The following is a 144,179-nucleotide window of genomic DNA, read 5'->3' as shown; positions in this document are numbered from 1 at the left end:
CTTCAATAAAGCTGTACCCCCCTAGAATAATTTGAGACACAATTAATAATTTTTGAACAATGCAGTAGTATTTATTAAAAGCGCAATGTAAGCGGTGCTCATTATAATCGCGCAATAATGTGCTATTTAAATCTTAAAAGATTTAGTCCCCCCCTCCCATTCCTAGTAGTGATATATCCCACACTCTTTCCAACGGGCAGGGCTAGCAGCCGTTAGTACTTGGCAGCAGTTGCAGCGTGTGGCTGGAACCGCTGCCCACATCGCGCAGGGCAAGATGTACACTCGCAGATACAGTTTAACTTACACAAGTTACAACACATCCCATTTACTGTTACAACAAGCCCTAGGCCCAGGCTGATAATATAAACTGTCTGCAACATTTCCCCTGCATTGTTCAAAAGCCAGAGTTTAGTGATAGTCAGAGAGGACGGGAGAGAAAGAAGAGGGAGAGGACAGGACAAGAGCAGTCAGTGACGGAGCGGCTCGTAGTTAATATCTGTAGGCTCTCCACCTGTCAGTGAGACAAACATGACAGACGTGCAGTTTAACTGACGAGGAGCGGCCATTACGAGCAATTATTACGCACGGTTTTGAGGTGCGCAGCAGCAGATCTCACAGCACACTGTTTATAAACCAGTTTACCAGTTTAATTGCAGGAAATGTTTATCTCACTGCCGGTAAAAAACAAGAAAAACAAACAAAACGGTTTGCTCCTGCAGCCAGCCAGAGACGACAGATCCATTCCACACACCTGAGCCAGATGAAAAAGAGGGAGAGAAGCCATCCCTTGGCTTTTAAACTTTTTGTGCAAAAGGGCAAGCCAAAATCTCTCAAGGCATACCTTTATCTGTGGGCAATAGCTTCTATAACGTGTTTTATCACGACATAAGAGTATAAAAATAGTTAAAAATAGGACAGGTAGCTTTTGTGCTACTGTCTACTGACAGGTTTTTTTCCTCTTCTCTTTCGGTGGTTGGTTGTCATGGCTGGTGCTTTGTTGTAATTTGCTCCTTAATAAAGCGATCCATTGTCCCAGTCGAAGGTTTCTCCCTTTAGATGTTATCATCCCTCGCACCGGCTGCCAATCAGGGCTTTTGATGTGTCACACACTTAGAATTCCCAAGCATGAACGGTGACAAATGGGTTCCCTGTGAAGGTTTTCTTTTAAATTAGATTAAATAATTTTTTTTGCTAGAGGTTGCCTCTTTATTAGAAAATGGGTGCACACAAAATACTGATACAATCTATTAAAACTTCATTCATAACTTTTTGTATAGGCTCAGTTGAATACTGCATTAATAATGTGGGTTATCACAAAATCCTACAGCACATCTGAATTGGCATCACGACACACCATTTGAGAACCACTGCCTTACAACAACCTACTTGTTGTTTGCTGTAGACCGTGTCTAATTTGACAACATAAACATTTAAATGGGTCACTTTGTATTTCCTGTTGGACTATTTGTTGATGCAGTAGCTCACAGGAAGTAAATAGGGACCGAAGCTGTTGCCCCAGCAACAGAGTAGCAATCGAAAGGTCTACTGTATTTCATTTTCAGTAAATATCACAAAATAAAACATGTTTTCTGTTATGTACAAACGTAGCATGATAGTAAGTCCTCACCCATCTTTTCGGTGGTTCTTTCTCTAGTCTGATCTGCAGCAGACAGCTGATAGCTCCATGGTTTGTTTTCATGACACAACAGTACTATTAGTTGTTTTTAGGCTGACTAAACACAGATAATATTTTACTGGAATTTCTTTCTTTGATATTTTCCAGGCCACGTAGACCAACACCACTGGAAACCCTGGTTGCAAATAGATTGACATTGTCAGTGTCATCCTTTAGCTTGGCGAGCTAATGGTCAATAATGGATGAAATAAAAAATGTAGCGTGGAATCAGGTTCAGGTCTTGATTTTAGAGTCTATTGGCTCCTCAAAGCTTTGACGCTCCGCTTGATGTGGTGTATAGTGATGGTTTGGCAACACCTAAAGTTGCTCAGTGTCCTCCTGGATTCATTCTTCATATATTTTCACAATTTATATTTTTCTTCACAATCTATCTATAATTATGTCATCCCAATTGACCCTTTGCTAAGTGCCGCAACATCATGCTCATAATGGAGTATCAAGCCGGCTCAGACCAGGGTCTGACAACAGCTGTGCTCCATTGACTCTAATGCAGTTGTTTCAGATTTCTTTCATTGTCAGGCTGGTTTTGTGGATTTGGAGCTAAATGTTGTGCCTGGGGCACGTCGTGTATTAATGATACTCGTTACCTGGAGAAGTTGGAAAAAGATACGTTTCTTCCCTGTTCCAAAACCAAAATCAAACCCTGAAAAGTGTAGGGTTAGCTAGCTAGCTGCTGAAGATATAGCCTACTGAATGTATACACATGCTGCTTTTTAATGATTATAACAGTGAAACAAAGACCGACCCTGCAGGAAACTTTGCTGATATTCAACCAGCTGTGTGTCATCACAATGTGTGCAGACGAACGTTATTTGACTTCCCCCAGGGATCCCTACCCGTCCGGTGGCAGAGGTCCGGGTGCTGACAGTGGCACGGGGGCAAAGGCAAACATCGTTCATCTGCACACTTTGTGATAGTAATAGTAGGTAGGTTGTTAATGGTGAGAGACAAATAATTTTTTGATCCCACTGAATTGTGCCATCAATTACACACATGATCAGTTCATTGAACTATATCTCTTGTCTTGCACTATACACCACCAACTCCTGAAGCTATCTAGGTAACTTTGTGATGTTCCATGCACAAATGTAACGTTATTTGACCTGATGTGTTTTATCAAGAGACTCCTGGTCTTTTCATCAAGCAAAGCAAAAGTACGAGCAGGACCTGTTACTTATGTGAGTTCAAAACACACAGGCATCGCAGCTTCAGTGAGAGAGAAAGCTATGACATCACGTATGTGACCTGTGTAGTCTTTTTTATTCGTTATTTCCACAGTCATATACATCAACAGTTTTATAACAAACTGCAACTTGCTTAACAGAAAAGTCCTCTATATTTAGTTTCTTAGGTTTTTCCCCCCATTAAAGTTTTTCGTAGGAGTTTTTCCTTGCCAGAGTGAGCACAGTCATATTTGCATCACTTGTAGGTGCGGGGCTACTGGAGATCCGCACGGAATAAAAGAGTAAGGCATGCAGACTAACTTATTTAAATGGACAGTGTTTCAATCCTAGTCTGAACTTTGACTTGAGTAGGTAAAGTTGTGGTTGTTGAGTTTGCATGCAGGCATTTTCATACCACATCATGGTTCAGTGTTAACTTTTTTTTTGCACTTGCCCAGTTAGGCAAGTCAGTCAAAATCTGAATAAAATGTTTTATTTATGAACAGTAACCAAATAATAACCAAAAAAAAGGTTTTCATGAACTGGCGATGCCCCAGAGGAGGTCTTTGTAAGCAGCCTCTTAGCTGCAATGCACATGAAATGGCCTAGGTCCAGACCTTTGAATCTGCCCACTCCACTGTTTTTAAGTTCACTGATTTTTCTGGCATTGAGACAAGAAACAGTGTTTTTTTTTTTTTTTATTACAATAAAAAGCAACAAATCAGCGCCACGGGCAGAACTAACGCTGTTGAGTAATAATACCATTGGCATGTGCCATTGCCAAGAAAGACTGCTATCAATGCTGTTTTAAATTGGCATATCTTATCAATATCACTCGACATTGTAGTTTGTTTTTACTTCTCTCCACTCTCACACTCCTGGGATGTTTTTTAGAAACTTGACATCCCTTTTAAGAACAACCCAGCTTTATCCACCTTACTCTCAAACTTGGGGCACACTGCACAATACATAGTTGGAGCTTCACCCACATCCTAATGCCACCCAGCTAAACCTCTGTTTCCAGGATGACTGAAATGTTCATTTGCGTTTCAGCTCATAAACTTTGTCTTTAACTGTCTCCGTTTTCGCACAAATGCCTGGTTGGTATTGCGTATGTGCAGCTCTCACCGGAGATGAGAGGGAATCCAGATGGCTCACTCCTTCGCTTTTTCTATCATCAGCTCCAGAAAAATTTTTTTACCTTTTTTATGTACCTCTTGTCTGATTGGGTAAATAAGTTGCGGTGGGGCATCGGTAGCGTAGTGGATAGTGCCGGCGCCCCATGTACAGAGGCATTGCCTCGCTGCAGCGGCCGTGGGTTCGAATCCGGCTCGCGGCCCTTTGCTGCATGTCAGTCCCCACTCTCTCTCTGTCTCCCCATTTCACCTTCTGTCAATAAAGGCAAAAAGCCAATAAAATAATCTTAAAAAATAAAAAAAAAATAATTTGCTAGATCTACTAACCTGATGTTGCCTTTTATTTGCCCTGGACATTCAGGCAATCCTTACGGTTGAGCCTGAACACTCTTGGTCCATCAAGTCCACCAGCATTAAAGTCTAGATATTTGGTTTCAGCCCCTAACGTTGGTGTTAAATTGAGACTGAAATGCCAGAAATTTAAGCCAAACCGTAAACATCCAGCTCTGCTTACTGCCTGACACAAACCAGCAGTAATAATTTACCTGTGGTGAGACAAAGAGTGACAGGAATGTGTTTATTGACCTGTTTGACATGTGTCGCTCATAACAAGTCAATCTGGTGTTTTCTGTGTCATCAGCCTTTGGGAATATTAGCTGGATGACCTCAGTTAAGATTTTCTGACAACAGAGCTGAGTGCAGGCAGTAAAACTATGGTCTTCCGTTTGTTTCTCAGAACCTTCTGGAAAATTGCAGGAGAGGCCACAAGGTCCAAAATTTTTAAACTCTACAGATCTGACAAATAATAATGTGTGACCTTCAAGTGAAGGTTTGATTCAAAAAAATAAAGCTGCAGGCAGTGATGAACAGGCCTTCACACCTTTGTGCACATCAGGTGTGTGGGTGTGTGCGCTTGAAATGACCCATAGCAAATTTTGTACCACTTCCTGTGGCCAATATGTGGCGCCAGAAAACGCACACTAACGGTCACATTGCTGTTTATCAGTTTTAGGCCACATGATCCAAAGTTCATGTAAATTAAAAGATGATCGTCTATGACGCTACTGATCGACGTTCACAAATTTAAACACACACAATCACATACTGGTGGGCAAGGCTACCATACAAGGTGCCCACTGCTACTTAGTAACGATACACATGCTCTCACACACCGATGGAGCAACCATCGGGGGCAATTTGCAGTTCAGTATCTTGCCCAAGGTTACTTTGACATGCAGACTAGAGGAGCCGGGGATTGAACCACCGATCTTCCTACTGGTGGACAACCTGCTCTGTCGCCCCCTTGCCCCCAAAAGGCTTGCTTCCTGTTGCCAGTAGGTGGCGCAAAGACTTAGACATCTGATTGGCACTTGAATGTATTATGGCCCAGAGGATTATCAAACATGTGAAGTTTGGGGCAGATTACACTCAAGTTACATCAACTTCCTGTTTCCTGGCAAATAATGCATTGCTATGGCAACATTGTTTAATGTGGAATTATAATCTTCACATGTAAGCATCATCAAGGTCTAACAGCTACGCTGTGGTCTGTAGGTGGTGCTATGACTGGAACTTAGTTTTGGCATTTAGATGTCAGTAGAACAGGACTGTTACCATGCATGAGAAGTTTCAGGCAGATTAGATGATGTGTGCTCAAGTTACAAAATGGCTGAATGGCTCCAGACTAACAAACAGAAAACACAGTCTTCAGGCATGACCTTGACCTGCTTGGCACAAGCGTTGGTTTAGGAACATTTTGCGTCTCTTGATGTTTTGTTTAAAGAGGCGGTAACTGTGTGATTGATGTGGACCTGGAGTCAGTTAGTGAACCTCATCACAAATTCAGACCAACAAATGTGCAGTAGGAGGCTTCATCAGGTCCAGCCAATGAGTGAGCAGGGACATGGCAGCTCTGGCTGATCAAGGATGCCATCTTTGCTGACATAAGCTGACACTGGTTCAGGATCCTGAACTATCTGGATGGTTGTTTTGTCTGTGCCTGTTCAGAGGAACAGTGTCATGGTAAGTTACCTTCCTTCATGTGTCTGAAGTAACAGACAAGCAAGGCAAGCAGGCTCTTGGTTGGTATTGGTCTGTATTCTAGGGCCGTGAAGCTCATTCTGACCCCAGAAGGGCAGCAGAGTTTTGGTGCTTGCCTCCTGGTAGTCTCCTGTGCAGATTTGATGAACAGGGTCTTTGGGCAGCTCGACTTATGGAACAGAAAGCAGTCTACCTTGCTGTCCAGCCGTTTCCATAAGGTTATTGACCTTTTCCTACTACAGGAACAATTCCAGGAACCTATGAACCTATTAAGGAACTTAAGAACTTTTATGTGTTTTGACAGGAGGAACTGAGGTTTAAATTTAATGTCTGGGTCATAGCTCATGCTCTGGGGGTTGTACTTTCTGAAGGCCAGAATTATCAGGACAGTTGGCTATTCTGCCAAACACAACCTCACGACTGCTGCGACAAACGCTCAGCATTCATTTAGACATCAAAGAACTCTGGTTTTGCTGGTATTGATAATGACGTTCTCGTATTATATTTCAACACAATCACCAGAATAAATGTTGTCATAGTAAGGGTGCTTTCAGACCTCGAGTTGTCTTGCTTTGGTCCGAAGCAGGGGCTAATTTTGTTACAAGTTGCATAATTGCCTAGAGTTGGTTCGTGTTCTCATGGCAGCATTTACAAGCGTACCAGATAAAATTGCTTGCATGAGAAAGCTGCTCTTGGTTGGTCAGAATATCAATGTGGGAAAAATCCAGGAAGTAAACAAAACGTTCAAGAAGAGTACACTTGCAAGATAAATGTGACACTTTCTAATGTCACAGTGGAGGGACAACTACGCAGGTTGATTTTAGCGCTGCTCATCGTGGACTATATTGCTGTCATTGTTCATTTTAGGCAAACCATACAGTTTGAAAACGAGGCACGGCTCCAACTAGAAAACAATGTTTTGATTCATTGGATGTGCTGAATGTGCATATTAAGGCAGTACAGGAGGAGGTGCACATTAATAATCCTCCAGGACTGTAACATGCTCATGTTTAACCCAAACAATGTGTATTATGACTGCAGTTGGTTCAGATCAAGGTCAGAACACGCATTTGTTTCTGGACACCAGCATCTTTTCTTAATTGTTCCCAATAAGGAGAAAACATAGCACCACGCCCAGCATACTTTTCAGGGCAGTCCGGCTTCTTTGTGTGGCCGCTCCCAGCGCTTTCTGTTGAAAATCTTCTAACTTTACAGAAAGGCGTTTGTGATGTTACTGCAATTTTTTTTAGCTGACATGGAGTGTTGTTGATGAGTATAGTGCTTTTATGACCGTGTGCTTTGTAAGCTTGTTGTGTATTTAACTCTCTGTTGACGTAGTGTCATGTTAGCTACCTAGCTAAGCTTATTGTCAAGATATTGCCATCATAAAATCAAATCCACATGTAGCAAGTTTTTTAAAAATGTGCACGGAGTGCTTTTTTATAAACCTTGCCAGAACTTCTTTGCTGAAGAAAAACACCATGTGGAAACACATCCTGTTTTGTTGTTTGTTGGTCTCATACAGTGGTCTGCAGTATGGCAGGTGTTGCACCTATCTTAAAGGGAGAGTGCACCCAAAAATGAAAATTCAGCCATTATCTACTCACCCATATGCCGAGGGAGGCTCAGGTGAAGTTTTAGAGTCCTCACATCCCTTGCAGAGATCCCAGGGGAGAGTGGGTAGCAGCACAACTCCACCTAATGCAGGCTGGGCACCCCAGATTAAAACGTCCAAAAAACATATAATTGAAACCACAAAATATCTCCATACTGCTCGTCCGTAGTGATCCAAGTGTCCTGAAGCCCCGACATAAAAAGTTGTTTGGAAAACCGTCATTTAAACTCTGTTTTTAGCCTCATTGTAGCCTGTAGCTCTAACTGCCTCTGTGTGCAACGAGCTCACGTGTGTGCGCTTGCGCGAGACCGTGTGACATGGGCACTGCCTTCATGTGTGTTCATGTGCTTTCGCTGGTCTTGCGCAAGCGTGCACACGTGAGCTCGGTAACGCTCAGTTTCTTTGACCAACAGGGCTCTCATTTTAGTGTAGAGTTTCAGACTGAATTTACGAACGCACCATGTCAGGTCACTCACTCTCTGGGACCGTGAGTGTTACCTGAATAAGTAAACACTGACCAATGGGACCAGACTGGCCGACCCGTATGCTCTCACTCACTTGGTTTATTTGACAGGAAGCTTTGTGGTTGATAATGTTGGGATTCACAGGACCACAGATGATTTATCATTTGGTAAAATCATCACTGGACATTTAAAGGCTTTTTTCTCTGCATGCTCTTTGTCTTCAAACAAAGAGAGCTAGGTGACACCCATCTCCACAGGAGATCTCACCTCACACCTCAGTGAGACACAAGTCTCACAACTTGAATGGACAGGACTTTTACAGTCACATGTGACTCTGTGATGTCACAGGCATGTAGAAGTTCTGCTCCCTCCAAGCCTTTTCTCTCTTTTGCTCCAACTGCGGAGCAGTGCACACCTCTTTCCGGCTGGGCCTGGAACAGACCCTTGCTCCGTAGCCCCAAACCACTAAAGGGAGGGCAATTGATCATAGACTCTTTTGCAAACACAAGGTTTGCAACTAGCTTTCCAACAACAAAGAGAACCAAGTGAGTTAGCACCCAGTGTCTAACTCTGCTAAACCCTGAGCGACCAGCTTCCTTGGAGTTTCACCTTTGGAACAAAGAACACAACAAAGACTGCAGCTGAAACCACATCTTCCCAGCCTTCTTCTGCCGGCTAACAAAGCAGCACACCACCAAGTGACTCTTTCTCCCATCCATTCAAGGATCGGTAATGTAACAACTGGGCATAGCTTATCACAGCTTTACAGGCTAAGCAAGACTGTTTAACTTGTTGTACGTGATTTGATGCTGTTCATTGAGTTATTGTTGTGATAGTTGCAGTTAGGTCATTGATTAGTTGGCTTCGCCAAAGCCAAGTGTTTAGTTTGCTAATACTGTTCACAAACAGATTCTTGCACACAACTAAACAATCTCTGCACTAATCCAGACCGTTTGCAACACATATCACATTGACATAGACTCATTAACAAATAGGCTTTCAACAGAGCTACACCCAAACAGGCATCTCAAAGTTCCCGCTTCTTTTCCTTTGTCTTTGTCCTGACCACACGGTCAGACAGACACCTCCCCCGACCTGAAGCCAGCCTTGATTCGGCCATTTTGGTAGTTCTCTGTTGTCAGCTATTTTGTTTTGTAGGCCAAACGGCTCTTTGATCACCACACCCGCCTTTGTCTTTCTCTTTTCTCTCTCGCACACACACACACACACACACACACACACACATACACACCAAGCTTGTATATAGTTAATTAGAATTTGTGTGCTTTGGTTTGCTAGTTTGTGAATAAATATAATTCTCTGGAATCATGCTTGCTGTCTGTTTAATGTTGAACAAGAGTGAATGAATAGTCAACCTCTGCTGCATCAAGAACTCCGAAATCCTTCAGGCCTTACTGTTAATTTTGGTTGTTGTCATTAATTTAATTATTAATCAAAACTCCACATTAATAGTTTAGCCTATTTTATGAGACTGATATCTTTACCTGGCTATCATTTTTCCCTTTACGGGAATGGTGCCCTACGAGGTGATTTAATGTTAACTAAGTCACATTATTTAACATAATTATTAATTATTATTATTATTATTATTATTATTATTATTATTATTATTATTAATTAATTATTTCCAATAGCCAATTAAATCCCTACATATTTGGTGTCCCTTGGTGAGACCTAATGTGTTGACCCCAACATATTTGGTGCCTCCGTGTGAAGCCCGAATTTATGTTCCCAACAATAACTACGTCAATTTTACAAAGGAGGATGACACACACAGTTTCCTGCAGTTTGTTTTGCTATTGAAACTATCGTTAGCTAATGTGCTAAAAAGTTAGCGTAATGGAGAAATCTAATATTCCTTTTAATACCTCCCCAGTTTCTGATGGGGTGGAGATGATAACCCTAAATACACATAATGTTATTTATCCCTACAACAGGAAATACTTTTTCCCTAACCTGATATGAAGTGTGCGCTGCAAATGTGAGGATTTTTGATGATGGCCTCCGTCCAGTCCTTTCACCTTATCACATTTAACCATAGTTGTTTTTGTTTTTGGTGAAAGGCAGAAGCGGCTGGTTTTGAGCCACGACTCCTTCTATTCTGGCTCCCAATAACACAAGACGACATTTTAAGACTCCTATGTAGCCTACAGCCCTGTGGTGGAGAGGCGTGTTTTGCCTCCAGCTAACAAACTGAGGTCGTTGTGACATTGCCCCCAAAAGGGTCTATTAATACTATAACTGTTATCTAGTGTTAAACTATTGTATTTGGGCTAGGTTTTATTTATGGTGTGAATTTGTTAAGTGTGTTGTATTTATTCATCTTTAATTATATCTTAAACTGTTATGGGTTTATATATTGTTCAACATCATGTTCAAATTTGTCTTTGCAATTTAAAAAAGTTTTTTTTTTTTTTTTTAATGTTGTTGGCCATCACTTTGTGCTTTTTTCAAAAAAATATTGTTTCTGCATTGCAAAACCCAAATGATACCAAACCCTAGCGAACTCTGCACCAATAGTTCCTGAACCTTTGGAGAATACTGATCCCCAGGGCAGGGACTTTTCAGGAACTAAATGTTGTCCCTGGTTCCTCAGGTCCAAATGTCGATAAGTTCTTGGTCCCCTCCCAAATAGGGTATTTGTTCTGAAGTCAAGTTCTTGGAGCTGTTTAGTCTAAAAGGACCTTACAGTATGTCTTCACTGTGTTCTTACTGTCACTGGTTGCACTCTGACTGAACTGTAGGTTCATCGGTACATTTGTTCTCTTGGGGCAACTTCACACCAGTGAAATATGTGATAGAGTTGATTTTCAGTGGAGTCAGCGGAGTGGAAAAAACATCCCCAGGGAGTTCTAGGAAATCTGATGCTGCTCCACCAAGGCAGAGGCTTACCTGTGTGCCTCCAGGGATGTATGGCTTTGTGCTTTCTGTTCAAACCATTTGCATAGGGTTGAACCTTCTCTGAGTCACACTGCTGGGCACCTTATAAGTCCCGGTCTGCTGCGCCAAGATGCTGTTTTGAGGTTGATTTCACAATAAATGGTATGTTGTCACGTCTGTTTGAATCCTTATGTGTAAAAGGGGTGTTGAGGCTTATTTATACTCCCTTTACATACAAAAATAGATGTGTCTGTTTCAGATGTTTAAAACGTCACTGCCCTCATATTTCCAAGCGTCTTGTATGATGTGTAGATACAGCCAATAGATGGCACTAGAGGGCAGGGTCAAAAGTTTCGAACAACAATAATTTAAGTGACAGAAGAGGAAGTCGTTATAATGTACATTTAAATGGAGGCAGTGTTGTAGAGGGCATTTGTCTGTGCCGCAAACACCTTCTACAATGCTACATCCTGACATACATTACGTACATCCCGACATGGGGACAGAGAAGTCTTTTCACTATATTACCTGTAAGTTCTGTTACGCCATTATTTAAATTTCTTCATCTCCTACAGTCATATCTCACTTGAGCACTGCCTCCACAATCTATTTTGTCCATATCCGTTAGCTTTCAGAAAACTTGCACAAATCCAGACAAAATGAACACAGAGTACAGACAGAAGGCTCCATCCATCTATGTCTTCGCATCTAACATTGAGCATAAATGAGCTCCTAGATGTTCAGAGATTCCTTCGGCTTTTTACGCTCTGTTCACACTTTCACCCTTTTACAAAGAGATCGTGCTATTCACCTTATTTTTCACGGAAACACGGAGGCAAAACAGAACGAACTGTCAGCTGCTCAGGTAGAGAGGCTGTGTAGCCCGGTGTGTTTTTTCGCTGATTCGGTTCTGCAGGTTCTCTGCTGGTACACTGGAGACGGGGATCAAGCAGTTAGTCTCACTTGGGATAGATTGTGCTTTTTTGGTTCATAGTTTTTGATTGACGTGCGATTTATTCGCGTTTAGAGGAAATTATTTTTACTGGCAATTACCGGATAATGGAAACGTGGGCACAGTTATCTATATAAAATACACGGACTAACTAACTAATTAACTAACTGATTGACTAACATAACCATTGCAAGAACACAACAGCTACATTATTACCCAAAATATATTAGCTTAACGTTACCTTCCAGAGGATCGCCGCTGCGTGACTGCAGGACTTCCCCTGTCCCACAACACAGGAACAACCGGCCGTTTCGATCATGCTGGCCGATGTAGTAAGGACCCAGGCAGAGTGGAGGTCGGCTTGGCTTTGACTGGGCAGTACATCAGCTTTCATGAATACCAGGTCATCAAAGTTGTACAGCAGTACCTGGCCGACTTTACCACTATGGACGTACTGGTACGCTTCTGTGCTCTTGTAGTTTCGCATAGTAGACCCATCCACACCAAGAGACAACACAAAATAATTAAAAATGTCCTCGTATCTTATTTCAGGCCAATTCTTCATGTTGTCTTCCCAGTCCGTTAGAGTCTGAGGATGTGGTATCAACCTCCCATATTGGTTTCTTAAAGTTTCTTTACAGTGTACCCACAACATTTTTGAACAAAATTAGCTTGCACCGTTAGCTCCGGTAAGGCAAAGCGGCTGACCGGAAGTTGCGCACAAAAACACGGAAGTTGATCACTATTTACCTCCGTGTTTGAAAATAAGGTGAATAGGGCTACTACAAAATGCCTTCTTTACTCTGCCTTAGCATTTCTATACAGAACCAAACGATAACAGCATCATGCTGCTCCCCTGTGTGATTTGAAATAGCATGCCGTCATTGCAGAATCAAAAGAAGTGTGATGGGCATGACATGAACACAACAGCATTGGCCTGTAGTGTGACATATAACATATGCGTCGGCAGCGCTTTATAGTTACTGGTGATCCATGAAGGCTGCGCAGCCATCAGCCACTATCAGAGACAAGTTTTGTTGATCATGATAGTTTGTAAAATATCTCATCTGTGATGATTCCCAAAAGGACATTTTTGTCATTGTGGCGGCACTCGTTCTGACATTTTAACACATAATATTCAATAATGTTTAAATACATTTAAAGCTTGTATCATACAGACACAGCTGTTCCTCAAACAAATTGATGAGGTGATTCTCTCTGTCCAAAACTGCCATTTCAGCTGCAGGTGGCTAGTAGCTAGCTAGCTTGCTAATTCCACCATGCTTTTGACAGGTGTTTCTGCTGATGATTGAAGTAAATCCAGGAGCCACTTACATATTTCACCAGCTTTTGATGGTGGCAGTGGTTAGCATTGTCGCCTCACAGCAAGAGGGCTCCTGGTTCAAACCCAGGGGTGGGGGAGGCCCAAGTGCAGAGCCTGCATGCTCTGTGGTGTCAACATGGGTTTTCCCTGGGTACTCTAGCTTCCTCCCACAGTCCAAAGACATGCAGGTTAACTGGTGACTCTAAATTATTTGTAGGTGTGAATGTGAGTGTGAATGGTTGTCTGTCTCTATGTGTCAGCCCTGTGATTGTCTGGGGACATGTCCAGGGTGAGCCCCGCCTCTCGCCCAACGTCAGCTGGGATAGGCCCCAGCTCCCCTGTGAACCCTAACAGGATAAGCGGTTATGGAAATGTCCAACCGTGCTTTTATGCTAATGTTAGTGGTTACAAAAAGAAGCCGAACACAGTTGTCACTCATCTGTTGAGAGCAGAGTGCTTTCCTGCGCTGTGACAAGACTGTGTGGATGAATCATGAAGTTGTCAAATTTTACTTATGTGGCAGCTGGCTAGCTAGCTTGCTAATCTACCATGTGGTTGTGCTACACTGGTCACAGAAAATGAAGCATACAGTAATATCAGACTGTCAGCATCCATGGCTCTGTCGCCGCTTTTTCATTTTGAAAGAGCAATGCCTGTCAGGGAAACACCGCCACTTGCATCATCAGTCACTCTGAACAATGGTGTAACTTCATCACTTACTCACTCAGCACCGGACAGACTTCCACGCTGACCTCGTAAGATGTGGTTCAGCCATAAATGCATGAAAATAATTTGCTCAAAAAATAAACAACAACTTCAAGACAATAACTGACCAATCAGAGCTGTGTATGTAAATCACGTGCTCAATGCAAACATGCCCTCCATATTCAAACTCCAGACAAATTGACTCTTTACATTTGTGAACACGTCGTTAGAAATGATCTCCTCGGATTCCGCTCCACAGAAGCCAGCTGTCACTTTCAGCTCTTTAACATGGATGGAACGTTGGCTCGGCCAACCATCCGACCTGATGAGGATGTTTCAGCAGACAGGATGTCAAATGTGAACCAACAGCGCTGGTTTTAATTGAGCTCTGCGGTGGCGGCAAACAGTCAGCCAGCCTGCAGCAGTGGAGGTCAGGGTCTCTGGTCTTCACCCCCCCCCCCCCCACCCCCACCCACAGCGTTGCTTCTCAGGCAAAACCGTTTCCAAGCTGCTCTGCTCTGCAGCCAGTGCTGCTGCCCAGCTCTTTGTGTGTTGGGGGGAAGGGAGCTCAGCAGGCAGAGAAACAGCCGGGAACAGTAACCTCCACAACTGCTCGCTCTCCATTTTGGAAAACGTCACAGATACTCTGATCTGAATATGGTTTGAATGTGTAATCACACTGCTTCATGTACCTCATGTGTATTGCATTCTGCTGAACTGTCTAGCCAATAAACTGTCTGACAACCACATGGTCGGCAGAGGGAGGAGGTCAGGCTTGTTTTTGTGTGTCCTGATTGTCGGCAGCAGAGAGGGAAAGCTATTTAAAGTGAAGGTCTACAGAGAGAGGAAGCATTTGGGGTTTTTCAGTGCGAGCCAGTGGTAGACGCAGCAGAATAACAACAATCTCTCTTTCTGCCTGGAGATTCGAACAGAGGAGCAAGGAGAAGAAACAAACTTGGCTTCCTCCATCATAAACAACATGGCTGCTTTCACATTGAAAACCTGTGTGTAACAAAACACATTTGTTCTGTTTAGACAGCCATGCGGGGAAACAACAGATGTGAAGGCCAATGACACATCAAATACAATCAGAGTGAAGGCTGGAGCAGATCTCTGTGGTTTTGATGTTAACACAACAGGCTAAAAAAAATCAGTTCTGACAGCACAGAAATGAAGAAGATGCCAACAAAGGGTCACTGATCATGTAACTTCATGTTTTTGTTTTATTGACACAGCAGTAGGATCAGATGACGATCGGTGTTTGGCTTTTACAAAGATGTTTCACTTTCATTAAGAAAAACACTGAACCCTGAAAACCCTGTCAGCTCATCCTGTGGTGCTGAACTTTAACAAACACCACCGCAGGTCCTGACATCAGGAATGAAACTAATGATTACTACAATCAATTAACCTCTTTGTCTCCGTGCTGCCAGCCTGGCTGTAGGGACTGCAGTGTTGGTTTGTCCATCATTTTGGTCCAGACTGAAATATATAAATGACTATGAGATGGAGAACCGTGAAATTTAGTTCAGACGTCTGTGGTGTGGAGAGGATGAAGCCTGGTGAATTTGGGGATCCTCAGACTTTTCCTCTAGCGCCACCATGAGGTTGACTTTTAGGTGTAGTGTTTTGTACATTGTTAATTTTAATGTAGAGCCACCACCAGTTCAGATTTTTGTCCAACACTTTGGTTTTTGACTAACTACCAAAACTGACATCCCCATCACCCTCAGCTGTACTTTGTGTTTAATGCCAATTAGCAAATATTAGAATGCTGACCCACCAAACTAAAGCCAGATTGATACCGCTGTGTCGAATCGACACCTTACCTACAGCATAGGCTCTGCATACCTTATGTACCCTACACTGTGGCCTGAAGAGCACCTCCTCAGACATGTAACTACACGGTGTGGCGACAAAGACCTCCTGTTTATTTAGGTAAACTAAAAATCATTTCCCTTAGTGGAAACTTGTATTTTATTAGCTTTTATTTACTTTTATCTCACAAATTATAACAATAATTTGTGAAGATGACAAAGCCCTCACAAAACAGCATTATAAGTCCTGCATGTGATTTATCCATAGATTTATAATAATAACTAGAAACTGGATGCCATAGATGGCGCCATTGTTTGAACACACCTTCAGTCTTGTCAATTAAGAATGCAGAAAATAGTGAAAAAAGTCCACCACAAAGAATTCAAACATCTTGTTTTGTCCATCCAACAGCTTAAAACCCAAAGATATTCCGTTAACAATTATCAAACAGACAAAAAGCAGCAAATCCTCACGTTGGAGAAATACCTTTTTGTATCATCTGTGTCCCGTCTCTAAAGTCTAAAGACATTTTTGTGGGTCCATGAAGGCAGCGCAGGTGGAGCTCTCCATGAGGTCTTTTTTCCCTCAGCAGCAGTATTTGAGTCGCGGGGTGGATAATTGATGTGTCAGTCTGTTCAGAGCTGATCAGATCAGAGTGATGGATGAGAGGAGCAGCTGCTGTGAGTGAATGCAAACTTTTAGACCTGGCAGAATGAACGGTTAAGTTTCACTTTTAATGCACCTGATGTTCTACTGCTGCGTCTCTGCCCTGAGTGCACTCTGTGTTCCAACAGTGTGGTGCTATAAATAACCATACTCTTTACATATACCAGTAGCACTCCTAAGGAACAGTCCAGCCCTTAAAATAGAAAATCTATTTGTGGCAGATGATTTAGTCGTGGTGGGGCAGCCACAAGTAAATAAATGTGTGGTAAACACTGATGACACAGTTTAGAATAACAGTTGGTGTCCTGGTAACTGCTTAGAGCCGAGAAATAAGTCTGAACCAGTTGTTGTTCTAACACTTCAGTTTTTATATGGATGAAAAACAACATCTTATATTTAAGTATTAAGTAGGGATGTCAGCTGCTATTAACTGGTTAACTGCAGAGAATATTTCTGACCTGTTATGCAAGTCTATAGTTTTTGTTTGTTTCAGATGATGCGTCATGTTTGTAGTCGACGAATGCAAATATTTGCCTGCAGAGTTTACATATCACCTTGGGTTCGTCCTTCACCTTCTCAAAATGATCCCACACCTTGGGTTTCCTGCCCCACATGTTATTAACTAGCCTGTGGAATAACCGCAGATACCAGCCCTGTAAATTAGGGGCCGTATACATGCTGCATCATTAACCGTATGGAAAGTGCGTGGTCGGGCACGCCTTTTCTGTGCCAACTTTCAAGAACGCGGTGACAGGTTGTGTCTTGAAGTTGCTAAGCAACTTTAACAAACATCGTATAGCCTATTTACCTGAAATCCTGAGTGCTTTTTCTTCCAGGGGCTGTATATAAGTGTGTAGACCTATCATCCGTGGGACAGATGTAAAGCTCTGGGTAGCCCTGCACTAACATGATCAGCTTTTCCGTATTTATCAGACTGAATATTTACAGAAGAAGGGAAAGATATCTGTCGGCTGTGATTGGTTTGTAACGTGACTCTGACTGCTGAGCGTGGCCACTTCCTGTCTCTGTCCTTTCAAATTAAATTCCCACATGGTCCAGACATATAGGTTTTGATTTATTTTGAAAAGGCGCAGCTCCTAATCCTAATTGATGTTTTTTTCTTCTAGAAACTAAACGACCAATGAAATCTTGCCGACTAATGACTTTGCTGGTGGGACCAACGTTTGAGCAGCCCTAGTTAGATAGGTGCTTATTTCCCATCTATTTATTAATCTGTGGGCCATAAATATTTTAACCTAGCAACAATTGCATATTAGAAACACAGCATATTAGAGAAGACATTGGCGTACATGCTACAATGACTTCTATCACCAGCAGCTCAGCTTTTATGTTGTTGTTTTTTTCTTTTACACAAACACCGTCATACACTGTATAGCCTGCTAAAATGTCAGGAAGGTATGAAAAAAACCCTCCTAAGCCAAGTGACCACAATGTTTCGGCAGCAGCACTGTCCCAGCACCATGGGTCTGGACAGCGTTACCAGTGATCAGCTGGATGAGCGGCGCTGATGGCTAACTCCCAACTGGCTGGTGTAGAGTGGAAATATTTACAATATTTACCATTTTAAGTATTATTCAGTATAATCATTTTATATTGGCCATAGTAAAGAGTAAGAGAGGGAGAGTTGGTGTGTGTGTGTGTGTCTGTGTGTGTGTGTGTGTGTGTGATAGCTTGCAGGTCAACTTGACATACTCAGCACAGCAAAGCACCACTGTGGATTAGAGATGAATAACCGTTCACTCTCTGAGTCTAATGGTGTCTGAAGCTGAGTTTTACAGGAATGTGTTTTGATATGTTGTGGGATAAATCTCATCACGCAGGCCAGTTGTTGTTCGACTCTCACTCACACTGTTTGTAACACCCAGTAAAAACAACAAGTCTTCAGAGGTCGATATGAAACAGGTTTACGTAAATTATCAAAGAGTACACATAAACCGAGCAACACTAAACTGATCTCAGTAGTACATTCACTTTATAGATTTCTCATAGTGTGATGGTGTGTGGAACAACGAGCACAGGCATGTGTGTGTGTAAGACAATTGTTAACAGAGAAATGAAAAACATCCATTAATCTACAAGCACAGTGAGGAGTACTCAAGGACAGGAGATAAGGGTGTTCTGAGAAATGGTCTCACCCTCCAACAGTGCAGGTGGAGATGGACTCAGGGTGCAGCACATTGATTCTGCAGGAAACATGCCGGTAGGGGTGGGTGATATGGCCCTGAAATAATATCATGATACTATAGGGTATTTTTGCAATAACGGTATTCTTGACGATAGAACAAATTAGTAAATAAATAAATATATATATATATATATATATATATATATATATAATTTAAAAAAATAGCATTGCAACAAAATAAGTGATACAGTTCGCCTTCAAATATTCAGTAAAAATGCAACACTTTCTAATGTCACAATAGAGGGACAACTATGCAGGTTGATTTTAGCGCTGCTCATCGTGGACTATATTGCTGTCATTGTTCATTTTAGTCAAACCATACAGTTTGAAAACGAGGCGCGGCTCCAACTAGAAAACAATGTTTTGATGCATTGGATGTGCTGAATGTGCATATTAAGGCAGTACAGGAGGAGGTGCACATTAATAATCCTCCAGGACTGTAACATGCTCATGTTTAACCCAAACAATGTGTCATGTGACTGCAGCTGGTTCACATCCAGGTCCAAACACATTCTCACCACAAACAAACCGCACCAGAGTTCATATGTAGACCTTCTTGAAGAGGTGGTCTCGGTCCGGTTGTTTTGGTGCGCATCTGAGTGCAATTGCTGTGTTCACACCTGCCCAAACGAACCGCACTCAGGGGGCAAACGAACAGGGCAGGTGTGAAAGCACCCTCGAGTGAGATTCAGCGTCACGTAGATTTAAAGGCGCTGTATGTAAGAACGTGGCCAAAATGGTTACTGCACTCAAATTCAAAATACTGCCGCGAGTTGTGTCTGCCCCCCCTTCCCTACAGATTCAAGGTTGCTGGACAGTGGCACGCTGGAGACTGATTTGTTTGCCCATGGGCGGCTGCTGTGGCAGGGCCGCATTGCGGACCGTTCGAGCAAGTCTGGCTTCTCTGCTGCTAACGCTGCTGTCGGGATACAGCTGAGGAGGAGCCGGCTGCTAATGCTGTGTACTGGGACACTGCTAATGCTGCTTGCTGTGCTGCTGTAGCTCAGTCGTAACTGTAACTGATGCTGAGACTCTACTGACTGCGTGACTGGTAGACGGTGGTGGGTGGCGCAACAGGCCAAAACACAAATTCAAAACATAAACATGATTTGCGGACTGTAAAAATGTTTTTTAAATGCGAATATTCTGGCTGTACTATTGTTGTCGGTGAGATCAGTATGTTATATGAACATTATTCCTTAGTCTCTGTGACATATTAGGATGATTTTATGACTATTTGCTTTAGATTTCTTACATATAGCTCCTTTAAATTACCAAAGGTTTATGAAAAAATCAAGACACTAACTGTGGCAAGACATTAGAGGAGAGAGAGAGAGAGAGACGCTGTGCTGCTGCCACAGTTTATTTCACACTTCTGAAGCTTCTTCTTAATTTTAAGCTCCACATCAGGAGGGGTCAGAAGTCAGTATAAATTAATTAGGGATGAGAACAACGGGAGGACCCATGAAATGATATTATCATGATACTTAGGTCACAATGCGATATTACTGCAATATGCGACGCAATAAAATACATCCATGATGAGGTGCCAGTAATACGTGTAAAACTCTGGTTTCACCACCAAAGATGAGGAAGATGAATTAATTGGAAAATAAATAAAACAATAAATAGAAATAAAATAAAATTAGGATAATAAGGATCTCGAAGCGCAGCCAGGGGGAGGGAGGGGTTCGGTTTGGTGACCTCAGAGTTGTGTCTCTGCTTTTTGCAGATGATGTGGTTCTGTTTCTGCTTCATCACACCGTGACCTCCAGCGTGCACTGGGGCAGTTTGCAGCTGAGTGTGAAGTGGTCAGGATGAGAGTCAGCACTTTGAAATCTGAGGCCATGGTTCTCTGCTGAAAACTGGTGGATTGCCCCCTCTAGGTTGTTGGAGAGTTACTGCCTCAAGCGAGGGAGTTCAAGTATCTCGGGGTCTTGTTCAGGAGTGAGGGAAGAATGGAGCGTGAGATGGATTGGTGGTTTGGCACAGCATCTGCAGTGATGCGGGTGCTGTGCCAAACCGCTGTGGTGAAGAGGGAGCTGAGTCAGAAGGCAAAGCTTTTGATTTACTGTATGTCCAAACCCTCCTATGGTCATGAGCTCTGGGTAGTGACCGAAAGAATAAGATCGCAGATTCGGCTGAAATGAGTTTCCTCTGTGGGGTGGCTGGGCTCAGCCTTAGAGAGAAGGTAAGGTGCTCGGACATCCGGAGGGAGCTCGGAGTAGAGCCACTGCTCCTTCACGTCGAAAGGGGTCATTTGAGGTGGTTCTGGCATCAGATCAGGATGCTTCCTGGGCGCCTCCCACTGGAGGTGTTTTCCAGGCATGTCCCACTGGTAGGAGGCCCCGGGGCAGACCTAGAACATGCTGGAGGGATTAGATATCTCATCTGGCCTAGGAACACCTTGGGGTCCCCCAGGAGGAGCTGGAGAGTGGGAGAGGGACGTCTGGTGTGCTTTGCTTGGCCTGCTGCCCTCATGACCCGGCCCTGGATAAGCGGATGAAAATGAATGGATGGATAGAATTAATTTACTATTCAACGTGCTTTTCAGTTTCATCTATCAGCAGATAGTTTCTCAAGAAGATCTGATACCTTGATATCAAACTGAAAAAAATAATTGCAATTAGAAAGATTGGAGAGTGGCATCAATCTTCTCATCTTACTCTGTAAGACAGTGAATGTTTATTTTCCAAAATGTGAAACTATCTTATAACACATAAACACAAGATTAGAGTTTTTATTTGACTGTCTCTAATCGCATAACCTCAGAATTAAATGTTCTGCTCTTTGTAACTGGATGTTATTGTCCTCTGTTGTCTGACTAATTAATAACATGATATGTGGGGATTTGTAGGTCACAGCACGTTGAGATGTCTCACACATGTGTGTGTGTTAGTGTGATTGTGGATCTTGAGGTGAGGAGGGCCTGTCATCAGGAGGTGACGTTGGTTTGTTGTGGATCCTTTGTTGTCACAGGATGTCAGTGCAGCCAATAGAGACCAATCACAAAAACCTGTGATGACGTCAGATCGCCATCTGTCTGAGAGGTCAGTGGAGGTCGATTGTATCACCAGCGTCAGACAAGCCTGCAGTGATTTCCTCCACGGCGTCTCTACTGTTATTAAACTGTTTCACAGAGCCTCTCTCTGCTGACAACACATTAACAATAAATGACAGAACGATAGCAGACAGGATTGAGTTTATTGTCTTCTCAGAGGTTGTGATTTAGAATAACGGTGGACTCAGGTTGTCATGATTTTATATTGGTGTTGACGACAACCCTGATATTTAAAAATGAAATATTGATATAATTTTAATAATACTCATGAAATAATACTCAGATGATAATATCCTGTAGATCATCCAGTGCCTTTCCCTTTACAGTTTGTCTCCCTTCTCCAACACCATCTGGTTGCTTTTAAATATCAGTTAAGTGCAACTGCTCTTTTTGTAGGATCTAGTACAGTTTTAGATACAGACTCTGTCTCCGCCCCCTACACTTGTATTTTGAGTTTAATTCATTGGAAAAAAAAGAGACAAAACACACAATAAACAGAGATCAGTTTAAGTTATCATGATAATATCATTATTGTGAAGTCTTTTGGCCACAATAATGGCGTAGTGAAAATGTGACAGTGTGCCAGCTCTGTAGTCAACGTATTGGTTGTTTACTAAGCCTCTGTGCTGGTGTTAGCCGTGGCTGGAGGCATTATGTTTTCCGTTTATCTGTCCGTTCTGTGGTCATTGGTCAAAGGTCAAGGTCACTGTGACCTCGTCTGTCTAATTCTTGTAAATATGACATTTTAAGAAACCCTTTCGGCATTTATGTCCACTCTGACCACCAAAATCTTATCAGTTCATCCTTGACTTGAAGGTGAAAGGTCAAGATCATCATCTACTTGCATCCATCTTAATCTCGTGAACATGATATCTCAAAAAAGCCAAGACCATCTGTGCTGGACGGTTTCGCAGAGGCAGACAACAACAAGGTTGGCTTGCGAGGGAAACTACACACATACTATACTGTGATGATTTTATTACATACTACATTATGCCATTTTTGACGACATACTATAGGATAACGTTTTGTCATGATTTTGGACGACATACTATACTATGACTTTTTTTCATGGTTCTTGAGGACATACTATACTATGACTTTTTTCATGATTTTGGTCAACATACTATACTTTGACTTTTTTTCCATAGTTTTCAACGACATACTACCGTGACGTTTTTTCGTGATTTTGGATGACAAACTACACTATGCGATTTTTTTTTTTTTTTTTAATGATGTTGGACGACTTTCTATACTATGACTTTTTTTTATGATTTTGGAAGCCATACTACACTATGACTTTTTTTTTAATGGTTTGGATGACCTACTATACTATGACTTTTTTCCATAGTTTTGGACGTCATACTATGACGTTTTTTCATGATTTTTGATGATATACTGTACTATGACTTTTTAAAAATGATTTTGGACGACATACTATACTATGACATTTTGTCATGATTTTGGACGACATACTATACTGTGACTTCTTTTTGATGATTTTGGACGACATGCTGTACTATGGCTGTTTTTTATGATTTTTGACGACATACTATACTATGACTTTTTTCATGATTTTGGACGACATACTATACTATGACTTTTTTCCATAGTTTTTGACGACATACTATACTATGACTTTTTTCCATAGTTTTTGACGACATACTATACTATGACTTTTTTCCATAGTTTTTCACGACATACTATACTATGGCTTTTTTCATGATTTTGGACGACATACTATACTATAGCTGTTTTTTATGATTTTGGACGACATACTATACTATGGCTTTTTTTTCATGATTTTTGACAACATATTATACCATGATTTTTTTTTTCATGATTTCTGACGACATAATATACTATGATGTTTTGTCATGATTTTGGACGACATGCTATACTATGGCTTTTTTTTCATGATTTTTGACAACATACTATACTATGACTTTTTTTCCAGTTTTTGACGACATACTATACTATGACTTTTTTTCATGATTTTGGACAACATACTATATACTATGGCTTTTTTTCATGATTTTGAACGACATATTATACTATGGCTTTTTTTTTTCATGATTTTTGACAACATACCATGATTTTTTTTCATGATTTCTGACGACATACTATACTATGATTTTTTTTCATGATTTCTGATGACATACTATACTATGACTTTTTTCCATAGTTTTTGACGACATACTATACTATGACTTTTTTCCATAGTTTTTCATGACATACTATACTATGACGTTTTTTTGTGATTTTTGACGACATACTATACTATGACGTGTTTTGTTTATTTTTGAGGACATACTTTACTATGTTTTTTGTTGATTTTTGATGATACACTATACTATAACTTCTATTCGTGATTTTGACAACATGCTATGACCTTTATGAAATTTATATTTTGTTCTGACATTTTTATGAGACACTATACTATGACTTTTTTGTCATGGCATACTGTACCATGATGTTTTTATTACTATACTATGATGAACTGATTATAATTTGATGGTTGTAGGTCAGAAGGGGAGACATTTAATCAGACACTAAATTTGTGATACTTACCTTGGATGTACACTTTGACACCGTGGTCATTGTGTAGATCTTCTTTGCTGCTGGGGGCAACATCCACGGTTACACAGATATGGATGTTAGCTGTTAGTGCAACTTGATTGGATGGAGGAGGCATAAGGTTGTATATAACAAAACTACAATGTGGTGTGTTTATGATAAAGAAAAACATCACACTGCTGGGTCATTGATGTGTTTTAATAGTTAGGACAACATTGGCACTCTATGGCATAGCGGAATCAGATATATTGCACTTTGGATTTGAATTAAAACCAACTCTGCACCTCTATGAAACTTTATTGGCTCTCTGAACTGCCAAACCTGGCCTCTATTAAAAAACAACAGCGACATCCTGTTCAGCATTAAAGAGCAGACCGTCAAAGTTAGAGACTAGCTGCAGATTATAGCAGAGCATTTAGCAGCTGAAGACACAGATATTTTTCTTTGGAGTTAGTGGAGTTGCTGTGGCTACCATGTTTGAAAACTGCTACCTGCTTCCACATCGTCTCCTTACAGCCCTGATTTGTCTCCACTAACTCAAGAGAAAAATATCTGGATCTCTAGCTACTGAATGTTTCACTTTCTTCACCAGCTCGTCTCTGTTTCTGTTTGGTGCTGAGCAGGTCGAGTGCGGTGGGTTCATCAGAGCTTGTTTTATAAAAACCAAGCAATAAATGTAAAAGTAGTATTCAAAAGAGGACAATAGAGCTGCAGAGTTGTTGACAACCTCCAGAAACACTTTGACAACACACACAATCATTTGATCCATGGCTGATTGAAAAAAGAGAGCATGTGGATAAAGTAAATACACATATTTTATTTCTTTTTGCATACAGATGATCTGAGTAACAGCTGAACCGTGTTCAAGCCAACAGGTTGTTGTGGTATGTAAACAGACAGCTCCAGTTTTAGTGGTTCTGCTGGTCCAGGTCCAGAATCTTTGGAGGTTCTTCAGGTTCTGCTGGCTCTGACCCCTGACCAGGGTCCTGTGGGAGGGAGAGAAAACAATCACATCAGGGAACTAGTTGCACAAAAAGTATGTGGAGGGCTGTCCACATACTACTGGTCATAACATAAATATTTATGGCCATTGGTCCCCTCAGGGTGTTGTAGACAGCAGCTCAGAGAGTGGTCTGGACTTTGTGATTCTCTTCACCTTTGAGCTTTTATAGTTTTCCAGAGAGGTTAAGACCTGTAGGGACGCCATTTTAGTTGAAGAAAATGCAGTTTATTTAAAAAGTGGTGCCTGAAAACAAGAAGCCAGATTGGGACTGTTTGTGTGTGTGAAAAGGACCTCGTTACGAACGTCAACCAAAATATTCACGACAGACAGAATCAGTCAAAGTGTACTTTAAGTGTAGGTTCACACATTTTAAAGTTAGTGTTAAAATAACAAATCGAATCAAAATGTTGTTTTGTTTTTTTTTTTTACAGTAACTTCCAGGTAGAAAACCAACACATCACGTACATAACATAAAAAATGGGCATTGAGCAAACGCTGCCTCAACTGGTTGGTTTTTTAGCCAGTTTGAAAAAGACCCACCAAAAAAAAATCAATTAGTTTAATTGTACGTTATTTTTAGAATATTTTCACCACAGCCTCCATCAGTAAGGCAGAGAAAATATTCCAACCATAGCATACACTAAGGGGCTGTACACATGCCGCATCTTTTGCAGACAGGTAAACAGAGTTCAACTTTTGGAACGTAGCAGTGCGCACAGCACGTCATGTGATGAGGACCAATCACAGCCAACATATATCTTTCCCTTCATCCGTAAATATTCAGTCATGGAAACATGGAAAAGCTCTGTACTCAGGATTTCAGGTAAACTTAGTTTATCAAAGACACTAATAAAGCAACACAGTTCAGTATAGGATGACCAGATATATCGTCAAACTTTACAGTTATGGCTGAAAATGACGACAGAAATAAACAAGTTTGCAGATTTCACGTCTCCGCAATTCAAAACACTGCCAGTTGTCTATCTGGAAGCGTTGGCGCGACATCATGGTGAGTTGGTCTGTAGTCACGTGCCCATACTGGCCATTAGGAGATCCCTTCCTAATACACTGAAAATTTAAGTGATATCCTCAGTCCCCCTTTTGTGTAAAAATGTATTCTGACATTTATCTGTGGCTAGTGTGAAGCATCAGTTGTCTGAGTTGGTAAAATTAAGAGGATCTGTCACACAGTTACAGTCTTATTTAGCTGAAGTCCATCACTCAGGGTAATCTGATCCAGAGATGGTGTTATATTCAACATGTGGCAGTACTGGGGGTTAAAAACAAAATTTAACGTTGGATCAACTTTTGCTACAACATAGTGTCAACTGTGAGGCACTGTGGTGGCCACTAAAAAATGTTTTTTTAAATGTCAGCACACATATCCGTTGCTGTATTTCTACTGTTCACCTTGATTGTCGTGACAAACGATAAAGAAGCTGCCTCTGTGATAACTTTTAGAGTTGTGAAATCCTGTGTCATACTATTTTACACTGTTGTGTTTCAGAGTCTGAGAAACCTTTAAATTGACAGATCTGTGACTTTATTCTGACTTGTATTAAGGCCTAATTTCTCACTAACAGCTCCCTGTGTTATTCTGTCGCAGGGCTGCTCAGACTGGATCCTCAGTGGTTCAGTCTTTAACAGGAACAGTGAGCAGCTCAGACTCTCCTGCTGATGTAAATGTTCAGTCAGTCTCTGATTGGTTGACTCACCCCAAACGGCTCGCTGAAGGCTCTGGAGCCGCTGTACAGGGGGTTAGGGATGGAGACCAGCGTGGGCTTATTCCTGCTGCCCGCCGCACCGTCCTCATCCTCATTCTGTCACAGAGGAAACAACAGGAATCACTGTTAGCAGGGTATATCTGATGGATTGATAGATGTAATGTGTGTCCTCCAGAACCTGGATTATAAGTGAACAGACAAATCAGAGGCCACTCAGAGGGTCAAATGTTTACAACCCTGCTCCCCCGTCTCACTCCAGTCTTGATCAACGCTCCTTTCAGCCATTCTGGTTGAAGAGGGGTAAAAAGGTCACTTGAGACCCCTCCATGTCCCGGATGTCGATTAACATGTTAAAAGAATTCAGCTTGGGGCAACACAAATTTACATAGATTAACGACCAGACCAGGATTTGACCGTGCTTTTAAGTTCACCACATCATCTGATATGTGGAAGACTTGTTTGGCACTTACTTGGTTGTAAGCATGTTTTCAGACGGACATTTTAATGCACGACGTTTCAATGTATTTAGGACTCTCTAATTGTATTTATTTATTTAACCTGAAGTCCCTTTGAGGTAGAGGTCGAAGTTGTTACACAAACTGTCGTCATTGGTGGAACTTGCCTCCAGTAGTAGCAGGGTTACAGTCAGCTTTCTTCAATAGGATGATCATGTAAACAAGAAACCAGCTTTCAGTGATCAGTGTGGGGAATTAGACAAAATCTGACTGTCACTGCTAGATTTCTACTGGACAACAGTAACTGGTCACATGTGGTGGTGTTGGTGGTGGTGTATAACCAGGTCCTCAATTGTCATTTTGCACATATGCAGGGAAACTAAGGAGAGGTTATTACACAGAGCAATGCGTCCAAAGTCAGACTAAAACTAACTTAAAAGAGTCTAATTAAGTCGGTGTCTACAGCAAGTATTTATTAAATTCAGACACTGTGAGGAAAATCTCAGCTCTGTCTGTCTGAGATCATGTTCTACCTAAAAAAGTCACACGCAGCATCTTCAATCACTAATTAAGTTAAAATAATGGAGCATTACAGCCTCACAAAGGTCAGGGCTAAGAAAGGAAACTGATTATTGAACTGCTGCATGTGTTCGTATTTGCACAGCAACCACGACACTCCAGTCCCTCCAGGATTTCAATCTTTTTGAGGTCGTTGCGGCCTGAGATGTCTGATTTAACTGCAGCCTTTCTAAAAAATTATGATGCAAGTTGCAATGTTTTGCACTTGTCATATTTTGGCGCTTGGGCAGACGCCCAACATACAACACTGAGCTGTAAATCTTACACCAACAGTTCGACTCTGTGGTTAAACCTTTTAATTACCGTTGGGTATCATTAGCCATGTAATGCTAACAGTTAGCCCTGACATAGGCACAGAGCTCCATCCCACAGCAGCAGTCTCAGGATAAATGAAGGGGGAGGCTGAGTGAATCAATACGCTGCACGCAGCTCTACAATGAAATGAGATTTACCCATTTTAAATTGTCAAATTTATGGTGAAGTTGCGATGATTAGACAAAAGCGCAGGGTTGTGTAGGATGCAAGGGGACAACATCGCCACATCCTGGAGGAACTGTATGACTGACTTTTCATTTGTTGAGTTGAACTTGGTGAAGCTAATCTTTCAGGTCTGGTCATTAGAGGAGCTCATCTCAGTCAGACTTGGGAGTTTACGGCTGTGAGATTCGTGACACAATGAGTCATCTTTGTGTGACGATTGACATTTTTCTGTAACTTCAAAAGGTCACATGTACTTCATCTTATAGATTTGGAAGAAATTCTCAAATTTAAGGAATTCAACTAACTAATTAAAAACGATGTTGAAATAATGTGTCGTGTAACCAAGACAACTAAAAACAGTTTCACTTTTAACCAAATTCAGTCCAGTTTTAACCTGCAGGTCACAAAGTCAGTGCTTACTTGGAACAACCTGCTAACAGCAGTTTGTGTGTGCGTGTGTGTTTGTGTGTCTCACTCTGAAGTAGTGGAAGCGGAAGGCGTCCGTCTTGTGTTTGAAGATGTAGTAGCCGAGTGCAGCCAACACACACGCCAGCAATAACGACACCAAGATGGCCGACACTGTGCCGCTTGAGTGGGTGTAGCTTCTGGAAGCATGATGGGAGATCTGGAGATGACAGGTTTGACAAACACACACACATGAGAATTACTGCATATATGAGGACATCACATCAAATTCTCACCACTGGAAGTCTTCATACACACACACACACACTCTTCATCTGTCTTGCTCTAACTACCATAGTAACAGCTACACTTTGCTGCACCGTCGCCATGGAGACGTGACTCTGTGCCAGGTATTTATGACTGTTTTTATGAAGTACTATACCATGACATTTTTATGGCATACTGTATGACTTTTCTCTGTCCCCATGGAGACGTGACTGTCTGTGCCGGGCCAGTTTCATTGCCCAAGAGGACGATGAAAATTCAACCAATTAAAATGAATAATTAATGTTATCGATCCAATGAGAAGACAACACAGGACTGGTCCTCCTAATGACTGACTCTGGCAGCCATTTTGTTTCTTACCACAGGAAGAAGAATCTGTTTACAGTATGTGGAGGAAAGACAGACGGCCACCAACATGTCCCATGTCCAAGTAAGTCATCAAAGCCATGTACAAGATAGGGCTGCAACGATTAGTCGACTAATCGGTGACTAATCGACTATTAAAATAATCGGTGACTATTTTAGTAGTCGACTAATCGGTTTGAGTCATTTTTCATAGAAAAGTACTATAAAAGTGCCCCAAAATACTCTTATTGCAGCTTCTTATGTTCAAATATTGGCAGCTTTACACACTCTCTCCCATGATGGTGAACTAAAACCCTTTGGCGTGAGTAGAAAACAAGACATTAGATGACATAATTTTGGGGTTTGGGAGAGACAGACCGACATTTTTCAATATTTTAACACATTTTTCGAAAAAATGATTAGTCGACTAATCTAAGAAATAATTGACAGATTAGTCGACAATGAAAATAATCGTTAGTTGCAGCCCTAGTACAAGAGCTCTATTTAAAAGAGATGTATATATTTCCATATGTGGTTTCATACTGAGACTCTATCTGTGGATGATGTAGAGGTGAAGAAGACCTGTAGCCTGTTGCAGCAGCTTCTGTCTGAAGTTAGTGTGCAGAGTTTCCACAGTAAGAGTTGAAACTAGTCAGTTTGTTCATAAAGCTGTGTCCATGTGTGGTTGCACCCCTCAGGCGGAAGGTTCACTATAGCTACTGTGGTGTGAAGTCAACACTAACAAAGCTATTGTCACTGACAGTGAGGTTTTCACTTCCTGTGGCCACTCAGTGAAAAGCACTATTCTGTTGCCTAAAAATATCTATCGTTAATCACCAAACAACTACAGAAAGGTGCATGAACCAGGGGGCTGTACCACAAAGTGAGATTAGTGCATTGGCGATGTACGTTGACTCTAAAACCAACATGTCCGTTCTACAAAGGTGGTAGATGAGAATGCTGAGGTTTAAGGTTTAAGTACTTCACATCCCTATCTAGTTGGTGGTGTGTGCATATTAATTATCTAGTCTTGTCTTTTATCTCACGTGCATGACCTTGTTGTCGGCTGTATTCACTACAAATCATTGGAAAACGTCACAAAGACTGACTGTCTAAAGCTAAATTGTGATGCGTTAATAAACTAGACGAAGAAAGAAGAGGGATAGATGTAGTCAACTGTTTATTGCATACTCTACTTTGACTTTTTATTGCATACCAGGAGCTTTTTTTTTTTTTTAGCATACTATGACTGAATTTTTTAAAGAATATTTTTCATTCAAGCCTCTTGTGCCTGCGCCCCTTGAAACACACATCAAGACTGTTGCACTTTGCACTTTCTGTGGCATAGTCTATTATGACCTACTATGAACATGCAGCCAGAACAAAAATGGATTGCTCCTGTAACCAATGGTACAGCAGTTCTAAAAATGTGTAAACTGTGATAAGGCAGACGAGCAGAGCATAAGCTGGAAAACATGACGTTTATTTACTTTACATGACGCTAAAATGAATACTGAATTACGTTAAATGTTTGGTGAATGTGTCAGCCATAAGAAATCATAAATATCTTTTAGAACGAGTGGTTGTTTATTGTTAACTAGCAAGACAGGCTAATCTCTAACACGCTCAGTTAAGAAGGAAAAAAACAAAACAACCAACGCTTTGAGATGGCTGTCAGATATGATAGAGGTAAAATCACGTCATCCTGGCTTGGGACTACGGTGGATACCCGATCCAGCATTTTAAGCAGTATTGGTATCAGAACAACTCTATTCAACATCACGCTAATCACGTGGTCATATAGGAACTAAACTGTAAATTAAATGTGTATCATTACATTATTGTAACAGCTGCAGTTTACGGAAATGTACGCCCAAGTTTTCACCAGCTACTCTGTCGAAATTCCAGAGATCCTGATACCAAACTATTAAGGAATGAGTGGATGTAATTAAACGCAAACTAGCAAACTATGTTCCACATACAGATTAGAGCTTTATTGTGAAAGTTCAAAACCTGAAGGAGAGTCACAACAAAATGTGTTCAACTGTCACATCCAGTAATGTGGAGGGAACGAGCACGTAATAAGGTAACACAGAACATAAAGTTGTTTGGGGGAATAAAGTAATTATCTTGCCAGAGGCTTCAGATTAATCAGTTCTGATCTAGTCCTCATCATCCTCTGTGTCCCATGTCATGAATATTGATCAGAGTTGTGATTCTATCTCAAACTCAGCTGATTGAATCTTCATTTCCTGAAAACTATGCCAAGACACTAAACACAACCATCTGCTCTCTGCCCACAGCTGTAGCTGTTGCCTAGCAACAACAGACAGAACATCCTATTTAGGAAGCGCTGCAGGATAAAGAGGAACGGTTGGTTGCCATGGTGCCTCCTGGTGGCTGAGCTCAGAACTGCAGTGGTTCACAACACTGCAAACATTTCATCTAACTGTGAGTAAGATTTTGATGTTAAAACAAAACCCATCTGTTACTGTGTTTGTTTCAGTGCAACAAACATTAAGTTTTCCTCTGGAGATCAGAGGGCTGTACCGTGAAGCAAGTTTGACAGAGGCAGGCTTCCTTTGTGTTAGCTGACTCGACAAACTCTAAATCCCCAAAGAGCGATAACCCAGCGATAACAGGTACCACGAACACAGTTATCAACTTGCTTTGTTAACCCAGGCTTCCTTCCTCTGTTCTGTGCACGTTCCTGTAAAGGAACTACTTCACTAAATGGATTGAGCGCATGCTGCCCGCTTCCGCCTATGAAGAATACTAAAAAAAATGATTACACCTAAAAAACTCACTGTAGCTGATGAGACATGCTAGCAGAAAACTACGAGCTGTGTAAATTCAAAAGTTGATATTTATTTTACCATGCACTCTCAATTCCAACGGTTTATTATTAACTGTGCATTCTGCAGCTCTTAAACTTGACGCAGCAGATTTAAACGTAACACTTAAGAAATACATTTAGATATGACACTGTCCTTTAATTAAGGAAACATGGATAAAAGTTGAATGAATTTTACTGATTGAATATTATCTGTTTTAACTACCAACAGAGACCGATCAATATTCTAATCCCTGGTCTATTAGCAGTAACATACCAGCAGTTTGAAACAGACTTTAGCACATGAGGACCAAACATAGAAAAACAATTCAAAGTGGTAACGTGATGGTTTAAGGGAATCATACTGTATTTTATATGCACGTAGACGTCATCCTGATTATTAATATTGTGAACTATCAGAAGAATGCCACCTGTGATTTTATACCAAAGAAACTTTTGGCCGAATTACCGTGAACAGTCACTTCTGGGTAGAAAACTGGCAATTGATTACAGTTGTTGCGATGTGTAAAATCGGCAAACTCGTTGATTTCTGAAGTCACCTTAAGTTCTAACTAACATTTAAAGATATATATAGGTACGTCTTTGCACACTGAGTCTGTTTTTGTCTAAAAATAGATAGGTCTTCACGTTGTGTCAATCACATTTGCACACTTAGTCCAAAACTTTCAGTCATTATTAAAATGTCTGTGTTTTTTGCATCCGTCAGGGCCTTTAGAGACGTTTGACCAAGAATCAGTGAAGAAAATGTGGTAATGGGACACAGCCAGGACACGACAAAGGAACGGGGTGCACAGAATCATTTCATAATTCAGACAGCTCACATATTCAGGTGAATGATGACGATGAGGAGGAGTATGTCGCCTGCACACAGTACATGGAGAAAGAGACAGAGGACAGCTCCGCCGCCAAACGAAAGACAGGGAGGGAGTGGTGACAGTCAGATAGGTAACTCCAGTGGAGAGAGTATAACAATAAAAGGCATCAGAATCAGTGTGCAAGGTTTCTGTGCCTAACGATTTCTTTTTGGATGATGGATTAAAAAAAATGACTCAGCGTGCAAAGGCCTTAAGTGTACGCTATATTTGAACAGTTTCACAACTTTACCCAACACACTAAACAATTGAGGCAGTGGTGGACCAGCAACTCTGTGTTCTGCTACGTTACGTAAAATGACTGTTATCGTCAGCTTCAGTTAGCTGTTGGAAAAGAATGTCTGACTGTAAGGTAAAGTGGTGAAAATATTCTAAATACAGCAAACACTTAAACTAATATTTATTTTTTAAAAATGTGGTGGGCTTTTTTTTTTTAGCGGCTAAAAACAAATCAAGGCAACGTCTGCTTTTAATGTATGTGACACAAAGGTTTTTCTGCCTGGAAGTTATTGTAAATAAACATACATTACATAATGTTGACTGATATTTTGCATCTAACTTGTTTTCTGCCTTTGTTCCTGTGTGATTTTAGGTTTTCACTCTACAGTTCCCATCGTGCTTCGGATGATATGATGAAGAGAAAGTACAATTTCAGCCCTGTTAAATTTGTCCCATGTATCTTTACATTTTCGGGAATCTGCACCATTAAAACGCCATGCAGCAGGATGATGACAGATGACATGATGGTTCAGAATTGGAGGAAGAAGTTGCCCTAATTGTAACAGCAGCTCTAGGTAAAACCATCACTCACCGGCTCGGGGGGCGCAGTCAGCGGGGCCTCGATGACATGGATGATCCCGTTCACAGCAGGAATGTCCCACTCCAGCAGCAGCCGCTGGTTCACAAGCTTACGGCTCTGACAGGAAGAAGAAGAAGAAATTAATGTTAATAAACATCTATGATCATGTGTTTTGATTGATAGTCACTCAGTGGTGTGTGTGTTTCTGACCTCGTTGTTGCCGTGGGTAACAGTCAGGTTGAACCCAAGCCTGGATGTGATGACTTCCTGGTGTCTCAGATCCTTGAATGGTCGTCTGCTGTGATTGGCTGAGATGTGATACTCCAGATCTCTACCAGACAGAGTCTAAAGACAGACAGTATAGAAACAGATTAGATTTCATTCACAGCTCTGTCAGAACCTGCTGGTACACTAACTGAACTAATTGATTTCTAAAGGTTAAAAACTTTATAAGGAATCATTTGTTTAAAGTTGATGTGTTTGTCCATGTCCATTGTGTTATTCTTCAAAATATAAAATGAACCACAAACTTTAAAATATAAAATGAACCATGGTAACAAAACCTTTTAAACTCCTAAAATACGACTGTATTCTTCAGGCTCCACAGCTTCATCTAAAGAGCTCTAAATATTAGCTATTCAGAAGAACAAACTGTCCGAGGTTGTAATTGGTTCCTGGAATACAGACTGACTGTAATTATCATTAGCAAATTAAATAATACAAAACACTAATTTAAGTGTCTACAAATATCCTCTCATATGAATGGCTCCAATAGTATGTATGGCTAAATGTTAATTTGTGTATTTTTCAAATATGTTTATTTTTGGTTCAGTCAGTAATTTTAGTTATCATAGTTTCAGTAAAGATTATATGTATTAATTAAATTTAAAAATAATATATTCACTTTCTTCGGTTGAGTGATACAAAGTAGTTTCTGTTGTTGTTAATGAGGTCTCTGAGCACAATGTGTGGAGTTCCTCAGGGCTCATACCTAAGGCCTCTTTTTTTAATCTTTAGATGTTTCAATCTGTCAATGTTCTCAATTTCTTTTTCTGAGTTTCAGTGTTTTAAATTTATCTTTAATATGTTTTTTATCTTGGGCGGCACGGTGATGTGGTGGTTAGCACTCTCGCCTCACAACCCAGAGGGTTGCCGGTTCGATCCCGGGCGTGGGAGCCCTTCTGTGCGGAGTTTGCATGTTCTCCCTGTGTCAACGTGGGTTCTCTCCGGGCACTCCGGCTTCCTCCCACAGTCCAAAGACATGCAGATTGGGGACTAGGTTAATTGATAACTCTAAATTGTCCGTAGGTGTGAATGTGAGCATGAATGGTTGTTTGTCCTGTGATAATCTGGCGACCTGTCCAGGGTGTACCCTGCTTCTCGCCCGATGTCAGCTGGGATAGGCTCCAGCCCCCCCGCCACGCTCAAGAGGATGAAGCGGTTAGAAGATGAATGAATGAATGAATGTTTTTTTATCTTGCTGATTCTTTATTGATAAATGTTGCTCATTAAGTTAATACACAGACTGGCAAGTAAAATAGCAACGTAAAATAGTTTAGGCTATTAATTTTACATATATTAAAAATCATTTAAATAAGTCATCTTAAGATCATATGAAAAGGGATAAATCATGTGGGTAATGTGTAATGCATTTAGTATTAAAAAGTAGTAATTAAAGGGTACGTCACCTGATTTGCAGAAAAGCCAGCGTTATGAGGAACAAACAGCGTCACCTCAGACTTCCTGTGAGACATAAACTCAACAAGCTGTTTGCCGTCTGAGGACCGGCCGCTGTAGTCCAACAACAACTAGAGAGAGAGAAACAGAAGTTATTCAGATTTACAATCAACATCTTGTTAAGACATAAAATTCACTCAATCATTCTGTGATGCATTCTTTATATTTTATAAAACCCTTAAAACTTAATGCCATAAAAACACATCAAACTGACTTATGCATTTAGATGATTTCAGGATTCAGGTCTACAGAACACTACAGGACCAAACGTAGACCTCAGTGGTGGATTAGAGAGTGTGGACCTGGTCTGATCGGGTCATCTTGTTTTTGGTTTTTGCTCCATTTACAATTTTGTCTCTTAAATTCAATTGCTTTAGTCAGCTATACAAAAAATACATCACAAGCAAACATGGAGGTGGCTGAGACAAAATGGCAGCAGCTAGCAGTGCTAGCCATGCTAATGGTGTTAACAGCGCTAACAATGGCAACAGTGCTGACAGAGCTAACAGTGTTAACCTGGGAGGGGAAACAGAGCATTGGCACTGAGCTTCTGCAACTGTGTCGTCCAGCCACTGTGGGTTGGGATGGTGTTATCGGGAGTAACTGCCATATGAGTGCAGTACAGTGCGGCAGCAATTAGCTAGCCACTGGAACACACACACACACACACACACACACACACACACACACACACACAGGGACTTGCATGTACTAACACACACGTGTGGCTGCATAGGCTACCACAACAAAGAACGGAGAAACTCTGATAACACACGCAGAGGGAGCATGACTTCATTCTCTGCTCAGGCTTACTGCACTGTTTCTTTATATAGCACGAAGTTGTTTGCTGCTATATAACTGTTCAAAATCTCACATTCAGACACTAACAGTGAGCCATGGGAGGAAAAAAGGAGCTGGGCTCGTTTGATAACTACATAATTACAGGACCTGAACACATCTGTAGTTCACAAGTTCTGTCTCATATTTTAGGAGCTTCACTTTCACCAGTGAGACCTTGAAGTGAATCCTCCTACACATTCTTTTTTGTGGGGGCAGAGAGCCTCTCCACCTACAATATCAGCTGAAAGCAGCTGCCTTTTCTTTTCATTAACTTGTTAACTGGAAGTCTTCCAAAGCTCAGTGATCTTCAGGAGGTGACGTCTGTGTTATCTCTCACAAAGGTCTGATTAACAATGTAAGAGTCTGTAAGTGTTTTGCTAGTTAATGTATAGTTGTAATTCTTGTTATAATATGTCGTCTTTGTACAGTACATTAATTTAGCTGACGTCTGCTCTCACCTCATCTTTGCTAAAAACAGCTGTTGATACTGTGTGTGTTTGCATTGTCACAGTTTTGTTGTGCAAGACTAAACTGGCTTCTGATCAAGTTGGAGGACTGTATGTCTCTGTTTTGTTCTGAGACGTCTCTTTGTCTGACGACGGAGAGGAAATGACTCCATGATGAAACAAACCTGGATCAGACCCAGGAAACTCTTAATCCCAAAAATATTGAGACATTAAAGTCCTGATCACAGATCATGATGACTGACGGCTCCAGATAAGGTCTTACTTTTTATCCCAAGATAATTAACATAATGTAGTAGTGATACACCTTTGTACAATAAAATAATTTAATAAAAATAAGGTTGTTTAAGTTGCTCAGGTGAATTCACAAAGAACACATTTTTGTGGCTGTTGATAATAACATGATCCCGTCTCAAGGTCCAATTCACTATAGATATTGTACTGATGATATTACAGCACAAAACACGCTAAAGATATTTCGCAGAAGAGTGCAATTTGCCCTTTTTAGCATGTGATTTCAATCATCCATGTGGTATAGTCAAATATGGCCTTTGTGCTACAGGTCCTATCATAAAACAATTTGATGAAGCAGCCGTCCTGTGTCAGCCACAGGACTAAAGTAAAACACCACATAACCAGTGATTCATCCGCCAGCCGTAGCCCAACTGTGTTTACAATTTGGAAATCTCACTCTTTGGCACCACACAGTGGTGGTGTTTAAAAAATAAAGACAAATGCATGAATGTTATTAGTCAGCTGGTAGCCAAACAGCTGATGAATGAGCCACTTATGAAGAGATGTGAATGAAAAGCACAAAAGCACAATACTGTACTCTAGTCATAAATACACTGTAATTATTAATAATGCCAAAACTGAAAATACTGATCCAAGCTGTGATAAACCAGATTTATCTTTTTACCAATAAATGGTCCAACTGTCACACTCACCTTGTAAAAGATGGAGAAGTTGCTGTATGTTGCGAGGACGCTGGTTAGGACGCCGTTACAGAAGTCACCGTTTCCTATGTAACTGGCAGGACACACACACGAAACATCTGCACACACACAGACACACACACAAAGGTCAGAAGTCAGGTTCCACCAGAAGTCAGCTCTTGACTCTGATCAGCTATCAGTCCATCAGACTGTTATATTTTGGAGAATTCCTCTCACAGTGAAATAAACTGTAACTGATGTTAGACTCACTGTTAATATAATATATTAATCTGTCGTTGAGGTGCACTGCAGCACAGGGGCCCACATATTTTAAATTATTAGATCAGTGCTGACACAATTTGTCAACTAATTTATTAGCTGATGGACAGAAACTTGGTCAACTACATTTCTGTGGCTTAGAAAGTAATTTATAGAGTCAACACCAAACATTCTGTAGTTCCAACTTCTCAAATGTTTCTTTGCTTAATGATTTAATTCAGATTACATTTGAGTTATTTTCTAATATGTCTTGATGTCAGACACTGAATGTCGGTCTCTGTTGACACATGATGATGAAAATAAGTCTCCTCTGTCCCTGACAACATCTGTAGATATGTTGGATTTTATAAATATATTACAATATTGTTAATAAATAGCCAATTATTATTATAATATACTGAACATTTTGAATTTTGAGACATCATCTAGAGCTCTCAGAACTTTTTTGACACTTTTAAAAACAAAATAATGAAACATTGGTTGAAAAAATAAGTGACAGAATTATAATAAAAATAATTCTTAGTTTCAGCCTTGAATTGTAAACACTGTTTTTGTGTTCTGAGTGTTACAGTGAATACACAGGGAGCTCTGTGATGCTTCAGCAGATTAAACAACAATACATTTAGACAACATCTGCTGCTCAGGAACAAAACTCTCCAGTGATACAAACTGTCTGAACACAGAGGCTGTGCTGCTGCAGTACCTGTGAGCCTGTAGCAGTAGGCATCGTACTTGCTGCTCTGGTCCACAGGTTCTTTGTAGATAACCAGGCCCACGTGGTTGTCTCCACACCTAACCGAGGGAAAGCGGGTTGGGTATCCCACCTTCCCCCCCTCCATCCAGCCGGCCACGCACAGATGCATCCCCAGCTGTGAGGGCCAGACAGAAAAAAAAGGACGACAGCAAGATAACTGTTTCATCATGAGTATCAGTGTGTACTGCTGAAAGTTATACTCCTCAATTAACTGACAGAGGTTGTTGTAACGTGTTGGATACATCCGTCTGGTGTGGTTCTATCAACAAATCAGACGCTGTTAGTATCTTAACCTTAGTAACTTAACCCCGTGCCTCGAGCGTAAATCTGGCCTTATATTTAATGTTTCAGGAAAAAGGATTTCTTTTTGCTTTCTCCTGTAGAGTGTAGAAGATTAATAGGGATGTACCATTTTCTTTTTAATTTAAAATGCACTCAAAGGACCAGTGTGAAGGATTTAAGGGAATCTGTTCAATTCAATTCAATCATTAATTTGTCACATGGTTTATACAAGGTAAAACTCCAGTAAAATGTGAGCCCATCAGCTGCTTTAACTTGTGCACTGTAATTTTATCCTTTTTGCCTCTTCTTACATTGTTGGCTGCTGCTTTGTAATCATCCATGTTTCCAGATGGTTCTGGTTATCAATGATTTCTGGTTTTTGAATGATTTAACTGTCCAAACATCCAAACCTCAACAAGACCGCCCCATGGTCGCTCCTCCCACAGCAGCGCCACAATGCAGCCACTGTTAGCAGTGATACACAGCAGGACCAGCATCACACCAGTTCTTATTCACCATAAGGCACAGATCTTCTCTCCGTCTATTGCCAGAGTCCACTGCTCTGTCAGATCGGCATGTAGAAAAAGAGCCTCCTGGTTGAACAGCTCTGTCCAGGATTTCTCAAAGTTTCAGTGAATCACAGGATATTATAGTTCCTGATATCCCGTTGGAAACTGATTCAGCACAGAGGTCGTCCAGTTTATTTTCCAACACCTGCACAATAGCTAGCAGAATGCTAGTTCAGCTGGTGTCCATTTCTTCTCCATCTTCCTTGATGATTACTGATGTTGGTGGCGAGTTGATTTCTTTGTCCCAACGAGTGACTTGCAGCTACACACGCCACCACCGCCCAAGCTGACCTCAAAAAGCACCACACTTGCAACACAAATTTAGCAGAACTGACAAGCGATGCAGCGGCAAGTGCCTGCACCTGCATCACTGGCAAACATGGAATATAATATTCATAACTATGTTTTCATCAGTAGAGCCATTTCTATCTTCATACAGAGCAGGTCTACTTCCACAGAGTCTGCCATGTTGATCTGCAGTAGCCCACAACGCACAAACCAAACACTGCCTCTAGAGAGGGCCATTTGCATTTTCGCATCAGCCACCGTAATTCTGCTACACACTTGGCACACAGGAGAATTTTCAGTTCTTCACCCACCGCTAGATGCCATTAAATCCTACAACCTATACATTTAACCAGGAAAAGCCTCACTGAGATTAAAAATCTCCTTTACAGCACTGTCCTGGCCTCGAGGGGCAGCGACACATTAAACAGAGTTTCACACATACAACATTAAACAGTTGCAGACAATACAATTTTGGAATCACAGCATGAGTATACCAAAAATAAGACTCTGGTCATCATGCCCTGGATCACAGCGGGGGCAAACAGCTCAGTCAAAGCATCTACGACCTGATGCACCTTCTTCCAGCTCCTTCAATCAATTTTTTTTAAAACACTTAAAGAGACCAGCTCCCCTGGACCCAAATCAGTCTGCAGCAAACTCCAAGCTGCAGGACCAGCATACCTAAAGGCCCTTTTTTCCCATTTAAAGACCGACATTGGGGACAGATAGAAAGAGGAAGTCTTGCCAATATGTCACAGAGTGGAGACGGTAGCTTCCAGCATATTACAGATGGATAAATTTACATAGATCAGAATGTAGCGAGTGAAGAACAGCCTTATAAATAAGGACATGCCAGTGATTAAGTCTACAGATGGACATGCAGGCCAGCCAACCCCAGCATACAAGGAATGAGTGAGGGCCATAAGATTTATAATGAACGTCAACGCTCCATGATATAGATGCATACAAATATAAAACATCACCATAGTCAATCACTGACATAAAAGTAGCAGCAAGAAGTCTTATTTTGAAGTAAAGAAAGGCAAGACTTTTTTTCAAGTTCGACCCTGGGGTGGGGGTTCTTTTTCGTATAAATACACAGTGTGTGTATAGATGAGTGAGGTGTATTGATCCGTCTGGTGTCTCTTAGGAAACCACTTCAGTAGGTGAGTTTACCTGCTGTGCGTCTCCCAGCTGTTTAAAGTTGGCCAGCACGGCGCCCTCGGCCTGGCAGGCGGCGTCGGCCTGACTGAAGTTCATCTTGTATTTCCCATCTGGAGAGCGCAGGTGGAACACTCCAGCTGTGTTGGCTGAACCACAGTGACCATGTTACTTTTACCTTCACCTCACATTACTGTCCTGTCCTGTACAGCTCAGTGTGGGGCTGGGCAATATATCAATATCATGCCAATACTGTGATATCAGACTTAATACCATCTTAGGTTTTGGATATTGTATTATCATAAGTGTTGTCTTTTCCTGGTTTTGAAGGCAACATTACAGTAAAGTGGTTTTTCGAATTTACCAGACTGTTGAAACTGTCCTATCATCTGCCTTTATCCACTTAGTCATTATATCCACATGACTCATTATTATATATCAAAAATCTCATTTTGTAAATATTTTGTTAAAGCACCAACAGTCAACACTACAGTACCATCACAATATCAATATGTAGGTTTTGGTCAAAGATATTGTGACATTTGATTTTCTCCATATTACCCAGCTCAGTGCAACAATTTAATCTCTGTACAGGTGAAAACAAAATGCACTGATTAGAGGAGAAAAGTCATCATCTCTGGTTATTAACAACCTCATGGACTTAACGAGCTCCATGTTTAACGAGCCCCGACGAGCTCCTGGGCTTAACGAGCTCTGGGCGTTGCCCGCTGTATACCAGCTGAGTGCTCGTTATTTATAAGCCCCAGAAAAATCACTATTCAAACCTAGACCAAATAAACAATGATCTCAATAACATCGCCATTGGCAACATGAACGCTAGAAAAGGTCGGCTGCTGTAGAATCAACTGTTACCATAGCAACTGCAATATGGTAGGACTGTGGAGCCAACATGGGGTGCCTCAGCAGAGGCAATACAACCCATGATTTCACTACAGCCACTGGTTCATGTCATGTCACCATGGCAACACGTCATGTTGTTACACAGTCAGACTGATGTGTTGCCATGGTACAACAAGACATTGTAGATGTTACTTTGGCAAAAAAAGGCAGCACATATAACCTTTGCTGCCACGTTAATAAAAGGCATTTGGATGTGTTACCATGGTAATAGTTGTTAAAAGAAAACTTAATAAAGATGTGTTACCGTGGTAACACATTGTTATAGAAGTTGGTGAAGATGTTTTACTATGGTATTAATCATTGTAATAAATGTAAAAATGTGTTACCGTGGTAATGCAGGTCTTTGCAGGTGGCCACAGGGTCACAGCCTCCGTTGTCTTCCAGGCAGCGGTCAACAGGGGGCACCACCTTCTCCAGACACTGGACTCCATTACCCACGTACCCCGGCAGGCACTCGCACTGACGCTCATTCTGGAGGAAGCAGATTACTGAGTGATCAGGTGAAAACCTGGTAAGTGCTTAGATGAGACTGGTCAATGATCCTGTTTCTCCTGTCTGTCCAAGAACTCCTCGGAACCAGTGAAGGTCAATTTAATGGGTTTGTAATATATTATGTCATAGTGACACATTTACACTTGGTTTTAAATGCATTCAGTGACCCAAACATAAGTGGACAGCTGAGACACATTTGCAGTCACACCTGCGACTATCATGTGTCTCTGAGGTGTCTATCTGACCACGTGTGTTCAGATTTTGTTACTGCCTATGTCACTTCCAATGGAAAGTCAAAGTCCCTATGCAGGTATTACGCCCACACTCTCGCCATTTATATTAGCAGTTGTGTTGGTACCACAGACTGTTTATAAAGATGGACAACCTGTTTCTACTTCCTCCCACTATAAAAAAAATAAAGCCCCCCCCCCCAAAAAAAACAAAAAAAACCAGCTATGGCCGCTGCCATCTTGCGTTGTCATCTGGAGCCATAGCCTACGTAGTAATGATGTGGTATCTAGTATCCAGGTCCCACTCATACACCCATCCAACCCAGTTGTGATCAGCGCCATTGATTACAAGCACACCAACTGACACACAGCTGTCAATCATGACATCAAACCTCCCTTAATAACATCAATTAACTAATTAAAATCAAAATTATTAACACTTGAACACATACGTATACAAGCGAGATAAAACTACCTAAACTGACAGAACCCATCTTTGGGAAAATTATCACATACTTTGATTTTTCAGTTTGGTCCATGTCCCAGCGGCTAACATGAAAGAGGCTTGGTTCATGACCTGCAGCCAGCCACCACATGGTGATTTAGATGTTTTGGGTTCACTTTTGGGGAGCTGTCATGCTGTCCATCTTTACATACATTTGCATTTACACTACAAAGGATATGTGGTTGAATGCGCCCATAACCACCTCAGGAAATGGTTTGAGTGATCGGCCCACGGTGCATTTTGGTGGTAGTTTTCTAATCCTAATGACATAGTGGAACACAAGGATGAAAAGAAGGATTTCAAAGAGAAAAGTAAGCAAAGGTTATAACTCACTGGACCAGTGAACTTGCAGGAGGCAAAATCACTGCAGCCACCATTCACCTCTTCAGTGCACCTGGAATACAAACACACAGCTGCCTGATGTCACATCTTAGATTCATATAAAATCTCCTGTGATAAAAAAACAGAAGAAGAGAGAAAATGATGTGCCACACCCACCTGTTGATGGGCTCGCAGGAGTATCCGTCTCCTTGGTAACCACTGTGACAGCTGCAGTTGACAAGCAGTCCCGTCTGGTTACAGTCTGCGTTCTGGTGGCAGCCACCGTTGTACTCGGAGCACAGGTCTGGAGCTGCAGAGTGTTTAATAAATCTGTCATCTGCTCTGCTCACATGGTGGATTCATGTCAGAACACATGACATCTGGTCTGCTCTTCTTATTTACACATAACTGTCATTATCATGGAGAATATTGAGCGTATAGAAAATTTACACCTTTTTATCATATTTTTCTTGTCAATCATTTCTTTAAATTTCATAAATTGTAAAGACATAATATTCAATAAATAAAAAGTAAAACAACCTAAGGAAAATATATAAGTTTCTGAGATATTTTCATTGTCTTGTCTCTGCATTTTATTACATTAATCTAAAACTGCCTTGCCGTCATATTCCCCCGTGAACCAGTCAAGTTGCAGTTACAGTTTACATCCATGTCTGTCCAGAGTCATATGCAGACTGATGACAATGCTTCAGATAGGCTGGATGTTGCTGCAAATCAGACATGGATGCTTCACGCACTTCTTCAACCCAACAGCACAATCAGCATCCCTTTAGGGTGGACACCCAAAATTAGTGTCACAGATTCAGTATCTGACCAAATGTCTCCCCTTCTGTTCCTGAGATATGACTTCGAAAAATGGCCAGAAAAGTGTTTTATGCAGAACATAATGATGTCACACTGAAGTTGACCTTTGACCTTTTAGATATAAAATGTCATTACTTCATCATTTTATACTACTAGTCATTTATGTTAAATGTTGTCATAATTAGCGTATAAATTCTTGAGTTATGGCCAACCAGAATTACAGCGTCATGGTTGTATGCCTCTCACACCAGACAAGTTGCAGTTACAGTTTATATAGATGTCTGTGAAAACATGGATGCTTCACACACACATCTTCCCCCGACAGCACAGAGTATCTATACAATCAGCACAGTCTCAAGGCGGACACCCAAGATTAGTGTCACCGATTAATTATCTGACCAAATGTCTCCCCTTCTGTTCCTGAGTTATGAGGCTGAGTAACAGCCAGAAAAGTGTTTCTGCAGAATATTATGGTGTCACAGTGAAGTTGACCTTTGACCTTTTGGATATAAATGCCTTCACTTCTTTATTTTATCCTGTTAGACATTTGTGTGGAATTTTGTTATAATAACAATTTAAGTCTTAAACAATGGCCGCAAACATGTTTTGTGAGGTCACAATGACCTTGACCTTCATTCTTGAGTCCAAGTGGACATTTGTGCCAAATTTGAGGAAACTCCCTTGAGGATTTCTTGAGATATTGCATTCACAAGAACGAGACGGATGCGAGATCACAGTGACCTTGACCTTGGACCACCAAAATCTTCAGTGTTGAGTCCAAATGTTGGTGCCAAATCTGAAGCAATTCCCTAAAGTGCTCTTGTGATACAGACAGATGGACGGACAACCCGAAAACATAATGCCTCCAACCATGGCTATTGCCAGCATGGAGGCATAATAAAACAGTGGCTGTGAGGTTACAGTGTTGACTCTCAACATTAAGTGGTTTTATATCCAGATTGGGTGAACAGTCTTTGACGTAGGACAACAACAAATCACATAGACACCAGAAGTAGGTACCTCCACCACTGAGTCATTCACATTAACTACATGATTACATGTGTCACTGCTCATCCAGACTGAAGGCAAAAATCACCCCCAAATGAAGCAGCAAGTGAAGCTGGCTGTACTCCACACCTTACAGAGCACCACAGAGAAGATACCAACAGTCTGATGACTTTAGTTAAAGGTCCCGTGTGTCGGATTTAGGAAGATGTACTGGTAAAAATGGAAAAGTATTTAGGTTCGTAAGTGTTTTCTTTATTGTATAATCACCTTAAAATAAAAACTGCTGTTTTCCTTACCTTAGAATAAGAGGTTTATATCTAGATAGGGAGCAGGTCCTAGTTTATGAAGATCACTATGTTGCACCACCATGTTTTTATAGTAGGCCAGAAAGGACAAACCAAATACTGGCTCCAGGTAGGGTCAGTCTTGTTTTCATGTTGACCACTGCAGTAAGAAGCCCATCTGCAAGGAGCAGTGTCTGAGTTTCACTGTTTTGTAATGTGAAGCTGCTTTATTTAATGTTTTTACTGGTGGAAATCACCAGTTTTGGACAAGATCTCTGCAGATAATTTGGCTCCAGCAAAAAACCTCCTGAACGTCCTGCTGGATCCAAAGTTATCAGAGAAAAAAGGTGAGCACAGGTTAGCAGGTGGCGGATGAGCTGCCCGCACCAATGTGCCAAACTGCTACAGAGATGCACTGCTTTCTAACATGAAACTGCTTTGATCAATGTTTCCACCATTTCAAATGACCAGTTCTGTATGTTATGGAAAGGAGGAGACCTTAGCAGATAATTTGGTTCACAGTAAAAACCTTCTGAACGTCTGGATAAAAAAACAAAGTAAGCACACATTAGGTTTTAAGAGAAAAAGGGTGAGCAGGCAAGCAGCTCGTCTCCGAGATGCTAAACAGCATCAAGGATACACTGATTCGTAACATGTAACTGCTTAATTCAGTGTTATCACCGGTTTAAATTATTTGGTCTGTTTGTTTTGGAGAGGAAGAGACCTCTGCAGATAATTCAGCTAACAGTAAAAACCTCCTGAACAATGAACTAAAAAGTAATTCTGGCCTGGAGAAGTTTCAGCTGGTTGCAATCTGCAATTCACCGCTAGACGCCACACTTCAGGATGTGTAGTATTTAGTGGCATCTAGTGGTGAGGTTGTAGAATGCAACCAACTGAATATCCATCCCCTCACCCGTCTCTGTCTTTTTTATTTTCAAAGATTATTTTTGGAGTATTTTTGTGTTTATTTACAGGAAAAGTGGGAGAGAGGTGGAGGTGACATGCAGCAAAGGGCTTATATGAAGCGCCCACTCTACCACATGAGCTAGAGGTCACCCCATCACTACTTCCTTTCAAAGCGTGTAAAGAACCTACAGTGGCCTTCAGATAACATAAAAACATGGAAGGTTCTCTCTAGAGCCAGTGTTTGGTTAATCAGTTCTGGGCTACTGTACAACATGGAGGACTCTGTTGAAGAGGATTCGCTCTCTCTGTAGATATCAAGTGCTCATTCTAAGCTCACAGAGTTATGATTCTTACTTTCGGGTGATTATACACAAATGAAAACATAACTGAATATTATATTTCATTTCTCACAATGGATCCCCCTAAAACCTACAAACTGCTCCTTTAAGTTTATGTCAGCCTGGCCAGTCACCTATTGACCCCTAAAATCTACTGTGTATAATAAAAGCTACAGTTCCTACACTGTTGATCCAACATGGATGTAAGCTCACTCAAATTAAAAATAAAGGTCAACTCTGTAGCTCCCTAATCACAGTCTACTTTGTATGACTAAGAAAACTAGTCTGAAGCTGTTTATCTGGGTCACAGCAGGGTCAGGGTCATACCTAATCCATCAGCCAACAATGTAAAAGTTTTCATTGTTATCAGGTCAGAGTTTTACACTCTATTTTATCTTTCTATTGTGGCTGCAAAACACTTTTAATCTTCTAATAACAAGTAAAGATATTCTTATTATTTGACATCATGCTCTGGTTAGTCTAATATGTCTTACTATTTTGCTACTTCAACTTATACAAGAATGACTGTCCTCATGCTGGCAAAAAACTGCAGAAATTCATGTACAGCTGGTAAATCGTTGTCCTGAGCTGCAGTACACTCACGTGGCTCTGGACTGCAGAAGGTGCCGTTCCCCTGAAACCCAGATTTACACTGACAACCAACACCTGGCACACAGTCGGCCTGATCGTGGCACTCCCGGCACTCCTCTGGGATCGAGCCTGGACAGCACAGAGATGGATGATTCATCAAAGATGGAAATTAAAAAGATACACACGGCTGTAAAACTGTAAAAAGGGTTGATACAGGCAACATGTCTGTTTGACAAGTCACAACTAGAAAGCACTCCAAGGCTCTGCAACCCATTAAATTAATCTTAAGAGAAAATGTTGAGAAGATTTTAATCTGCATCGACGCCTCGTTAAAAATACACACACATACAATTAAGCTGATGATACCTGACAATTGTCTGGGAGTATTATTGGTTTGTATAAAGATGAATGTGGGGGGAGTCATGACCTTTGAATTACAGCTTTTATATGATAATATGTGCACAACATGGATTTCATGTTAGAAACAGTAAAGAATCAAAAAACAAAACTTTCAAACTTGCACTAATAGTTAAAACCACTGAAAATAGTCCCCTGCAAATCAACTACTGTATTTCCTCCTACTTGAGTAACTTCTGTTAAAACTAGTGATCGAGTGTTTTTGGAAATCACTGAGTCTTTTAAGAAAAAAAATGAAACTATATATTTTTTAAAGATTTTTAAATATTTATATCCTCATTAGGAAAATTTGGGCTTGGAGCTGAGAGCCACTGATTAGGGAGGTCAGAGTACTGAGAGACAATTATCGTTGGTTATGGTCTTTTTATGGGATTTGATATCAATTAAAAAAATACAGAATAACACCTGACTTATCTTTTAAACATTCTGGACTGACATTACTCAATTGCATTCAGGTCCGAGCATGCAGGAGGGAAACTCACCAATATCGATCTGGCAGTTATCACCCTTCCATCCCGCTTCACAGACACACTGTCCAGAACCTTCAATGCCGTCATCACACCTTCCATGCCTTCCACAGCTGCAGACTGAGAGAGAGGAAAAACACAACTCAACCCTACTGATCATTTAAAATACTCTGAGAGTAGAGTTGATCTCATTGATTGTGACCACAGACAAGGGTAGAGGATGAACAGTTGAAGCTCTCTGACGCTTACATAGACATGAAACTTTCTTGGTTGAATCATCTAACTACAGTGGAAGGAGTCTCCGTCTGAGTTTTCTCGACCATCGTTCATCAAATCAACTTCAAACTTGGTAGGTGTATTGCTGAGGTTTCAAAGAAGTGCAGTATCGAGCGCCAGCTCTAAAGATCTACGGTGACTATGCAGTGTAATAAAAGGGGACTCCTATTAACTGTTACACCGACCAACGGCATGCTGGGTACAGCTCGCTTTCCATCGTTTGCTATAGTACATTCAACAACAGATGCAGACAGCTTTGACTTCATGGAGGCCATATTTGCACCCAAATAACACCTACAGTACAGGCCAAAAGTTTGGACACACCTTCTCATTCAATGCGTTTTCTTTATTTTCATGACTATTTACATTGTAGATTCTCACTGAAGGCATCAAAACTATGAATGAACACATGTGGAGTTATGTACTTAACAAAAAAAGGTGAAATAACTGAAAACATGTTTTATATTCTAGTTTCTTCAAAATAGCCACCCTTTGCTCTGATTACTGCTTTGCACACTCTTGGCATTCTCTCCATGAGCTTCAAGAGGTAGTCACCTGAAATGGTTTCCACTTCACAGGTGTGCCTTATCAGGGTTAATTAGTGGAATTTCTTGCTTTATCAATGGGGTTGGGACCATCAGTTGTGTTGTGCAGAAGTCAGGTTAATACACAGCTGACAGCCCTATTGGACAACTGTTAAAATTCATATTATAGCAAGAACCAATCAGCTAACTAAAGAAAAACGAGTGGCCATCATTACTTTAAGAAATGAAGGTCAGTCAGTCCGGAAAATTGCAAAAACTTTAAATGTGTCCCCAAGTGGAGTCGCAAAAACCATCAAGCGCTACAACGAAACTGGCACACATGAGGACCGACCCAGGAAAGGAAGACCAAGAGTCACCTCTGCTTCTGAGGATAAGTTCATCCGAGTCACCAGCCTCAGAAATGGCAAGTTAACAGCAGCTCAGATCAGAGACCAGATGAATGCCACACAGAGTTCTAGCAGCAGACCCATCTCTAGAACAACTGTTAAGAGGAGACTGCGCCAATCAGGCCTTCATGGTCAAATAGCTGCTAGGAAACCACTGCTAAGGAGAGGCAACAAGCAGAAGAGATTTGTTTGGGCCAAGAAACACAAGGAATGGACATTAGACCAGTGGAAATCTGTGCTTTGGTCTGATGAGTCCAAATTTGAGATCTTTGGTTCCAACCGCCGTGTCTTTGTGAGACGCAGAAAAGGTGAACGGATGGATTCCACATGCCTGGTTCCCACTGTGAAGCATGGAGGAGGAGGTGTGATGGTGTGGGGGTGTTTTGCTGGTGACACTGTTGGGGATTTATTCAAAATTGAAGGCACACTGAACCAGCATGGCTACCACAGCATCCTGCAGCGACATGCCATCCCATCCGGTTTGCCTTTAGTTGGACGATCATTTATTTTTCAACAGGACAATGACCCCAAACACACCTCCAGGCTGTGTAAGGGCTATTTGACCAAGAAGGAGAGTGATGGAGTGCTGCGGCAGATGACCTGGCCTCCACAGTCACCGGACCTGAACCCAATCCAGATGGTTTGGGGTGAGCTGGACCGCAGAGTGAAGGCAAAGGGGCCAACAAGTGCTAAACACCTCTGGGAACTCCTTCAAGACTGTTGGAAAACCATTTCAGGTGACTACCTCTTGAAGCTCATGGAGAGAATGCCAAGAGTGTGCAAAGCAGTAATCAGAGCAAAGGGTGGCTATTTTGAAGAAACTAGAATATAAAACATGTTTTCAGTTATTTTACCTTTTTTTGTTAAGTACATAACTCCACATGTGTTCATTCATAGTTTTGATGCCTTCAGTGAGAATCTACAATGTAAATAGTCATGAAAATAAAGAAAACGCATTGAATGAGAAGGTGTGTCCAAACTTTTGGCCTGTACTGTATATTCTAGCATTATCAGGGGATGCAACCACGTCATGGCAGATGTACTGTTCAGAACCCAAGGAGGCGTAGCGTTGAGTGTGAAGTTGTTTGGATGAGCAGTTCTCAAGACAGTTGCAAGCAGCATTACCAGATGAACAGCTACGCTTTGAATGGACACTGCACTGGTTAGAACAAAAGATAAACAACTATGTCGGAAAATTTTTGTAAAAGTCAAATACATAAAACATGAAGGAGGAAGTTAACTACAACTCCCAGAGTGCACTTTTGTAACAAACATTACAGAGCTTCAAATTCAAATTCAAATGATAAGCTGAACCCTAATGAAACATTCAGCAGTTTAAATCAGTTCAGTTTTTCATCCTGGATCAGATTGGGTCTAATTCAGTAACCATGGCAACCATTTTTTGTTCCTAACTGCAACAACGAAGTGTTCTGGATTCACCACAGCTCTGACTGTCTTCTTCTCCTGCGTTGATCAACACTGATTGATCGATCATTTAAAGAAAAACTCTGAAACATAAACAGAAGACGATCACAGCTGTTTGGTATTTTTTAACCCGGTCTGCTGGGTGACGCTGAGTGAAGACAGCTGGCACATTTGTCCTGAGATGGAAGCACATCCAGCTGTGTGATGGTTAGTGTGGAGCGTTGCTATGGTGACAGACTGCAGGAGAGCTGACGGGGGTGAGACTGTCTGCTGACCAGATTTTTTTTGAGGATAAAGAAAAGTTCTCATATCCATTGTTGTCCTATAGCTGTATTCATAATTACGTGTTAGGGTGTTACATCGTAGATATTGCGGCTACCTACGTAGGTTTAGTTGCAACATCGTAGCTAACCTTCCCCTCCTCAGAAATGTAAGTACACATCGGGCTACTGACTGAAGAAACAGAGGTATCACATGGCGACAACAAGAACTGTCTGCTCAGCTTTGTGTGCCTGACATTGTTGACAGTAAGTACAACATGAAACAAATTAAAGAAAAGTGATCCATACCTGTCCAAGCAAAAATCTAGTGAAGCAATCTCTGCTGCACATCTTCTACTCACCACTTATCAAACTGCACAGCAGTAGTCCCATATTAAGTAAGGGGCTGTTCTTTATTTATCAAAGGAGGGGGTGGCTTGGGTGGGACTTTGTTTTTGACCCTCTTCAAAGCAACAAATATTTTTCCTTGAGCCTCCCTGAGTGACTGGCAGAAATGTATGACTCTCCCTCCCTCCACCATACATTAGTTATTAGATTCTTAAAACTTACCCTTTGATGTTTTCAAATTAAAAGTTAAAAGTTGAGGATGAAATCCCCAAGTTACTGGGCTGGAGCCTATCCCAGCTGACAATGGGTGAGAGGCAGGGTACACCTTGGACAGGTCACCAGACAATCACGGGACTGACACATAGAGACAGACAACCATTCACACTCACATTCACACCTACGGCCAATTTAGAGTCACCAAGTAACCTGCATGTCTTTGGACTGTGGGAGGAAGCTGGAGTACCCGGAGAAAACCCACACTGACACGGGGAGAGCATGCAAACTCCACACAGGAAGGCTCCCCCACCCTCTTGCTGTGAGGCGACAATGCTAACCACTGCCTCACCGTGCCGCCACTTTACTTTATGTTTTGGTATTTACTTCTGAAAGCAGGATTTCACAACCACAAAGTCTGACTTTTAATTTTGGGTTGAAATCAAAATAGTATTTTTTTTTCAGATTATTTTTGGGGCTTTTTGCCTTTAATGAACAGGACAGAGTGAAATGGGGTGAGAGAGAGAGAGAGTGGAGGTTGACATGCTGCAGAGGGCTGCAAGCCAGAATCGAACCTGTGACCGCTGCAGTGAGGCACTGCCTTTGTGCATGGGGCGCTGGCACTATCCACTAAGCTACCGACGCCCCGAAATCAAAACAGTTGTCTGTTTTTGGTCTACCTGTGCAGTTGGAGCCGAAGCGGCCGGAGAAACAGAATTCGCAGGCTACTCCTCTGAAACCTTTGTGGCAAGTGCATTTTCCCGAACCACGCATACCATCGTCGCAGTCTCCATGGTTACCACAAGGAGCCTCCAGGCCACCTGGACAAACTGAAACAAACAGGGAAGGGATGGAGTCAAAAAATCAGTAAGGACAAACAGAAGAGACACCGTCACTGTGTTACAAACCAACTGCTTTTTCTCATGGCTGACATTTTGATTTATTGAACGCAGGTGTAACCAGTGAATGCAACTAAGAATAATTAATCAAGTACTGTGCTTAAGTACAAATTTCAGGTACTTATACTTTACTTGAGTCTTTTCTTTTCCCGCCACTTTCTACTTCTACTCCACAACATTTTAAAGGAAAATATTTATTAACATATTATGGTCCCAGCTTCTTAAATGTGAAGATTTGCTGCTTTTCTTTTAATACATTTTAATAATTTAATTTATTGTTAATAATGTTTAGGTTTTGATTGTTAGTTAAACAAAACAACCATTGTGAAGGTGTCTCTTTGGGCTCTGGGTAACTGTGATGGCATTTTTCTTTATTCTCTGAGTTTTTACAAACCAAAAAATTAATCAAGTCTGAGTTCACTAAGAGGGCTGAAAAGGAGCAAGTGTGAAAACACCCTAAATGAGAACGAGCTTTTGAAATTAGGGCTCCAAGGCCCAGGAACAATCTGCCTGAGGACATAAGGATTTCTGAGTCAGTGTCTTCTAAGTCTATCCTAACAACATACTATCTGAAAGCATATCCTGATTTTATCTGAGCTGTGTTTTATTGCTATCTTAATTATTATTATATTATTATATATAACTATTTTAATTCTTGTTCATTATCTTGATTTTTAGTTTTGGCCTTCTTGTATTTTATGTTACTTTGGTGACATTTTTTTTAAGATTTTAGTTTGTTTCATTCTTCTTGTGTTTTAAATGTGTCTAGTTTTATTGTAAAGCCCTTTATAAGTGTGTTTTGAAAGATGCTATATGAATAAAGTTAATTATTAATTAAGTCTGTAAAAGCCAACCACAGAATCATTCTCGTTCAGCGTTCAGAGGGAATTCTTCTGTATGGGTTTATAGATTGTTTTTTAGGAGAATCTTGCATAATATAATCTCTAAGTAAATGTCAAAAGTTAAATCAAACTGCAACACAAAACCAACCAGGAGAGTTGTTTCTGGAAGTAAACACTTAAACTCATTGTCAGTCTTACAACTGCCTCCAGTCAGCATTTGTAAAAGTCAGGTAATAACCAAGCAGCAAAAAAAAAAACAGCACTTTGGTCCAAAGAAGAAAATCTGCTCAAGGCCAGATATCCATAAAATCAGCACAGTGGATGATTTTGATTGTACGTCTCGGTCTTTCTTACAGCAGCACCATGAAGACAAAATTCCCTCATGCACATATTTAAATCCAACATGCAGATTGCCATGAAAAATCATGATCGCATTCCTTTCCTCCAGAGGATGAAACTGAGATTTGCATAACATGTCTTCAGTACCTCCCTCAGCACATTCTTTACATCTGTAGCTCAACAAACAATAAGGCTCTAAGGATGAACACTGGAGCCTCTTAGAGGACACAAGTTTCTCTCCAGACCTCTGTGGGCTGGATGAGATGAATGTCTCACCACAGCAGCATCTTCCCAATGTGCCTTCCTTACCTTGACAGTCTCGGCCGTAGTGGTTTTTGCAGCACTTTTGGACCCAGGAAGGAAACTGACAAACTCTCTTACAGCCCATCCGGCTAAACTGCTCTTCCAAGTCAGTATACCATGGTGAGTAGCGACGTCCATACCTGGAGGACCTGAAGTTCAAACAACGCTCTGTCTTTCCCTGGAAGAAGGCAGGACTGACATTTATCTCTACAGAGTTTATGTGTTGTACAAGCTGATAATGTTCAGATTTTTTAGCAGATCTTACCGTATCAATGTGTCTGTAGGGGCAGGGTGGAAGGGCGAGGCAGCTTCCACAGCGCCCCTGAGACATTTTAGACAGAGAGTAGTGGTGTTATACTTGAAACAGTGACACCAGCATGGGTGCTAGGAAATGGATGCTGAGGGTGCTGCACCCTATTGACAATGGGTGGAACAACAGAGTCTGTAAATTGTTGGCTATATAACCCTTACTAATAGGCATCTGTTTTAAATTTTGAACAGTATATAAGGGGACAGAAAAAATAGAAAAATATGTTTAAATATGCACATTTAATTAAGTCCTCCTTTCTGATGTGACGTCATTATGTCAATTTAAAGTGCGAGGGTCACGATGAGCTGAACTTGGGAGGAGATTTGTTGTAGTGGAATCTAAACAATATGGTGGACAGGCTGTAAATGACCAGGAAACTGCCAGGACAGTTGTTTTGGAGCTGCTCTTTAGATCCATAAAGTCAGTGGTAACAATTAGGGTCCCAACATAACGTGTTTTTTTTGTTAGTTTTTTAATAGCGTGCTGCTATTTCTGCTGCCACCTGTCTTAAAGAGGCTATAGAGGGCTGAGTTTTAAAGTTAGAGTTATGATACTGGTATCACGTTTATTGTGACTGATTGAACTGTGGTTTTATTGTTTGTACTATTAAGCACTCTGTGTACGCATACTATGAAGGGTGCTATATAAATAAAAGTTTACTTACTGACTTACTAAAGAATCCAGTGATGCCAACCATGTTATGGTTTTCAGGAAGGGGGCTAAATAATGCTCCTAATTTAGACTAAATTTTGGCGAGGGAAAAACAGCATGGCTATTTTCACAGAGGTCCCTTGATCTCCCACCTCAAGATATCCGAATGAAAATGGGTTCTGTGGGTACCAATGCATCTCCCTTCACAGACATGTCCCATTTATATTAGTCCCATACAGTTGTGGCACAATCTATGCACTTTTTTTGCATGCTTTGTTTATTAGAGATTCACAAGTACAAAAAAATGACACACACTACTGAGCTGCATCTCAAATTAATCTTAAGGTTTCCAGCTATTAGGTGATATACTCCACTTCTATGTGGCACACACTGTTGACCTGCCATCTCAATGAAATTTTAAACCTGCGATAAAAAGTGAGATTAAATAGCGATCAACTACCTAAATTCAGGGATTGATCGCCATTAAAAACTGAATTGTTTGTCAGCCCTAATAAAATGTATTGGACACAGGAGACTTCCATTGCTCGGGCAAAGTTTTATGGTTAATGATGGTGCCGACAAAAAGTGCATGTACAATTTTCCCAGGGGAAGTGAGTGGCTTCAGCGAAGAGACAACTGGATGTCCATCCGACACTATTCAGAATGAATAATTAGAATAATTAGTTTTCCTGTACCGTTAGCTCCTGTGTAAGCATGTACACATAAATATTATGTAGCACACCTGAGCGAAAATATGTTCCTGTGCACATGGGTTGTGGTAATAATAGTTAGTAATAGGTAGTGGCTATCTTAAGGCCCAGTCACACCAAGAGTATTTTGTTGTCTGGTAACATAAGAGCTACTAGCAGGATTAGTTGGGGAATTACGGTAGCTGGCAAGCTAACCGCTAACATGCTAATGCTGGTCAGTCACAATAGTTCTCAAATTTTTTTTTTAAGATATTTTTTTGGCCATTTTTGCCTTTAATGCACAGGACAGGTAAGTATGAAAGGGGGAGAGAGAGGGGATGACATGCAGCAAAGGGCCACGAGCTGGATTCGAACCCGGGCCGCTGCAGCAACAGCCTTGCACATGGGGCACCTGCTCTACCACTAAGCCACCGATAGTTCTCAAAATTTAACATAATTTTATTCAAAGAAGAGTTACTAAGGTGAGAAAAAATGTAATTGAACAAACTTGTTACCTCAGCTAACTTTGTACTGCGACAGACAAGTGACAATAGCTTCCTCTATTTTGGACTCACTGGGTTTTTGAGTGGCAGATCTGACACTACAAATAGCATCACTAGTTTGTCGCCAATCTAGCGGCACAATATGTATCAGCTTGTTTGTCTTCTGTAGTTTTTTTTTTTTCCAGCTCATATTGTCACCACTTGGCTACCCAAGTAAAACAGAGTAAAATGCAAACTAGTTGCATAAGATGTAAGAAAATAATAACAATTACTAGTATTAACATTTGTATTGTGAGTATTAAAGCTGTAGTAATATTAAAAGTAATGGCATTAGCACTACTTACAGAAGTGGTTTTGTTCTCCAGATTGTCGCAGAGCGCTCCCAGGCCAGGTGGCTCCAGTAACTGGTCGATGCCATAGGCTAGGCCCTCCTTGAAGTTCAGGTAACGCTCCACTATCCTGGCTGCGTTATCATTAATCAATACAGCCCCCTGAACACTCACGAGCACACACAGACAAACACACACACACACAAAATCAATACCTTTTTAAAACAGTCTACCACAGAGCACAGGACAGAATAAAATAAAACAGAAAACATAAGTTTATAACAACAGCATGTGTGTGTGTGTGTGTGTGTGTGTGTTTGTGTTTGTGTGTTTTCTTACCACCATGGTCTTGTCACAGCTGTACTTGATGGTGGATCCATGCATGGTGCGGAAGGTTGTGTATGTATCTGGCTGACTGATACCCATCACCTACTCACACACAAACAAACAAGAAACAAACAAGAAAATAACATTAATCTGTTTCTAGAGCTACAACAGACCCTTCCTCCTCCAGCTCGTCATCCTAAACCTCCTCCTTTTAAAGAACTTTGCAGTTTGGGATTTTGGATGTTCATGTTAGATGACCTTTCTTCTGCAACCACCCTCAGGACAAACATTATATTCCAGCTCTATTACTGGTAAGCATGGAAGCAGTGGGAATCATTTTCAGCCCAGGAGTTAAACAGACTGATCCACCACAGATAGCAGTGGTCAGGAGGAGGAGGTGGGGTGTTATTATGGGCAGGGGTCGCCTTGTTGTATAGGCAAACGCAACGGTTTTAAACACTATTTTTATTCTGTGTGTTTAATACAACGACACACAGCTCTATCAGTGTCTTGTAAAAGTTTAAAAACAATTGTGAGGTTAAACAACAAAACCTTGTACACAAAGATTTATTTCTCAACTGAAAATGAACTAAAACAGCATTTTAGTTCCTTAAAAAAATGTATTTGACTCTGAATCACACATCTGTGACTTCAAGACAGTCTTGACAAACACTTAAAGGGAAATTTCGGTTTATTTCAACCTGTCTCCTATCGTCCTAAATTTGTTTCAAGAGACTAGTGACATAGAAATAATAGTTAGCATGTTAACCATTAGCCTAGATACAGCCGGGTCACATAGTAGCGTCAGACCTGTTAAAACCTAAGTGAACGGGCATACTTCAAGTGCAAAGTTAGTCCACTAAACAAGCATTTTTTCCACAAAGACCGCCTCATATCGTTAGGATAAATGTCAGAGAACATATAGAAAACGACATGTAAACGTGTTGTCTTACCTTACCGGTGTGCTGCCATGTTTGTTTACCATTTAGCTCTGCTTTCCAAAGTACGGCCGAAATATCGCGAGAACAAGCAGCGATCTCATACCGTGCCTGAACAAGCAGCAACAGCTGGAAGGCAGAACCAGACAGTAGCCTGAAAAGTTCATTCATTTATTTTATGAAAGATTTATAGAATAATGGCTGACTTTTTGTCAGACTTCGACTTTGTTGAGGAGGAATTGATTTTGCAGAGTTTGGTGGCCGTCCTTATTTATTTGAGCCAGAATACACTGACGAAGAGCTTCATGAAATTGAAGAACGGAGGAGGAGAGAGAGAGAGGCACAACAGGTAGAGGATAAGAGAGGAGGAATGGCTGCTGCAAAGCTGCGTAGCTCTAGAGATTGGTGGTGTACCTGTGAATGCTGTGCCCCAGTGCCCACAGAAGAGGAATGCCTCTGTTACAAGGAATGGGACCGGTTGCAGCCTTATTTTCAAGGTCTGGATGTGACCGAGGACGAGACACCTCCACCTGGAGTAGTATCCAGCTGGGCTTTATCTAGAGCTGGGGAGATATATTTCGGCTGCGCTTTGGAAAGCAGAGCTAGATGGTAAACAAACATGGCAGCACACCGGTAAGGTAAGACAACACATTTACATGTCGTTTTCTATATGTTCTCTGACATTTATCCTAACGATATGAGGTGGTCTTTGTGGAAAAAAAGCTTGTTTAGTGGACTAACTTTGCACTTGAAGTATGCCCGTTCACTTACGTTTTAACAGGTCTGACGCTACTATGCACCCCGGCTGTATCTAGGCTAACGGCTAACGGCTAACATGCTAACTATTATTTCTATGTCACTAGTCACTTGAAACAAATTTAGGACGATAGGAGACAGGTTGAAATAAACCAAAATTTCCCTTTAAGCCCCGTTTCCACCGAGCAGTACAGTTCAGTTCAGCTCAGCTGAGTTCAGTACGCTTTTTTTCCATTTCCACTGTGAAAAGTTGTGGATGGTACCAATGGAACCGTTCTGTACCATCCTCATTTTTGGTCCCCCCTCTGTTGGGGTTCCTAGCACACAGATCTGGTACTAAAAGGTGGAGCTGTGAACACTGCAGTCTGATTGGTCAGTAGAGGACGGTCACTCTGCTCAGGGCTGAGTTGTGGCTGGTTTTGAGGCTCATGTAACCACTGTTCATACTGTGGAGAGTTTTATTTGTTAACTCTAACTATAAAATTAAAGGATGTTTTGCTGCCTCTCACAGCAGCTGGAGTCTGAGAAAAAGTAACTTAATTCACTGGGCCGACTGCTGGCAACTTTTAAGGTGGAACTTTAACTTGTAATGTTACTCAATGCATGAGCTGCCAACGTGAATCCATCAACACACCTTAAATTTCACTTTAACAACTTTGACCATGACTTTAGTTTTTATATGACATACACTTTCAGTAGTGAGTGGATCTTCAAGCGTTTATTATATTAATTACAGCCGGATTATGTGAACTGCATCATATTCCAATCCTCACTTGCAGAAAAAAATATCGTCATGGAGCGCCATTTTTGTGGGCAACACTAAACCCCTGAGCTTGCCTGAGAAGGACTAAATGCACAAACCCTCTATTTTTAAATATCCCATGGAGAGAGACTCTCACTGCAGCCTGTTTTATTTTGTTCTGAAAATGTCGGAGTGCAGTCTCGTTCTGTGGATGATAAACGAGGTGCAGACTTTCATCGTTGTCTCCGGTAGTGAGGAAGTACAGTGAGTGGTGGACGGAGCAGTGAGTGACAACAACCCCGCCCACATTTAAGAGGACTGTTTGTGGTGGAAACGCTGAGCAGACCTAGGGTCTAGGTACCATGTCTGAAGGGTTACTTTTGGTTAGTATTTGGTGGAAACGGGGCTTTAATGATCAGAGACATAGACCCAAAATGATTAATGTAATTAGTTGTTTGATGGATTAGTCAGTTGAAAGTCCCTTAATCAGCAACTGTTTTAATATCTGGTTCATCATTTGAGTCATTTTAAGGAACAAAATTGCTGCATTTCAATATTTTATATTAGAAAGACAATAAATAAATGAATGGATGACATGGGATGTGGGAAACTGTGACTGACACTTTGACTACTTTGTAAACAAAATGATTCATTCAGAAAATAAATGACAGATAATCAATCATAAAAATAATCACAGTAGTTTCAACAACCATTGTTTTCCATCTTGGCTGTAATAAACCTTTTATCCTTTTAATGGGCCCAATCAAAAGAGATATAGTTGGCAGGCCATCCTCCTACTGCGTTCTTCCTCCTCCTCTTTCTCCTCTTACCCTGGAGCTGCGTATGATGTGAGCCTTCAGCAAGGAGGCCACTTCCTCTCTGTGATCGGGGCTGGAGAGCCAGTGCTTTCTTTCAGCTGAAAGGGAGTTGAGGGCCTCGTCTGTGGGCCAAAACATGGTGAACGGCTGATGGATGGACATCTCGAGTTCAGGGAGTAACCCTGCATCCTGCACAAAGAATGGACAGTAAAGATTTCTGTCAGTCCTCACACTAGCAGTGTAAGTTTTAATATATTTTTTTATGTGTTCTCAGATTAAAAAAGAAGAGTGTGAGTGTAGTAGAAGGAGGAGTTGGCGTCAGTGAAGTAGGTGCAGGAGGCCAAGTAGTGATAGAGGGAGGTGAAGGAGTTAGAGGAGTAGGTGTAAGAAGAGGGTGTGTAGATATGTAAATAGTAGAGGTGTAAATGAAGGAGCAGGGCGTGGATTCCAGAGTGAGGAGGAGGCAGTGTGGGAAATGCAGCTGTAGGGGGAGAAGAGGTGGCAGAAGGAGGTGCAGGAGGAGAAATCAAACCAGGAGGTGCAGCATGTGTTTTTCATTTTACCTCAATGAGTTTGTAGAAGTGGCTGTAGCCATAAAACGCAGCTGCTGACGTCAGGTTCATCTAAAAAGAGAGCAAATGCGAGCCCATCTGTCAATTCTGACTCATCATCAATCATCTGCTCATTTCAAGTAACCTCAGAGCACCTTGTTAGACTGGATGTTTGATTTGCTGTGCAGCCTGTAAGGCGTCAACATCGTGTCAATGTGGTGAATGACTCCGTTAGATGTGGTGTAATCACTCTTCACGATTCTTGATCTGTTGTTGATCCAGACTGAACCCTGCAGAGAAGAGACAGAGGCAGTTGTGTAGTGAGAGGGAGAGGTGAGGCAGACAAGTAGAAACAAAGACAAGATGAGTGGAGAGGTGAATTGTGAGACAGGTGATGACATTACAGCAGCTTGAGACAGAGAGGGATTTTTAGCGCATCACTTTCGACACTTGTCTGTCGACATGAGTCATTTTGTGTTATAAAACAGCACTGGTGTCATCAGAGGTCACATGGTCTGCTAACAGCTCCAGTAAAAACTGGATGCACCAAACAAGTAAGCAACAATGTTCAATTTAAAAGTCCACAGAGCAGGTAGAGGTCATTCCTTATCACTCTAAATTCTTGTTCATTCACTCAATTGTCAGTGAAGATTCTCAGTCATCCAGGTCATGGTAATCAAAAGTGCTAAAAAAGTAGGCTGCAAAACTGGACTTACTTGAGATTCTTGAAGATGTGGCACAACACAAGAATGCAAGCTCATCAGGTTAAGACTCAGCTGTCCATTTATATCTAAAGGAAAAGGGACACTCCTTCGAGGACAGCGATGTTCACATCTTGGCCAGAGAAGACAGATGGTTTGAAAGAGGCGTGAAGGAAGCTATCTACCTCAAACTGGAACGACCATCGTGAAACAGAGGAGGTGGCGTACAACACCATTTATCACCCACCTACAATGCAGTCTTGGGATCCCTTCCCAGACGACCTAACGCCAATTCTCATCTGGAACCATCTAATCCTTACAATACACAAGATGGCCAGGTGGGTCATCAGCTCACATGTGACCTCAACGAATCTGTAAGGGCTCATACCCACACAGAGTTTAAGGTCTGCGACTCGGCACCAGTCAGTTAGAACCGAAGAAGCCGTTTTGGAGGAGAGGCAAAACATCTTCAAGAAACTCAAGCAAGTCCAGCTGCCTATCATACAGCACTTAGGATTCACTCAATTAATTCTTGTATAATTATTATCATCATTCTTATGATTATTATTCAGGCTGTCAGCATTAACGCATTGATTGCAATGGGATTAAGGTACGATCATATCGTGTTAATTTTTCTTATATTACATTTATTACATGCTGCATTTTTGTCCTTTTGACGCACCATAGTCAAGCTACCACAGTGGCTCTCTGCTTCCTGCTGTCGCAGTGACGGAAAATAAGACACCACTGCTTTTTTAATGGCTCATTTCACTCTGAAAAACTCCAAGACAGCTTAGTTGAAAAGTCAAAAGTAATATGCACCTGCAGATCCATCCATTCATCCATACATTTTCAACCGCTTATCCAAAGCCGGGTCGCGGGGGCAGCAGGCCAAGCAAAGCATTCCAGACGTCCCTCTCCCCAGTGATGCTTTCCAGCTCCTGGTGGATCCCAAGGCGTTTCTAGGCCAGACGAGATATGTAATCCCTCCAGCGTGTTCTGGGTCTGCCCCAGGGCCTCCTACCGGTGGGCCATGCCCAAAACACCTCCAGTGGGAGGCACCTAGGCGGCATCCTGATCAGATGCTCGAACCACCTCAACTGACCCCTTTTGTTTAGGAATTATCAGCCTCACGTGTGACTGAATGAGAGTTTCTTGCTGAGCGACAGACTCTTTTTGCATTTATTTGTATGAATAATAACGGTTGATGAGAGATGTAACAGATCGTGAAGAGAAAAATCTTTCTAGTAAATGAAGAAAGTCATCTGTGGTCCTTTTCTTTCTCAGATTTTTAACTAGATTGTGAATCAGAAAACAACATATGAAACTTGGGAATGATGCACTTGAGTTTAATCTCTTAACTGTCTAGCCTCTGGTCTGAAACTCAAGTTTTGTTGTGATGTATCAAATCAGTCCGATCAGCTGCAGCGCAGTACTGTCCAATCAATAACTGATATCCAGTCGAGGAGCACTTCCACAAAAGCCGCACCCATTGTATCCTTGCTTGCCTCTTCACTGAAAGCCTCCTCTCTCCTCGACTCCTCTGAGTGCATTTAATGAATTGAAACGTCCTACAAGATGGCGAGTCTGGATCAATGTCCGGGTCAAGTGATCGAGGACAGAAGAGTCAGAGGGATATTGGGATGAACCCTGGGTCTTTACTGAAGCTGGGTACAGCTGCTGCCCTACACAAATAAGTGGGTGTGTGTGTGTGTGTGTGTGTGTGTGTGTGTGTGTTACCTGCAGCAGGCTAAAGTGCAATGTGTGTCCTGACGTTGAGACGACAAGCTTGGTGGTTTTGAGGTCACTCAGCGTCAAAGTCTCACAGGAAACAATGTGGTAACGAACCAGGTCGGGGAGACGCCCGAATTGATCCCATTCCTGCCACTACACACAGGCACACACGCACACACACACAGACACACACACACACACACAGACACACGTCAGTCAATGATGTACATGTCATGCACTAGCACCCATATTTCAGACTTACAACTCACATACAGAACTGTATTTGACATGTGATTAATATTGTGATTCAGCTCATAAATGGCCGTACAGTTTTTCAAGGTAAGACACCAAACTCAAGACTGGTAATATTGTTGTTACATCAGGTAATATAGAAACAGCAGATGTTGTACGTACAGTGGAATCATTGTTGGATTCCTCCAGAGGGACGAAGACAGTGAACGGTCCTTCACCAGATAAACCACGTATGCTTGATGTCTGAGAAACACAAAGAATATAAAGTGAACTCATGATGATGGATCGGGGATGCTGTCATGGTCGCTGGCTCAGCCACCACCTTGTTAAAATCTGTGTGCGGACAAGTCCCATCTCATGATCTCTTTAATTTAATCATGTGTTAGCAGTCCAACCCACAGAGCAGCAGGAGCTCTGACATAACAGCTGTTGTGTTTTGCAGTTGTGTGTATTACAAGCCATCTATGTTTTTAGTAAGCAGCATCAAATTACTATCAGGAGGTGAAGTTTTATTTTGTGTGTGGATTTCAACATGACTCACAGAAAACATACGACGGAAGAAGAAGTTCTCTGATTGTCGGAACACTTCCTGTAAAACAGACAGACAATGCAACTTCCTGTTAGGGAGGAGGAGTGAGGCAATGGAAGGTCAGAGGTCATTGGGAGGTCAGAGGTCATGTGACTCACATTGTTGGTGGTACCCCGGCACTCGATGCCATCGCCCACATGGCCTCTGAGGCAGGTGCAGTTCCTCTGACCCTGACCCATATACTCACAGCGAGCATGCCGACTGCAGCCGCCATTGTTCTGCACACAAACAAACACACCGCAAAATATATCTTTAGTTGCTGATATGGACAGAGATTAACTGTCCTGCAGCCATGTTTATTTTTGATGAAATCATAGATGATGATTCTGATTAGTTGAGTCATCAGTCAGTCTGTCTGCAATAAACGTCTAAACACAGTGCTGGCTCCAGCCTAGCTGCTGCCCCGAGAAAACAGCAAAAAATATTTATATTTTTTAAGTTTATAAATAAAACCCTCAGAACAAAATGGGGGGTTAAAGTGAGCTTCAGCAATAGCCAATCACATCAGCTCCTTGTTAACCATTTAAAGCACAGGGTGGTTTAATGAGCTGAGAGGAGAATGTGAGAAAACTGTTCTTCTGCAGGAATAGTATCCACACGTTTCACTGTCTAGAGCACAAACCTATCTTAGGAGCTGTACACACGCCGCGTCTTTAACTGCCTGGAAAACCTGAGGTCGGGCACTGGGTGCTACTTTTGTGCTGTTTTTGTGCCAGCTTTCAAGAGCACGATGGCAGGTTGCATCTAGAGTTGCTAAGCATAACATGATCAACTTCTCTTCCATATTTATCACAGACTGATATTTACAGAAGAAGGGAAAGATATGTGTCAGCTGTGATTGGTTGTTCCTCGTCACATGACATGCGGTGTTCCAAAAGTTGAACTCTGTTTATCTCAAAGCCGTCAAACCCTGAAAAATGTATGCTCGGGAACGCATGCGCACTGTTACAGCGTGGCTCTGGCGTTTGAGCACACCTGCTGCACGTCTACATTGAAAACAATGAATTTAAAGGCGCAAAAAACGCGACATGTGTACGGCCCCTTAGACCATTCTATCTGTAAGATATTGTAGCACATTTTTTCCCTCTATTACTGTTTACTGACCACACATAAATATATGTTTTTGTAATGAATTAAATGGGTTGCGGTTACTGTACAAATCCTATTGTCACAACAGAATATTCAGTACAGGCCAAAAGTTTGGACACACCTTCTCATTCAATGCGTTTTCTTTATTTTCATGACTATTTACATTGTAGATTCTCACTGAAGGCATCAAAACTATGAATGAACACATGTGGAGTTATGTACTTAACAAAAAAAGGTGAAATAACTGAAAACATGTTTTATATTCTAATTTCTTCAAAATAGCCACCCTTTGCTCTGATTACTGCTTTGCACACTCTTGGCATTCTCTTGATGAGCTTCAAGAGGTAGTCACCTGAAATGGTTTCCACTTCACAGGTGTGCGTTATCAGGGTTAATTAGTGGAATTTCTTGCTATATCAATGGGGTTGGGACCATCAGTTGTGTTGTGCAGAAGTCAGGTTAATACACAGCCGACAGCCCTATTGGACAACTGTTAAAATTCATATTATGGCAAGAACCAATCAGCTAACTAAAGAAAAACGAGTGGCCATCATTACTTTAAGAAATGAAGGTCAGTCAGTCCGGAAAATTGCAAAAACTTTAAATGTGTCCCCAAGTGGAGTCGCAAAAACCATCAAGCGCTACAACGAAACTGGCACACATGAGGACCGACCCAGGAAAGGAAGACCAAGAGTCACCTCTGCTTCTGAGGATAAGTTCATCCGAGTCACCAGCCTCAGAAATCGCAAGTTAACAGCAGCTCAGATCAGAGACCAGATGAATGCCACACAGAGTTCTAGCAGCAGACCCATCTCTAGAACAACTGTTAAGAGGAGACTGCGCCAATCAGGCCTTCATGGTCAAATAGCTGCTAGGAAACCACTGCTAAGGAGAGGCAACAAGCAGAAGAGATTTGTATGGGCCAAGAAACACAAGGAATGGACATTAGACCAGTGGAAATCTGTGCTTTGGTCTGATGAGTCCAAATTTGAGATCTTTGGTTCCAACCGCCGTGTCTTTGTGAGACGCAGAAAAGGTGAACGGATGGATTCCACATGCCTGGTTCCCACTGTGAAGCATGGAGGAGGAGGTGTGATGGTGTGGGGGTGTTTTGCTGGTGACACTGTTGGGGATTTATTCAAAATTGAAGGCACACTGAACCAGCATGGCTACCACAGCATCCTGCAGCGACATGCCATCCCATCCGGTTTGCGTTTAGTTGGATGATCATTTATTTTTCAACAGGACAATGACCCCAAACACACCTCCAGGCTGTGTAAGGGCTATTTGACCAAGAAGGAGAGTGATGGAGTGCTGCGGCAGATGACCTGGCCTCCACAGTCACCGGACCTGAACCCAATCCAGATGGTTTGGGGTGAGCTGGACCGCAGAGTGAAGGCAAAGGGGCCAACAAGTGCTAAACACCTCTGGGAACTCCTTCAAGACTGTTGGAAAACCATTTCAGGTGACTACCTCTTGAAGCTCATGGAGAGAATGCCAAGAGTGTGCAAAGCAGTAATCAGAGCAAAGGGTGGCTATTTTGAAGAAACTAGAATATAAAACATGTTTTCAGTTATTTCACCTTTTTTTGTTAAGTACATAACTCCACATGTGTTCATTCATAGTTTTGATGCCTTCAGTGAGAATCTACAATGTAAATAGTCATGAAAATAAAGAAAACGCATTGAATGAGAAGGTGTGTCCAAACTTTTGGCCTGTACTGTATATTTTATTATCCAGAGGAAATGGGTTTGGAGATTTGTTCAAAGTTCAACATCGTTGTGATGATCACCATGGTCCAAATGATCTCGCTGTATAAACTGAGTGGAACAGCTCACTGTCAGGAGATTTAAATAATTAATGAAGACCCAGCTGTGTGATCTGTGCTTACGATTTGGTCTGTGGTGGCAGAGTTGCAAGTAAACATAATTGTCACAGGACAGAATAAAGCAGATGACTGCATGGGAATCAACACAATAAAACACAGACATACATTTCTGCAGGGGTTGACAGGGTAGCAGTACCTCCCTGATCCTTGAAAGCCCATCAGACACCTGCAGGCCGTCTGTAGACAACAACAGAACAGACAGAGAGTCACTTAGTAAAAGAGTCTATCACTTCATCCATCTGTTTCCTCCCTCCCCCGTACTCTGCCAATCAGCAAATCAAATAATCACTTCTCCTTAACTCCAAATCAGTTTCTTGAGTCGTAAACAAAGTACTGTTGTTTCTGGAGGGGGGTTAATGACAACAGCTGTGCTGAATAATCAGCTATTGACATTTCATTTAAAATGCATGATCCCAGAGAAAGTTGGAGATGACAGAAAGTCATCCTCAAAGCTTTCCTGCCACACAGTGGACTGTGACTGCGACGGCTGCACACACAAGTTACTCTGCTGAGTGACATGTTGAACCTTCAGTTAGTGTCCTCCTGCTATCTGTGGTCACCTGTACAGTGTTTCTATGCAGCCGAATTTAACATTATAATTGTTTTCATTTACATGTTTCTCTGTTGCAGGACAATAGCCTGGTGAGACAATCCTGTTGACGTCAGCTCAACATTCTGTTTGCTCTCTGTATCAGTCTGAACTCAGTGCCGCCCCCAGCAGTGCTGTGGTGATAAAATCCTTATTTTGTGTTATAAACATTGTCTGACAACATCATAAGTATAATATTACATAGTATTGTTTATGACAACAGCTCTGCTTCGTGTTGGACAACCACTGAGAGAGTCTGCAGCAAGACAAAGTCCTCCTTAACTTTAGTGCCACATAGCCCCCACCCCACAAAGGACAGCTTACGTCACTGTTTTAGAGAAGTTCGATTTTACCTGTTTTACTAAAAGGCCATGTCAGTGTTTTAAGATTTACTAACTCCGGAGGCTGTTTTGGTAAAGCTCAGTTATTGGAGGAGAAAAATCAGTTTTAGTCTGGACGGACAGCTGAAATGGAGAGAAAAAAGTAACAGGCTTAAGGCTGAAATATGCTTCGTGACACTTTTGAAGAGTGTCGCTCGACAGAAAAAAGAGCACTGTGACGTTTTCAATTTATGCTTCGTCGAAAGGTTTCAGTCATCTCCATGGTAACCACAAACCCTGCATTTCTTTCAAAGCCCAAGTCTTTTCTCTGTCGCGTTAAGTGTATAAACTGCACAGACAGGTAATTAAAATCACACAAACATCCGGCTGTTTATGTGTTTTAAACTTATTATCCATATATTCATTAATTGATCAGCCTCCACTCTGTGTGAGCAGAATATTCTCCTTACTCGCTGCGATGGGCTTGGAAATATAAATCAATGACTACAAAGACTGCTTTTTTCTTCCTGTGGCACTGACATGAAATAATTTTGGTTCAGTAAATGTCTGCCTCAGTCAGCCTGGTGGGGGCAGTTCAACTGGCCCATAGATGTATAATAGGCCCCTCTCTGTTCTCGCAGCTTTTCAGGAGGTGCTGATGACAAACAGCTGCGTCTGTGGACAGAGATGCTGAATGCAGGTCAAAGTCAGTATGGATTTAAAACTACTATCTCAATGGCGACAAGACGAACACTATAAGTCACACTGTGCAACAAAGTATGATAGTATTCACGACATAACAATTTCTCCAAGTGCGCAACATGAAAGGAAACTGTCGCACGACACTTGTGTCTTTTCCGTGGAACAACACTCATGAATGTCTTACGCAGCAAAGCATAAATTAGACATTACTGTAAATGGACTCTGACTTAGTAAATTAAACCTCATCACCAACATAAATGGTGGTCATAAGAAAAAAAAAAACCAAGATTGTGAAAAAAAGAAACCCTGAACATTACTTAAAAAAAAAAAAAACAGGTGCTATTTGGTCCTTATTAAAAAGAGACCCTCCTGGAACCTCGTGACCTGAGCTGAGTCTCAGGTACAGTGATGGCTCAGTGTTGGGTCAGGTCTAACATTATGCACCATGGATATTTGACAATTAAATGCAGCATAGTTGTGTTGCCTTACAATGTTGGGGCCTGTTCTGATGCACTCAGCTGACTTGTGGCAGCCTCCATTGTTGACCAGACAGCCGTCCATCTCTGTGAACACACAACATGGTGGAAATTTGTTATTCAGAAATATTTAAGGCCTTGAATTTATAAAACTGGCAATAATAATAGATTTTTTCCAGACTTTTCCATGTCAGGAGGTTCAGGGTAAGGCGGAATTCATACTTGAATCAATGCCGTAGTTACGACGTAGGCTCTGCAGCAACGTAAACTACGGCGTAGCCTACGCCATAGCCTACGCCGTAGCCTACGCCATAGCCTGACATTCACCTCCCCAGAAATGTACCTACACGTCTCAGCGATACAGACCTCCTGTTTATTTTTGTAAGCTGAAACCATTTCCCTCAGTGGAAACGAAGCTTTTATTTACTTTTATTTCACAGATAAGAAACAATAAATTGTGAAGACAATAAAGCCTCCACAAAAATAGCATTTTAAGTCATGTGTGATTTATCCTGGCTTCATATGAGAAGAGGAACTATCCGCTTGTCGCTAGGCTAATTTATACAATGTAAAATGCCATAGGTTTGTGCATAGACGTCGGAACTAGGGGTGCGGGGGTGCGGCCGCATCCCTCCCATCCGCACCCCCGCACTCCAGCCTCCCTACCCACTGCATTACGCTTTAAAAAAATAAAGAATCTGAATTTAAACTCAATTTGTCTGACTTACATTTATCTCTTTCATATCATTAATGCATAGATCTATGCTTTTGATGTGATATGCAGCCTGCCTGACTACATACAGTAGCCTTGGCATCCAGGATGTTGTGTCCATCCTGCAAACCTTGCAGCCCCAAACCCGCTCCATGCTGTCGGAGGTGGAGAAGCTCATTAAGCTCTGTCTGGCCCTGCCCATATCTGTCGCGGCATCCGAGCGCTCTTTCTCAGCCTTGAGAGACTAACACATTTGGCCATTATGAACGCTCACAGTGACCTTATGGATGAAAGTGATGTCTCGACCGTGCTTAAAATCTTCATCAGTAGGTGAACTGAGAGAAGGTCCGCTTTTGGAAATGCATGAAAGCCCTGAGTCAGGAGCACAGACTTTTCTTTTTTTCCTTCGAGGTTACAAATAATGTTATGTTCCTTAAATGGCTTGATTTAGTTATCAAAGTTTCATTTTCTTAACAATAAAGATGCCGTGTTCATCCATTCTAGTTCTCTTATAACTGCATGTTATTATAAAATAACTTCAAATCAAATCCTTAATCATTGATAAGTGTGCGTGCTTCCCCCGCCCCTTCCAACAAAAATCCCGGCAGCCCTCTCTCAGAAAATAGTTCCGACATATCTAGTATAAGACAGTTGTTTTGTCAGTGAATGACAAATGGAGCCGAATTTTGTAACGTTACCTTTGTTAAATGTTGCTGTTGTCCCTGGTTTCATATGAGAAGAGGAAAAGTTCGCTGGCCGCTAGGCTAATCTATATCATGTAAAATGCCAAAGGCTTGTGCTAAAAACATTAGCATGTTGTATTTGAGGGGGAAATGTGTCCAGATAAAGACAAGTGTTTGTCTGTGAATGCTGCGAGTTATAGTGAAGCTGAATGGTCACTATTAAGCCATGTTTAATGTGTGTTTAATGTGTGCTTTAATCAACTAAACTTTACAGCACTTCACAGAAACCCAGCCGCAGACTTGTATTTTGGAGGTGTAAGTGCAGAGTGACACAGACACACCACCGCACATGTATAAATGGTCACAACTGTGTAGACTACAGTGAGGGTCTGCCGCACAAGTATAAATCCTGCTCAACGGTGTTGGGGTCAGGCCTACATACCCAGGCAGACGACCCCATCCCCAGTGTACCCCTCTCTACAGGTACAGGTCCTCTCTCCTGCTGAGACCTTTGTGCAAACAGCAAATCTTGAACATCCACCGTTGAACCTGCTGCACAAATCCAGCTCTGAGAGACACAGAGAGAAAAAAATTAATCAGATTTGATATTTGTACAGGATGTGTCTGACTGTGTGAGTTTTTTTTTTTTTTTGTTTTTTTTTTTACCTTTGCAGTTAGTCCCATTGCCTTCATATCCAGCTGCACACACACAAGCAGGAGCTGTACCCTTTGGTCCTGTTATACAGCTGCAGCAGAGGAGAAATGGTTCAATAATTATGTTACACATTTCTACTGAAGCTGAGAGCAGCAGCCATCTTTGAGAACAAGCTTAAAGTGAAAGCATCCTGGAGCGCTTTGTCTCAGCAGTCTTCCACAGTCAATACAACTGCCTTTATGTAAAGTTGAAATTACAGGTAGATTTAGATGCACACAGGTGAGATGAAGGCAGCTTCGTAATGATAGCATCAAAATACTGTTTGAGTATGATTCATTTTGCTTAACTTCTAGCCTGTACTTATACTTTTATAGTTTTGTGCTTGCATGTTTGTGTCATTGTGTGACAATTATGATCTATGGACCTGACAGTGTTCCTGTGTTGTGTTCTATAAACACAAAAAAACCCAATAAAAACAATTTACAAAAATAAATATATATTGTTTGAGTCACTTAAACATAGTTTCACTTAAAAAAAAAAAAAAAATATTTTAACATATGCTTAAACAATTAGTGGGTTCTAGTCTGAGTGGGTGGAAGTTCGCTGCAAAGATCAGCCTCTCATTGGGTGGAACGAGCCACCCGCTGAAGTCCCGCCCTACCACCTCCGGTTGCAGTTTTCAACACGTCCTTTACTAACTTTTGCGGTGTTTGATCTTGCGGGGATGTAGCCATTTTTCTGCCATGGTTCGCGTCCTGTAGGCGATATTTTTGTGGGCGTGTTACACCAAAACCTTTTTCCCGCCAGCAATATTTTTGCAAGTGCACCGTTGCTGTGGCACCGCCAAGAACGATTGTGATTGGTTGAAAGAAATACAAGCAGCCGGGGCGAATTTCCTCCAATCTTAAAGTGAGAGTCGGACCAGCCAGACCTTTCTTTTCTTGAGAAAGGTCTGGTGAGCGAGACTAAGTGGGTGGTGATGTCATACATGTTTGAATTTAACTAACAGTGACTTTTTGAGCCCAGCATTGGGTACTTTCTGTGTTTCTACTAATTTGCCCAAAATGATCAGAAACACCCTCCAAAATAATACATACAGTAAAAAAACACCACCTACTTCGACCTCAATAATAAACATGAAGTAGAATATTCATATATGCTGCATTGTATTTGTGGGATAATATGAGTCCTCTAACAAAGGGTATGATAATTTGCACAAGACATTTCGACAACACCACAAAAATGTGAGCATGCTATGGTGAACAGTAAACAATGTGAGGCAGCCAGGTGTATTCTGGGTAAATTCACAGCCTCTTTCAAACCCAGCTGTTCTTGATCCAGATCACACACACACACACAGACATAGATACAGACACACCAGCTGTAGACACAACAACAGGGTGACTTACTTGGCGTTCTCGTCACACACACCCCCACAGGCATCGTCCTTGATCTCTGAGAGAGAGAGACACACACACACACACACACACACACACACACACACACACACAAAGATTTCAGGTGATAAATCGTCAGGAGAATATTTTATAATATAACAATACAATGTCATTGTATTTGTGTGTCTTACCTACAGAGCAGGAAGCTCCTTTCCAACCTTTATAACACACACACTTGCCACTTCCTGCCAGACCATCCTCACACTTCCCGTGGTCACACACACACTCTGCAACACAGACACACACAGGTTAACTGTGACAATGTTTCCTCTGTGGTGTATTCTCTTGTGTTTAATAAATGACCCTGTCTCATGTCCTCATAAGCTTTTTATCAGCACTGATTATTAGCTGTAGCTGTTGTAGGTTTCTTAGCCTCATAACTTTTATGGGTTTGTTTGTCTTGCAGGTGTGTTTGCATCACTGTTTTGCTGTCATCATAGGATTGTTGGACCCATAGGTGTGTCACAGGTTTGTAAGCTTCTCAGGTTTGCTGGTATTGTAGGTTAATTAACCGCATGTTTATCAGTCTCACAGATTTGTTTAACTTACAACGTTTACGATTTAATGGACATTTGATGTTGGCTCCAGAAGCCAGTCAGTCCCCAGAGACCCCCATGTTAACTTTACAACAGGAATAAACATGTTGACAGCCTGGTACAAAAAAATGGTTTTGGTCTCTGTAGCTAATTTTAACAATCATGACAGCTGTAAGATGGGGTCAGGGGATTTTTACACAACTCACCCATTTTCTATTACGGCTTAAAGTAATGTATAACTAAGGGTGGGCTGCTTTGAGTGACAGGCTGTCTGCCAATAGTGTCCTCAGCGTCACATCCACCCCTCACTTCTCCACAGCACCAGCATCTCACCTGACAACAACTGAACACTGTAAACGGTGTCCTACTGCCTGTCCCACACCTACTGACTGCCTGCACATGGCGAAAGAGGAGAGCGAGAGACCTCGCTGTGCTTGCCTGATCTCAGACAGGACAGTCAATTTGTTACATAAAGGAGTCTACATTATGAAGAAAGGAAAAATCACCTTAGAAATAGAAGCATCTGTAGAGCAAGAAAATGATGCCGGCTAAAACTTAAAGGTATAATATTTAGTTTTTCCACATAAAAATGTCTAAAAACGACTAAACCAATATTATATATTTTGTTTAGTTGTGTACTTTCATTATCAGAAATGTTTCCAACAATTTTTCAAACCCAGATAAATATGAAATATTAATATAAGTTACGGACCGTGTCATTAGGTCATAATGGCGACATAACTCCAGTTACCATAGCCATTAAATGAAGGAGAAGAAGAAGAAGAAGAAGCAGACCGGATGAGACGTCAGAGAATGAACGTTACTGTTGCTAGGCTAAGCTAACTCGTCATGGATCATGATTATGCACTGACGGTTGCTGCACCTTCTGACACCGAAGCTGTCCCAGTAAACAAGCCGGTAAAACGGAAACGTACGGGTCAACCAAGCGATCCCAGAAGAATTTGGGATAAAAAGAGAGCTAAATCAAGGATAAATATTGGTGTGGCCTTTTCGAGATGGAGAGAGCTTTGTGAAAATCTAGGACTACAATTCGACGCCGACCTCGCGTGTGTTCTACTAGACAGGTGAGCAAACATCTGGCTGACGTTATCGAAATATTAATCATTTCCACCAGTGTATTGAAAGCACTGCTGCCCGCCAGGGCACCAGCGCTCCGGCCAGCAGTTATATGACTACAACTCACATGATCCCACGCTACTTTGTGACGTCATCCAACTCCGTCTTCTGTTATTGTTTTGGTTTGAGACCCCTAGCGGCAGAAAATTACATATTGCACGTTTAAGTTTCAATTCCAGCTTTTGGTGAAACTAATACATCAGGGCATAACTGAAGAGAAACCAAAATAATTACGGTGAAAAGCCAGCTCATGATTAGTTTTGCCAAGCCAACTAAGGCCTATTGGGTTTCAGGGGTTTTAAGAGTGAAGTAAAAATAAACAGCGATGTCAGGCAAGACATAATAAATATAAAGAAGAAAGCAGACAGAGAGGGCACCGTGATCGAGATGGTGACGTGTCAGAATTTAAAAAAAGAAAGAAAAAGACGATCCTGAACATTTCATTATAATGACCTGATGAAAAAACTTTGATAAAAACATAAGACAGCTTTACGTGGTTAAAGGCTTTTATGCACTCTGTTAATAGAGAGGCTATTTTCAAGTTATTCAAGCACTTGATTTTTTCCCCCTCAAAATTCTAGCACTTCAAGGACCTTGTGTAAACCCTGTCTATTACCATAGTAAACATTTTCCTAATTCACTCATGGTTTTAAACACTAGCTCCAAGTCTTCACTACAGCATGATGTTCATTTTGTAAATTATGGTCCCATTTGAGGAAAAAACACAATACAGCAGGGTTTGCTTAAGGGCGTGGCTACCTTGTGATTGAAAAGTCGCTACCACGGCAACCTGTCATCCAGGATAGAGGCGTAGCAATAAGAGTCCTCTGCAGCTTCACCCTCTCATCTCAACATGGTCACTTCTGGCTCCAAAAAAACAAGATGGCAACAGCCACAAGGCCAAACTTGCGGCTTCAAAACGGGAGTCTGCGAATAGGCTGACGTTTTAGGGGCTACTTCCAGTTCTTTTATTCAGTCTGTCTCAGTCCCCAGCAGTCCGTCTTTGACACTTGCCCTACTGTCTGACCAAAATATTTTAAAGCAAACACATCTTCATCATCATTTTTTCCCCACTGTACCGAACTGGCAGTGAACCATGACTCCTAAACTGGGGTATGAACTGAACTGTGACTTCTGTGTGCTGTTACACCCCTAGTGCTTTCAGAAGTGTTTCTGTCGGATAAGTGTGTGTGTGTGTGTGTCTGTGTGTGTGTGTGTCTGTGTGTATGTATGCGTTCCTCACTGGAGGAGCAGTTGACTCCATATCGTCCTGGCTCACAGTCCTCACACGCGGTGCCGTGGAAACCCTCAAAGCAATGGCACTCCCCATTACCATGGTTACCGTCCTGACACTCCCCATGATTGGAGCACCAGCTGCCGACATCTCCGGGGCATTTGAAGCACTCGTGGCCGTAGTAACCGGGGCAACAGGAGTGATCCTGCAGGACAAACCATCAGTATAATTATTGTTATCATTGTTATCATTATACGGCCTGTTCAGGACCTGGAATCTGTGGCCTTGCTGAATTCAGCTGCTTGTAAAAGTGATGTTTTTTTGTCATTCTAATATGGTTTAATACACTTTTATTCAGACGTCAAATGAAGACTAAATAATGTAAATGCTGCTATAATGGACAGACTATAATGACCATAAGACCTAATGCTCTGAAATATTTGTCAGCTGGTCCACAGAGGGAAGACTGTTGCTGCTGGAGAAGAGCAGTGAGTTGGAATATAATTAAACCAACAAAGAAGAGTCTTTACAGTGCTCTCACAGTCAGGCTACATTACTAATAGATTTTAAGGTGCCCCCGACCCAAAAACAACTTATAAAGTAATAAAAACAGAGGGGGAAAAAAACAACAAAAATAAAATCTGTGTTTAGTCTCTGTTAAGGATTGTCAATGGTGTTCATATTGTATAGTAGTAGTATTACTAGTAATAGTATTTATCTTGTTAGTGTGTTCTTAATGAAAATGTCTTAAAGTAAAAAAAAAAAAGAAATCATTCTGATAACTTTAACAAAACTACAATACACTTACATAAGATTAATAATACTGACAACACTTTCTAATCATAAAAACATTGTACCCCAGGGTAATATTCAGCTTGGTAGTTTGAATAGTAACAGCAGTAATGTAGTACCTGTTGGTATAGTGGTATTTGTAGTCTTTAGAGCAATAATATTACTTTTACTTAAAAAGCAGTAGTAGCAAGGCTGTAGCCCAGAATATTTAGTCTAACTGGAATCAAGAACAAAATCAAAACAAGTAAACAAAGTGAAAACAGAGACTAAAATGTGTCTGAAAATTCAAATTACTTCCAGTTAGAGCTAGTCCTCCATACCCAACTCAAACTACAGTGCTGAGTAGTACTGGTAGTAGACACAGTGGTAGAACTACAGTGCTAAGGGTAGTGTCAGCAGACCGTGGTTAACCGTAGACATTTGATGACACAGCCTGGCACTGACTTCCTCCTGGATCCGACTCGCTTCCTGTATTTACAGTTGGATCGCATTCTAGCCGGAAACTGTTGCCTGATCTGCGGTAGAAGACATCAGAAACACAGTAGAGACCCAAACTGAGAGCTGAGAACACAGGCACCTACAGATATTACTGAGACAGAATGATGCCTGAAAACTGCACATAAATACAACTCTGATTAGAACCTGTTCAAAAAGGAAAAACATGACACATAGAAACAGATTTTTTTTGTGGCACAAATAATAATAACAGCAACACCTGTACAACACAGTGTGTTTAAATCTGAGTGTGGTTAAAATACATTCTTAGGACTGTAATTCGTGCTTGAAAGATTGAGTCTTGATGCAGTAAAGTCAATTATTATTACGACCACCTGTAAAAAGACTGCCCTGCACAATTCTTAAATCTAAACAACTGGATGGTGAAATATAACAAGATGTAAGCACGTACGCTATTTTGTGTCCTAAGCGAGGCTACTTCTTGAGTTTTGGTAAGGATGGCTGAGTGTTAGGGGTAGGCACTATAACGACTATGTACAATATATCGATATATTTTCAAGCAAGATATAAATTTAGATAACACGGTTTATATCGCTATAGGGTCAAGTTGCCTTACATGGCGCATACCAGTGGCATCTCTCCTCTCTTGCACACTCCACACAGCTCCGCCCCCTCACTCGCTCACAAGTTCTCCAGCAACATTTTTTAGAGTCGTAGCCTGACGTGCACCTCCCCAGAAATGTATCTACACATCGCAGAGACGCAGACCTCCTGTCTGTTTCTTCTAGCTGAAACCATTTCCCTCAGTGGAAACGAAGCTTTTATTTACTTTCATGCATAAGAAACAATAAATTGTGAAGACAATAAAGCCTCCACAAAAATAGCATTTTAACTCTTGTGTGTGATTTATCCTGGCTTCATATGAGCAGAAGAAGTCTCAGCTATTTGCTAGGCTAATTTATACAGTGTAAAATGCCATAGGCTTGTGCTAATGACATTAGCATGTTACATTTGTTTGGAAAACACATTTAGTATAAGACAGTTGTTTTGTCAGTGAACCTTGGGAGCTGTAATGGAGCCAAATTTTGTGCTGTTACCTTTGTTAAATGTTGCTGTTGTCCCGGGTTTTATATGAGAAGAGAAAAAGTACACTAGCCCCTAGGCTAATTTATACAATGTACAATGCCATAGGCTTGTGCTAATAACATTAGCATGTTGTATTTGTGGGGAAAATGAGTCCAGATAAAGACAAGTGTTTGTCTGTGAATGCTGCGAGTTATAGAAGTATTTTAGCTTCTATGAAGTTGAAGGGACAAACAGCAGGACTGTGTGCAAGCCAATTCATCGGTTTATTTTAATTACGGATAATTACAAATACACCGTGTTATAAAAGTAGCAAGTAGTCGCACAGTGAGAAAACAATAAATCATGTACAGTAATCAATTATTTTGACTCAACAAGATGCACCAAAAATTGTTTTTATCATGGCATTGTAACGTTCTGAATCGAATCACGAGGCGCCCAGAGATTCCCACCCCTAAATCTCATTTAGTCCTGTCACCCTCTCCCCTTTCTGAGTGTTAAAACTTGGTAGTTGATTTAACTGTGAGGTCACTTTTGGAGACTGTAGATTGTGTATTTCTGGATAAAGATAAACAGGTTATCATGTTATTGTGTCCACCCCTTGTGAGCTGTGTCATTGTTCTTACTGGTTTGTAGCCGAACAGGCATCGAGGCGGTCCTTCACAGTCTGTACACCTTCCCTGGAGACAAGGACAGAAAGTAAGAGGGACAGACGGGTTGGAAATACTGAGACAATCCATCCATCCTGACAACAGACATCTCAGAACCAAGTCTGTATCTCCTGCAGAGTTTCTCCACTGCTTATCTAATGACTTTGTCAACAAGAACAAATTACTTTCAGTTAACACTCCCTTGCGAGTAGACACATTAAAATATAAAGTAAAAAAAAAAATGTAATGTGGTTAATTAGTAGTACGACTCTTACAGTATCTGTTGTCCACAGCTGCCTTACACTGTAGGAAAAGCTTCTCCTTTGGCTCATCTAATCCCTGCAGCCACCTCAAGGCAGCAGAACACACATGTAGGTAAATCTGCATCCTCTGGTTTATAATCTTGATGAGGAAGTGACATCATGTACGATTTTTTACAGGGTTGGGAATTAACATTTTTGTCCACCTGCCACTGTGGCTGGAGGATGGATTCCAAAATGTACCTGCCACTCAACAGATTACCATTGCTTTCTTTGGTTGGTGGGTGAAGAAAATCTAGCAGCCACTTACCAACATTTGGCTAGTGGCTGGTGCTTATTTCCAACCTTGATTGTTAACTATGTTTACCTTATTACATACCACAGAAATGATACCAGGTTGCTGTGAAATAAGCGCACACATGAGACTGGTGGGTTATAACTCAGAACTCTGCCTGTTTATCAAATTAACTGGGACTAATTAATCCTGTCCATCATGTGGCATCTACTGTTTTATTCTTGAAATGTATTATGATGCAATCCTAAGTGCTGTATGGTAGGCAACTGAACTTCCTCTCATCCAAGAAGCGTCTTCAGTTCTAACTGACAGGTGGGGAGTCACAGGTTTTAAACTCTGTGTGGGTGTGAACCCTTACAGAGTCATTGAGGTCACATGTGAGTCGTTGACCCACCTGGCCATCTTGTGTGTCGTTAGGGTTAGATGGGTCCAGGTGAGAATTAGTGTTAGGTCGTCTGGGAAGGGATCCCAAGACCGCATTGTATATGGGTGATAAATGGTGTACGCCACCTCCTCTGTTTAACTATGGTCATTCCAGTTTGACGTGGATGGTTTCTTTCACGCCTCTTTCAAACCATTTTTCTTCTCTGGCCAAGATGTGAACATTGCCGTCATCGAAGGAGTGTCCCTTCTTCTTTAGGATGATTTGAAAGAGGCGTGAAAAAAGCCAACAACGTCAAACTGAAATGACCATCGTTAAACAGATGCCTAAGATATAGCCCTTATGATTACATTACGGCATTATGATGCTAACACTCCTGTCACATCAATCATGTGACCATTTATGACGTGAGATACGGTAAAATAAAACTGAATTATCATCTGACTGATGCGGTCACATAAAAATGGCTTCACCAGCTTTTTTTTCTCCATCATCTGTTTCTATCGTCATTGTACAGAACAGCTATTAAAAACCCACCAGCAGCCTGTAGCTGCAGATTAGTGATGTTGTTTACGCTGTGACACTCTGCTACATCCACAACAGTATGATTTCCTAGAGATAGCTGTTTCTTTGTTTGTTCAGGCTTGACATCATGTGTCACTGTGATTGGTTCAGTTGTTTCAGAGCAATAACAGTGTTGTGACTGAGTGACAGCATATTTATCACCTTGCCCATCACCCAGCCCTTTTACAGTTTGCAATGCTGCACATACATTAACCAAAACAGGAGGTTCATTCTTCAATTTCACCACTCATCCATTCATCCATCACTCCATCCACCCTGTCATTGATCCATTCATCAATCTGTCTGTCCATACATCCATTAACTCGTACATCTATCTTTCTTTACATTGATTTGTTATCATTCCATCACTCCCTCCATCCTTACATTGACCTGCAGGGTTATCTGTTGGCTGCATCTGTTGCGACGGACTTTGAGGACCTGAGGGAGGCCTATGATGACACCGTTCTGCGTCTCAGTGAAACTGCCGTCAAGAGGAACATCGTTCACAACTGTCTGGAGGACAAGAACAAATCAGACTCTTGACTTTGTGTGACTGGTAGAGAGTTATACATCATTAGAAGACTACACTGGTGTGTTTGTTTATTTTAGCACATAAGACATGAATCTTTTATATTTCACAGAAACACTCATCATTAATTATTGATTTCTTTTCTTTTTTACAAGTCAGTCTGACTTCATTGCTATGAAAATTTACATGCACAGGCTTGCTGCACAGAGATGGGCCATCACAGTCTAGGAAGCTTTAATTTTCTGTCCACCTTTAGGTACCATTGCCTGATAATGCAGCTGTAAGCAGGAACTCAGTGTTCAAACTAGGACTGACAGTCCGAAAAGCATTTTAATGACAATCACTGTTGTCACAAAATCAAACTCAGAAGACAAATGATGAGCAATACGGAACTTGTAAAAACAGTACTACTAATTTACGTGTGTCCTGTATTCATTTTGCTGTTCTCAGGTCTCATGCAATATCGACCAAAAATTAATTTGTCTGCGTGCTGACTGTGATGGATTATGTCTTATTATTTTGATTTTCATAGAAGTGAACTGAAACTAATGGACTGCAGGAAGGAAATCAATCTAAAACTGACAGGAGTGCAAAGTGTTCCTTAAACTATCGAACAAGTCTTCAATGTTCAGGTGTGACAAAGCTTATAGAAGGTTGGTCACATGACTGTGAAGCTTATGTTGGTCGAGCTATTGTTACCTGGTTTTTGTCGTTTAGGTGGAACTGGACCTGGTAGTCACTGCCCAGCAGTGTGCTCTTCAAGAGGCCGTCACTCAGGTGGTCAGGGAAGAGCAGCTCATTGAGAATCACATGGTACTTGAACACATCAGAGTTCTAGACAAATACAGAGACAGACAGACGGACAGACGAAGTGAGTTTAAGAATATTTCTGGTTTATTGATAATCACCGCCCACATCTTGTGCTAACTGGCAGCTGCTTCTCCAATTGGAAACAACTGACCAATCAGAGCTTTTTGGGCAGAATTAAAGTCAGATACATGAGATTTTATTGATACCAATGCCATTATTGATTCTGCTTCTCGGTCTGATTCTTTATCGATTACCCAATTGATTCCTGGTAAATTTTCTGCATGAAAAGAAGGATGCCTACACCTCTTCTTCACTCATTTTCCCTCGCTGTGCAGCAAGTGTGAAAGGGGGAGCTAACAGGCAAGTTGAGCCAGCTGAAGCCTGAGTGCTCACTGTACCAACATTCTGTCCGTCATCATCTAGAATTAATGACATGAAAGAATATTTGTACAGTATTCCTTTTCATTTAGGTCTTCACAGTCAAAGAAAAAAAATCTACTTATGCGGCGCTAATATTAATATAACAGAAGATATTTAGGCTCGGTAACAAACATGCTGCCCATCTGGAAGCAGTGGCACTTGTGCGTAGAGTTTCAAATACGTAACATTCCTCAAATTTAAACCCATGTTGCACAGAAGAGATAATTTAGCATATTGCTGGTGTTTCCTCCCCGACTTGGAGTTATCATTTTACAGACATAACAAGCAGTACTGTTGTCATCTTTCTTTGTGACTCCGTCATCTTGCAAGTTTCCAGTAGCGTAGACGCAGGAGTTTGATGTCACTGTTTTGCAACACACAACTATCGAAAAAACACGCTGGCATCGATAACAGGAAATTATAAGCTCGGAGACATGTAATTCTGATGGATCATGGTTCTCATCTGGAACCAGTTCGTGGTTGCCACCCTTACTAACTGGTTCAGAGTGACCATCTAATTTGCGAGTGATAGAACAATGATGTTACTGCTTTTTGTAAAAAGGGCCTTAAATTAAGCTATTTGACTGGTTGCATGGAAAGAAGTTCTCCATCTAAGCTTATGGAGAATCAATGGTATTTGGACAGACAAATTGAAAATGGTGTGCATCATCATAACACCAAAAAATGAAATATAAATTTCTCCCTCTGAGTGTTTTTCTCAAACGAGAACACAGAACAAGTACAAAAAGATATGTATGCTGTAGCGTCAGTTTTTGTGTTATTGTGATCATAATGGAGGGTTTGCAGGCCAGCACTGGCTCATATCATCTGGACCTACCAAGAGGGAGGAGTTAGTCCCGCTGAGGTGCTGCCTGATGGCATCATCTGTTGGCAGCAAGAGGGTGAAATCAAACACACCCAGATCCTCTGTCAGATTGTACATCTGTGAAAAAACACACACACTTAAACACACTGAAAAAAACCTTTCGAGTTCAGACAGATAAACAGGTGGAAAGATATCTTACCAGAGCGTACTGTCTGAACAGAGTGAAAGTCGAAGAGGAGTTCAGGACAGCCATCAGAGTCGGGGGGTCGGGGGGGAGGTCTGAGCGGGAGGGGGCCAGAATCTGACCGCAACCAAACAAACAAACAGACAGGGTTTCTGTTTATTGGACTTTTAACAACTCCATGATCTTTACTTTAGCGCCCAATCAGGACAAACTAGCCTCATGACTGTTAGAGCTTAAAGAATAATCCAGTACACAGTTTGTTCTAATTGCCAGCCTCCTGACTGTGAGACTCTCACCTTGTCTATGATGTGGATGTAGCCATTGATTGCAGGCAGGTTGCGAGTGAGGATGGAGGCGTTTTCAATGTGGATCACCTGGAACAAAACAACAACATTTAAATATATACTACATGCGTATGTATAACTCTGAACTAGGCCTGGGTTCTCCAGCTTTCTCCCACTATCCAAAGACATGGATGTTAGGTTAATTGTCTGTAGGTGTGAATGTGAATGTGAATGGTTGTCTGTCTTTATGTGTCAGCCCTGTGATAGTCTGGTGACCTGTCCAGGGTGTACCCTGCCTCTCGCCCAGTGACAGCTGGGATAGGCTCCAGTACACCCGTGACCTTGTACCAGGATAAACGGTTACAAGGATGAATTAATTAATGAAAAAAACTTGTTAACTGCTAAAATGTTTGTCATCATGAAGTGTGACTTATGTAAATATAAATGACTTACAGTTCATTTTTACATGCTGCTTTTTACTTTTTGTACCGAAACTCGATATGCAGCTTGTCAGAGCACTATGTCTTTGATTCAAAGCTTTCCAACCTATTTTATTTGTATTTTGGATTTATCTCATAATTGTTGTACTGTCATTAATTGTTAATTCATTTATTTACTTATGTTATTTTTACCGTTTTGCATCAGCAACGGGTGATGGTTGGGTGGGAAAGGGCTGTGGGGAAATTACCAGAATATGGAAGGACAATGTTTCTGTACACCTAATGTTCCTTTATATAAAATATTACTAGAAACATTTTTGTTCAGTTTAAGACCGTACACCAACTCCACTGGTCCAGTGCTCAGTTGGCTAAGAGTGATACTGATCCTACGTGCGACAGGCGTACAGTCTTTAGCCACTTCATGTCACATGTTCTGGTCATGTCCGAAACTATTTTATTTCTGGGATTTAATATCTAAAATTTTACAACAATGTTTGGATGGCTGGTTGCCCTATCTATGTCCATGGCAATATTTGGAGTAAATCCTCTGGATGTTAAGTTAAGAAGAGCCCAAGCGGACATTGTCTCTTTTTGTCCACTTCTCCCCAGAAGGCTCATCCTGTGTAAATGGAAGGACTTTTCAGCTCCAACACAATGGACAGTGGATCAAGGATGTTATGTATCATTTTCAACTGGAGAAAACCGTTGTTTTATCAAAGGATCAACTGCACGTTTCTTTGCCACCTGGCAAACATTTTTAACTTTTGTAGCAAATATGGAAGCTGAAAAATTGTAATGAAACATGTTATACTCCCCTACTTATGTCACACAAGTTAATTAATTTGTCATATTTTTTCTTTCTTTTTTTCACTTATTTATTTTTTGTTCTTGTCTATTGAATTTCCCTTTGCTGGTCTGGCTTTCTCTGGTTATTCCTGGGTTGGTGGGTGGGTGGGGTTGTCGCTTTGTCCTGGTTGGTTTTATGTTTGTTTGTTCAATGATGCTCTATACATCTTTATTGAATTATTAATAAAAATACCTTGTTTAAAAAAGAATACTGGAAAAAAGAAGCTGCCTTGTTTAGACTTGTAGAGACTCATTTGTGTTAGTTTCAGTTTGAAACAGACTTTACATTAAATACTTTATATAATAGGATGCATCAGCTGCTCTAATGACCCCTCCTTTAATACAGCCGCCATGTTGCTTTTCCTGCCTGGGGTCTTTGTCCTTCACATGCATGCTTGTAAAAAAACTAATTAAGAACCAAAATATCAGTGCTGTCAAGGAGAGATCTTTCAGGGGAAATCATGTTTCTCATTTACATGATATTTAAATCAGCTCGCTGGAGAAAGCTGATTGTAACCTGGTTAATTAAGCGCATACCCGAAAATTCAAAGAGGTTGGCAGGATTGTACCTGTATGAGATCAAAACCTGTGCTCACCGGTCATATCTGGCAACCAGCGCTATGGACAGAGGAGGTGCACAGAGGTGCTGGACAGATCAGATACATTGATGTTTGCAGGGAAAAGCAGAAACCACAAACTGTGGTCTTCACATTTCTGTTTGCTGGTTAAACTGTGGTGTTAGAGCCTGTCTTTTCTTCCATGCTACAGTTTTAAGATATGTGTAGCCTTGTGACGCCCCTCCTAATGTCTTTGAGAATGTTTCAGCCAGTCTCATCAGGCAGCTGGCTGACATGGGAGGGTCGTTACCATTATTAGGCTCACCTGGGCTTCCAAGCTATAAAAGCTTCCTAATCTGTTCACTTGGTCTCTCCCTTCCTTTCAGCTGACATCCACTGAGCAGCTTTGGTTTTGGTTTGCACCTTCAACACCTCCACAGAACACCTGACACTCACCCATGCATGGCTTTCATGACTGACTTTGCTGATCTACACACTCCATTGATTATTAAGTTAATTTTAGTTTAATAAATTCGGCTTGTTTTAAGTAAATCTTTTGTGTGGACTCCTTCTTGTTACATACTCTGAGCCAGTTTGTGACAAGCCTACATTTCAAAAAACACTGTGGTGAACGTGGTGAACAAACACGACTTATTTTAAATTAATCGGCACAAAAATGTTTGCACTGAACAATGGAATCTGCAGGTGTATCCAGATCTATGCTGACCATTTGAGATGCTTTCCTGTCTGCTTGCTGTAGATTTGTCCACAGTACAAACCACAGTCCTACACTGCAATGGCAACTCCCACATGGCTGGCGTGTACACATGAACTGTTGCGGACAATGTGCACACGGTTGCAGAGGAGATGGTACAAAGAATGATGCGGACTCCCTTAATACACCTGTATTATTTCCACCTGCTCTACAGAGGTGCAGAATTTTAAATATTAAACTAAGTCTTAATAAATAAAACTCAATGTCTATTCAGTCAGTCTGTCACAATTACCCCGTTCTTACCCCGCTGCTGTTGCTGATTTCCCAGTAGGTGGGGGGGTTCAGGGTGGGCAGCTTGGTGCCCACCAGTCTGTCCAGATCTTCTACAGAGTAGATACCCAGCAGGAAGTGGGCCCTGCAACCAGGAAGGGATACAGGAAGTGGTTACAACTCATGTCACTGAACACAAACTCAAAGCGTGTTCCTGGGAGACGTGGATGTGGCTACAAGCCTGAAAGATCTGCGTTTAATCAAGTTTAATGTTCCAAAGGTGAAAAGTGCCTTAAAATATTTACACCATGACAGACAGGTCAAAATTTCCAGTGAATACTAGTTGCTCGGCTTCCTTGTGGATCCAGTTTGAGCTTGATTAGCTTCAACATTGTCAGAGAAAACAGCTTTATGAGCAAAAAAGGAAAATGTTGGCCATATTCTATATTTTTCTGACTGTCAACAAATCTCTTGAAAAGACCAAAACCAGCAATGTGCTACAGTCTTTGATGTAATTATTTAAAAAAGGCCCAGAAATATACAGTTTCATTTCTTTAAAGGCTCAGTAATTTTCTAAAACAGCTGCTCATTGTAGTTTTTTATCAAACATTACTCAAACAGGAGGAAATAGTGCATTTGTTGGGGACTATTTTAAGTGGCAGATTAATCCACATTTGGTGCTCTCAACAGTATTTCACGCAACAGGACAGTGTGTGTGGGATTGAGTCAAATAAAATACAGCGAGTGTATTCATGGTAATGAGAGGACACAACAGTGATGTTCAATGAGAGGAATAAGACACATCAGTCAGACACACGAGAGATAACTTCAGCCAGTCTTCTCATTTGACTCTGGAGGACACAGACAAGAGGATTGAGAGACAAGATGTAGATCCCGAAAAACACCTCAAAGTACTATATTGCGGAGTTAAATGAGCAAAGTTTTTTTTGTGTCAGTGTGTCTTGTGTCATGTCTGATCAGTGTGTGGGGTGACTGACCGCAGGAAGTGAGGCAGGTGGTGCCTGCTGGTCCAAAACATGTCCTCAGCTGAACTCATGTTCCTCAGAGCTTCTCTGGATGGAACTAACAGTGTGAAGTTCCCATTCAGCTCCTCAGAGAAGTGATTGTACTTCTGATAACACACACACACACACACACACACACACACACAAATACAAAATATTATCTTTAGTGTTGAGTGTTTTGTTAAAACACTAACCAGCCATACTACTACAGCAGCTACATCTACTTTGAAAGAAAAAAGTTCAACGTTTTTACAACCTAAGTCTTTTTTTCATTGTCACAATTCTTAATTATACCAACATTTAACAGAGCAGCAGGCTTCTTCAGCAGCTACATGCCAGTTTATACAACACTATGGGACTTTATTAATCCTTACAATGTACGCTAGTTTGGCTGCTCAGTGAAATTTAAATATATTTAGTTTTAAAACAGAAAATAAAATAAGTGGATAACTATAAAGCAGTGATGTTCTTACATACCTGAGTCAGTCGGTAGAAACTGTACAGCTTTGGGTTCATGTCCAACTCCTATACACACAAACACACACAGAGTAATTATGATATTCAGTCAGTCTGTGCACCGTGGACGAGTTCAGATTGTAGCAGTGTACAAAACACTCTGATAGCAGCTTCTCATTTTTAAAGCTGGGGTAGGCAGTTTTATTTTGGCGTCACTGGCAAAAATCCCATAAACTTTGAGCATACTGTAATCCAAGTGGTCTTCTGCACCTCTCGATTGGCTCTGTTTTCAGTCTTTAGAAAATCAAGGCTGTGACAGGAGACCTTGGCCAATCACAGGTCAGATCAATCCAGAATTGAATTTAAAATCCTACTGTTAACTTATAAAGCTCTAAATGGTCAGGCTCCGTCATATCTTAGAGAGATCATAGTGCCATATTATCCCACCAGAACTCTGCGCTCTGAGAACGCAGGGTTTCTCGTGGTCCCTAAAGTCTCCAAAAGTAGATCAGGAGCCAGAGCCTTCAGCTATCAGGCTCCTCTCCTGTGGAATCATCTTCCTGTTGTGGTCCGGGAGGCAGACACCATCTCCACATTTAAGACTAGACTTAAGACTTTCCTCTTTGATAAAGCTTATAGTTAGGGCTGGCTCAGGCTTGCCCTGTACCAGCCCCTAGTTAGGCTGACTTAGGCCTAGTCTGCCAGAGGACCTCCTATAATACACCGGGCACCTTCTCTCTCTCTCTCTCTCTCTCTCTCTCTCTCTCTTTATTACTGCATCTTGCTAACTCGGCCATTCTGGATGTCACTAACTCTGCTTCTTTTCCGGAGCCTTTGTGCTCCACTGTCTCTCAGGTTAACTCGTATTGCAGCGGTGCCTGGATAGTGTGACACGTGTGGTTGTGCTGCTGCCGTGGTCCTGCCAGATGCCTCCTGCTGCTGCTGTTATCATTACTGTGCATTCACACCAAAAGTGTCATGAGTGCCAGCGGTCGCTCAGTTCACTGGCATCGCGCTGCCTGGCAGCTCTGGCAGGGCTTGCAGAAGGCTGCCAAGGTGCGGGGCTTTCAAGCTGCGCTGCAGAAGATCTCTTTCTTTCTTTCTTTCTTTCACTGTCCCGCCTTGAGAATATTCACGGTCTGCAATTGGCTGCTGCTTGCTGCTGCTACGGCGGCGGCGCTGCTCATTTGCATAAAGTTGAGCTTCTCTCAACTTCACAGTGACGCTCCGGTCGCTGGCATTGCGCTGCTTGCTGCTGCCGGCGCTCCAGACGCCCTTCGTAGCAAGCGTACATTGAAAATGAATGGCTGCCGGCCGCTTATGACGCTTTTGGTGTGAATGCACAGTTAGTCATACTTCTACTGTTATTTTTCACATATGATTATTGTCACACATGTACAGTACAGGCCAAAAGTTTGGACACACCTTCTCATTCAATGCGTTTTCTTTATTTTCATGACTATTTACATTGTAGATTCTCACTGAAGGCATCAAAACTATGAATGAACACATGTGGAGTTATGTACTTAACAAAAAAAGGTGAAATAACTGAAAACATGTTTTATATTCTAGTTTCTTCAAAATAGCCACCCTTTGCTCTGATTACTGCTTTGCACACTCTTGGCATTCTCTCCATGAGCTTCAAGAGGTAGTCACCTGAAATGGTTTCCACTTCACAGGTGTGCCTTATCAGGGTTAATTAGTGGAATTTCTTGCTTTATCAATGGGGTTGGGACCATCAGTTGTGTTGTGCAGAAGTCAGGTTAATACACAGCCGACAGCCCTATTGGACAACTGTTAAAATTCATATTATGGCAAGAACCAATCAGCTAACTAAAGAAAAACGAGTGGCCATCATTACTTTAAGAAATGAAGGTCAGTCAGTCCGGAAAATTGCAAAAACTTTAAATGTGTCCCCAAGTGGAGTCGCAAAAACCATCAAGCGCTACAACGAAACTGGCACACATGAGGACCGACCCAGGAAAGGAAGACCAAGAGTCACCTCTGCTTCTGAGGATAAGTTCATCCGAGTCACCAGCCTCAGAAATCGCAAGTTAACAGCAGCTCAGATCAGAGACCAGATGAATGCCACACAGAGTTCTAGCAGCAGACCCATCTCTAGAACAACTGTTAAGAGGAGACTGCGCCAATCAGGCCTTCATGGTCAAATAGCTGCTAGGAGACCACTGCTAAGGAGAGGCAACAAGCAGAAGAGATTTGTTTGGGCCAAGAAACACAAGGAATGGACATTAGACCAGTGGAAATCTGTGCTTTGGTCTGATGAGTCCAAATTTGAGATCTTTGGTTCCAACCGCCGTGTCTTTGTGAGACGCAGAAAAGGTGAACGGATGGATTCCACATGCCTGGTTCCCACTGTGAAGCATGGAGGAGGAGGTGTGATGGTGTGGGGGTGTTTTGCTGGTGACACTGTTGGGGATTTATTCAAAATTGAAGGCACACTGAACCAGCATGGCTACCACAGCATCCTGCAGCGACATGCCATCCCATCCGGTTTGCCTTTAGTTGGACGATCATTTATTTTTCAACAGGACAATGACCCCAAACACACCTCCAGGCTGTGTAAGGGCTATTTGACCAAGAAGGAGAGTGATGGAGTGCTGCGGCAGATGACCTGGCCTCCACGGTCACCGGACCTGAACCCAATCGAGATGGTTTGGGGTGAGCTGGACCGCAGAGTGAAGGCAAAGGGGCCAACAAGTGCTAAACACCTCTGGGAACTCCTTCAAGACTGTTGGAAAACCATTTCAGGTGACTACCTCTTGAAGCTCATTGAGAGAATGCCAAGAGTGTGCAAAGCAGTAATCAGAGCAAAGGGTGGCTATTTTGAAGAAACTAGAATATAAAACATGTTTACAGTTATTTCACCTTTTTTTGTTAAGTACATAACTCCACATGTGTTCATTCATAGTTTTGATGCCTTCAGTGAGAATCTACAATGTAAACAGTCATGAAAATAAAGAAAACACATTGAATGAGAAGATGTGTCCAAACTTTTGGCCTGTACTGTATACTATCAGATATTAATATATACTTTCAACATACTGTACTGCAGTAACCAGAACTATAATTATAATATTATTACTTTCATTAATGTTGCTGTAAGCTACTGTCATTACCGTCTGTCCTGCATCTCTCTCTGTCTCATTGTGTCATATGGATTACTGTTAATTTATTATGTTGATCTGTTCTGTACGACATCTATTGCACGTCTGTCCATCCTGGAAGAGGGATCCCTCCTCAGTTGCTCTTCCTGAGGTTTCTACCGTTTTTTTTTCCCTGTTAAAGGTTTTTTTGGGGAGTTTTTCCTTATCCGCTGCGAGGGTCCAAAGGACAGAGGGATGTCGTATGCTGTAAAGCCCTGTGAGGCAAATTGTGATTTGTGATATTGGGCTTTATAAATAAAATTGATTGATTGAATGATTTCAGAAAGAAGGTGTTTCTGTTGGCTGTTCTACAAATGCAGACGCATGCGTACATCCCTTCAGTGAGAGCCTGATTCAGTGATGTAGAATCCTGCAGAGAAAGTTGCAATGTCAGCATTGGCAACAACTGCCTACACTGCAAAGCAGCCCCAAAAAAGGAAAATGCACTTATCAAAAAAAGATTTGAAAATAAAACACCTGTCAGTATCTGTGGAGCATTTCAGAGCTGGAGAGAAACAGTAGTATGTAATAGTTTACCTTTCTGCAAATCAAAGCTAAAGGCTCACAGCTGCAGTTCATGTTTATCTAGCTTATGTTAGCTAGAGCCTTGAATCACAGTGTGTCCTCTGCCTCACTCACCACTACTACAGATCACCTGGGAAGAGAGCTGGCAGCAGCTCTGTAGATGAATCCCCAGTCAGCAGCCACAGCAACCCGAATCCACTAGTACAACCCAACTCTAGGGGACCAGAAAAGCCCTGACTCTCCTGCAGCCTGCTATGACACTCGGCACTGTGGGGTTTGCACTGGCCGAATTAGAGCCACCACAGCCTGCGACCCAAGGTCTGTCCCCTGAGCTGTTGCCTGCTCTCCTCAAGGGGAAGCAATCCATGCTCCAATGAGGAGGGACTGTGGGGTGACCAGCTAGGTTATTCTTGTTTCATTTGTGGTCTGATAAGCAGAGAGAGTGAGAGCAGTGCAAGGAGGAGCTGAGGGAATGCGCTATGCACAGCTGTATGATGAAATAAGACTTTTTTTTTTTTAAATGAATGTATGGGAAGCACTGGGTTACTGTATGAAGTGCATGCATACGCACGGGGGATGGGGGTTAGGACATGGAGAGGAGAGCTGCAGGAGGAAGAGGGTGTATTTTCAAATTCTGACATGTTTTTTTTCACCTTTTCTAGAAACTGCCTACCCCAGCTTTAACTCACATCACCTGATAAAATGACAAACGTTGCCAGCTGCAGGTGATATCAGCTGTTGCTTATTAATGTATTAATGTTAATTCTGTGAATAACGTAAACATGGATGTTGTCATATTTGTGTGCTCTCTGCAAGTTGGCGTCTGTACTCTGCCAAAGATCATTTATGAGGACAGACCCTCCACTCACCACTATACAATCAGAGTGGACTGAGTCTTTGTGAAGTTCCAACAACTCCAACAGAGAGAGACGTCTTTTCACTACAAGATCACTTCACATCAATTTTGGGATTTGAATTCGCTGAGATTCATCTAGTTTGACTTTTATCTTTATCATATCAGGACCTGCATTATTCAGTTTAAGCAGCTCATAAAAAATAAGGTGTGCCAAAGCCAGAAGGCTGCAGCTGCTTTTCAAAGTGTCGGATATATTTCAAAATGTCATAGTGATACATATTTAATCAACAAATATGTCCTAAGTAATAAGTAATGGATCAGACTTGGTATCAGCAAATAACCATTATTAAAGGACTCGGATCAAGACCACAGGCCAAAGAAAGTTCAGGCAGAGTTAGGACATCCCCACATTGTACTGGTCTGAATACTTACCTCCAGTATTGATCCGTAGCAGATGATTCCGTCTCCAGCGTAGCCGTCAGGACAGGTACAGGTGTGAGCTCCAACCTCCTTAGAGAGCTCACACTTTGCCTGACAGAGTGTACAGAAGATAGGGATCATGGGAAATGTGACCTACTGAGGCCGCAACAATTTCACGACAGTAACCAATGCTCAGTTCTCATATCTTAATGAATGACTGAATCACTCAACAAAAATACACATGTTGCACATCAGAGTCTTCAGATGAAGAAGAATCTAAACTTGAATCTCTGAGGGTTTGGAAATTATAGAAATCTTCCAGAGACATTGTCCAAGTTACTTCACAGATATTAATAATAAGAACTGAGAACTATTATCACTGAAAATAATTTCCTACAAAAGTGAGGTATGACCAAAAACTGTATCTCCACACAGAGGGAGACAGAACAGTGTTACAGCTGTGATTTTGGGATGCTTTAAGCACCACAAACCATTTACTACCTTTAACATGGAGGCAGAAATCTCGGCAGCAGAGATCTTACTTTCTGTGTTTACTTCTGTTTGGTCTCAAAGACGAGCACTCAAAGTGTTTCACAAGTGCTTCACAAATATCCACAATAGGCGTTGAGTATAGAGTCAACATGACCCATCCTTTAAATCCTCAGTGAATAAAAATCTTTCTTCATGGCCGACGTGACACAAAGACAGTGTTCGTGTTTGTGTGTGTGTGTTTGTTTGTGTGTTTACCAGGTCATGGCAGCCTCCATTTCTCTTGAGGCAGGGGTTAATAAGGTCACATACGATACCGTTCCCCATGTAACCTGTTTTACAAACACACTCACTCTGCAGACACACAGACAGATATACCCATAAACAAACCAATCTCAACAGTGTTCAAAGATGTTTACAGTCAGGCAGCTAAATAGTAGCCACTTGATAAGTCATATAGAAAATATGAAGTGATGAAAACAAAAACAAGTACACTTGGAGTAGGGGTAGTGTGGTAACACACATCTGAGTTGAAGAGGATCGTTATATTTGTTAAAACTGAAATGTGGGGAAAAAAAATCAAAAATGCTTTATAAAACACTGACAGCATCAGCTGACCTTTGAAGACAAGGACAGCTGGGTAGGGGGGACTGGGTGTCCCAGACATTTAGAAAACAGCCACAAAATTAGGAGAAAAATTAAAAATGTATAAAAAAAAAAAAGAAAAAAAAAGTTAATAACTGTTAACAGCTGTTCAGTTGATGATTTTAACTCACGCTTATTATCCATCATTATTTGTTAGTAACTGACCTGTCCAGGTCCAATGTGGTTACAGTTGGCATCGGGGCTGCAGCCTCCTCGACTCTCCAGCTGACAGTTGTTGATCTCCACGCACACTTTGCCGTCACCTGCCCAACCCTCGTTACACACACACGACGCGTTACCTGGGCCCAAATGCACACACTCTGCCTGTAGACAGAGAGAAAGGATGTTATGAGGGCAGGGACAGTCCCAGACACAGACTGGCCAATCATAACGTAGCATCGGGCCGGCTCAGGCCAGGGTCCAACAACAACACAGCTGTGCTCCATTGACTCTAATGCAGTCGTTTCAGATTTCCTTCATTTTCAGGCTGGTTTTGTGGATTTGGAGCTAAATGTTGTGCTCGTCGTGTATTAATGACACTCGTTACCTGGAGAGGTTGGACAAAGATATACGTTTCTTCCCTGTTCCAAAACCAAAATCAAACCCTGAAAAGTGTAGGGTTAGCTAGCTAGCTACTGAAGATATAGCCTACTGAATGTATACACATGCTGCTTTTGCTTTTTAATGATTATAACAGTGAAACAAAGAGCGACCCTGCTGTACAGGAACCAGTGAAGGGAAGCAGGGAAACTTTGCTCATATTCAACCAGCTGTGTGTCATCACAGTGTGTGCAGATGAATGTCATTTGACTTTCCCCAGAGATCCCTGCCAGTCCTGTGGCGGAGGTCTGGGTGCTGGCAGCAGCACAGGGGGCGAAGTCAAACACCGTTCATCTGCACACACTGTGATGCCACACAGCTGGTTCGATATCAGCAAAGTTTCCCTTTATATTCATTGTCTTGTGTGGCGACCAGCAGTGATGTGGTGGTTCACTTTTACACTGTGATCTGCAGCCTATAGTTCGGCTTTAGCTTCTAACTATCTTTGTCTTTTTAACCTGTTGTTGCTGCTGAGTCAGTTTGACATCCTGGATATATCCTTCAAACACAGACTGTAGACCCCTCTGTCTGCTTCTGTCTGGAATCACTGTTTTGTTCTCCAAAAATTTGATAATATTTCTTCAAGGAGTGCAGTTAGTTACAGTGTGGGCTCCATGCTTACTCCGACAGCTTGTTGAACCATCACAAAGGGGCAGGGCTTAGTGAAAAGTCAGTGGTCATGGTAGAAATATTAAATGTCCAGAGAAACTGGCAGTCTACCAGTACTATATATTTGACATTTTCTGATGAATCCATGTGAACAGAGCATGATCCAGGACACACAGACATGTCTGTTTATGTTCTGAGCAGATGTTTAGTGGATTTGGTTCTATCTCTTTTTCTTTGCCTCACACTTGTGAGATTTGTGGTCTGTGTTCAGGGACACAGAGGTAATGTTTCTGAGGGAGAGCTAGCTTGAATGTTTTGGAGGGCAGATCTGGCCCTTTAAATTTTTATCTCAGCCCATAATTGCTTGGTTTGCCTTTTCCTGTGAGATTTACTGTATAAACAAATTAAATAGTTAAGATCAAAGAGATGTTGTCTTTCAACGATACAAACATTATTCACGCTTGCATATCTTCCCGCCCACCCCTTTTTAACACTTTGCTTATCTGTAAGATGCACTGAAGCTTATGACTGTGCAGAAATCTACAGCCAGGCTCCTGACCAAGACCAAATGGACCCTAGTTTTATTGTCTTTTCACTGGTTAACAGTTTCTTTTAGTGAATGCTAGTGTATGTTCAAATTTTGCCAGATTACCATTGTTAAAAGTTGCCGTCATTTGGCCCAGTGAATATATTTTCATATAACATATTGTCTTTTATAGTTACAGTTAATGAATAAAACTCTCCACAGTATGAACAGAGGTTACATGAGCCTCAAAACCAGCCACAACTCACCCTTGAGCAGAGTGACCGTCCTCTACTGACCAATCAACAGACTGCAGTGTTCACAGCTCCACCTTTTAGTACCAGATCTGTGTGCTAGGTACCCCAACAGAGGGGGGACCAAACATGGGGACAGTATGGAACGGTTCCATTGGTACCATCCACAACTTTTCACAGTGGAAACGGAAAAAAAGCGAACTGAACTGAACCGTACTGCTTGGTGGAAATGGGGCGCAAGTGGACACAGGCCCTAAGTCTTACGTTGGTGTCGCAGCCTCCTCGGTTGCTCTTCAGGCAGAGGTTGATGGCAGAACAGGAGTGACCATCACCCTCATATCCATCCCTACACACACACCTGGCGAAACACACACAAAGATTTTTGATTAACAAACTCAGCAGCTGTTGCAGTAACAGAAGAGTGACTGGTGTTGATCACCTGTGAACCCCTGCTGATAGATGCAGGTTATTTTGCAGAGAACTGCTGAAGAATTATTTCCCTGTTTACACATCAGAGAGGAAAGTGCTGCAGTGGTTCAGGTGGGGGATGAAAAACACCTGGATGAGCACCTGGGCTGCCTTCACAGTCAGGAAGCCGGTGAATCCTCCTGATGCTGCACAGGAAGAATCTACAGAAGCTACTGCTGCCATGTTTGAAGTTTATCATCCAGGGTCACACCCAGGCTTCTAGCTGACCGCGCTGACATTACCACAATGTTGCTATGGCAGTTCTGCAAGGAACTTTATGAGGCTGCACTAAAGCAACATGGTGCTTTGTGCTAAATGCTATCATCCTCACAATAATGCCAGCATGTTGATGGTTAGCAGGTGTGATGTGTACCATCTTAGTTAAGTGCATAAGCACGCTAAATTACAACTGAAGTAGAGCTTGAGGCTGATGGGAGTTTTTTTTTAGTTTTGCACATATGTGGTCAAAAACCAAACAACTGAATTAACAGATATCAGATGATGCACAAATGGCAACGTCCTGGTGGCACTAGAGGAAAAGTCAGGGGATCACCAGAGTCATGAATATCTGTACAAAATGTCAAGGCAATCTGTCCAGTAACTGCTGAGAAATTTTAGTCTAGTTTTAGTCACAGATTAAAACAAAATTAAAATGTGTAAAGTTTTTGTTGACTAAAACTAACATGAATAAAATGACTACATGTGACTCAAACTAAAATAAACTTTTGTTAAAAAGATAAAAAACAAATCAAAATCAGGTGCCAAAATAAACATTTACAGTTGCAGTAATAGCAGTGGTATCTTACATAGTGTGCAGTCCTGTCTGTGTGCAGTATGCGTGGATGTGACAGTGTTCCTGCAGTCCATCAGAATTGCAGGGCGTGGCAGTCCTGTCGCAATTGTCTCCGGAGTATCCCTCCACACAGGATCCTCTCCGACAAACACCACCGCTGCGCGGACGGTTATCGCACACGCCATGGACACAGTGACACTCTGAAGACACACACACATAAACACACAGATCAGGTGATCATTTCAAGTCACTCTGTAGAAAAATTCTAGAACAATATCGCACCAGGCAAAACACACCACTGAGCACTTTGTTTATGATTTCTATGTACAGGTTCTTTGCAGCCGCTGGATACAACAGGTCGACAAATTGTTAGAAAAAGTTGCATTTTTAAAGTTAGACACGCGGTAGGTAAATTTACACACAGCAAATTACATCACAACCAACTGACTAGTTCTATCATTCATTCATTATGTGTAAGTGCTTATCCTGGTATAGGGTCGCCTAGTTGACAGAGGGCTCACATTCAAACCTACAGGCAATTTAATGTCACCAATTAACCTGCCTGTCTTTGGACTGTGAGAGGAAGCTGGAGCACCTGGAGAAAACCCACGCTGACACAGGGAAAACATGAAAACTCCACACAGAAGGGCCCCAGCTGGCTGCTGAATTTGAACCTGGTTGAGATGACAGTGCTAACCACTGTATCACCGTGCCACCCCAAGCTCTATCGTCAGGTCAGAGTTTTCATTTGTGTACTACTTTGGTTTCTAACCAAGTCTATGCACAACAAATACATTCTGCTAATTGGCTAATGTTTGCGTGCCATCACACTAAATTAGGATGGTGAAGATGGTATATTAAACATTAAACTTGCTAAACATCAGCATGTCAGCCATGTCATTGTGAGTTTATTAGGATGGTGATTGTAGCTTTTAACTCAAAGGTGCTTTGTGCCTAAGTTCAGACTGAGAGAGGCATTACATGGCTGCAGACTTTTAGTCTGTGTCCAAAATCACTCCTTATTTATAATACAGTGCAATATTTTTACTGTCTGCCATTGTTTTTGAGTTTCCATTGTCTGTAAATTTACCCACTATACAGTGCCCTCAAAAATTCCATTATGGAAGAGGTGTCCAAGGCATGAAATCCCACAATGCAATGCTCAGTATTTTATATAGTGCATCCTTTTTTTGCTTCTGACATATTTTTGAGTTGTTTTTTTGTTGTTGTTGTTTTTGCTCCTGACATATTCTAGACCTTTTCTTTCTCTCCTGACATGTTTTGGACATTTTTTAACTCCAGACATTTACCGCTGCAAGAGTCTAAAGCTGTCACTGATGACACAAAACGATGATGATTAACAGGGGTCCAAAATCTCAAATTACCACTCATTATAAACTACTGAGTGTCTACTACACAGTGAGAGGTGAATGAGAAAGTGATTTTGGATACAGCTGTAATCTTGTTTAGATATGGGAACCTTATAGCTTAAGTTGCTGATGAGGACCGGTTACCTTCATCACACTTGTCTCCGTGCTTGGATGGATCCTCACAGATGTGGCAGGCAACACCCTTAAGGCCTGGCTGACAGCTGCACGAGCCGTTCCCATGGATACCGTCAAAACACTGCACACAGTAAAAAAAATAAATAAATAAATAAACACATCGCTTGAGAAACGTGACAGACTGTGTTTGTTGCTCACCGTTCCTTTGTCGTAGCAGGGATGCTGGAATCCTCCAATACAGGGTTTACAGTCCGGACCGTAGAAACCTTTACAACACTGTGCTACCTGTTAAACACACACGCACAAATAGACACACACATTAAAACACAAAGATACTTAATGTTTCAGATAAAGGACTATTCTATCAGTTAACCAGTAAGACCTGCACATTTTTAAACTATGCATATAATGGGAATATTGACTATAAAATTGACTTAATCTGTCAATTTGAAAGGACATACTTTCCTAGCAGGGATTACTGGAGATAAAAACGTGAGATCTTTACATCAGAAACCTCCACACTCCATTAAATAAAGCCATGGCAAAGATACATGGTGCACAAACGGAGACAACACAGTGACCACCTTTATAAAACTCACCGTTTTGGTGGCGTTGCAGAATTTGGCGCAGCCTGTACTGAGTGTCGGCCTGAGAGGGGATGTGACGTAATCACAGCCACGCTGATGAGTGTCCTGGAGACAGACACACACACTTATTAGCCTTCTGTTCTTGTCCGTATCGTACACCAGGTTTTGTTGGGTAGAAAGAAATATTGTGAAAAAATCTGCACACAAACTGCTGACCAGAGCACATGGTTTAACTGTAATGTAACAGCAAGACTTCCTGTATAGATTTTACTAATGTAATGCAGTATTTAACTGGCACACAAGATGGATTACAGCACAGACTAAAATCTGGTGTCAGAAATATATCTAAACTCTCATATTCTGTATCTAATAGTGGTAGGGGAACAAAACCTAATTTTAAATGCATCGCGATGTGGACATTCACAATTCAGCACCGATTCACAAATGTTTCTAAATGTTAGCTACAAATGTGACAGTGAAGAAACAAATAAAGGTGGAACGTACTGGCAAGGGCAGAGCAGCCCTTAGAAAGTTTACACTGCACACACATTAGAGTGAACTTGTTATTTATCTTAACAAAAGGCAGCAGTTGCAAGCATGTTTTAATTTAATGTGTAAATGATGACACTGCAAGATGCAGGTGAAGTATATTGTAAATACTTTCTACACAATTACCCAGAGACTTACATTAATGGAGCAGAGCAGTGACAAAAGGAATGTTAACAAATGAGACCAGCTGACCAACACACACTGCAGCTATAAACAACTTAAACCAACTTAAAATAACTATATGATCAGTTGTTTCACCTCACAAACCCTCTGCACAGCCTACTCGGCTTCTTGGCTTTCCCTCATGCTGCAGAGAGGCACATAATAATAACAACACAGCAGAGCACACAGCCTCCCCTCATTTTGTTATTGTCATACAGGCAGGAGGCCTCAAGGTGCAAAAAACTGGACCATTTATCTCAATTGCCAGTTATATTACATAAATGATTTCAGTATAATAAGGACACCAGCGAATGGTTTGGCAAACAGTATAGTAGAGAAAGAGACTGAAAATTGTGCCCCTTTTCTGATCATTCACTGAAAAATCATTTTTGTATTGAATCAGACACCAAATAATCAAAATTGGATTGAATTGTGAGGTTCTCAAAGATTGCCATATTGGAAACAAGTGAGTTAGCCATCGTACAACTCTTTGTTTATCTGACACCATTTATAATCTGTGTTTTCATCAAGTGGATATAAACAATAAATTACATCATCACAACACTTTCTAACCCTCACCCCTTTAATCTGAAGGTCAAATATCACATCACAAATTTTGTTTACATGACCACAACTTCATTGAAAGCTCCTCCGTATATTTTTCACTGTGCAATTTATTAACCTCTGCTCACGGACTGTTGAACTGCTGGTATGATGTATTAATCTATTTGCAAAGATTTCCACATCAAGAGTCTTTTTCTACTGTATGAGATCCGAAGGCATCTGTGGAATAGAACAGAAGTGTTGCATTAATAATGTTTTACCATTTCAGTGGTTCCCTCTGGGCACTCAGTCTCATACAGGTAATTGCAGTGAACACATGGACCCTGAAAACACACAAATACACACGCTTACAACAAAAATAATTACCTAGCTTACCATGTTAGCATTACTGTCAGCTTTAAGGCTCTACCGGCCTGTTATATATTTACTCTGCGTGAAGATTGTAAATCTGGTAAAGCTAGCTAAAGTTATTTTGTCCATGATGATTATTACTCTCACAGCTGACATGTAGCCAAAGCAGTCAGTTGGAGATGATAATATTTTATTAAATAACGCTCACACACGCAGCCTGAATGCAAATATGCCTGTGTCCAGACTACACTCAACACTTCAATAACAGTGTGACATACTTATAAGGTACTAAGTTTGCCATATGGTGCTGGGAATGAGTTCAGCCTCGAAGCCTCCCTTTTAAAGTTGTGTGGCTGAGCAAGAAGAAATGTAAATGGTGTTTGGTCCTAAGACTTGCCTCTGGTATTCTGTTTTATGTTTCAACAGATCCAAAACCTGTTTTACTGCGATGAAAAATTCTTTCCACCATATTTCTGAATAACGTCACATTTAACAGAGAAGTCTTCACTTATAATAATAATATTGAAATGGGTCTTTGGGACATTTATGCCTGTATTAGACAGAAGACAAGAAATTAGAGGGGTTAACAAATGTGGTTCATGGCAGCTGCTGTTCTCCCCTTGGTTACAACATTGTCAATAATCATTTTAATTAAAAAAAAATGTTTAGCCTTGTTGTTACAAACTGAAACGTTTGGTTTGTTCAGTCATCAGTCATTGTAAGTCTAGCCTACTGAACTCAGTGGCACATCAATTTTAATTAGACCTGTTGGGTCTAATGTTCAGTGACCAGAGTATGATTTGACTCTATGCCTCCCTCTGCTCACCACGACGATCTTGCTTTCGATGACATCACAGCGGTGAGGCAGGATGGGGAGGATTGAGGGCGGGTACAGAAGCCCATCAATCATATGGATGATCCCGTTGGATGCCACAATGTTGGTGCTCGTCAGATGGAGGCCCTTCTCACCCAATAGAATCTCACCCTGGAGAGGGAAGGGGAGGAGGCAGCTAGTGTTAATAGAAATCATTAACATTTACTGAAAATTAGCTCAGAAACAAGTCAAATTATGATGAGAACCAATCAGAGACACTTACATCATCGGACACAGTGATGGAGACAATCTGATTGGCCATCGTCTGAATCTGACGGAGATTGGCTAACTCGTCAACCGTCAGCTACAGACAGAAAAAAATAATCCATCAACAAAAATGTTAATGAGTTGGTTGGCTTTTTTCCAACAAATATCATGTTGGACACAACAAACAATATCCTGATGATTTAGCTTCTCAGTGAGCTGATGTGAAGTTTGGACCGAGTGTGCCATTGAAGGAACAGTCACGTGGTAATTAAATCTAAAGGTTTCATCCTCAGGGGAGCAGGAATGTGATCAGGAAATATGATAATCAGATATTAATATATTATTATTAATTATAATATTATTACTTTCATTAATGTTGTTGTAAGCTACTGTCATTACCGTCTATCCTGCATCTCTCTCTGTCTCTGTCTCTCTCTCTCTCTGTCTCATTGTGTCATACGGTTTACTGTTAATTTATTATGCTGATCTGTTCTGTACGACATCTATTGCTCGTCTGTCCATCCTGGAAGAGGGATCCCTCCTCAGTTGCTCTTCCTGAGGTTTCTACCATTTTTTTTCCCTGTTAAAGGGGTTTTTTTGGGGAGTTTTTCCTTATCCGCTGTGAGGGTCCAAGGACAGAGGGATGTCGTATGCTGTAAAGCCCTGTGAGGCAAATTGTGATTTGTGATATTGGGCTTTATAAATAAAATCGATTGATTGATTGATAATTTCCCTCCAAAGATTAATATGTGGTCCACAGCAAGATATCTCATAGTCTAACAAGCCACTTATATAAAGTGTTGGACAGAAGGGCATTTCTGTCTTTGCCTTTTTCACATGCAGGACAAAAAGACAAAAAGCAAGAAAGAAGCGGCAAGGACTGAGCAAACTGAGAGACAGAGGAATCAGTGGAGAGAGCGTAGGGTGAGGGGTCGTCTTACCACAGCCTGGGAGAAAATATGGTGTCTGAGGAGTTCCTGAAGTTTATGTTTGGCCTTAAAAAAGAGCAGAATATCATTAAGAAATCCTAATAATCCTCATGAATATAATGCTTGTTGACATCACATAAGAAAATTACTGAACCCTTTTTTCTTTAAAAGAAAAACATATACAGTACAGGCCAAAAGTTTGGACACACCTTCTCATTCAATGCATTTTCTTTATTTTCATGACTATTTACATTGTAGATTCTCACTGAAGGCATCAAAACTATGAATGAACACATGTGGAGTTATGTACTTAACAAAAAAAGGTGAAATAACTGAAAACATGCTTTATATTCTAGTTTCTTCAAAATAGCCACCCTTTGCTCTGATTACTGCTTTGCACACTCTTGGCATTCTCTCCATGAGCTTCAAGAGGTAGTCACCTGAAATGGTTTTCCAACAGTCTTGAAGGAGTTCCCAGAGGTGTTTAGCACTTGTTGGCCCCTTTGCCTTCACTCTGCGGTCCAGCTCACCCCAAACCATCTCGATTGGGTTCAGTTCCGGTGACTGTGGAGGCCAGGTCATCTGCCGCAGCACTCCATCACTCTCCTTCTTGGTCAAATAGCCCTTACACAGCCTGGAGGTGTGTTTGGGGTCATTGTCCTGTTGAAAAATAAATGATCGTCCAACTAAACGCAAACCGGATGGGATGGCATGTCGCTGCAGGATGCTGTGGTAGCCATGCTGGTTCAGTGTGCCTTCAATTTTGAATAAATCCCCAACAGTGTCACCAGCAAAACACCCCCACACCATCACACCTCCTCCTCCATGCTTCACAGTGGGAACCAGGCATGTGGAATCCATCCGTTCACCTTTTCTGCGTCTCACAAAGACACGGCGGTTGGAACCAAAGATCTCAAATTTGGACTCATCAGACCAAAGCACAGATTTCCACTGGTCTAATGTCCATTCCTTGTGTTTCTTGGCCCAAACAAATCTCTTCTGCTTGTTGCCTCTCCTTAGCAGTGGTTTCCTAGCAGCTATTTGACCATGAAGGCCTGATTCGCGCAGTCTCCTCTTAACAGTTGTTCTAGAGATGGGTCTGCTGCTAGAACTCTGTGTGGCATTCATCTGGTCTCTGATCTGAGCTGCTGTTAACTTGCGATTTCTGAGGCTGGTGACTCGGATGAACTTATCCTCAGAAGCAGAGGTGACTCTTTGTCTTCCTTTCCTGGGTCGGTCCTCATGTGTGCCAGTTTCGTTGTAGGGCTTGATGGTTTTTGCGACTCCACTTGGGGACACATTTAAAGTTTTTGCAATTTTCCGGACTGACTGACCTTCATTTCTTAAAGTAATGATGGCCACTCGTTTTTCTTTAGTTAGCTGATTGGTTCTTGCCATAATATGAATTTTAACAGTTGTCCAATAGGGCTGTTGGCTGTGTATTAACCTGACTTCTGCACAACACAACTGATGGTCCCAACCCCATTGATAAAGCAAGAAATTCCACTAATTAACCCTGATAAGGCACACCTGTGAAGTGGAAACCATTTCAGGTGACTACCTCTTGAAGCTCATGGAGAGAATGCCAAGAGTGTGCAAAGCAGTAATCAGAGCAAAGGGTGGCTATTTTGAAGAAACTAGAATATAAAACATGTTTTCAGTTATTTCACCTTTTTTTGTTAAGTACATAACTCCACATGTGTTCATTCATAGTTTTGATGCCTTCAGTGAGAATCTACAATGTAAATAGTCATGAAAATAAAGAAAACGCATTGAATGAGAAGGTGTGTCCAAACTTTTGGCCTGTACTGTATATATATATATATATATATATATATATATATATATATATATATATTGGTCAGACATTTATAAGACGTACATTTTTTATAGGAACCCATGATTTTGGGGCTGAGTGCCACAAACACTGGCAGGAAGTCATTACTGGTTTTTGTCTTTTCATGGGATTTTTTGATTACAAAAAAATGCAGAATGTCACAACTGTGACAACTGTTTTTATTATATGTTATGTGCACTAAAAACAAATACACAAATCAAATGACAACTCAAGTATTAATTAGAACCTACGTCGTGCAGCATGTACAAGATGCTGCCATCTCTGGCTTTGTCCACGGCCTGGTTGGTGGGGATGAACACAGTCAGGGGTCCCGGTCCTCGCAGTGGAGGAGGTGACCCACAGTTCTGCAAACACACAAGCACATCGTATCTGATCAGAGCTGATGATTTAGCATTGATTCCCATTTAGCACTGGTTCAAACTTATCTGACATTTAACATCCCTCAGTCACTACTGGTACGACTCTTTGCATTCTCCCACACACATACAGTGTATATACACAAACACACATACATACAAGTATGCAGTTTATAATGATGACAAATTCCACCTTCAAATTTCTTATTAATTTTTGAAACAATGAGTCCTTTATTTCCAGATAGAAGTTAACAAAGCAGTTTCTTATTTCTGCCACCAGGTTTGCTGAAATGCTGAAATGGTCACTGGCAGATTTTATCAGCTGTACAGTAGCTAGCTAGTTGTATTGTTTAGGGCTCCCCCCTAATAGTCGACCAAACATTAGTCGACCGGAAAAATCATTAGTCAGCAAGATTTCATTGGTCGCTTAGTTGCAGAAAAAAACAAAAGTGAAACTCTATTAGTAGCTGTGCCTTGTCAAAATAAATCAATACCTATATGACTGGACCATGTGGGAATTTAATTTGAAAGGACAGACACAGGAAGTGGCCACACTCAGCAGTCAGACAGGAGTCAGGTTAATTTCCAGGGCTGGTACCTGCGGTTATTCCACAGGCTAGTTAATAACATGTCGGGCAGGAAATCCAAAGTGTGGGATCATTTTGAGAAGGTGAAGGACGAACCCAAGGTGATATGTAAACTCATCTTCATTGGTCGACTGCAAACATGACGTATCATCTGAAACATGGAAGTAGCTACATGCCCATTAGCCCACAGCGCCATTAACAGGCGGCTCGCTCAGTGTGTGACGTGCACTTGTAGATAAAATATAGGCCTATATTAATGAAGGTTCATTAGTACGGTTTTGTATTTCTCTGTAATGTAGCACAGTGTTAACAATGTTACTGATACTATTCTTTCTCACACCTTCAACTCAAACCATTGTGTTGCCCCACCCAAAATATATAATTTGATAATTGAATTAATATTGTAAACATGCAGGTAACTATTCGACTAAGGCCCTAAATGACGACTATTAGTTGACTAGGAAAATTCTTAGTCTGGGGCAGCCCTAGTATTGTCAATGTTGGGTGAAAATGTTGGATGAATTTTTATGTTGAAAAAAAAAAAAAAAAGCTTTCAACAAGACTCTTGTAAAAGGGTAAATAAAATACACATGATGGCTACCTCATGTCCCTACATGATATCACACAAAAGTCAGAGGCTAAAGCTAATGTATAACATATGATATGTATGATAAATGTTTGCTGAGGTTCCTGAAGTGTGAAAATTAAAACAATGTACTCTATAAAATAATGGAGTAACGGCCTTAGAAATTACACTACATTACTTCTGCAGATAAGAAGCTAGTGAGCCAGGCATTTTACTGTTTACATCTTACAGTAGAACAGATAAACACAGTCCTTACACTTTCACAATTATGTTTCTGGCATTAGAGGGATAAAAAAAAAAAAAGAAAAAAGACAGAAACCTCCAAACTCTTACATACGGACTATCTCTGTTATTATATCATGCACCTTGCTTCAACATGTGGAGAGGCCAAAATACGGACAGACCTAGCTACTGTTGCTAAGCTATGATTGACCAATCACTGTTCAGGAGAGGGGTTAGGCAAACTGTCACTTGCGATGAGAATCAGGGCTTAAATATGACTGATGTCTTCTCATCTGTGTGATGTTATTAACTAGAACAAAACTTTGGCACTCACATCAACCAGAGACAGGAAGCGGTTGTATTTTTCATCCAGAGTCAGAATCTCTGCGATAGTCTTATCAGCAAACTGGACACAAGGAGAAGAAGACGATCAGATGATTAACATTCACTTTCACAGGACGCTGTGTAGACTGGATTGTTTTTATGCATCTAACAGTTAGCAGGAAATAATCTAGTATACATTTAACTGAACACAAATATAACATATTAATGAATTAAGACAGATCACTTCGTATTAAGCAAAATACTGAGCAGCAGAACAAAACGTACAGAGCTCTTTTGATGAAAAAATGTTCACTCAGTTTATGTTGAAACATTTTTTGTATTATTCAAATGTTTGTTTCTGTTAAGCTCAGTGCAGATGCAGTTTATTTCCTGTGTGTGTGTGTGTGTGTGTGTGTGTGTGTGTGTGTGTGTGTGTGTGTGTGTGGTTTTAGGGAGTTTTACATATCTGTTGTAGTGACCTTTTAACTCACCTGTTCATCACGAAGAGGCCTTTCAGAAAGTGTGTTTGTGATTGGCCGGTCGATGATGTGGATGATCCCATTGGCTGCTGGCAGGTCTTCCTGGATGACAGTGTACAGTCTGCTGGGGTTCTCCATCAGGATGAACCTCTACATCAACCAGACAGAGATAATGAGTGTTTATGTGCACTTCAGTAACCTGGTTATTGAGACTTTCTGCAGTTTTCTAATTCCTTAAACATTGTGGAGACAGGAATTCAGGTCTATGCCCACTTTAAACTCAAAATATGTCAAACAGATTTGTACATTTTTCACACATTTCCCAACATTCAATTTTTCAACTTTGGGGTTGAGGAAATTAATATTTTAGATAGCAAGTAACAGCTCCAAAAAAGAGCCAGGATATTTTTCCTTCTCTTTCTGTTGCTCTACATCAAGTTAAGATGTTACAAATGAATCTGTGAGGAGGCTTTTAACATCTTCAGATTAAAGATTTTAACCCAGATAGGGTTAAATAACTAAATAAACCATGCAAACAGAGACAAACTCAGACTGCAGAAAGTTGGAAGTTATTTTATGCAGAAGTCTCCTTTAACCTGCAATAACTCGGTGGGCAAGGTCACAAATATCTTTTATGACAACACACACAAGAACCATGACGTTTTTGTCAAGTGGTTTGCAACATGCACCTGCTATGATAAACAAGAGCAGTCAGGAGAGAAGTCTTGATGAAGCTCCACCCCCTTTCTAACTCAGCACAGACAAACAGGAAACCGTTTATCATTTCTTGTTTCTGAGAGGAGAGACACAATGAGAGGCAGACGATAATATTTGTCTTAACACCAAAACTACCACATCCACTGAGGCAGCTGCAGGGGGAATACTGGCAACACTGGAATTACTGGAATACTGAAAATTGCATTTCAACCTGCTGCTGATTCCAGACAGTGAACTGGGCGAGGTAGAACTCAAAGTGAAAGTAACTTTCTTGACCAACTGCCTTTTGTTTCTGCTTGCTGTGTTTTAAGCTTTGCTGTGAGACAAAATGTCTGTCAGAAGAGAGAATGATCTCTCCTGTGTTATCTGCCATGACATCTTCAAAAATCCTGTTGTCCTGTCATGTAGCCACAGCTTCTGTAAAGAATGTCTGCAGAAATGGTGGAAGGGGAAACCAACATGTGAGTGTCCGTGCTGTAAGAGAAGATCCTCAAAGAGTGATCCACCTCGTAACCTGGCATTAATGAACCTGTGTGAGGCCTTCTTAGTGGAGAGAGATCAAGGAGCTTCAGCAGAGTCTGAGACTCTCTGCAGTCTGCACTCTGAGAAACTCAAACTCTTCTGTCTGGACCATCAGCAGCCGGTGTGTATCCTCTGCAGAGATTCAAAGAGACACAACAACCACAGATTCAGACCCATCGATGAAGCTGCACAGGAGCACAAAGAGGAGCTGCAGAAATCCCTGAAGACCTTACAGGAGAAGCTGAAGCTGTTTGAACAAGTTAAAGGAAACTGTGACCACACAGCACAACACATTAAGGTCCAGGCCCTACACACAGAGAGGCTGATTAAGGAGCAGTTTAGGAAACTTCACCAGTTTCTACGAGATGAAGAGGAGGCCAGGATCTCTGCTTTGAGGGATGAAGAGGGGCAGAAGAGTCACATGATGAAGGAGAAGATTGAGGCTCTGAACACAGAGATAGCAGCTCTTTCAGACACAATCAGAGCCACAGAGGAGGAGCTGAGAGCTGAAGACGTCTCATTCCTGCAGAACTACAAGGCTGCAGTGGACAGAGTCCAGCAGCGCCCCCTGCTGGATGATCCACAGCTGCCCTCAGGAGCTCTGATAGATGAGGCCAAACATCTGGGCAACCTGACCTTCAACATCTGGAACAAGATGAAGAAGATGGTCTCCTACACTCCTGTGATTCTGGATCCAAACACAGCGGACCCAGAACTTTTCGTCTCTGAAGATCTGACCAATGTGAGATCTGGAGAGCGACGACAGCTTCCAAAAAACCCGGAAAGGACCAAATTCACCTGTTCCATCCTCGGCTCTGAAGGATTTAACTCTGGGACTCACAGTTGGGACGTTGAGGTTGGGGACAACAAGGACTGGGAACTGGGCATGTTGGCAGAATACATCCAGATGAAGGGACGCCTACAGTCTGGATTGTGGAGAATTTTGTTCTCTGATGGAAAACTCACAGTGTTCTCCTCACTAGATCAAGAAAAAGATCTGCCACTGAAAAAGAAGCTCCAGAGGGTCAGAGTTTATCTGGACTTTGAGAAAGGAAAACTGTCATTCTCTGATCTTGATACTAACACACACATACACACCTTCACACACACCTTCACTGACACCCTGTTTCCGTACATTTACACTGAGAACCACCTCCCACTGAAGATTTTACCAGTGACGGTCTCTGTGACGGTGGAAAAGCGCAGTTAAAGATTTCTATGATAGGGTTGGGCAGTAAGACAATATGTACCGTGACTTTACATTTGTCAGCAGTCATTTCTGTTGACTGTTCACCAAGGTATCTTATTAATATGTCTGGTTTTATTGGGCCACTAGAGCAACACTGGGTGCAGGCTGTTTAGGGCAATGTTGGATTTACAGGTTTATTGCATCAATGTGAAGAAGTACTCTGCTTTTATTTATGCAAGTTATTATATTGGCTTCTTCCTCGCATATTACGATGGTAAAAAAAAAGTACAAGGATGGCAGGATATATAAAGAATGGTGTGCTATGACTTTGAGTAGTAATGTGGATTTTTTTTTCTTTCTATAAAGACTAGGAGGTCCTTTGCGAGACATGATCAAACATGTACACGTTGTGGTATACAAATGGTGAGTCACTGCAGAATATTTGCATTGAAGATGTTAAATGTGCATTTCTAAAACAAGTCTTTCCTCAACTCCCTTAACATTGTTTTCACTTGAAATAATCACCAACATCAGAAACTTGTAGGAGAAAACACAAGCAGGCCAAGCTGACAAATATCACTTTGTGTCATCTCATGGTATCTCTGTAGCTGCTGCCCCTTGACGTACATTTTAAAATCAGGCTTAACAACATACCAACTACAGGGCTTATCACTGTGTGCAAGACAGCTAACACATTTGTTACCAGTTAGAAAGCGGCATTGCAGGCACATTTGTTAATGCCTTAAACCTGCAAACATTTGATTTCAGAAATGTTTAAGCTGTGTTCAGGCTTTCCCACGCATTAATCAATTGGTGGTGCAACACTACTACATCTGCATTTGCTGCCACATTTTAGATTTTTTTGGAGCTGCATTTCTCTCTTTCATTTTCTCATGGCAAAGCTTATTCTGGGCACAGATGGAGCAGCAGAGCTCCAAGGGCAGTGAAACTGAAACTTCACTGTTCGTTAATTCATATTGTATAGTTTAGTGTTGTCTATCGTTTTTCAAAACAACTTAAGACTAAACCTGTGTTCCAATAGAAACCGTACACCCCTTGATCCAGCGCTGGGTATAACCAGTATGGGATTGCAGTCACTCGCCTCTGCAGCAGTTGCTCCTCAAATCCAACTACTCAATCTGATCAACTCTGAGCGATCCGACAACAAATTGATTGAGAGGAAATCTTGTGTGATGATCAAAAAGTTTGTTTCTTAACTCTTCACCCTGCAGCTCAAATTCAACAAAACTGCTGCTGAGGAAAAAGTAAACTCATGAAGACTTCTGCCTGTGCTGCATTCAGGGACCCACAAAAATCTGTGAAGTCAGAGAGGGGATACAGAATGATCACAGACACACACACACACACACACACACACACAACCCCCCCAAAAAAACAGAACATTTGCCGATCCAGCATACCTCAATCCTTTATGAGCCATTTTCAATGAAATTCTTCTTTATGATTAACAAAATAAGCTAAACTTATTGAATGCATTGATGAAGCAACATCACTCATAAGCAAGTAATACTACTGGGACTCTACAGAGCTGATCCTGATGATGACGAAGATTTTAGCATGATGACGAGACTGATGGAGGTGTTATTAAGTGTACAGTGGTGGTGGATGTATTATAATCAAATTGTTGATAATGTTGATTTTGAAAACATTGATTTTCATAATATGTTTGGCAGTAATGACAGTGATGAAGCTGTGATGATGTAAGATACCATGACACTGGATATTTACTTTCTTTGTGTGATGTAATGCCTTTTGTGAGATCACTGGAATATCAGTTAATGAGATGAATTTTACAGAACAGGCAGAAGGGTGGTATGACTTCAGTATCTGTGTTACGCTATGTTACCGGTGTGAATGTCAACAAAATGAATTAAATGAAATTGACTAATTAATGTCTGTAGCAGACACCAAATCAATAACTTGTGTTTTTATTGAGATTATTCTGATTGTGGAACCAATAAAAATTACGTGGAAAGTTTACACAGACTTGGGCTATGTCCTTGTGATCATCTTCAACTATCTAGACATTTTGAACATTTATACCTCATGAGCACTTTTCCCATCATCAAAATTTGTTCCATCTACAGTTTGGCTGCTGTGACTTTTTTAACTCTACTGCTACTACTGTTTTAACATTTTAAAAACTATGTCAAACAAATGAAGCTTTGCCTCAAGTTTTGAGGCTCAGCAATACATCAGAACGTAACACTGCCTTCTGAAAAATAAATCTTAACCTTACATGTGTGAGTGCAAGAGAGAACAAACTGGCATGCAACATCTTTTTAAGTCATTAACACCAAGTTCAAATATTCCCAAAATTGTAGCATGTATGCAGATTTTTAAACGCCAAAAACCTGTAAAAAAAAAAAAAAAAAAAAAAATAGTCAACAGACTGCTTTCCCATTGACACTAGACAAGAGAAGCATGTCTTACCATTTTGTCACATTTAATGTCATCGGCGGGACAGAAAACAGGTTAGTAAACAATAGAAAGCAGCCTGGAGGTCAGTGGAAATGACACAATGGTTACTTATTTTTTACATCTCTTACTTATGAAGTCTCTCTTTCAAACTCTGTGCAGACTAAATTTTGAAAAATGTTTGACTGTATTTTGTGGCGGCCCATCATTCCATTGCTCGGGCAAGGTGGCTAAAATTAGTGCTTCAACCCAGGCGGTGTATTTCCATCACTGCTGATCAGAGCTGAAGCCAATAAATACCTGTGACTACTTCAGATTCTTCTGTCCTGGGAATGAACGCAAATTGTAGCCTTTCCCATCAAATACAAAAGCCAGATGTCAATGGGTGTTAGTGGAATTTTCCCAGTGGAAAAGGGGCTGTAGTGGTTGGTAACAGGGTTGTGGAGTTTGGAGAGGAAGTTGGTACCTTGTTGCCTTTGCTCCTGAACCTGGCTCCGCTGTACAGGTTGAAGTCTTGTCCCTCCAGATCCTTGTAGAGGTGCTGACCCAGGATCAGGTGGTTTTTACACACCAGCTCCTCATTAACACCCTGTAGAGACAGCGTGGGTGAATAGATCACTAAAAAGGAATCTATTAATTCATTTTCGTCCTACTAGTTATTGACAAGAGGTTGATACAACTGTTCACCGAACAGGCAGTTAGCCCTGTAATCACAGAAACATCTGCACACTCTCTCTCAAAAATATATAAAGTGTAAAAGTTTAAAGGCTCACAACTGGGAAATGATACAAAGCTGCAAACTGTGAATGAAACGAATCCAGCAGAAGTCTGACTGATCCAACAACAAAAGACATTCACTCACACAGTGAACGTGACAAAAAGGCCCAAATGATTCTGAGATTATGGTGCACTATGATACACAAATGTGATGTCTCTTTGATAAAGCTTATAGTTAGGGCTGGCTCAGACTTGCCCTGTACCAGCCCCTAGTTAGGCTGACTTAGGCCTAGTCTGCCGGAGGACTCCCTATAATACACCGGGCTCCCTCTCTCTCCCTCTCTCTCTCTCTCTCTCTCTCTCTCTCTCTCTCTCTCACTCTCATCCTATTACTGCATCTTGCTAACTCGGCCATTCTGGATGTCACTAACTCGGCTTCTTCTCCGGAGCCTTTGTGCTCCACTGTCTCTCAGAATAACTCATGCCGCAGCGGTGCCTGGACAGTGTGACGTGTGTGGTTGTGCTGCTGCCGTGGTCCTGCCAGATGCCTCCTGCTGCTGCTGCCATCATTAGTCATTAGTCATACTTATACTGTTATTATACACATATGACTATTGTCACACAAGTATACTGTCAGATATTAATACATACTTTCAACATATTGTACCACAGTAGCCAGAACTATAACTATAATATTATTACTTTCATTAATGTTGTTGTAAGCTACTGTCATTACCTGCATCTCTCTCTCTGTCTCTCTCTCTCTCTCTCTGTCTCATTGTGTCATGCGGATTACTGTTAATTTATTATGCTGATCTGTTCTGTACGACATCTATTGCACGTCTGTCCGTCCTGGAAGAGGGATCCCTCCTCAGTTGCTCTTCCTGAGGTTTCTACCGTTTTTTTCCCCCGTTAAAGGGGTTTTTTTTGGGGGAGTTTTTCCTTATCCGCTGTGAGGGTCTTAAGGACAGAGGGATGTCGTATGCTGTAAAGCCCTGTGAGGCAAATTGTGATTTGTGATATTGGGCTTTATAAATAAAATTGAATTGAATTGAATTGAATTTATGTGGCCTGGGATCATAGGGGGTCTTTTAACATCAGACATCTTTGCCCAGGGTTATTCAGACCCCAAAGATCCCTCCCTCTGACCCATAGCCATGTGGAGACTCTCAGCAGCCTCTGGTCTGGTCCTGATGTGGTCAGTAGCTCTGTCTGGTTTTGTATTTGGTCTTGTTTTCTGTTTTTGTCACTTTCACTACATAGATTTTTTTTTTTAATCAGTCGGCTTCGTCTTTGATTTCCTTTTTCCTCTCCTGTTGCAAAGGTCTGACCAAATCATTGACTACTGCCATCAAATTACAATCAGCGATTCACAGAACTGCCTACTCTGTCTCTGAGCTTCCGAAATTCTTTTCAGCCTCCAGAGTTTTTCCAAGTCATGAGGCTGTTGAAAAGTACTCTGACCTGTGAAGTTGATTTCACCACTTATGTCTGTAAACCAGTCAGAAGCAGTCAGAAGCAGAGTTGTACACAAAGTAAATAAGAAGCCAGATTTTGAATCGATGTTGGAAAAAAGAAAAAATGTACCCCACATTACGATTCTATGGCTTTGTAGTTGATCAATAAAGCAAAATCAAAAAAAATACATATCTAGTGTATAAAGATGTTATATTATTTTCTTTTTAGCGCTTAGTTACCTTTTTCCCTTTCCTCTTGCTTCCTCTTGAGCTGCTGTAATGTGGGAATTTTCCTGGTGTGGGATTAATAAATCTTATCTTATCTTATCTTATCTTATCTTATCTCATTATCTCTGGTGTTATATTTCTCAGCTGAGCTTCCTCTGCCAGGCTCAAGATCGCACACTAAACTCTTCTTTGTTGGCACTGTTGCATAGATAGAAAAAAGACACACTTATTTGTGCAAGTTAGCAAAAAGAAAAGACGTGTGTTTCAGTTTTGCCAAAGTGATGAGATTCATTGCGGTTCAACCCTGCACCATAACTAAAACCACTGAGACACAAGTCATCACTGATTTTATCAAGTTGGGGTGGAAACCTTTTCAGTCTGAAACCCACACCTCCCCTTTATAGTCTGCAGGTCCCCCTTAGTGTTTTACTGTTTTGAGTTCTTGCTTTATATTCTAAAAATTAAAATGTCAGGTTTCTATGGTTACCTCAGATTTCACAGTCAGCATGTCTGTGTTTGTGTGTGCGTGCGCCCAGAGGCCTCACACTCTGGTTTGTTCTAGTTTGTACTGACCATCTGTCACTAGTTGTGTCTGTTTTCAGGACGGGCTGAGAGCGTGTGTGTGTTTGTGTGTGTGCGCTCCTGTGTGTGATCTGTTTGGGTGACAAGGCGACGAAAGGATTGTAATTTAAATCTGTCATCATCTGACATTCTTTGTTCTATCTGCTGACACTGTTTCATTATGTTTGGTGATTTAAAGTTGCAGCATTGTAACTTTTATAACAAATAACTTTTGTCATATTCGCTGAAACTGTCACTGTATCCACACAGCACTAAATGAGACAGATAACCTGTGGAAAAAAACAACATATTCCTCTCCCTACTCTATTGCCCTGTAGCAATTCCAATGGCCTTTCCGTGTGTGAATGAAAACAAGCAAGCAAAGCAAGGGTCAAACTGTCAAACTAGGCAGCGCTCAAACATGAATCAAGATTCACTTATTACATTGTCTATTTCTCGCACAATTGTTTTCAGAAACATATATTAGTGTACTGTTTAGTTGTACAAAGCAGGTCCGACCAGAGGGCAGAGCTTGGTACTTCCATCGACTATGTCCACAATGCCAACTGGGTCACAAACTTAAAGCTAAACAGTACGCTTAAATATGTTTCTGAAAACATTTGAGGCGAGAAATCAGCACTGCCTAGTTTGGCAATTTGACCACAGCTCATAAGCATGATTGATAGCTGTATAAAGCCCCGTTTCAACCAAACACTTTCAGTATGGTACCTTTGGAACCAAAAGTAACCGCAAACAGTACTCTTTGATGTGGGCGGGGTTGTTGTCACTCACTGTTCCGTCCAGCACTCACTGTAGTTCCTCATTACCCGTGACACAGAGGGAAGTCTGCACCTTGTCTGCATGCCGAAATTTTCAGAGCAAAATAAAACAGGCTGCAGTGAGAGTCTCTGTCTATAGGACATTCAAAAATAGCGGGTTTGTGCATTTAGTCCTTTTCAGGCAATCTCAGGGTTTTAGTGTTGCCTTAACCCACTATATGCAGTCCAGTTAACCCAGTCGAAATTAATATATACAAACTCTTGAAGATCCACTCATTACTACAAGATCATCAGGTCATGCAATTAGTTACAAGTTAACGTTCCACCTTAAAAGTGACCAGCAGAAGGCCCAGTGAATTTAGTTTCTTTTTTTCACCAACTAAAACTCTCCATGGTATGAACAGTGGTTACATGAGCCTCAGAGTGACCGTCCTCTACTGACCAATCAACAGACTGCAGTGTTCACAGATCCACCTTTTAGTACCAGATCTGTGTGCTAGGTACCCCAACAGAGGGGGGGGGGGGGGCAAAAATGGGGACGGTACATAACGGTTCCATTGGTACCATCCACAACTTTTCACAGTGGGAACAGAAAAAATGCATTCCGAACTGAACTGAACCGAACTGCTCGGTGGTAATTGTCTCTGATTGGTTGTCTTCAATGTGCCGCAGTAGATTCAAGCAAATGCTATTGGAAGCAGTAGAAAGAGGAGGAGGGACGTCATTTTTTTAACAGATTATTTGTCTCATGTACTTCTTTTAGAATATAGTGAGTTTAACTATGACAGTTATTTTCATAAATTATACCAACTGCAGCTTTAAGAAACCTAGCAACAAATCAAACAATATTATAACAGTAAATTTAGATGTGCAGCAGGATGTCAGACATTTTGAAAGGAAACCTGCGGCACAGTGAGTCATCAGAGGTGCAAAGCAGCTCGATGATGTTGAAGGTGAGAAAATATGATGTGCATGTCCTACAGCTAGGAGGAACAACACCTCAGCCAAATCAATTAAATAGTTACAGGTTCCTGCAGTAACAGTGCGGTTAATTTCCTGATAGAAAATTTTAGGTGACAGACAGTTAGAGTTCTGAATGTTTAACTAAGAAACATCCAATCACAGAGCTGCTGAGTGCTCCTCTTACTGCAAACTGAGGATAAAGATTGCACTTTTAAATCACAGTTTAAAATCAGTTCATTTTCACATTCAGTGGTGGATTTTGTTTCCAACCGTTCTGAATTTGAAACAGTTGAAACTCACAGTTCTTTAGAGGTATTCACCAAAAAGCTGATTTCACAGAAGCAAAGGTGGAATACTTCAAATAAATCTTTAGTATGTTTACAATATTTAGGAGACTTCTGTGTTTCTGTCCTGAAGAACACTGAGGAGATCATTAAAAGAAAACAGTGTAATGGTAACAACACAAACAGGTGGTAATCTACAGACAGACGGGTGACTTACTGTCAGAGGTGTTTTCAGCAGGGGGATGAAAGCTGTGAAGGGTCCATTGTGACTCAGCAGCAGCATACAGCCTTTCTCTGTAACAAACACACGCATAATTATACCAAACGTCCAAGGTCACAGCAAAGATACAACATAGCAACAATAAAAAGTGGCAATAAGCAGAAAAATCACATCTTTTCTTTCACAATAGTGTTAAAAACATAATTCTGTGGTCTCACATTTTTGCTTATTTAATGAACCCATCCAAAACGTTTTGAACGTAACTGTACTTTCATAACTGAGATAGAAAAATAATAATTTGGCCTTGAATCAAATCATCAACTTGATCAATCAAATTGAAGTGAATTTCTGTTAAGCCATTGATTCACATCACTGAAGTGGTACAGTACAGTGTCGTATAACAAACATTTTTTAACAATGTATTTGTGATTCTTTTACCAAACATGGCGACAGTTCCAGTCAGATTTTCTCTCTGGCTTCCACTCCTGTCCAGCTCTATCAGCCGCTCCATGAGGTTACCATAACAACGATGTCCATCACCAATCTGACCCGCCTCACACACACACCTGAGACAGTGGGGTAAGAGGATGGGGTTGACAAATGACACTACAATACACACACAATCACTCAAACTGACAAACAGCTAAAGCCAGAGAGAGCTGAGGGCCATTGACATGCTGTGTTTTTTTGCACCCTCATATCCACTGTTGTCACTGTAGACGTGGGGAAGGCAAGCTCGAAAGCCGGAGCACCACCACTGCTGTCTGGATGTGCAAGTGTTTTCAAGGGCCTATTGCAAAGGCGCAACTGCTGCCCCTTGAGATAAAGTTCAAGTTTGGGAACAAAGCAATGTGCACAGCATATCATGTGACGAGGAACAATCACAGCCGGCAGATAGCTTTTCTGTCTCCAGTAAATACCAGCCTGTGGTAAATATGGAGGATAAGTTCCTCATTTTAGTGCAGAGCTACCCAGAGCTTTACATCTGTCCCATGAACAACATTTTAAATACACACTTAACAAACATAGCCTGGAAGAAGATCAGCTCCGACCTCAGGGTTTCTGCTAAGTAGGTTATGGTTGCTTAGCAACATCAGGTGCAACCTGCCTCTGCACTTTGGAAAGTTGGCACAAGAACTCTACCTTTAGCACCAATTCTTGTTCTAGTCTGGTACTGGCAGACATGTTTCCCAGGTCTACCTCTTATTCTAGTCTGGATTATTTAGATTTATGACAATTCTGGTTACAGTTCTTGCATTCTCGGAACCCATCGGCTCTATTCGGCGTCTGACTTCCAGCAGACGGCAATACAGCCTCTGGGGGCAGACCCCCATTTTTTTGGTATTCCGGTTTGAGGAGGCGAATTTTGGTTTCCGACTTCCGTTTATATATAAGTAAATAAGCTGAACCATTGCGATGGATTCAGAGTTTGCAGTGGCGCCAATTATGTTCCGCCTCGTTAGTTCACTGCATGGACCGTTTAACCTGGCAACAACTGCAGCCAGCTCAAACGTGATTGATCAATATCATGCGGACTACAAACAGCCTAGCACTGGAAACCAGGGCTCTTCCACTCTTCCTCCGGAGGCAAGATCTCCGGGGTTTGCCTACAGACTCTACATTCACTGCATGTAGAGTCTGTATATAGAGACTACGGTTCTTGTAAATGCTAAACAGATGGACTTGCATTTGTATAGCTCCTTCCTAATCTTCTGACCACTCAAAGCACTTTTTACACTACAAGTCACATTCACCCATTCACAAACACATTCACACACTGGTGGCGGAGGCTAACGCACAAGGTGCCACCTACTACTCAGTTTTTAGACATTCACACACCAACGGCACAGCCATTGGGAGCAGTGTGGGAATCAAACCGCTGATCTTGTCATTAGTGAAAGACCCGCTCTACCTCCTGAGCAACAACCGGCCACATCTACTTCTTATGTTAGTTTAGACTTGGTTCTAGTTCCTGTTGTATTTCTGTACCTAGGACCATCAAGAGAGTTCTAGGACTGGGGAGAAAAGACCAGGGACTTGTTCAGGTTATAGTTCTAAAGAGTAAGAGAGCATTAGAAGAATACAAAAACTATGTTCTGGATAAGGGCGGCAGTAGCTCAGTCTGTAGGGACTTGGCTTGAGAACTGGAGGGTGGCCGGTTCAGGCACGGACTGTGGACTGGTGGCTGGTAATTTGCCTGTTCAACTCCTATGCACTACCGAGGTACCTCTGAGCAAGGTTCTGAACCCTACATGTGAATTTCAGGCCTATGTGTATGTAAAATAACAAGGAGTAAAAAAAAATTCCCTCCGCAGATGAATAAAGTAATTCTTCTTCTTAATTGTAGTTCTGGGTTCTAGTCCTTGTTCTAGATCTAGACCTACTGTACTGTATTTCTGGAGAGTAAGAAAGACAAAGATTTAAAAAAGAAGGGGCAAGCATGTCATCTGAGACGTCTGGTTCCAATATCAACTCTAGAGAGCAAAAGAGAAGCAAAAGGCTGAGACAAAAAAAAAAACTAGTTCTGGATCTACTTCTGGTTCTAGTCCTTGTATAGTTCTTGTGTCGAGACATGGATCTAGCTCTAGTTCTAGAGAGCATGATACAGACAAAGTATTTGCGAGACTGACCTGGGTTGTCCATCCACTTCAGTTTGACAGGCAGCTGTGGGGTCACAGGTGTCCGCCGAGCAGGCAGAGACCAGCTCACAACCAAACTCAGCACTGCCACCCTTAGGAGACATGCCGAACATACACTCGCAGCTGGACTGAGAGAAGGACACACAAAGAAAGAGTCAAGTTGAGTACAGTTTTTGAGCACAGGATTTAGCTCTGGTTTTGATTATGGAATCATAGATATGATATGCAAGATTTTCCTAAAAAACAAACAAACAAACAAAAAAAAAACATGTATAGACTCATACAGAAGTAAACCCTCTCAATAATCACTTATGACCCACTAGAAGTGTGTAGCAGTGTATTTTTCTGCGGAGAGTCTGCCCTCTGCCTGTATTTTCTTATTTTCTTCTTATATTCTGTGTTCGGGATGTTTATGGGTGTGTACCGCCACAGCACTGAGGTGAGGTTGGGGATTTATAAAAAAGTAGCGATCAGGTGCCAGACTCTAAACAGCAGGCATCCAAGAGGCACAGTGCCCAAGAAACGCAAATACAGCGAGGCGAAACACTGAACGAGAGTGAATCTAGAGTCAGCTTTTACTTACTTTTACTGGCGAGTGTGTTTACAAACAGTAACCAACAATCCTGCTTAATAAACCTTTAATACTAACTTGTGAATTTTTGTCCTGACATCAACTCTCTGTGCTGCTGGTTTCAGTGCAGATGGTCATTCTAGCCCTGGTTCTAGTCAAAGATAAGTCTTGTTCTAGACCTGGTTCTGGTCTAGGCTCTGGAGGCGTCCTCACGTTATTGGGTCCTTTGAAGACACAGATGGTGGAGCTGATGGGACACCCTCCATTGTTCACGGAGCAAGGGTTTCTGGGTACACAGATTTTGCCATCTCCCTCATAGTCAGGCTTACAGGCACAGACAACCTTTGACCCCTGTGAAGAACACTGGGCGTTGACATCGCAGTCCCTTGGTGAGCAAAGACCTGAGCAGGAAATGAAGATCGAAGTCAAAGTCACAACAAAACTTGCATCTTTAACCTCAATTTCAAAACGAAAACAAACATTCACAAAACATTCTCATTTCCTGAAATAATAAACAATTAAAACAAGAGTTAGCTCTAGTACTGGACGCACCTCTAGTCCAATGCCAGGGGACAGGAAAGAGGGGGTGGGAGAAAGGATTTTTTTATGGATCAAGTTCTTGTTCTATCCCTGAGTTCTGGAAACAAAGAAAGAGCTGGGAGACTAGTTCTGGGTCTATTTCTGTTTCTTGTTCTTGTCTAGTTTTGATCTTATTTTAGACTTTTTGCTTGTTCTCGTCCTGATCCTTGATCTGTATCTAGACAGGAGACGCTCTGTACTAGTTCTAGTTTTAAGGAGCAAATAACAGGTTCTTGTTCTGGTTGTAGTTCCAGTCTAGATTCTAGCTGTGGTCCTCAGGTGCAAGAATGACTTAAAGGAAGCGAGACACCTTAGGCCTGTTTCCACCGCAGGAACTTCAGGGTAATTTTACGGGACCGGGGCCATTGGTGCGTGTCTCCACCGCAGGAACCACCCCCGAAGGACAGAGTTCGGGAACTTTTACAGGGGCTAAACAAGTCCCTGCCTCGGAGTAGGTACTCAGAACAGCCCCAAAAAACTCCTGGCTGGGGCTTGGGGTTTACTTGGTGCTGATTGGATATACTCAGGGCGGGATGTGACGTCAACAGAAAGCGACAAAATAGCCGTCATTTTTAAAACTCAGCAGACGAGGGTTAGCTCGTTCATAGCTTCCACCGCCATGTAAATGAAGAGACACGCCAGAAACCCAGCAACCACCTCAGCTCCTTCCATGTTGATCATCGTCTTTCTTATGTCTGCTTTCTTCTTCTTACTTCTGCTTCGTACTTCTGCTTCTGCTTCTTTGTTGTTGTTCTTCTTCGTTTGTTTCTTTGCCGCGTCGCCCCGGTTAAAATGGTCACGCAACGATTACATCACATCCAGAGCCCGGTAACTTTACAGGAACCTTCCTCCTACTCCGCCGCACAGTGGAGATATGGTGGTTGAGAGGGCCGAGCAAGAGGACGTTCCTGTAAAGTTCCTGCCCCCCAAAGAGTACCAGGAACTTCTTCAGTGGAAACGAGTCTCTTGTTGTTTGTAGTTTTGGTTCTAGATGTAAACCTGCTGTATATCTAGAGATAACTAGTGCCCACAACATGATACAGAATAAAGACAATGTTTCAGGACTTTGAGGACACTATCAAAGCTTGACTAGCAGCCCTGTGAGACTGTAATGTTCTTTACACCAAAAAATAAAACTGTTTGATTGATAAGAAATAAACAGACAAATATTCTTAGATCCCTACCACTACTGGGGAAAAGTGTAAAGTCTGTCCTGAGGGTGGCGCCAGAGAGAAAGGTCATGTTGCCCAACTTGTTGAGTTTATACTCCGTACAGTAGCAATTTTAGGACATCTCAGACCCTCTTGCTAATCTCAGCTTGTGCATTCACACCAAAAGCTTCATGAGCGCCAGCAGTCGCTCAGGTCGCTGGCATCGCGCTGCCTGGCAGCTCTGGCAGGGCTTGCAGAAGGCTGCCAAGGGGCGGGGCTTTCAAGCTGCGCTGCAGAAGATCTCTTTCTTTCTTTCTTTCTTTCTTTCTTTCACTGTCCTGCCTTGAGAATATTCACAGTCTGCAATTGGCTGCTGCTTGCTGCTGCTTCGGCGGCGGCGCTGCTCATTTGCATAAAGTTGAGCTTCTCTCAACTTCACAGTGACGCTCTGGTTGCTGGCATCGCACTGCTCGCCGCTGCCAAGGCTCCAGACGCCCTTCGTAGCAAGCGTACATTGAAAATGAATGGCTGCCGGCCACTTATGACGCTCCTGACGCTTTTGGTGTGAATGCACAAATCCTCAGATCAAGAACTGTCATGCTAATATTAGTTATACAAATTAGCCATTCCTAAGTCCCACCCCCTCTCCCTCTGTGCTCCAGTAACATTTGAGCAAGCTTGGTACCCAGCAGAACCTCGGTTAGCTTTCCCCTCTCCTGTTAAACTTGGATATGCTATGTGCTAGGCTCGTCTATGTTGAAAAGAAAACCAAAGTTTGAGGATGTTTGAAAGATGCAGCTGGGGGTCTGTCAGAATATTCACAGATACATTGTATATAATCCTATCTTAAGTTATTTAACGTTAGCAACTAGCCAGGTAACATACACTGCCTGGCCAAAAAAAAAGTCACCACCAAAAAAAAAGGTCATACACTCTAATATTTCGTTGGACCGCCTTTAGCTTTGATTACGGCACGCATTCGCTGTGGCATTGTTTCGATAAGCTTCTGCAATGTCACAAGATTTATTTCCATCCAGTGTTGCATTAATTTTTCACCAAGATCTTGCATTGATGATGGTAGAGTCTGACCGCTGCGCAAAGCCTTCTCCAGCACATCCCAAAGATTCTCAATGGGGTTAAGGTCTGGACTCTGTGGTGGCCAATCCATGTGTGAAAATGATGTCTCATGCTCCCTGAACCAGTCTTTCACAATTTGAGCCCGATGAATCCTGGCATTGTCATCTTGGAATATGCCCGTGCCATCAGGGAAGAAAAAATCCATTGATGGAATAACCTGGTCATTCAGTATATTCAGGTAGTCAGCTGACCTCATTCTTTGAGCACATACTGTTGCTGAACCTAGACCTGACGTTTGGTGAGATCAAATCGAAGAAAAACAACAGTAGAACTCAGGGCTATGTTTAATAGTGAAAGTAAGAGCATTTCCACACGCACAATGCAAAGGGAACTCAAGGGATTGGGACTGAACAGCTGTGTAGCCTTAAGAAAACCACTAATCAGTGAGGCTAACCAGAAAAAAAGGCTTCAGTTTGCTAGGGAGCATAAAGATTGGACTCTGGAGCAATGGAAGAAGGTCATGTGGTCTGATGAGTCCAGATTTACCCTGTTCCAGAGTGATGGGCGCATCAGGGTAAGAAGAGAGGCAGATGAAGTGATGCACCCATCATGCCTAGTGCCTACTGTACAAGCCTGTGGGGGCAGTGTTATGATCTGGGGTTGCTGCAGTTGGTGATCGCCGATCACAATCATTGAGGATTTTTTCCCGGCCACATTTCTTCCTCGAAGACGATGGGTCCCCACTATCCTTCCAGTTTTTAATAATGCGTTGGACAGTTCTTAACCCAATTTTAGTAGTTTCTGCAATCTCCTTAGATGTTTTCTCTGCTTGATGCATGCCAATGATTTGACCCTTCTCAAACAGACCAACATCTTTTCCACGACCACGGGATGTGTCTTTCGACATGGTTGTTTAGGAAATGAGAAGCAACTCATTGCACCAGTTGGGGTTAAATAACTTGTTGCCAGCTGAAAGATAATCGCCCATGCAGTAATTATCCAATAGGAGGCTCGTACCTATTTGCTTAGTTAAATCCAGGTGGCGACTTTTTTTTTAGCCAGGCAGTGTATAGCTACACAAGAGGAGTTGGTCTAATATCAAAGCACCTGTGTCAGCCATATTTGCTTCCTCCTTATTTCTGTTAGTTTTGGTGGTGACATATGTTTAAAATAACATGTACTATCATTATCCAGAAAAGATAAAGGCTAATGTTCCTTTGTTTATATTGTCTCTGACAGGGTTTGTGCCGCCCCAAGGTTGGTTTCAAAATTGAAGAGAGATGAGAGTTCTTTGCTGATACCTAAAAGGGGGAGTGCCAGCAGTGGAGGAGCAACGTTTGATGGATAGTCTTGTCATTCTTGGTCTCTACGCAAAGAATGTGTCTCAATTGGCTTTGTCTTGCTTTGTTCATCAAAGTTAATATTGCATATTTTGGGCTGGGAAATATGGAGAAATCAATGTCGTGATATTTTTGACCAAATACCTTGATATCCCTGTTGTGAAATTTTTGTAGGGTTGAGCATTATTGTGTTCACAACATATTTACACATTGAGATTTTTGATAAACAATCATCAGTAATGTGGATATAATAACTGAGTGTTAAAGGAACAGCTACAACAGTCTGGTGGTAAGTTCAGGAAATTACATCACTTTACTGTAATGCATCCTTTCAAGCTGTAGTCTATTACTTTTATAAAAATAACTTTGACTATATCCACATTACATGAGACAGACAATGTGTAAAAACGTCATGTTCCTCCTCCTCACAGTTCTTCTAATGGTATTGTAAAAATCCACCACACAAGAACAAAAACAACCCGCCAGAGCCAAAGAGTCTCCAACGCAGTTGTCAATCATGACAGTCATGGCTAAGTGAACTGGTAAATTTTATTGTCAAACACTAAAACTAAAAAAGCACTGATGGAATATGAATCAAAATTCTGTAACCACATTGCCTATTTCTTGCCTCAAATGTCAAATATTAGTATGCTGTTTAGCTGTAAAACGACAAAGTTTGTCACCGGATCACCATGTTGAAAACTTTCAGCCATGGGTCAGAGCAAACTCAAACAGCTTAAACTACAAGTCCTATATGCAACAACACAGAGAAATCTGAGATGACTGTTAAGTTGTGTATTTACTCATGCATTTGCCCTGTGGTGTCCTCCTGTATCCTGGCAAACATTCACAGTCGGCGGCGTCTCCCTCCCCTTTACAGTACGAGTAGGGGATGCAGTTACTGCATTTGGTACTCACTGCCAACAACAAACAACACAGCATCAACTCACTGTGGGCAACAATAAAACATCATAACAGTAAAAACATACTGAAGCAACAAATGCAGCACGTGTCACTTCATGTTACTCACCGACACCCAGATGACATAAAAAACAAATCTATTGGGGTATTAAACCTCAATACTTTATGGAACAACTGACTGAAATGTATCTTATTTTGTTTACTTATTTTTTGATAAGACCGTTCCTGATTTAAATTACAATTTTGCAAATTTAAGACAGGATTTTATTGACAAAGTCATTATAAGACTGCTTGTGTTTTCACTACAAAACTTTGGCTTCCTTTGTTTAATGAAAAAAATATTTTTACTGTGTGTCCCCGTCAACTTTAAACTTTTTTTTGTGCCCCTATCTGTTTAAATCAAGTAATTTCAGTTCATACAGTCATATGGTCGCCTTCAATTGTTACTGTGAGCTCACAAAGCAGCAGCAAGTGCTTTGTGGCCTTTTGTGACCTGGTTTAACCTAACTCTCTGAAGGGTGGAGCCATATATAGTAGACCACCATTATCAAAGTGTGTTTTTATTGTTAGGTTGACATAAATGCAGGAAATACTTTCAGGATTCTTGAGAGGGCCTTCTTTTAAAAAACAGAACAATCATGAATACTCAATTTTATCCTAATAATATGCAGCAATATAGTCTGATATACAGTACAGGCCAAAAGTTTGGACACACCTTCTCATTCAATGGATTTTCTTTATTTTCATGACTATTTACATTGTAGATTCTCACTGAAGGCATCAAAACTATGAATGAACACATGTGGAGTTATGTACTTAACAAAAAAAAGGTGAAATAACTGAAAACATGTTTTATATTCTAGTTTCTTCAAAATAGCCACCCTTTGCTCTGATTACTGCTTTGCACACTCTTGGCATTCTCTCCATGAGCTTCAAGAGGTAGTCACCTGAAATGGTTTCCACTTCACAGGTGTGCCTTATCAGGGTTAATTAGTGGAATTTCTTGCTTTATCAATGGGGTTGGGACCATCAGTTGTGTTGTGCAGAAGTCAGGTTAATACACAGCCGACAGCCCTATTGGACAACTGTTAAAATTCATATTATGGCAAGAACCAATCAGCTAACTAAAGAAAAACGAGTGGCCATCATTACTTTAAGAAATGAAGGTCAGTCAGTGCGGAAAATTGCAAAAACTTTAAATGTGTCCCCAAGTGGAGTCGCAAAAACCATCAAGCGCTACAACAAAACTGGCACACATGAGGACCGACCCAGGAAAGGAAGACCAAGAGTCACCTCTGCTTCTGAGGATAAGTTCATCCGAGTCACCAGCCTCAGAAATCGCAAGTTAACAGCAGCTCAGATCAGAGACCAGATGAATGCCACACAGAGTTCTAGCAGCAGACCCATCTCTAGAACAACTGTTAAGAGGAGACTGCGCGAATCAGGCCTTCATGGTCAAATAGCTGCTAGGAAACCACTGCTAAGGAGAGGCAACAGGCAGAAGAGATTTGTTTGGGCCAAGGAACACAAGGAATGGACATTAGACCAGTGGAAATCTGTGCTTTGGTCTGATGAGTCCAAATTTGAGATCTTTGGTTCCAACCGCCGTGTCTTTGTGAGACGCAGAAAAGGTGAACGGATGGATTCCACATGCCTGGTTCCCACTGTGAAGCATGGAGGAGGAGGTGTGATGGTGTGGGGGTGTTTTGCTGGTGACACTGTTGGGGATTTATTCAAAATTGAAGGCACACTGAACCAGCATGGCTACCACAGCATCCTGCAGCGACATGCCATCCCATCCGGTTTGCGTTTAGTTGGACGATCATTTATTTTTCAACAGGACAATGACCCCAAACACACCTCCAGGCTGTGTAAGGGCTACTTGACCAAGAAGGAGAGTGATGGAGTGCTGCGGCAGATGACCTGGCCTCCACAGTCACCGGACCTGAACCCAATCCAGATGGTTTGGGGTGAGCTGGACCGCAGAGTGAAGGCAAAGGGGCCAACAAGTGCTAAACACCTCTGGGAACTCCTTCAAGACTGTTGGAAAACCATTTCAGGTGACTACCTCTTGAAGCTCATGGAGAGAATGCCAAGAGTGTGCAAAGCAGTAATCAGAGCAAAGGGTGGCTATTTTGAAGAAACTAGAATATAAAACATGTTTTCAGTTATTTCACCTTTTTTTGTTAAGTACATAACTCCACGTGTTCATTCATAGTTTTGATGCCTTCAGTGAGAATCTACAATGTAAATAGTCATGAAAATAAAGAAAACGCATTGAATGAGAAGGTGTGTCCAAACTTTTGGCCTGTACTGTATCTTCAAACAGATTACAGTGCGTCACGGTCTTACCTTGGTCGCAGCGTTTCCCAGTGTACGGGGGCTGACACAAACACTGTCCATCACCCTCTGGACCTTTATTACACACTCCATTCACACAGTCACACTCTACACAGACAGACAGACAGACAGACAGACAGACACACACACACACACACACACACACACACACATACAGAGTAATGTTATTCAGACAACTGTAGGACTTTCTTGCAGCTGTTTACCATAGTCTTAAGATTTGTTAAATCTCACACATTTTTAATCAAAGGTCAGAGATGAGAGAAACTACCTTTATCACACTTTTCTCCGTAAGAGTTTTGATTCTTACACTCCTGACAGGCAAAGCCAGAGAAGCCATCCTAAAGAGAGCAAAAGTTTTTTTTTAATCTTGTATTCATTATTTTACAATATCACCAAGACATCAGCGATCTAAATGAGATTTAAAATGAACAAGTTTCCAAACGCACAGAAACAATGTTCAAGTCTTTCAAATAGTAATGTAAATGTCATTAAATTCAATGTTCAGTTAAGAGCACTATCCCCTATGAAAACATACACAATACTGATCTCTGAACTCTTTGACAAACAGGTAGGCTGGTCACAGACAGACAGTCAATCAGGATACTGACATCACAGACACAGGTCCCGTTGCCGAGGTCTCCATCCAGACATGTCCCATGGAAGTTACAGGTCTTCCCTGACCAGCTGGGACAGGCTACAGACAGAGAGACAAACAAACAGATGATGAACAGACGACAGGTGATTAGAAATGATCACTATTCATTGTTAACTGTTTATAGGATTTAATTTTGGCTCTGTTCAAGGCACCTGTGCCATAACAGCAATCTTGCAGGTTCATGTGTCACAATCCCATGTTTGTAATTTGTTCTTTTTTCAAGTATTGTACTCTAGTGCAATATTCAGGTTGTTGTACTTTACTTGAGTATTTCTGTTTTATGCTACTGTAAACTTCTACTCCACTACATTTCGGAGACAAAGATTGTACTACGAATATTTGACAACTTTAGTTAACCATTACTTTGCAGATTTAGGAATGAGAGTCAGCAGCTCCAGATCTGAGGCCATGGTTCTCTGCTGGAAAAGGGTGGATTGGATCCCCCGCGACCCAGCTTCAGATAAGCAGTTGAAAATGGATGGATGGATTGATACAAATTATAAATCAACTAATACATTGTATTTTTAAAGGTTAAGCAACATAACAGTATATAGTAATCAAAAGTCAGCTCTACCTTTACCAGCTGCACCATCAGTGAGGCTTACACATAAATGTATCAATAATTATAATATATCAATATAACATATATATATCTGAAATGAGCCATTCTGCATGTGAATGCTTTTAGTTTTGGTACTTAAAGTAAATTGCTAAAACTTCACACTGAGATATTTCTAGTTTTATATGAGTAAAAGATTTTTGGCAAACAAAAATATTAGAGATGCACCGAATATTCGGTAACCGAAAATATTCGGCTGAATATTGCAAAAAAAAAACCCACACATTCAGTATTCGGTGGAATAAGTTAAAAGCAAGGCCGAATAATAGTGGCGTGTTTTGATAACGCAATCAAACAGCGTGCCGTGACGGGCTGAGTAAAATGTCGGCAGTGTGGCGATCCGCCCGTCACCACACTGGCATTTGCGACTAAAAATAGTTTTGAGCGAGCAAAATAGGCTTAAATCATTCAGCACGCTGTGCGAGCAACCTACAGATTGCAACCAGCAGCAGAAACGAAAGGCGAATCCCATCGGTTGTGGGTTGAACGGGGGTCACAGACACAGACAGTAATGTATTCCTGTCAAATACGGCGGCCATCGGCTTACCGGCGACGGGAAGTCGGCTCTAATGATATCCTCTTCTTGGCGTCATGACTGCCCAAAAGGGTCCATGTCATTGGTTCGACAGCCCATTGGTTCGACATCCCATTAGTCCGACTGTCCGCGGTGCTGAACGGCTCGCAGCGGGCGTATGGTGCGCCGCGACCGGCTTGAGGCGGAGCAGGCTCACGGCTTATGTGTTTGTCACTTCCTTTTTCATTTTAACCCACACCATGATCTTTTCCTGACCCTAACCAAGTGGTTTTTGTGCCTAAATCTAACCAGACCTTAACCACAGGGCATCATGATGATTTCGGAACGGACTTAGGAACAATGAGTTTAATATGGTCGGAACAATGGGCTGTCGAACCAATGGGCAGTTCCCCCAAAACTACCTGAACAGCCGAGCCAGCCGAACACAGGCAGGCCTATGTGATGTGTCAGAGGAGAAACGAGCCGTTCACGGCACACAAACCTCACCGCACTTTAGGGACTGTTCTTTACTTGTCAGGGGAGGAGGGTGGCTGGTTGATTCTTATTTTATTTATTTATTTTATTTTGATCCCCCCTGTGTTAATCACTCATTGATGCTGTTTTTGAAGTATGAATAAGTCAGTAAGTAATTTATTCCATTGAAATATCACTGATGTATTATAGAAATGTGATTTATCTTTTTATAAATGACAAAAGGCACATCTGCCTCATTTTCGCTGTGGTATCGTGATACTACTCAGAACCATGATATTTTCACTGGTATCGGACAATGGGATCCAATTTTGGTACCGTGACAACACTAATCTGGAGGGGGTTCATCTGCAAAAACTAATGAAAAACTAAACAACAATATTCGGTATTCGGTACTTGGTATTCGGCCAAGCATTTAATATTATTCGGCTTCGGCCACAAATTTTCATTTCGGTGCATCCCTAAAAAATATACACATGAAATGAATTATTTTAATTAACGTACACCAATAACTTCACTCAGCAACCAGAAGTTATGAAGAATCCGGTCACTACAAGGACAATTTTAACTAACCACTAATGTTACAAAACAAATTACAACAATGGAAATTATCTATGATTGCTGATGCAGAGTAACGTTACTACGAGAAATTCCGATGTTTATGATTGTTTGCTGTGTGACTTTTACTGGGACTAATGTATAATGCTTGACTTCATTAAAGTTAGTTACTTCACGTTAATCCTTAATTGGTAAGACCTGCACAGTACTGAAGTTAACTCTTTGCCTCATCTTTCATCGTGAGCCACAGTAGTTTTAGTGGAAACGGTGATTTAACAGCCAAACAATTCACATTAATTCACATCAAAGCGTTGAAAGAACTCGCGATAGCTAACTTAACATTAAAACACTAACATTAACGTTAACTATGGGATTCAAAAGGCAGAAAACAAGCTAACAGCGCCATCTTTCATTAACTGGTCGTTAATGAGCTAACTACTTATTAAACGAAAGAGGTTATCACTTACCTCTTGTCGTTACGTTACACCCACAGAATTAACAGCCCCGCACAAAAAAAATGATGATTTAAGAATGCTTACATTAAGCTAACGTTAAACCAAACTTTCTAACGTTACTTTTTTCTACCTGTGACAGAAAATTACCGTTCGGTTGTCGGACATGAGTATAGCGGTACAATCAGAGCTATAAAAAAAGATCAATGAGTCCCGCCTACTTATTAAGTGACCGTTGAGAATATAGACGATAAAATAGGTTGAGAAATACAAATACAGATTGTCTGTTGTGAACCATAAAAAAGTAATAAAAATAAATTTAAAAAAAGATTTTGCTTTTCTGAAATGAAAAAACTTGAGTAACAATTTGCTACTGGATAATTAAAATAGGGTAATTCATGACACATAATTCCTAGGGCAGCAACTAATCCTAAATATTTTCTCAATCAGCTGATTATCACTGAATTTACATAAAGTCACAAAATTCTAAAAAATGTTTGATCATATTTATCATATTTAGGGCTCAAGGTCTTCAAATGTCTTCTATTACAGCCCAAACCCCAATTATAGTCAGTTTACAGTTATATAAAACAGACAAAGGGGTTATAGAAGTTCTGATTGAGCCGGTGTACATGATTAGTTTAAGGAAAACTCAGTTTTCCTCATCAACACTAACACTTGTGGTGTGTGTTTTCAGATTTATCCCCTCTGGAAACCTTTTTCTTTTTTCTTTATTATACTTTATTTTTTTTTAAAGTCACCACGTGTCTGTGTATTCATATGTACACTTGAGAAGAGAGAAAAAAAAACACAACAACAACATCAACAACAACCTAAACGTGCACATGAAACAACATACACATGAAAAGGAAAAAAAAAAAAAAATCACATACCAGCAACACCATAAATAGCATAACAGCAACAACAGCAATAAATAAGTAAATAAATAAATGAAATAAAAAGAAAGAAAGAAAGAAAATAAACAAAGGAAAACAAAACAATTACATATACACATAGACTATAGAATATAAATATACTTCATACCCCTAAGGGACACACAAGCGAGTGGCCAAACAAGAAAAAACCAGAACAAAAAAAAATAAATAAATAAACAAATAAATAAATAAAATAAAACCAAACAGACAAAAAGGTAATCACAGCTATAGCATTATGATTAAGTTAGTTGTAGTAGGTTGACCACTTGGCCCATCTTAACTCAAGTAATTTGGGGTTCCCCCTCATTTTATATGTTATATACTCCATTTGGTGTACCTGCCGAATGGTGTCTCTCCATTTTTCTATTGTGGGCGGGGTTTTCTGAAGCCAGTGTCTGGTGATTTGTTTTAGAGCGGTTATACGCAGCGCCCTAAGCAAGTAGTTATCATTTTCCTCATGAGGTGTGTCTATGGTCCTTCCTAACAACATATAGTCTGTGTTTAGTTGAACAGCACATCTTAAAATATGACTGATTTCTTTCTGTACCTTTTCCCAGAATATTTGCAGTACAGGACATGACCAGAATATATGTTGAACATTAGCGTATGATTCGCCACATTCCCTCCAACAGCTTGATGATATTTTATTATTATATTTAGCTTGCTGAACCGGTGTTATAAAGTATCGTGATTGTATTTTCCATGCATATTCTCTCCAGTACGGCGATACAGTAGTTGTATGGACATTCTGTTTCATTTCCCTCCAGCTCTCCTCTGATATGCCTATGTTCAATTCTTCTTCCCATTTCAGTTTTGCCTTTGTATCTTGATGTTCACAGTTATTTTCCAAAATGGTATATACAGCTGAGATTTGATGTGGGACTTTAATTTTATCATAATTCTTTATCAAAAATTGTACCAGTGGATGTAAATCTCTGCTGGTCTTGCTTTTTATTTCACTGTTTTGAATATAGCTTCTTATTTGTAAATACCGGAAGAAGTGGGAATGTGGCAAATGATACTCTTTGCTTAAAGATTCAAATGATATTATTCCCTTCTCGTTTAAGCACTGTCCAAAAATGGTCAATCCCTTTTGTGCCCAAATGTCAAAGGCTTCATCAGATTTGTTAGGCATGAATTCATGGTCTTCTTTTATCGCTCTCAGAGCCACTAAATCTTTCTTTATTTCAACAGTGTTTTTAATTCTAGCCCAAATTTCCAGAGTGTTTCTAATTGATGTACTATCTTTTACTGGCACTTTTCGTTGGTATTCTGTACAGAAAGGAATTGTTTTTATTGTACCCTGACACATAAACATCTCTATTGTTCTCCACTTTGCTTCTGAGTTATGATTTAACCAAGTGCGTATGTGCTGCATTTGCGCTGCCATATAATAGTGCTTCAGGTTTGGGAGAGCAAGTCCCCCCTTCTCTTTGGCCATTTTCAAGGTCTTCATTTTAACTTTCGGTTTTTTATCATCCCATATAAATTTACCAATCATTGTATCCCAGATTTTGAAAGTGTTTGCACATACATATAGTGGTATTGTCTGGAATAAAAACAGAAAACAGGGGAGTACATTCATTCTAATTGCCTCTATTCTTCTACCCAAAGACCATATGGCTGATTTCCACCTATTCACGTCCTGTCTAACATGTGCTTCCATACATTTATAATTCAGCTGGTACAATAATTTGTTATTCTCTGGTAGCACAGTTCCCAGGTATTTAATTCTGTCCCTATCCCACTGCCATAAGTAATTACTCTTCACCTCTCTGCTTACTGGGGCTCCTATAACCATTGCTTCACACTTATGTATATTTAGTTTATATCCTGACACATTACTATAGTTATCAATGACATGCATAAGAGCTGGTAGTGATTGTTCTACGTTTGTAAGATATAAAACCACATCATCAGCACATAAAGCCAATTTTTGAGATTGCTCTGCTATTTTCACGCCCTCAATTTCCTTAGTTGCTCTAATATATGCTGCCAGGGGAAACCTTTTTCTAAAAGCCTTTAATTTTGGGGTGAGAAAAGCTGGCTTAAGGGTGATGGAGGAACGCAAGAAAATGATGTGTTTTAAAATTTAGCGGATGGAAAACAGCACTGCGGTAAAAAATAAAAAATCCAAGTGTCCTCTTGAAAGTGAGCTGTTATTGGTAGAGGTGAGAAGATAAGATACAATCCAGCCAGGATAGTTTAACAAATAGAGTCAGCTGAAAGCTTATCAGACACCAAAACACAGCACAGTGGTGTTGGATATGGGGACATGAAACCCAGTGTGTCCTGGGAATTCTCATCCAAAATCTGGTCCTGTTTTCCAGGAAAAATACCTGTGGGATCCAGTGATATTTAGTATGTGTGTGCTTGCAAGTTTCCCACTTCAAAAATAATTTACTTTTGAGAGGAATTGTTTTTCTACTAAAAATATTAGCCCATATTCTAATGAATATGTAGACATATAACCAGAAAATAATAAACTTAATTTTATGATACATTTTCTGAGCCATGTTAACCTTAACCAGACACATTTAACTGCCTGAGCCCTCTGTGCCAGCACTTCCATTGAATTAGTGCCGTCATGTGGATGAACTCTGAGTGTGTGTGTATGTTTGTGCGTGTGTCTTACGGAGACAAAGAGGTCCCCAGTGCTGTGTGCAGCACCGTGGCTCCATGAACCCCTTCACACAGATGTGTTGACATCCACCCAGCTCCATCTCCCTGCCACCGATCTGCACCACATAACTGCAGCACACAGAGAACACAAGGTGAAAAAACTGCTTCATTTACATCACATACCACTACTACTGCTACTGCTACTACTATAGTTAAGGTTTGAACAACCCTGCACTGCTTTAAAGAACTGTGGGTGTGTAACCTGGAACGTACCTGCAGTTGGTCGTGCCCACGTGGCTGAAGCCATGAGGGCAGCTGCTGGAGGTGGCTGCGGCACAGGAGGTGCAGGAGGTGTGCACATCAACCCTCTGTGAAACATCACACCGCCCAGGAGCAGGAGTCTGAGGGAGCAGAGGAGATCTATCTGTGACTTGATCTGATATTCCCTCTATAATATTTCTCAACACCTGTTCGTCCAGATGGTACTGTAGGTATCAGTTCAGCCCCATTTTAAATAAGAAACAGCTTCAACTAAAACCTCCACTGATACTGACACTTCTGTTAGTATCAGAAGTGTTAACACTGGAGGTTGTGATAGGTTGTGTTACTGAATGAATCTTGCGTCATACACCAAAGGGGTGCTCAGCCCACATGAGCTTACAACACACTAACAATATATACAGAGACACAGTGTTTTATTTTTATAAATATCAAATTATTGTATTATTACTACTGATGTATTCATTTGTAAGCAGTGTTTACATGCTGCAGCTAGTTTAGGAGGAGCTAACTGTAACTGCTCTGTACACAGCTGGGTAGTTTAAGCTATAAAAATGTATCATATTTAACTGTTGATCAAACACTTTGCATGTACACTTTTTAACCTGCAAATAAACTTGTAACTGGAGATGAAAAACAAATGTAGTGACGTAAAAAGTACATTATTTCCCTAAGAAGCGTAATGGAGCGGAAGTACGAAGATGTATAAAATGGAAGTACCTTCAAACTGTGCTCAAGTACAATACTTCTAGACGAAACACTGGTGAAAGGAGGTTCCCACCCGATGACCCCAAAGACATGTTAGTTATCACTGCTCACTGGTTTGTATAGTTAAGCCTTGCCATAATAGCTTATCATAGGGCTTAGGAGGTGATTCACTGAGTGCTGATCCTTTCTCTAGAGCACAAACTTCTTGTGTTTATTTGAACTTCAGTAAATGTACTTAGTTACTTTTCACCAACGTAAAAAACACAGTTAAAAACAACAAAAGTTAACCAAAGTGAAACATAATTTTCAAATCAAGGTGTGGCTATGTGAGAATGAGCAACACAGATGTCCGAAGAAAGGTTTTATTAATGAGGGAAGCTCCACAGTGAGTCAATAATGTACAGACTGGGATTGTGCAACAGACTGCTGGTTTTAATGGAATATGCACACCTTTCTGATTCACAGGATGGCAAGTGTCTTTGGTTCTGAATTTCATATTTGAACAACGTGGCTACTATTCAGGAGATGTTTTTAGTTTCCCCTAACTGTCTAATGAAAACCAGTTTCTGAATTTATCTGTCGCTAGAAAAAGACAACACAGAGTTTTATTGATTGGTAACAAGTTTCAGGTTCCCTCTGTATTTGTGATTTTGTGACTGTGGCACATGAGGGGAGGCTCCAAGCAATGACTGAAACTTAACATGTTTATAGTTTTGTCTTAATGTTTTGGCTCAGATTTGTGAAGTTAGATTAATTGTTAAATTTTACACAACAAGCGAGTTGTGGTTTGTACCACTCAGTCTGGGAAAACAGTTGCATGATGTCTTAGGCCCCGATCACACAGACCACCCCATCACCTCCTTATGCTAACCTTCCTGTGTAATTAATCTGCCGTTTATTTATTTATCTAGTTATCTGACAGTAATTAGTAGCTAGTTACTGAAATGTTGAGGCAGAGGGTACTTGCTGTAGCTCTGGTTGAGGGTGAGAGGCTGTCAGCAAAGTTTGTTGGTCACAGATAAACAGAGATCTGTGTGGGTACATGAGACCCTAAAAAAGAGGGTGGGTCATGGAGAGTACCACCAGTTGATCCAGGAGCTTTGCATCAATGATGGCCATTTCTAGGCATATTTTAGGATGACTTGGGAGCAGTTTGACAACCTGCTGTCTGTTGTCGGGCCGTATAGCTCTGGGTATCCAGCAACCACTACCACCAGTTTCTCCTCCATTGTTTACCAACAGTAAACTTGTTGTCATGACCACCACAGAAGGCCCACCTCTCAAATCATCCGGACAATGGGAAAAAAGTTGAGATGACGTGGGGCACTTTTCCGCTCTGATTAAACTTTTTTCCACCTCAAGGAGTTCAGAGTGCTCTGGCAAAAATTCCAGGCGCCTAGAGTGCAGAAATGTGAGGCGTGTCGAAATGCAAAAACTGCAAGCAAAACACTTCATGCTCATTAAAAACAATTACAAAAAGGGCATCTACAGCTGCTTAAACGCTTTCTGTGTGATCAGGGCCTTATATGGTTCAGGAGCAGCTGTCAAGTCTGACAAAATAACCCCAATGATGTCATAGTGATATTATTGGGGTCATTTCAGCGTGGGCTTGGGGACGACAAATCTATAAGCAAATGCCTTACAAACTGGAGGTGTGGAGTTTGAAGGATGTTACTGTTCATCAGGCAGGGAGGATCTGATGCAGAGACATTGGTGATTTGAGCTGGGATCCAGGGCTCTTAGCCATGTTAGTGGGTCTACGGATGGAAATGTCGGGTGGTTGGTCAGCCCACCACTTTGGTGCAGACTGAAAACCTCAACAACTATTGGACAGTGTGCCATGGATTTTTTTTTAATTCACACATTTGAGGTCATTAGAGGATGACACTCTGAATTTGGTAATCCATGACTTTCCTCTAGCAACATCAGAATGTCAAAGTTTTCTCCTAACCATGTTTGACATATACTTGACGGATTGGCCCAAAATTTAGTGCAGATGTTCATGGTGCCCAGATGATGAATCCCAGTGACTTTGGTGAACCCCTGACTTTTCCTCTTGCACCACCAGCAGATTGACTTTTTTGGTTTTGAGTAGCACATTTTGAAAACTATTGGATGCATTGGCATGTAATTGTGTAGAGTATAAAACAAATAAATCCACACACCAAGTAGACCTCAGGCTCAGAAGTCTGAGGAAGAACCGTGTGGCTCGAAACGTTACTCTGCATTAAAATCCTTCTAAACAGGAGATACATGGTGTGCGGACTTTTGTTTTTTACTTTGCCAGACATTTCTTAGGTCCAGCACCCACTCCATTGGGCGTTGGGATGTACGTGTCTTTTTGTACTGATTTTGATGTAATTGAGTACAGACATCCAACTGGATAAATTCTACATTTTTGGTTATACTCTGACTTTTCATCTAGCATGACCAGGTCAAAATTTAAATATGCTCCAAGATTATATCCACAAAACTAGTGATACTCAATTTGTGGCCACAGGTCAAATCGGCCCTGATAGGGTGCCAGGTGGCCCCCCCAACCATTTTCTAATTCTCAATAAAAATAAATTGATTCAAACGAGGAGCTGCTTTTGTACTTTAAATGTAAATTAGGTGCCAGAGTGCATAAAAAAAGCTTTAAGATAGAGCTTGTTTATATAAAAAAAAGTGCCAGGAGAAGATCCCCTCAGTCCTCAGACAAGAACATTTAAATTTGGTGATAGTTTTGTCACTCACACTCACTCACATCTACTGTCAGTCACCAGCGGTCCAGCACTACTTAAACTGGGACAGTTTGACCACAGAAGACAGGCTTACAGAAAGGCTTAGCAAGTCGTAGAAACGTCAGTTTCTTTTTTTCTAGCTGTTATGGCTAATGTGCAACCTGTGTGCTAATTGTTATGTTAATTTAAGATGCAATTGATGTCCTCATGTCTGTTTGCCAGTGCATGCTAAGTATGTTTTACTCTTTTTAACATCTGGTTGTGTTGTTAACATGCTAAGTGGCTAACTAGCATCTTGAATCTGTCTTGTCGGTCTTCTAGTTTCCCTTTTCGAATGATGAATACCACCTGCTGCTATGAAGTGATAGAGATATTTCTTCTCAAGCAAAATGTATGTGCTAGCTGGCTGTTGGTTGTAGTCTTTGCACTGTGTTCAGGTGCAACTTTTTGGCCAAGACACAGGTGATGTGAGGAAACACAACAGTCGGCCTTTGCAGCTAGTTCTTTGATGTGGGCTTGATGAGTCTGGGCCTGGATGTCCTTAAATCCTATAAACACCTCACCTGAGCTGCTGCAATGGGCCCCTTGCCTACTGTCATTTTGAAAAAGTGGCCCCCAGGTAAAGTAAGTTGAGTATCCCTGCGCAAAACTATTAACACTCCCATCAGCTTCAACTGTGCTTTGTGTTTAATGCTCATTAGAAAATGTTACCAAAAGATGGCAGCCCATTAGCTCAGTAAATACTCTAATCTCTGAACCCCAACTGATTCTTAATAGATCCATTTTTTTTGAGCATCCTTCTTATTGTACTTCCCTGCCTGATTTATTTTATTGGATCTACTTTATGTGTATTTCATTTAGTTTTTATTGTAGGTGTGTGTTTTTCCTCTGTCTCTGGGAGTTCAGGATGGGTCAGAGGATGGTGTTGTTTTATTCATCTGTTTAAACACACCAAAGAGGGTATAGGAGCCAAATACACTGCCTGGCCAAAAAAAAAGTCACCACCAAAAAAAAAGGTCATACACTCTAATATTTCGTTGGACCGCCTTTAGCTTTGATTACGGCACGCATTCGCTGTGGCATTGTTTCGATAAGCTTCTGCAATGTCACAAGATTTATTTCCATCCAGTGTTGCATTAATTTTTCACCAAGATCTTGCATTGATGATGGTAGAGTCTGACCGCTGAGCAAAGCCTTCTCCAGCACATCCCAAAGATTCTCAATGGGGTTAAGGTCTGGACTCTGTGGTGGCCAATCCATGTGTGAAAATGATGTCTCATGCTCCCTGAACCAGTCTTTCACAATTTGAGCCCGATGAATCCTGGCATTGTCATCTTGGAATATGCCCGTGCCATCAGGGAAGAAAAAATCCATTGATGGAATAACCTGGTCATTCAGTATATTCAGGTAGTCAGCTGACCTCATTCTTTGAGCACATACTGTTGCTGAACCTAGACCTGACCAACTGCAGCAACCCCAGATCATAACACTGCCCCCACAGGCTTGTACAGTAGGCACTAGGCATGATGGGTGCATCACTTCATCTGCCTCTCTTCTTACCCTGATGCGCCCATCACTCTGGAACAGGGTAAATCTGGACTCATCAGACCACATGACCTTCTTCCATTGCTCCAGAGTCCAATCTTTATGCTCCCTAGCAAATTGAAGCCTTTTTTTCCGGTTAGCCTCACTGATTAGTGGTTTTCTTAAGGCTACACAGCTGTTCAGTCCCAATCCCTTGAGTTCCCTTTGCATTGTGCGTGTGGAAATGCTCTTACTTTCACTATTAAACATAGCCCTGAGTTCTACTGTTGTTTTTCTTCGATTTGATCTCACCAAACGTTTAAGTGATCGCCGATCACGATCATTGAGGATTTTTTTCTGGCCACATTTCTTCCTCGAAGACGATGGGTCCCCACTATCCTTCCAGTTTTTAATAATGCGTTGGATAGTTCTTAACCCAATTTTAGTAGTTTCTGCAATCTCCTTAGATGTTTTCTCTGCTTGATGCATGCCAATGATTTGACCCTTCTCAAACAGACTAACATCTTTTCCACGACCACGGGATGTGTCTTTCGACATGGTTGTTTAGGAAATGAGAAGCAACTCATTGCACCAGTTGGGGTTAAATAACTTGTTGCCAGCTGAAAGATAATTGCCCATGCAGTAATTATCCAATAGGAGGCTCGTACCTATTTGCTTAGTTAAATCCAGGTGGCGACTTTTTTTTTGGCCAGGCAGTGTATGTTATTGGGAGGTTTGCTTCTAACTGTGTAATTCACTGTGTGGGCATTGGGGGGCACTATACTGTCACCTGGTGAGTTCAGGTATTTTAGGATGTGACCTCACTATGGTCATCAGGTGTTTGATCCGGAAGGGCAAAAGGTTTTTGACCGCTGTGGCACTAACTGCCGGCGTTTTCTTTGTTTGATCAGTTGTCGATAAATCGAAATAAATGTTCGTTATAATGCCTCAGAAGACCAGCGTCCGGACTCCTTTACTGAGCATCAAGAACGGTAACGTTAGGGTGAGAAACCAGTAAGTTAGCGAGGCGCGTCAACCAGGTTACTCTGGATCAAGCATCTCAGTAGCTTGAAGTATAAGACTTAGCTCCTATAATAGAGGGGGAAAACAATTCTGTAAAACAGATTTGTACTTTTTTTGTTCTTTATATTTCACATTTGTATCATACCTGTTCCCAATAAAAAATATATGGTCAGAAAATATTAGCATGCTAACAGGCTAAACTAAGATAATGAACCAGGTTCAGCGTTTTAGCATCGTCATGGTTAGCATGTTAGCATGCTCATACAAGCATCCAGCTCACAGCATTCCCAAAGAGCCACGAGCATGACTGCAGACTTTTAGTCTTTTGTAAGGCTTGATTCATTCTGGGGACTAGGAGTTAGCATTCTCTGACCTCTGCTGCTTTGATTCTGACCATGTATCTTTTAATCTGTGTCTTGTAAGTCCCCAAACTTGCTAGAAGTACAAAAACAAATTGCCAGAGTACTGTTTTAAAGTTTTATTATGTTGGGTTTTTCTCAGGACTACATTAATATTGTTGTACAACAAGCAGTTCCCCCCCTGAAATGTTCACTTTATGCAGAAAGCTTTGGCTGAGTTCACATGATCACCAATGTCTCGTTCATTCGGTGACCAAAAATGTCATCAGATTTTGTAGTAACGGGCAAAAATATTCAGTGAGATCAGGCTCCAGAGGTAAAAACAGTGAGTTGTGTATTTTTATCACAGAGTAAAGCAATCCTCTTTTAACTCAGAGGGCCTGCAGAGAATAAACAGTTGATAGAGTATCTCAGTGTAACAGGGTTGGAGGTGTGTTACCTGTTCTTGCAGTGAAGTTTGCAGGCAGAGCAGCGGCAGCAGCAGCAGCAGCATGGCTCAAAGTGTCACATCCAGGGGGAAAAAATAAATCCGCCAACCCAGCGTCCTCCTCGGCCAGAAGAATAGAAAAAAATCAGTAGAAAAAGTAAAGAGTGTTTTCAGGGAGCGTTAAATCTTCACATCAGTTTTCTCCTCTTACATTGATTCTGAACCTTGAGCACAACCTCCTCTACAAGTTACAGGAAAAAACACACAGATAACAACATCCTCTGTGCAGGAAAAACTATTAGAAAACAATAGACTTCTATTCCAACAATAGTAGGTGTAAGAAAACCGAAAGCAACCGTTTGTTAATAGATGCCAAATCTCTGTAAAAATCTAAGTACTTAAAATACAAAAAATAAAAACTACAGGGTTGATCCAGGTAGTGCTGGAATTGTCAGTATTATTCTTTGCTCATTTTTAGACTGAAGGTAATGATCCCTGTTATATGGGAACTAACAAACAAATTACAACTAACAAATGAACTCTCAGCTCAGTGTCCGGTGAGGCAGAGAGCAGTCACAGAGGCTGGAGCGACTGCTGGCGTCACGTCTTTTCCTCTTTAATCTAGGAAGAGAGAAAGAAAAAAAAACCCAACAACAACAGAAACTGGCAAAGTAGGAACCTCCCAGCAGAGGTCACCTCCTTCTAACTCTCCCTGAGTAATGACAGCGGCACTAGTAGTAGTAGCAGTATTAGTAGCAGCAGCAGTTAACAGTTACTCTTGTTTTAGTCACAATAGTAACAGTAACAGAAACAGTAGCAGCAAAAGTATACATGTAGTAACACACACCACTCCCTTCTGTCCCTGTCCAGCCTCCAGAGCTCTAGACTCTATGGGGACTATTGTACACAGACTACAGTGTCACCAGTTAGGGAAGAAAATCACTTAAGTAGAAATAATATAGTCTTAAAATACTTCATTACAAGTAAAAGTCCTGAATTCAAAATGTTACTTTAGGACAGAACAACTATCAGCAAAGTGTGCTTAAAGTATCAAAACTAAAATTACTCACAATGCAGAATGGCACTTTTCACAATGTTATATTATTATACAGTATCATACTATTCTGTTTTTATCACCAAATAATACACATAAGAGCATTGTAATGTCGTAGTTTGTCAATGTGGAGCCATTTTTTAGATACTTTGTACACTACTGGGTAGATTAGTAGTACAGTACTCCATCATATTATACTGTAAATTGTGTTGTTTTTTTTAATGTAAAAAGTAACTTGGAACCTAAAGTGTCAAATAAATGCAGTGGGGTAAAGAGTACGATATTTTACTCTAATTTTATATATTTATATACTGTAATACATTACAATATAAGTAAAAAGGTGGTGGGACAGTGGTGCAGTGGTCAGCATTGTCACCTCTCAGCAAGAGGGTTGCTGGTTCAAACCCCAGGGTGGGGGAGCCCTTCTGTATGGAGTTTACCTCTGAAATTGAAACAGAAATAAGATATGAAAGCCTTTGGTCAGTTGTTATTAAGGATAAACTGTGATAATGGCACAATGCCCACAATAAAGATATTAAAAAAGAAAGCAAGAGCTTTTGTGGTTGCACGGAGAGCTCATTATCTCGGTTACAATTAATGAAAGCCCTTGTATTTCTCCATGTACTTTAGCTGTTGTAAGTATATAGGCAGTAATTCCAATATATTTTGGGGGGAAGCATCCACCAAAATATTTAAATATGTTCAAAATGTCTCCCCCAATATATTGATAAAATTTTAAAGAGTTACTACCTTGCAAGCAGTACAGTGGTACAGTGGTTAGCATAGTCGCCCCACAGCAAGAGGGTTCCTGGATCAAACCCTGGGTGGGGGGTTTGGACCCTGAGGTGGGGGAGCCCTTCCTTGCTGAGTTTGCATGTTTTCCCCATTTCTCTGGGTGCTCCAGCTTCCTCCCACAATCCAAAGGCATGCAGGTTAATTGGTGACTCAAGCAATCGTGTGATTTACTTCACCTGGATCAGAGTGACATCCACCTGAACATTTCACAACAAAAAGATACATGTGACCTGTGTGGGTGGTTATTATTTCTGTATGGTTATTAGGGGCAAAAAAGTTGGACATCTGTGATCAAGACTGCATAGTATTTGGCCTACATAAAACTAATGTAGTCTAATTACAACAGCTAACATAATAATACTAATAAAAATAATAAGACTGAGATTAAATAATCATCAAAACACATAAAAATTATAACTAAATAAAATATACATATATACATACATACA

General features: G+C 41.3%; 2 protein-coding genes and 1 non-coding gene across 4 annotated transcripts; 2 read left to right on the top strand and 1 right to left on the bottom strand.

Annotated features, from left to right (window-relative positions):
• Nucleotides 1-24,507: 24,507 nt before the first annotated feature.
• On the bottom strand, nucleotides 24,508-142,554 carry stab1 (stabilin 1). Its single transcript, XM_033625556.2, has 70 exons — nucleotides 141,894-142,554; nucleotides 135,112-135,239; nucleotides 134,852-134,967; nucleotides 128,600-128,685; nucleotides 128,260-128,329; nucleotides 127,983-128,078; nucleotides 125,513-125,626; nucleotides 120,776-120,963; nucleotides 119,983-120,119; nucleotides 117,791-117,918; nucleotides 117,350-117,426; nucleotides 112,610-112,732; nucleotides 107,289-107,426; nucleotides 106,808-106,879; nucleotides 104,953-105,066; nucleotides 102,877-102,930; nucleotides 101,952-102,032; nucleotides 101,681-101,839; nucleotides 100,764-100,826; nucleotides 99,241-99,333; nucleotides 98,840-98,926; nucleotides 98,651-98,762; nucleotides 97,150-97,336; nucleotides 96,140-96,233; nucleotides 94,055-94,213; nucleotides 93,503-93,598; nucleotides 92,768-92,866; nucleotides 87,812-87,859; nucleotides 87,308-87,441; nucleotides 86,343-86,454; nucleotides 83,494-83,571; nucleotides 83,213-83,314; nucleotides 83,026-83,130; nucleotides 81,657-81,791; nucleotides 80,813-80,941; nucleotides 78,904-78,957; nucleotides 77,140-77,253; nucleotides 75,956-76,151; nucleotides 73,171-73,266; nucleotides 72,992-73,037; nucleotides 71,594-71,673; nucleotides 71,370-71,495; nucleotides 69,546-69,619; nucleotides 67,551-67,622; nucleotides 64,567-64,686; nucleotides 64,421-64,468; nucleotides 64,042-64,122; nucleotides 63,634-63,780; nucleotides 61,348-61,482; nucleotides 61,205-61,264; nucleotides 60,654-60,830; nucleotides 57,400-57,489; nucleotides 57,076-57,222; nucleotides 54,844-54,900; nucleotides 54,585-54,756; nucleotides 52,876-53,025; nucleotides 48,758-48,862; nucleotides 47,871-47,987; nucleotides 44,081-44,213; nucleotides 43,916-43,976; nucleotides 42,682-42,826; nucleotides 41,450-41,583; nucleotides 39,084-39,249; nucleotides 38,114-38,220; nucleotides 35,814-35,933; nucleotides 34,336-34,470; nucleotides 34,138-34,242; nucleotides 29,041-29,190; nucleotides 27,043-27,147; nucleotides 24,508-25,310 (listed from the first exon to the last, which is right to left on the bottom strand). Exons 1-70 carry the CDS (start codon nucleotides 141,945-141,947, stop codon nucleotides 25,233-25,235), a joined length of 7,671 nt encoding a protein of 2,556 aa, XP_033481447.2. The 5' UTR covers nucleotides 141,948-142,554; the 3' UTR covers nucleotides 24,508-25,232.
• Nucleotides 29,079-34,144, top strand: LOC117256256 (uncharacterized). The gene is made up of 5 exons (XR_004501633.2): nucleotides 29,079-29,203; nucleotides 29,329-29,380; nucleotides 29,621-29,685; nucleotides 31,904-32,051; nucleotides 33,919-34,144. It is a non-coding gene; the product is annotated as an uncharacterized LOC117256256 (transcript).
• Nucleotides 108,025-112,302, top strand: LOC117256255 (E3 ubiquitin-protein ligase TRIM35-like). 2 transcript variants are annotated; one of them, XM_078170850.1, is made up of 2 exons: nucleotides 108,025-108,237; nucleotides 108,402-112,302. In XM_078170850.1, exon 2 carries the CDS (start codon nucleotides 108,517-108,519, stop codon nucleotides 109,723-109,725), a length of 1,209 nt encoding a protein of 402 aa, XP_078026976.1. In that variant the 5' UTR covers nucleotides 108,025-108,237; nucleotides 108,402-108,516; the 3' UTR covers nucleotides 109,726-112,302. The 2 variants fall into 2 exon arrangements, with proteins under 2 accessions (XP_078026976.1, XP_033481448.2); XM_033625557.2 differs by having other exon boundaries at nucleotides 108,025-112,302.
• Nucleotides 142,555-144,179: the final 1,625 nt, after the last annotated feature.

Source organism: Epinephelus lanceolatus, chromosome 1, assembly GCF_041903045.1.
Source record: "Epinephelus lanceolatus isolate andai-2023 chromosome 1, ASM4190304v1, whole genome shotgun sequence".
NCBI lineage: Eukaryota > Metazoa > Chordata > Actinopteri > Perciformes > Serranidae > Epinephelus > Epinephelus lanceolatus.
This window is presented reverse-complemented; position numbering and strand designations above follow the sequence as displayed.

Coding starts and splice junctions, on each gene's coding strand:
- LOC117256255 (XM_033625557.2), top strand. CDS start 108,322: ATGTCTGTCAGAAGAGAGAATGATCTCTCCTGTGTTATCTGCCATGAC.
- stab1 (XM_033625556.2), bottom strand. CDS start 141,947: ATGCTGCTGCTGCTGCTGCCGCTGCTCTGCCTGCAAACTTCACTGCAA. Junction 87,860..92,767: donor GCTACGGATCAATACTGGAG/GTAAGTATTCAG, acceptor TTGTGTGTATAG/GAGTTGGACATGAACCCAAA. Junction 53,026..54,584: donor CTACGGCCGAGACTGTCAAG/GTAAGGAAGGCA, acceptor TGTTTGTTTCAG/TTTGTCCAGGTGGCCTGGAG.